A 141,115-nucleotide genomic window follows, 5' to 3' on the forward strand; every position below is an offset into this window, starting at 1 on the left:
AAGGAACCTTGGCAGACGAGCCAAGGAATTGGGAAGGAGGTGGTGAAGGAGCGCGTGAGGCACTCTGCAAAGGTCCCGGGCCCCGCCCCCTCCAGCTGGGGCTAGGCGCGCGCGGCCCCGCCCTCAACCCCCTCCCCTTCTGGCTCCGCTGAGCTTGCGCGGCCCTGCTTCGGCCCCGCCCTCTCCCAAGCCGGGCTGCGCGCGCACCGCCCCTCGCACCAGTGCGCACGCGCGGCCCCGCCCTGTTTCCCCCGGCGCTCTGAGCCCGAGTCCGCGGGAAGATGGCGGCCCCGCTCATCCCCCTCTCCCAGCAGGTACGGGCTGGCTAGGAGGGCGGGCGGCGGGGGGGCGGCGGGGGCAGCGCCGCCGCCCGTGCGGGGCGCTAGGCGGACGCTGCGGGGAGGCCTAAGCGCGAGGAGGCCTAGCTGGGCGGCGGCGGCTCGCGCTGAGGGGCCCCGGCGGAGGGCGGGCGTGTGGTCCTGAAGGTGACAGGCCGGTCCGGCCTTCGGCCTCCCGCACCAGAGCGACCCAATGCGAGCGGCGACCCCGCAGGCGGGGCCGCAGTGCGTGTCTGTTCCACCCGGGGCCCGGCGTTCTCCGCAGCTTCCAGGCCGGGTGATGCACGGTAGCATTGGGCTGCCTTCCGGGGAGGTGGGCCAGGGGAGCAAGCATTTCTGTGGGTGCGGCAGCCTCGCGGGTCTTTGTCTCCTGCCGGGTCCCAACGCCGGGGCGGCAGTGTCCCCGCCGCGGCGGAGGGCAGAGCCCCGCCGGAGCCAGGACCTGCCGGCAGTGCGATCCCGGACTCTTCTCTTCTTCCACTGGGAGCTGCTTCCGCCATCCCTACGCCGTGAAGGGGGTCGCAAGTCTCCGGGCGCCTTGCGGTGCCCTCAGATCAGCTAGATGCTCTTACTAAGGGGCAGTATCAGTGGCGCGACACAGACGTGCAAAAAGAGCCATGCGCAGGCAACCCTGCCTTCTGGGAGCGACGTTCATTCATTTATCCATCCGTCAAATGTGCGTCGGGCCAGGTGCTGGGAGCGCAGCAGTCACCCAGACCAACAAGGTTGCTGTTGTCCTGGAGGCGACACTCTCGTGGGAACTGGAAACTACCTGTGTCCTGCTAGTAACAGCTGCTTTTATTTGCTGAATATCTGTGTTGTACCAAGCACCGTATTATACGCACTTTGCCAGAATTATCTAGCACAGCATTGGGATTGAGAGTGAGGACACAGGGTCACATCATCTTGTGTTCAGATCTTGACTCCAAGGCTTACTTCTCTGACTGTCCTTGGACGAAGCTCTTAGCCTCTCTATGCCCCAGCCACCTCATTTGGAAAATGGGAATATAAAAAAAGTATTGGGGTTAGGTGAAGATTAAGCATGTAAAGCACTTAGAACAGTGCTTGGCACATCGGACTCACTCATTGATTCTGTAATTATAACCATTATTTAATTCTCTGGCAGATTTGGACATTTAGAAATAGAGATTACAGCTGTGAGAATGCCAAACCCCAGGAGAGCTGTTAGGCAGGTTGACATGACTGGTCAGCTGATCCAAGGAGAGAGACAGTGCGTACTTGCTAAATATTGCCAGAACTAGCCAATTTGTAACACTGTCACTAAATTAAAAGCATTAGAGACCAGTGGTTATGAATTAACAGATATGAAAGTGCTCTGTAAACTATTAAGTGCCCTACAGATGTTGGGTATTATTATTGATAGCCAGTTGCTACCTTTTAGGGTATGGTGGTGTGTGTGTGTGTGTGTGTGTGTGTGTGTGTGTGTGTGTGTGTGTGTGTGTGTGTGTGTGTGTGTGTGTGTGTGTGTGTGAGAAACAGGCTTAGGCTCATTTAATGAGGAAGCGCCCCTGGTTTTTAAAACTTCCTATCCACTTTTCGGCACCTGCCTTAATTTGAACTTTTTTTTTTAATTAATTAATTAATTTTTTTGGCTGCGTTTGGTCTTCATTGCTGCGCGTGGGCTTTCTCTAGTTGTCGCGAGTGGGGGCTACTCTTTGTTGCAGTGCACGGCCTTTTCATTGTGGTGGCTTCTCGTTGTGGAGCACGGGCTCTAGGCGCGTGGGCTTCAGTAGCTGTGACACACGAGCTCTCGAGCTCAGGCTCAGTAGTTGTGGCGCACGGGCTTAGTTGCTCCGCGGCATGTGGGATATTCCCGGACCAGGGCTCGAACCCGTGTCTCCTGCATTGGCAGGCGGATTCTTAACCCCTGCGCCACCAGAGAAGCCCTTAATTTGAACTTTGATGACAATAGCTAAGGTTAATTGAGTGCTTTAGAGTTTATTAAGTGCTTATCCACACAACGAAGAGAGGGTATTCTTACTTCTTACGTTACTGATGAAGGATTAGCTTTAGAGGAAGGCAGTGGTTTGCTGCTGTGAAGTAAGGTGTGAAAACCTGAATCAGGTCATGTGATTCATCTGCTTAGCACCTTTTAGAATAAAATCCCAATCCCTCCCCAGGAATCCCTGCTGGTCAGGTGCCTGCCAGCCTCCCCTGCTTCTTTCTCACCCTGGCACCCACACTGCAGCCATACTTGCGGCTTTTCTGTTCTGCTCGTAGTTTAAGCTCTGTCTGTCCTTATGATGTCCCATGGGCTGTTCCTCCTTCCTGAAGCGCTCATCCCTATTTCTTACCTTCGTGGTGCCAGTGCCTGGCTCCTTTCAGGTGGTAGCTCAAATGTCATTCTCCCCAGAGGCCTTTGCTGGTTACCTGTTGTAAGTCCCCCTCCCCTAGCACTGTGCCTCCGCCACACCACCCGTCAGCACCAGTCATGGTCCACAGATGTCTGTGGGTCTCTTTGCTGTCTGTGTCCCCATTAGACCAGACATAGATCTCTTGCTCAGTGCTCCTGACTCTGTGCTCAGCACCCAGGGGGTGTCAGGTAAACCCATGAAGCAGGGACCAGCGAGTTGCATCACCCAGCACCCTTCACAGGTGGCTTTTCTTCCCTCCATGTGGCCTGGGGTCTGGGCCCTTGGGGGTGGGAGCATATTTGAACGAGGAGCTCGACAGCCTGAATCCCCTGGTCTCTGACAAGTTCAGGTCATTGACTGGTGTGCTTTTTCCTTTTCCTTTGTTGAATGATGGCATGGCCAGTCTTCCTTCCTTGGGTAATTATGTCAACATTTACACCTGTTAAGTGAAGCACTGCGCCGCATGTTCCTGTCGACCCAGGTGTGAGGCACAGACCTATCAGGCGCTTCCAGTCTAGCTGAGGCTAACACGAGTTCAGTTCAGTCTAACACGAGTTCACAGTTATTACAGGGGAAGCATGCATATAATTCCAGGATAATTTCTGGTTGGGGTCACTAGGGGAGCCCCCTGGAGCAGGAGGCCGTGGTCTGGTTGGATTGAGGTGTAGGGCACACTTGGAATGTGGATGGCCAGCTGAGGGTGAGTGAAGCGGGTAGCCAGTGGGATTGTGGATGGTGGGGTGTTTTTCCTCTGCCTCCAGCCCTGTCTGCGTTTTTCCCATCAGCATCTTTCCTGGTCTGCTCCCTACTCTGCCATATCTGTGATGTCCCCTCCCCATGTAGTCTCCTCTGACCCTGAATATAAATCTTGTCAATTTGAAGAGTAGGTAGTTCTCCCTCTAGAGGTGATTTTTTCCTCCATCAATGTCTCATTGATTTATGTTTCTCCCAGCGCCCCCCTTCACCTCTCCTCTTTAATTGCGGCCCACCCTGGAAATGCACCTGTGTCCCTTACCCCCTTTGTACCCCCTTGTGCTCTTGTAGGCAAGGTCACCAGTAACCTACAAGAGCACACGGTGGTCCTTAACCCCAGTGGCCTGTCCTTGGGACTGGTCCTCCTTGAGCCCTGCAACACTTGTCCGTCACTGTAGCCTGCCCTCAGCCTTTACTGTCTCTCTTCTCCCAAATTTCAGCCTCTCCTGTTTGCATCCTTTCTTTCTGTTTGTTCCTGCCTCTGGTGCAGAGCACTCTTAACACTGCCTCCCAACCCTCCCCACCCCGCAATGGCTAGAACCTCATGCTGTGACCTCCTGCTGCATCCTGCCTGCCCCAGAGGCCTCTTTGGTGGTGTCTTCCTTCAGCCCCATCTGAACGGAAGTTCTCCCTCCTGTACCTTCTGTGGGTCCCTTGCATGGCCACCAGACCCAGGGAACAATGGTAATGGGAGGAGAGCATCAGGCTCAGTGACAATGAGAGTCTGCCCGGTGCCCAAGGAGTTCCTTCTTCCTTCCTCCCCACTTAGTCGTATGCTTCTTTTTAATGGGTACCACTGTTTTAAGAGTGTTTTATTCCCATTTTTCAAACGGGAAACTGAGACCCAGAGAAATTAAGTAACTTGCTGAAGTCCCATAGCTGGTGGGTGCAGAGCTGGGGTTGACCCACATCTGTCTGCCTGCAGAGCCCTGCTCTTTCCGCTCTTCTAGGCAGCCTGCTGGCCCACAGCAGCACCAGGCAAATGTGTCTGGAATGAAGACTCAGTGCTTGGGACACTTGTTTGTCCTTTTGTCCCTTGTTTTTTCCTCCAAAATAATTGCTAGTTTCTGTGTCTTACTAGAATGTTAATGCAGTATAAATTGGGGTGGTGGTGGTAGTCAGGTTTTATTTATTTATTTTTATTTTTAAATTAATTCTTATTGGAGTACAGTTGCTTTACAATGTTGTGAGAGCCAGGTTTTAGAGTAAATTTGGCTCACCCTGTAAGATCCAGAGTTCCCTGGCTGTCTCTGTCTTACTGACCTGCCTCAACCTGGTTTTTGTTGACTACGTGGCTCCCGGTAAAGCACGAACATGTAAGTTTTGCCTCTTCTGCCCCAACTTTGAGCTTTAAAACAACTTTCCCCTGCCTGGTTCTTAATCCTGATCGGTTGATCGGGGAAGCAAGTGACTGTCTTTGATCAGATGTATTGGATAGAGTGTCCACTCTCTGATGCCTCAGGCTGTGCCGACAGCCCCGGCCACCGGTGGTGAGAGGCACCTCATCAGCCCCACTCCAGGGCTGCTGTCCACTTTGACCTGAACTGAGCAGCCAGCACTCACTCGGAAAGCTACTCGATATTCTTCCTCGGGACGGTGCTCTTGGAGCCCCATTATCATTTGAGGCCCCTTCAGGGTGCCTGTTTTTCAATGTTAGGGTTCCCAGATATTCTTTCAGTGACCTCAGTTATGCAGTACTTTCTGCACCTCAGTTTCCCCATCTGCAAATTGGGAATAATACTCTATACCTGTTTTATCTGTCTCACAACAGTGGAGTGTCAGAATCCCTCAGGGTGATAGACGTGTGCGCAAAGTGCCTTCATTTGTGTAGCACACTGTTTGTTCAGGCATTTACTGGGCATCTTCTCTTGGCTGGTGCTTTCTGGGCAGCAGGATGTACCAGCAAACCTGAAGACCATCCTGCCCCAGGAAGCTGAGGTTCTAAGGAGAGGGCGCAGACGTACAGAAATGAACAAACACGTACACAGTATAGTGATGCCATCTGCGCTGTGAGAAGTGTAAAGCCGAGGAGGGCACAGTCAGACGCGGAGGTCTGGGAAGGCCTGGAGTCCACACAGGCTCCAAGGACTGAGTAGGAAAGGCATTTGGATGGCTCAGATTATCCTCCCAGTCACCCTGGTCAGTCATCCTTGCTTTATATAAAGGGGTAAACTGAGGCCCAGAGACCTTATGTCACTTGCCAAAGGTGGCACCCAGCAAGCTCACACTGGCACGGCTCTTCTGACCCCCGTCCTGGGCTCTGCGTTGCACTGCAGTTTCCTGTCTTGGAATTTTTTTTTTTTTAAGCTGCCAAACGTTATGGTAGTGTGAGGTCTCATTTGTTTTTAAACAGTGGTCCTGCTACTTCATCATTAGGTTCTATGGAGTCTGGTGGAGAGAAGATCACTTGTTTACATTTTTATTTTATTGTTTTTGAATGGGGAGGGGGAGATGGAAAGACCTGCTCGTCGTCTTTATGAGGGATCAGCAGGCTTCCCTGCTGCAGTGGGTACTCACTGCTTCCAGAGGCTGATGGAGGAGAGAGTGGGCCATGCCCAGCCCCCAGGGAGAGTGCACTCTGCTCAGGCTGGGGAGGCTCAGGTCCGAGCTGGAGGAGGGCTGGGTGACTTGCTTGCACTTGGGTGTGTTGGAGACGCTTGCCTGGAGGAGAAGGGGCATTTGGACTGGGCCGTGGAGATCCTGGGAAGGGAGGGAGGCATGGCATTTCTGACAGAGACAGAGCAGAATGAGCGAAAGCCAAGAAACTGGAACTCCAGCTCAAAGGGCCGAATGTGAGGCCGGGGATGGGACTTTGGGGTACATGTCCCTCTTTTAACTAGGGTGACTTAGGGTTGAAGGGAAGAAGGTGGCATGGTAAAATGGGACACAGGAGTCTGTGCCTGGCCTACAAATTGGCCTGAGACAAAAGGGCCTGACAGGGTGTCTGCTTGTCTAGAGAGTAGCTGACGCAGACGTGGGGGAGGAAAGGAGATCTGCCGGCTCTGTGGCCCAAAGGCTGCTCCTGCGTGGAGTGCTTTGCCCGCCACAGCAGTCTTACTGCTACAGGCTGATGGAGGGGGAAGTAGAGGTTACAGATGACCGCAAACAGCCGTCTCCTCAGATTGCCGCTCGGTTCTGCCTGCTGAGTGGGATTGTTGTGGTTCTTGATAGCAGAATCGATTTGCTGACTGTGTTCTGGACTGCCTGATAGAGAGTTGGTTCTCCTCCTTTTGTACATACTGGCTGAAAGCAGGGAAAGGTGGTGCCTAGCCGTCACTGTCTATGGACTGGATCAGGCCTCTGCCCCACCCAGCACACGGCACCCCTGTATCCTGCACCTCCCAGACCTGTTGCTCTGCCCTGCAGCCCCTAGGCCCTTCTTTCAGTTGCTTGCATATTCTCTCTTGCCTCAGGGCCTTTGCACATGGTATTCATGGCCTCTCTGGATTGTTCTTTCCCCCACTTCATCTCCGGTTAATCCCTACTCCTCTTCATATCTCAGCTGCCACATCACTTGCGTGACAGCCTGGCCCAGCTTTTCTGTTACTGCCTTTGGGGATACTCTGTACTTTTCCACATACCAGTTTGTAATTTTCTATTGGTGGGAGTATTTGATTGATGGTCTTTCTCCCGCACTGCCTAGACCATGTCAACAAAGGCAGGGGCTGTGCAGGTTTTAATTTGACCTCGTACCCTAGGTGCTAGGAGTCATCTGTTGAACTAAAGGCTGACGGGTAGGGCAGGTCCACTTTATGAGAGGCAGTTAGGAGCTCTGGCAGTTCTTGAGGAATGAAGTGACACGTTTAGATTGTCTGACTGCTTATACAGGGAATGCCCAGAGCTGGGTACTAGCTCAGAGACATTTGCTGTGCTACAGTCCTGAAGTGGTACAGAGCAACCTGGCCTGAGGTTTCTGGAAGAGCAGAACGGCTGATGATCAAAGGAATATGTGGATTGGCTACCAGTACAGGGATCCTCTGAGTGGGGGCAGGAAGCAGGAGGAAGAAGCAGGTGTGGTGTGGGCAGCCAGCAGGACAAGACAAGCCTTTGTGGGAGCCAGGTGGGTGGCACCAGGTGGTGGCTGTGTCAGTTGAGACCAGACCTTCATCACCTTTGCAACAGGCCCTCCAAGCTGGGCCAGACCCAACATTGAGGCACAGCCCATCTCCTGGGGACCCCCCCCACACAATGTTACATTTACTGAGCACCTACTTTGTGCTGGCTCAGACCCAAGATAAATAAAACTGAACACCTGCCCTTCAGATGGCTGAACTGGAGCCGGACTCCCAGGCACGGATAATCCGGACACCCTGTGGCGGACATCCTCGTGGAGGTCCAGTGGTAGCCCGCAGAAGTGGAATGAATTGCCTCCACTGGGCTGGACATAGGAGAGGAGGAAGAGGAGACCTGCATCTCCCTTCTTCTTTTCCCTCCTCTGTTCCAGTAGGACCGGAGGAAGCAGAGGTGTGCAGCCTTTCAGTCTGGCTGCTTGCCCCTCCACCCCCATCTTTACAGTTTGCCCCTCCTATCCGCTCTGCCCAGTCAAAGCCCCCGTTCCCAGACGCTGGTCACCCGGGGTGTCCCAGAGTGGTGTTGCGGAGAGATTTGGGGCACAGGTCTTGCATGCAAGTAAGGGAGTGTGGTTGGATACCCACTTTGTGCCCATTCACCACTGACTCCCTGTTAGGGAGGTGTCATTGTCATCATTCTTGTGCTTATTTCTGAACAAGGAAACTGAAAAGGGAGAGAGGTAAAATGCCTGGTGTCAGACCTCCTGGGGAGGTGAGGTGTCTGGGTTGGCCCACAGATCTAAAACTCCCGTGGATGCCACGCTGTGGGCTCCTGGGAGGGCAGGAGCAGCTCTATCCCTGCTGTGTCCCAGCATCTGAAGCAGGCAGGTGATGGTCACCTGTTGATTGATTGCTGCGTGCTCTGAATAGCAGCCAGGAGCGCAGTCTCTCTCTAGCTGCTCTTGTTGGTAGTTGATTGGTGGGAACATTTTGTATTTTATGTCTTGGGTGAAGAAACAGGCATGTACGTACTCTACTGGTGACGAAAGTCAGGGCACCCCCCTCACCCCTGGGCCAGCATCCTGATGGCCAGGCCCCCACCCCTCCCCAGGGTTCCCGATGCCTCTTCACTTCTGCTGTGAGAGGGTGTGAGAAGGGGTTCTCTGATTTACTCGTGACAGTAACAAGCATCCCTGTTGATCCATAGAAGATTGGCTTTTCTTAACCCACATAGGATGGGCTTTTCAACTTTACATTTCCAGTGGAGAAACAAAACTATCTTCTTTCAGGCTGTTTTTAAAGAGGAAAGATTAAACAAGAAAAAAACTTGACAGTGAGCCCCTCTTTAGGAGACTGTTTAACAAGGACTCTGAAGTTTTGGGGATGGATTAGCCCTCTAAATTCCCCCACACCCGAGAAACGGCACTATTGGAGGTCCCAGAACCCTATAGACTTTGGTATGTGTGATCACAGATGTTTCTTCCTTTGGGTGTCTTCTTTGATAAAGATTAGGGCGGCTTCTGTGCCCTCAGTGCACCTCTACATCCATTTTGAACATTTTGAACACTACCTCTGTGGAGAAGAGGGTTCCCAAAGGGATGAGCTGATACCCACGATGCCTAGTGGATCGGGCAATCCTGTGGGTCACTGTGGTGCTCACACATCAGGCCATGGAATCAGCATTTTATTTCAGGCCAAGTTTTTAGTTATTGGCATTTGACTTTTTGATTTTTTTGTTGCCTTTTTGCCACCGGAAAATATTCTTTAATTCACAACCCTGTAAGTGGGTTTTTATAGGTATGTACTTAGCCTACTATGTGTGAAATTGTATGTTTAAAAAAAACAACCACTGAGACTAAGAGAACTGATAAAGACTGTTCTGTCCTGGTGTTGGGAGCAGCTCAGCCAACTAGTTGAGTGAGAAAACGAGTACGATATGTACTATAGAGTGTTCAACATTTGGTGAAATATTTTATTGTTTGGTAAAAAGATCATTTGTCACGGCCAGCTGTAAGGATGACAATTCTTTGTAGATAAAACCTGTCCTTCTGTCTCAGTAACAATAATAACAACCACCATAAAAATAGTTATAACAACTGCTTCCCTTTGTAGCGTGTGCTTTACCTACATATTCTTCTTTTTTTTTGAGTGTATGATTTTTTTTTATACTGGAGTATAATTGCTTCACAGTGGAGTATAATTGCTTCACAATGTTGTATTAGTTTCTGCCAGTACAACAAAGTGAATAAGCCATATGCACACACGTATCCCCATATCCCCTCCTTCTTGAGCCTCCCTCCCACCCTCCCTTTCCCACCCCTCTAGGTGGTCACAAAGCACCGAGCTGATCTCCCCGTGCTATGCAGCAGCTTCCCACCGGCCATCCATTTTACATTTGGTAGTGTATGTATGTCAGCGCTACTCTCTCACTGCGTCCTAGCCTCCCCTTCCTCCCTGTGTCCTCAAGTCCGTTCTCAACGTCTGCATCTTTATTCCTGCCCTGCCACTAGGTTCATTGGTACCATTTTTCTAGATTCCATATATATGTGTTAGCATACAGTATTTGTTTTTCTCTTTCTGACTTACTTCACTCTGTATGACAGACTCTATGTCCATCCACCTCACTACAAATAACTCAAATTTCGTTCCTTTTTATGACTGAGTAATATTCCATTGTATATATGTGCCACATCTTCTTTATTCATTCATCTGTCAATGGGCATTTAGTTACCTACTTATTCTCATTTGATACTTTTATAGGAATGGTCAGGGCAGTCACTGTATTATCTCCATTTTACAGATGGGGAAACTGAGGCCCTGAAAGGCTTTGTAGCTTTTCACTCTGCCTCTGAGGGGTGGAGCTTTTTTTTTAAATAAATAAATAAATTTATTTATTTATAATTTTTGGCTGCGTTGGGTCTTTATTGCTGCGTGTGGGCTTTCTCTAGTTGCAGCGAGCGGGGGGCTACTCTTCATTGCAGTGTGCGGGCTTCTCATTGTGGTGGCTTCTCTTGTTGCAGAGCACGGGCTCTAGGAGCGCAGGCTTCAGTAGTTGTGGCTTGTGGGCTCTAGAGCACAGGCTCAGTAGCTGTGGCTAGTGGGCTCTAGAGCACAGGCTCAGTAGTTGTGGTGCACAGGCTTAGTTGCTCCGCGGCATGTGAGATCTTCCCGGACCAGTGCTGGGACTCGTGTCCCCTGCATTGGCAGGCGGATTCTTAACCACTGTGCCACCAGGGAAGTCCGAGGGGTGGAGCTTTGTCTGCCTGAGAACTGACCATTCTCCACCCATCTTACCCACTCCCTCTCGAGGTTTCATCTAAATCTCACCTGTGCCATGAACAAACTTTTCCTGAAGGTATGGGCCCAACGCTGTGGGTGGGGTTGAATAAATGTGAAACCTCCACCCCCCAAGTAGTGAAATGTAGGGAGGGGGCCCGGTCATAACAGTAGCCTTAACATAAATTAGGAGTGTGGGAGAGAGGGACTCATTTCAGCTCGGAATTTGGGCGACGTCTTACAGCAGGGGGTTTGGTGCTGGGGCTGGAAGGTAACTGGCTTTCATCAGGCAGATCCCCTCTCCCCCCAGGATAGTTTGTGCCCAGACAAGGGTGAAAGGTGCACAGTGTGTTCAGTAGAGCATCTGCCAGACCAGGAAGGAAGGCGGGGCTTGACGGCTGTTTGTGTGTCTGTGAGCAAGTGAGCGTGTGTGTGTGTGTGTGTGTGTGTGTGTGTGTGTGTGTGTGTGTGTGTGTGTGTGTGTGTAGGGGTGAGTTTGGGGGAAGTTAACCTGGAAGGGCCAGGAGGTGGCTTTGGGGTGCATCGAAAGCATGGCCGGGTGGAGCTTCACACTCCCTCAGCAACCACAGAGCATCTTTTCGTTTTGGCGTGACCTCGTGCCACATGGGATGGAGGGGGAAGCTGGTGAAGGTGAGGTTCCACCTGAGAGGCTGGGACCTGGTCACAGGTGTGTGCAGAGCGAGGAGGGGGTTGAAAGGCCATTCTCGCTGCTCTGTCTACCTAATCCCTCCCTGCCTGCCCGGCAGGACAAAGCTCCATTCCTGTGCTGCCCTTGCCAGTGCCTTTGTGTGTTTGTTCCCTGACCAGACCGTGATGTGATGCTCTGCTCTGCGGTGGCGGGGACGGCCCTTCTGCTCACAGTGGAATCCGGGAGCTTGGCTTGGTGCCTGCTGCCTAGAGGGCTCCTAGGCTCTGAGGAAGAGCAGTGGGCAGTGGGCGGCTGATCGTGCCACCTACAGAGGGGAGCAGGGAGGAGGCACAGAGAGCTGCTGACTCGATCTGCCCTGGGGATCCCTGGGTCCTCGTGTAATGTTGGGCCAGGGCTCAGAAGATGGCAGGGATGTTGGAACCCTGGGGTGGCCGATGTAGAAAAGGAATTTTGGGAAGGTTCGGGGCACACTTGGGGAAAGTTGGGAGCACCATGAGAAACGGGTGCTTTCAAGGAGGGCTGTAGGTGCCCTGCTGTGTAGGGGGCACTTAATGCTAAGATGTCGCCCCTATGAGTCTCCCCAGGGCCTCTTCAGGGCCTGGTCCATCGAATGGATGAAGGAAAGAGAGAATGGAAATGATGGGGTGGGGGGTGTTCTCTGTGATGCCTGGAAGAGTGGTGTCCAGGGAGGCCTGCAGGGAGGCCAGGGCTACGTTGATCTTTTTATTTATTTATTTTTTAATTAAAAAAATTTTTTTTGGTGCGGGGGCACTCCACGAGGCATGCAAGATCTTAGTTCCCCTACCAGGGATCGAACCCATGCCCCATGCAGTGGAAGCACAGAGTCTTAACCACTGGACCATCAGGGAAGTCCCCAGGGCCACGTTGATCTTAAGCTGCAGTGTTTGGCTGGAATCTGCTCCCTGCCCCACCCACGCTGCCTGGGCAAGGTCCCTTTCCAGTGCCATCCACCTGCTCCTCTGCATGGCCGTACTCAACCCTGTACCCCTCTCTCTGTGCCCATCCTCTGGTCCCCACAGGACCCCACTCCCTTGGTGTTTTCTTGCCAACGGCACCTCCTTTCTCCGTTGTGGGCCTGTCTTCCCCCAGCGCATCCGTGTGGGGGTGCTCCTCAGCCTGTTGGTTGTCTCGTGTCCCCTCGGGCAGGCTCAGCAGTGTAGCCGCCGTCTCCCTGCCCTCACAGGTGGGTGTCTGTGGGCTACAGAGTCGCCCTCCATCCTGTCTTTTCCTCATAGCACTTACAGCCCGCTGTGTGTGTTGTCATGTCTAATGACATTCTCCTCCAGACCAGGAGTTCCGAGAGGCTGGGGTGGGGGCGTGGTCCCCTTATTCACTGTTGCACCCCATGGAGGCCAGTGCCTGGGACCAGGCAGGCACTCCATAGATACTGCTGGAATGGAAAAGAGATTTCCACCTCGACGTCCCATAGGGACATCCCAGAGAAAAATGTTCAAGGGGGAACAGCCCCCTCTTATCTGCGTGTTTCCGCATCGTGGATGGCTTTGGGCCTCATTCTCCTGGAGGACGATGGCAGTCTCTCCCTAGCTTCCTCCCCTCCCTCCTGTCACCCGATCCGAGTAGCTGAGTGCATACTCAGTTCACCTTCACAAGCGCGTCTGCTCAGGTCGCCTTCAGAAGGACAGGATGATGTTCTGACCTCTCAGCAAGGGGTGTGCAGACCTGTCATGTCATTGCGTCTGCCATTCCTGCCTGGTCCTGCATCCTGTGCAGGGCAGTGTGTTGGAGCAGGAAGGCTGCCTCCAGTGACTTTTGTTCCTTCCTCACTTCTGTTTCCGGTAGATGGGATTGAGAGTGCTGGACTCCTGGAGCATGGAAGCTTTCACACCTTGATTCTGTGTTCTTCCAGATGGCGTCTCACCCTAAACTACCCCTGCCTGGCTTGTTCACATCGATGCCTCATTGTGTGTCTAGACTTTCAGTTGTGGTTCTCTTGCTCCTTGGTTCTCCTTTTAGGAGAACTCCCCCGTGTCACGTCCCCACTGCAGGCCCTGAGTTCTGCGTGGCTCGGAGGGAGGCCCTGCATTCTGTGCCAAATGGCAGGCACACGTCTTCAGCTGGCCTTCGTCATGGCGGTCATTTGGGTCCCTGGGGAGAATCGTGTATCATCCTTCAGATCCCTCTTCTCCTTTTGCGTCTTCTTTTCCTTTTTCTGTCCTATTTACAAAAAGCAGTGTGTGCTAACGTGGATCACTGGAGCACTCAGAAAGCCGGGAGAGGTAACCAGTTCACAGGTAGGAATCACTATACACATGTGGTGTCTGTCCTGCCAGGTTTAGATCCAAGTGGATGTGATCACTGTGTGCTTACCAGCCAGGTCATAACTGCGTGCTGATTTGGGCCCTCCCTTTTCACTTGAGCAAACATCGTAAACGTTCTGCCTGTGCCATTTTTACCGCTTTGTGGTATTCTGTCCCAAGGAGACAGCAGTTCATTATTGGCTTAACTAGTTCTTGACTATTTCCAGTCCTTTACTGTCACCTGCAGTCCCGCCCTGAAGAAGGGCAAACTGATCCAACCCTCTTGCCCTTCTGCCTTCCTGCATATCTGATCATTACAGAATCCCAGGAGGAGACCCTAGAGTATCGGGAAGGCCTAAAGAAATTCTGGTTTTTATTATTTGACAAAAGCAAATTCTGGTTTTGTCAAATAATAAAAAAAAAGAAATTATTTTTAAAGAAATTAACAAATAAAGGAATTCTGGTTTTTATCATTTGACAAAAGCACGATCCTGCCAGTGATAAAGCTACTTTTCATTTATCACACTTAAACCTGAAGCAGCTTGTACCATTAAAATCCTTGCCAGAGCAGAAACACATCAAATGTTTGTCTTTAATTATGTAAAATTTTAAGCACACTAAAAGTAGAGGGAAGAGTTTAATAACTCCTATGTACTCACCACCCGTTCACAACAGATGCCAACGTTTTGCAAATGTCTTTACCCAAGTGTTTTTCATCTTAGAAATCATATTTCAATATGCACTTCTAGTAGCTGAGACTGTTTTCTTTTACATTACCACAGTGCCATACCACAGCTTAATTAATAATAATCTGATACCCAGTCCATATTCAAATTTCCGTGATTATCTAAAAATATCACCTTGTGTTTGGTTGTGAGATCTCCTGAGTCTTTTTTTTTTTAATTTTTAAAATTTTGAGGTAATTGTAGATTCACATGCAATTGTTAAAAAACAATGATGCAGAGAGATCCTGTGTATTCTTTATCTGGTTTTCTCCAGTGGTAATATTTTGCAAATCTGTAGGACACCATCCTAACCAAAACATTGACATTGCTACAGTCAGATGCAGAACAGTTCCATCCCCACAGGGATCTCTCTAGTTGCCCTTTTACAGCCACACCCACTTCCCTCCCATCTCATTCCTTTCTGATCCTTGGCAACCACTAATCTGTTCATTTGTATAATTTCAGCATTTTAATAATGTACAGTGGAATCATACAGTATGTAACCTTTGGAGATTGGCCTTTTTCACTCAGTATAATCCTCTGGAGATTCTCCTGGGTTGTTGTGTATATCCGTAGTTGATTCCTTTTCATAGCCAAGTAGTATTCCATGGTGCTGTGGGACCACGGTTCATTGAAGCAGTTACCCATTGAAGGAGATCTGGCGTGCTTCAGTTTTGGGCGATTATGAATAAAGCTGCACTAAACATTTGAGTACAGGATGTTCTGTGAACTTAAGTCTTCATTTCTCTGGATGAATGCCCAGGACAGTTGCTGGGTCCTGTGATAGTTGCATGTTTAGTTTAGTTTTCTTTTCCTTTAATCTGCCAAGCTGTTTTCCAGAGTAGGTGTACCTTTTTACATTCCCACAAGCTCCGTATGAGTGATCCAGTTTCTCTGCATGCTTACCAGTGTCACCAATTCTTTTTTTTAAAATAAATTTATTTATTTATTTATTCTTATTTTTGGCCGCGTTGGGTCTTCATTGCTGTGCACAGGCTTTCTCCAGTTGCTGCGAGCGGGAGCTACTCTTCGTTGTGGTGCATGGGCTTCTCATTGCGGTGGCTTCTCTTGCTGTGGAGCATGGGCTCTAGGCATGCAGGCTTCAGTAGTTGTGGCACGTGGGCTCAGTAGTTGTGGCTCGCGGGCTCTAGAGCGCAGGCTCAGTAGTTGTGGCACACGGGCTTAGTTGCTCCATGGCATGTGGGATCTTCCTGGACCAGGGCTCGAACCTGTGTCCCCTGCCTTGGCAGGTGGATTCTTTTTTTTTTTTTTGGCTGCTTTGGGCGTTGGGTCTTTGTTGCTGCACGCGGGCTTTCTCTAGTTGCAGCGAGCAGGGGCTATTCTTTGTTGCAGTGCGTGGGCTTCTCGTTGCAATGGCTTCTCTTGTTGTGGAGCATGGGCTCTAGGTGCACGGGCTTCAGTAGTTGTGGCACGTGGGCTCAGTAGTTGTGGGTCACGGGCTCTAGAGTGCAGCCTCAGTAGTTGTGGTGCATGGGCTTAGTTGCTCCGTGGCATGTGGAATCTTCCTGGACCAGGGCTTGAACCCATGTCTCCTGCATTGGCAAGCGGACTCTTAACCACTGTGCCACCAGGGAAGTCCCGGTGTCATTATTTCTTGTTTTAGCCATTCCAGTAGGTGTGTGGTGGCCTCTTACTGTGGTTTTTCAAGACAATTTTTTTTTAATTGAAATATAGTTGATTTATAATATGTTAGTTTCAGGTGTACAGCAAAATGATTCAGTTATATGTGTAACTTTTCAGGTTCTTTTCCATTATCAGTTATTACAGTATATTGAATATAGTTCCCTGTCACAGTGGTTTTTAATTTACATTTCCTAGCTAACGATATGCTGGCCATCTTTTCATGTGGTTATTTGCCATCTGTATATCCTCTTTGGTGAATTGTTCATGTCTTATGCTCCTATTCTCATTGGATTGTTTCCTTTTTTGTTGTTAAATTTTGAGAGTTCTTTATGTATTGCAGATACTAGTCCTTTGTTGGATATGTGATTGGCAAATATAGTTGACATTTGAACAACACAGGTTTGAACTGTGCAGGTCCACTTATATGTGAATTTTTTCTTTTCTTTTTTCTTTATTTAAAAAAAATTTATTTTTTTATTTTTCAGTAAATGTGTACTACAGTACTACTTGATCTGAGGTTGGTTGACTCCATAGATGTGGAACTGCAGGTACAGAGGAACTGTATATGGAGGGCTGACTATAAGTTACACTCGGATTTTTGACTGTGTGGAGGGTGGGCACCCCTAACCCCCACATTGTTCAAGGGTCAGCTGTATTTCCTTCTAATCTGTAGCTTGTCTCTGCATCCTCTTATCAGGGTCTTTTGTAGATCAAACATTTTAAATTTTGATGAGGTCCAGTTTATCAATTTTTTTTCCTTATGAATCAGGTTTTTGGTGGCAAGTCTGAACTCTTTGCCCAGCCCCTGATCCTGAATATTTTCTCCTCTGTTTTTTTAATATTAATTAATTAATTTATTTTTGCTGTGTTGGGTCTTCGTTTCTGTGCGAGGGCTTTCTCTAGTTGTGGCAAGCAGGGGCCGCTCTTTTTTTTTTTTTTTTTTTTTGTGGTACGTGGGCCTCTCACTGTTGTGGCCTCTCCTGTTGTGGAGCACAGGCTCCAGACGCTCAGGCTCAGTGGCCATGGCTCACGGGCCCAGCCGCTCCGTGGCATGTGGGATCTTCCTGGACCGGGGCACAAACCCGCGTTCCCTGCATCGGCAGGCGGACTCAACCACTGCGCCACCAGGGAAGCCCTGGGGCCACTCTTCATCGCGGTTCTTGGGCCTCTCACTATCGCGGCCTCTCTTGTTGCGGAGCACAGGCTCTAGACGCGCGGGCTCAGTAGTTGTGGCTCACGGACCCAGTTGCTCCGTGGCATGTGGGATCCTCCCAGACCAGGGCTCGAACCCGTGTCCCCTGCATTAGCAGGCAGATTCTCAACCACTGCGCCACCAGGGAAGCCCCTTTCTCCTGTTTTTTCCTAAAAGTTTTATAGTTTTACATTTACGTCCATGATCCACTTGGAATTAATTTTGTAAAAGTGTGAGACTTAGGTCTCCAGGCTCGTTCTCTTCCAATGGATGGCTAGTTGCTCCAGCACCATTTGTGGAACAGGCCTCTTTCCTCCTGAGTGGCTTTTGCACCTTTGTCAGAAGTCAACTGGGAGCATCTGTGTGGGTTTGTTCCTGGGCTCACTGTTCTGTTCCATGGTTCTACGTGTCTTTCCTCCATCACTGCCACACTGTCGTAATTACTGTAGTTTTATAGCAAGCCTTGGAATTGAGTAGACTGATTCCTCCCACTTTATTCTTTTTCAACTTTGTTTTAACTCCTTTGCCTTTCTGTATAAATTTTAGAGTAATCTTATCTGTATCAACAAAGAATCATGTTAAGCCTGCGTATCAGGCTTAACATGTGATAAGCCTGCTTATCACATGTTGTTGCTTTGGCCTCCAGAAGGCCATTCCACTCAGTTTATTTTCCCACTGGCAGGGCCCAAGATGTGTTTCCACCTTTGCCAACCCTGCATGGCACCTCTCTTTGACTTTGCCAACCTGATAGCAAACAACTGGCATTTCATTCTATTTTGCTGTACCTAAATTGAACATCTCCCCTAACTTTGCTGCATCTCTTCTTTCAGAATCACCTTTTTCTTATCCTTTGCTCATTTTTAAATTGGGATGTCTTTTTCTTCAGGATTTATGAAAGCTCATTCTCATGTCTCAGTTCTCTCGGCAGTGTTCACCTTAGCTCTGGCTTAGAAACTTCTCATCTGGCAGTTGGAGTGAGCTGTCAGTTTCAGGGAGGTTCAGGATGCCCCAGTTTTTGCTGATGCTCTTTGAGTGCTACTGAGTTATGTCCCGGTTTCCTTACCTGCAGAATGTGGTCCGGCCTGCCTGGAGGGCCGTGCGCACCGCCAAGGTAATGGTTGTGCAAATAGTGAGGGGAACTATCTCTAAGTGGAAGGCGAAGTGCAAGGATTATCAAGTGAACACTTCTCTAGCCTTGTTTTTGAGTCAGCATCTTGCTTTCCAAGGAGGAACTCAGACAGGGATGTCTTTTGGTGTAAAGTGCCTAACTTCCTGCAAAACTTGGCAACAGCTTTGAAAAACACAGCAGTTATGGGGTCTCAGTTTTCCTGAGGAAATGGCAGGCTGCGCTGGTTTTCAAGTTAGTTCATATGCTTAAGTCAAGTCTTGCACTTTGACCATGTCTGTTGAATAAAATGTACCATGACATAATCACGTGTTTTGCCTTTTCTTAGGTGAGCATGCACGGGAGGCTGTGCAGTGGCCCTGTGTCTGGCTCTGTCATGCCTGGGCTGTTTTTGCAGGGTGCAGAGTAGGTTAGTGCCACATGGCCTGGGTCTCCTCTGGCTCCGTCACTCCTTGGCTGTGTGACCCTGAGCAAGGTAACCTCAGTCTCCTCACCCATAAATTGGGACGAACAGTAGTACCTGCCCATAGCATTGTTTGGGACAATTAAATGAGGTACAGGATAGAAAATAGTGAGGCTTAGTAAATGTGATCCACTATTTATCAGAACAAGGAATTATACTTTTCTAAAAGTTTTAAAATGAAAATTAATTTGCTTTACAAATGTCATTTTGAAACAAGCAAGGCCAGCGATCATTGCTTTGTTTTGCATAAGAGCTCCCGCCCATGGATGAAAGCAGGAATCAGAGAGCTGGATGGACTCAATCCTGAGAGGGTTAGGTGTGGCCAGAACCCCAGTCCTCAGGGTTTCCCCTCCAAAGTAGTACTGCTGTGTTCCTCATCTCAAGCTGGTTTTCTCCAGCATTAAAATTGCGCACACTTGCATGAACTGTGGAGTTTAAAGGCCTCCCAGCAGAAGGATGTGAACTTGTTCCCTGATGTGCTGCCCTCCCAGTCTCCCCGTTTGTAGGTTGCCTCTGGGGTGGAGGTTAGAGCGAAGAGGCCACAGGAACTTTTCTTAGTATTTTAGGAGATCAACTGAAAGATCAAATTGAAAGTTATATTGAACTTCAATGAATAATTCAGAGTCAAAGATGGCATCTTAGCACAGTGGGCTGGTGGAGGAGAACACCCTCCTGGGCCGGCTCCGTCCGTTCTTGAAGCCATCTCAGAGCTGTCTGCAGCCTCTTACACTGAAGGCCTTGTCCCCTGGCCTGTCCTCTGGGCTCGCTTTGGGGTTAGGCAGAGGTGGGCAGCTCTGGTGCCCCCTCTCAGCTCTCAGGGGGCTCTGTCCCAGCAGAGCGGCTGCCTGCACCAACAAGCTGTTTGTGTCCAAGGTCTCTGCCCATCACTTGGGGACTCGAGGCCTTAGCAGCATTCATCCTCAGCTCTGTTGCAACGGTGTATTGGGCAGCTTGCAGGTGTGACTCCGCTGTCGCCAGGAGGAAGTAGTGTGGTAAGAGGAAGTGCCATTAGATCTGTTGGTGTTCTCCCTTTACTCCCCCTTCTGCTTATGTAGTGCCTGAGGTATGGGTAATTAAATCAGAACCTTTCACTGCTGTCATTGTCCCAGGTTACCCAAATTGATTCCTGTACTTAGAGAGGAATGGGTGAGGCATATTCTGTGGTTTTCCGTTAGTTGTAGGCCATTTGGGATCAACACTTGGCCATAGACTGTCTGTAGGATGAGCCCTTAGCATCGATGGTCCAAGCTTTGGGCCTGGGGCTTCAGAGCCTTTTCTGGACTATTTGGGGTCTTGTTCCTCCTAATTATGGATCTAGTTTAGAAGCGTTTGGGAAGTTTGAGACAGTTATTAACCATCTATGCTCCAAATATCGTAACTTTTTTTCATTGAAATCGTAGTAGCTTGGAAACCTCTCTCTTGCTTACCATGAGATCTTAAAAAAATCCCACTGGAAATGCATTTCAGGCCTGTGCCTCTCTGATTGCTGGCAGGAAGGGGACCTTTGTCAAGGTGGGGGTCCCTAGGATCTCTGCATTCCATTTCCATGAGCCGGGGCACAGGATGTACTATCTAGACCCAGCACGGTTACCTTTACTGATAGATGACAAACAGCCTGCCTGACTTTGCTTCCTCTGTCAGCCTTACTTCTCCGGGGAGATGTGTTTTGAAAGCATGCAGAGCTTTTTAAATTTTAATTAGTTAATTATTTTAAATTGAGGTTATGGTTGACATATAACATTATATTAGTTTCAGGTGTACGATGTAATGATTTGCTATTTATACACGTTGTGAAATGATCACAGTACTTAACATGCATCACCATATAGTTATAAAATCTCTTTTCTTGTGATGAGAACTTTTAAGATCTACTCTTAGCAACTTTCAGTATACAGTACAGTATTATTGACTATATTAACCATGCTGTACATTATATCTCATGACATTTTATAACTGGAAGTTTGCACCTTTTGACCACCTTTACCCATTTCACCTACCCCCTGTTCCCACCTCTGGCAACTACCCATCTGTTCTCTGTATCTGTGAGTTTGGTTTCTTGTTTTTGTTTTTTAGATTCCACATATAAGTGAGATCATCCAGTATTTGTCTTGCCCTGTTTAACTTATTTCACTTAGCATAATGTCTTCAGGGTTCATTCACATTGTCACAAATGACAAGATTTCCTTCTTTTTAATGACTGACTAATATTCCTCTGTGTGCATGAGTGTGTGTGTGTGTACACACCACATTTTCTTTATCTGTTCATCCATTGATGAGTAAATATTTAGGTTGCTTTCATGCTTGGCTATTGTAAATAATGCTGCAGTGAACATGGAGTTGTTGTTTGTTTGTTTGTTTGTTTTTCTTAGTGTTTTCGTTTCCTTTGGATAAATACCCAAAAGTGAAATTGCTGGATCATATGGTAGTTCTGTTTTTAACTTTTTGAAGAACCTCCATACTGTTTTCATAGCAGCTGTACCCATTTGCATTTCCACCAACAGTGTGCAAGGGTTCCCTTTTCTCCACGCCCTCTCCAACACTTTGTTATTTCTTATCTTTTTGATGCTAGCCATTCTAACAGGTGTGAGGTGAGATAGTGTAGTTTTGATTTGCATTTCCCTGATGATTAGTGATGTTGAGCATCTTTTCACATACCTGTTGGCCATTTGTATGTCTTCTTTGGAAAAATGTCTATTCAGATGCTCTGCCTATTTTTTAATTGGGTTGTTTGTTTTTTTACTATTGAGTTGTATGGGTCCATGTGGGGTTTTAAACCCTGGAGATCAAACAGGGTGTGATGGTGGACATTGCCATCTAAGTCATAAGAAGCTAAAGGCGACAGCCTCCCCCAGGACGGTATACACAAGGGCCCAGGGCAGGAGGAACCCTCCCTCCAGGGAGCTGCTGTAACTGTACATTTAGCTCTTTTTTTTTTTTTTTTTTTTTGGCTGCGCCATGCGGCCTGCAGGATCTTAGTACGGCAGTGAAAGCGCAGAGTCCTAACTGGACCACCAGGGAATTCCCCACTTCGCTCTCATTTCTTCTTATTGGTGTTGTCGCCTTCTGTTTCTCAAGCCATTGGCCTTTACCCTCCTTTCTTGCTTTTTCACATTGTTCTGCCTAGCTTTTTAGCTTTTTCTGCCTTTTCAGGATTTCCCTCTTTCTTTTCCCATTTTTCTTTTTTTTTTGACTTTCCTCTGCTGCCTTTCAGATCTTTTTGCTCTTTTCCTTCTGTTTTCCTTCTCTCTTGCTGGTGTTCTTGTACTTTCGCTTCTTTCTGCATTTGCAGGTGTTGGCATCCTCCAGAGGAGCTGACTGTAATCTGGGCATTATTTTTAACCTGAAATGACTTTTTACAGCACAGCGGAATGCAAGTGTTGGGCTGGTTCAAATCAGTGATTGTAACTGAAGGGAACCCGCCTCCCCCCAGTTTTATTCATTATGAAAAGTTGCACAACAGCATTCAAAGACTTTTAAAATAAACACTGTCATCCCACCTCTCATCTGGTACTCATTTTTCCTGACATTCTTCTCTTTACCTGTTTACACACCAGTTCTTCCATAAGATTAAGCATAATGGTGTCTTCTTCACTTTTCTTGCTCACTAAATCAACGGCAAGTTAGCCATGTCCTGCTTTTTTCCCGTCATGAGGTAAAAGACCAACACGTGTAAGCCTTTACAGCTAACATCTTAGTGGCTGCTGAATTCCTACCCCTGCTGGCATACTCCTGCAGATCCCCTCCTCCCCACTGGCGGGTGGCTTGCTGAGGTTGGGAAGAGAGACCGTGACATGGTGGGATGTGTGAGGGTTTGGCCGCCAACCAGGCTGAATCCAGGCGTGGCCTCAATTTGCCGCTTGATCCTAGACTGGGTGGTTACCTTCTCTGAACAGTGACATCTTGGGGAATCTGGAATGTCTGGAACATGGAGTGTCTTCGGTGCCAAGCTGAGGATTTTGAACTTCCTGCCTGTCATTGTGGGAGCAGTCACTGGCCAGCTCGCTCCTGGCGGCCGGGGCTGGTCAGTGGTGTTTGCGCAGCCCTTGGGTGGGTGGCTGGTGGAGGACGAGATGGGTGGGGATGAGACCTGGAGCAGGGAAACCAATCTGAAGCTTCTGTGACTGGTGATTCATGATGATGTGCAGAAACTCCTGTTCTGGTTCTGGAGCCAGAGAACGATCTCAAAGGATAAGGGTGTCTTTTCCCTCTGAGCTCCTGGACACACCGAAATCCCATCGGTCAGTGAATAGAAAACGGCTCTGGTCTGCTGCTCCTTCCTGAATGACTGTGTTGTTTGTGTTGGAATCGGGATTATTTAAGAGCATTAACATTTCCTTTTTCTAAATCGAGTAAGTGTGTTATCTCTGAAAATAAACTACAGTCCACGTATAGAGGATGTTTAAAGTGCATAAATTTTGATTTTCATTATTGTGTATTTTGGTGATAACAGAATTGAGGGACACTTTTTTTTAGAAGGGTTTTGTGTCCACCTTTGACCAATATCTGTGGTTTTGTTTACAGATTCCCACTGGAAATCCCTTATATGAATCTTATTACAAGCAGGTAAGTTTTCACTAGTGTCTTTTTGGATTGAAATTAGAGTGAGTGACTCAGAAACCACAGCTGTGAATTGCAGCCCAGTAAGGCCTTTCGTCCCTTTCTGTTTCCAAATTATCAGCTAGCAGCCAGTGTCATGGGTAATGCTTTTACCTGCTGCTCTGTTGCTGAAGCCTTGTCTCAAGTGTTGCTCCCCAATTCCAGGTAGACCCAGCATACACAGGGCGAGTTGGGGCGAGTGAAGCTGCACTTTTTCTAAAGAAGTCTGGGCTCTCAGACATTATCCTTGGGAAGGTATGTGATGAATGATAGCGATTTCTGTGGCCGCCCTCAGGGCTCCCCCGGCAGGTGAAGGCCGGCCTGTGCAGACCCCTCTTCATGTGGTCTGTACTTCCCTTGGAAGTGAGCTGGCCATTGTGAGCGTCTCGGGTCTGTAATTGGTAGATCCAAGTGCTCTGATGGCTACTGCCACCCTTTGCTTGCATAGCAGACAAGAGGCCTGAGTGCTCTTGGGATCTTGATAGCTATGGATTTATGTTGGCCTTGGAGCCAGGTGTACCTGGGTGTTCTCTGGGCTCTGCCACGGACCGCTGTGTGCCCCTGGGGGGAGGGAGGGGTGAAAGCTATTCACCTGTTCTGAGTCTGTGGCTGCTGTGGCGTATACATAAGGCCCACATGTAGCGATGGTGGCTCCTGTTTTGTGATTAAACAGTCAATGATCAGCGGTCGCACTCACGAGCATTTTTGTGTTTCCACAGATATGGGACTTGGCCGACCCAGAAGGTAAAGGGTTCTTGGACAAACAGGTATATACCCGTATACACAGAGCAAGTGGAGGGGCTGGGCCAGAGCCCCCAGGCCGGGTCACCTCTCCACTTCCTTCCTCGTTGTCTCCACTGACAAGTATTACTGGTCATAAGTGCGGACATCAGACTGTTAAAACGGGAAGGTTTCATTTTGAAATAAAGGTCTTTTGAACTCTTGGAGCCATCTTTCATGGTTAGCGTATCTGGTAATATTTTGTGTGCTTACAAGCAGTTGAAATGTTTTCAAAACGTTTTATTTTGAAATAACTTCAGACTCTCATGGAAGTTGCAAAAAATAGTTCAGTGAGTTCCCGTGTATCATTTCCCAGCTCTCACCAAAGCACACTGCTCAGAAGCCTGACTCAGAGCTGACCAGTTTTATTGATACCTGCACTTTATTGTGGTTTTTGTTTCTGTCGTATATAGTTCTATGTAATTTCATCACTTGCATAGATTCACGTAACCATCACAACAGTCAGGATCAGAACATTCTCAGACCCCAGAGTCTCCCTCATGCAGCCCATTGGTAGTCACACCCTGACCCCTGGCAACCACTGGTTCCTTCTCTGACATAATTTTGTCATTTTGAGAATGTTCTATAAATGGAATATTATAGTACTTATGATTTTTAAGTGGTCATATTTTAATTTAGTTCAGTCTTTCCCCAAACTATATTCCAAGGGATGTTGTTCCTGGTGTCTCACTGTCCGTGATCTGACCCGTCGGGAAAGCACCGTTAGCTTTTCCTCCCTCGCTTGAGATTCACAGTACACATCTGGGTGTTAAGGGTTCTGAGGATCTTTGTGTAAGAGAGCCCTGTTAACTTTGCTTAATGCAGTTCTTCTAACCTTACTAATGTCCCCATTTCTCTACACTCTACACGGGCATTCTGTAGACATCAGCTTGAGAAAAGCTGCTCTAGTGCTCATCTCTTTGAAGAAGTTTTTAAAACCATAATTCTGTTTACAGTTTTAAAAAGAGTCCATGTTCTTAGGCCCGTTGATCAATTTAAAAAAAACTAGGTGATGCTACACGAGTCCACTAAGACTGTGGCATGGCCAGTTCTGGGTTAGGAGGAGGGCGAGGAGGAGTCAAGGCCCCTGCTGGCCTGGTTCAGGTCCTTTGTCCTTATGTGGGAAGTGAAGTCCACGTCAGGCCATTGGGGAGTAGGGAGGGTGAGTAGGAGATGCTCTGTTCAGTGAGGCCAGGGGCATCCCAGGGAATCGCGAGTGTCAATTCCCAAACAACTGTGTCTATTTCAAACCATTTTTAAAAAGTCAACGCATATTTGAACCATCCTTTAGACTCTTAAACTGCAGTCTGCTACTTTTACAATCTAGCATTTCCTAAATGTTGAGATTATTTTTGAAAATACATTTATTTGAAAATACATTTATTTGAAATTTTACGGTGTTCAGAAAGCAATGGGCTAAGTCCATTTTAGCATATTCATTTAAACAGTGCTCCCAGGGTGAGACCAGTTCTGCTCAACACTGTAAGTGACTTGCTCACATGTGGTCTTCCTTGTTGAAGTAAACTGAAATCCCTCTTTCCCCAAAGCCCACTGCTGCAGACAGCTCTGCCACTGCCGCTGCCAGCTGGGTGGGGTTTACGCCTCCCCCTTTTTTGGATTTGCAGGGTTTCTATGTTGCACTGAGACTAGTGGCCTGTGCACAGAGCGGCCACGAAGTTACCTTGAGCAATCTGAATTTGAACATGCCGCCGCCTAAGTTTGTAAGTGTCAAAATCCTTCAAGTTCACGTTCTTCTAATATCATCTATTTATCTATCTCTCCATGTTTTCTCTCTCCCTCTTTTTAATTTTTTTTTAATTGCAGGGAAATTTACATAATCTAAAATTAACTGTTTAAAAATGAACAATTGGGTGACATTTAGTGCATTCACAATATTATGGTAACCATCACTTCTAACTGGTCAGAATATTTTCGTCACCCCAAAAGAAAACTCTACACCCATTAAATAATCATTCCCTATTTCCCCCTCCCCCAACCCTTGGCAGCCACTAATCTGCTTTCTGTCTATGCATTTGCCTGTTCTGGACATTTTATAGAGTCATACAGCTGGCTTCTTTCACTCAGCATAATGTTTTCAAGGTTCATCCACATTGTAGCATGTGTCAGTACTTCATTCCCTTTCGTTGCTGAATAAGATTGCATTGTGCGGTCTACCCCATTTTGTTTATCCATTCGTCTGTTGGTGGACATAATAATTCATGCACAAGGAATTGTTTGCACACCTGTTTTCAGTTCTTTTGGGTCTATACCTAGGAGTAGAATTGCTGAGTTATATGGTAATCCTGTGTTTAACTTTTTGAGGTTTTTCTCCATTTTGAAAGCACTTTGAAATGTGTACCCTTACAGTGAACACATCCTCCAGTAGTAGAATTCTGTGCCAGCTACAGTGCAATGTACCTCTTTCTCCTCAGCACGACACCAGCAGCCCTTTGATGGTCACGCCGCCTTCTGCAGAGGCCCATTGGGCTGTGAGGGTAAGTGACCGGGGAAGGCGCCCCTCGGCTGTCTTTCACATGCAGTTGTTTAGCCATTTATGACGTTCAGAACATTTCATAGGACGATTGTATCATCCACTCTGTTTCAGAGTGAGTATGCCACAGAAGTTGGACAAAATACTTTTCCAAATTAGAGTCTTTGCAAAGGCTATCTATCCCCTTTTCCTATAATTGGGTGTTGCCTACTAAGGCAGTTAGGTAAGTTTCAGATGTTGGACTCTGAAATGTTTACAGTTGAAATCTCGTATTTCTAGGTCATGTTCTGTGGTTTTGCTGCTTGGGTTGGTTAATCAGGATAGAAGGAGAAATTGTGAGAACTCTCAAGCATGAAGACTTCCAGGATGTCTTCGTAGCTTTCTTCGTTATTTCCAGCCAGTTTATGCTTTATAATTCTTTCCTTTCTGTTTTGCTCCTATTGCTTTTTGAAAAGCTTCTCTCAACACTTAATGTGTTCTTTTTAGGACAGGATGTTGTGGCTGTAGAGCTGTGTTACTGCTTCTAGAAAGAAAAACGAGTGGTGTCTCCTAATAAGTGCGGAATTTACTCCAGAAGGCAACTTGTGTATGGCTTGGAGACAGTCTCCCAGTAATAAGACCTCCTCCCAACTCACTGTGAGCGGGTTGTCACATTTCCTCACTTTTATCTGGTTTAAATACTGACATTAATAGCAGTCCTGCTATGAAATAGACACCCCTCACCCACCCCCCCAGCCCCAAGTGCTTTTTTGTCCCTTTTTATGGGGTTGGTGTGTTCCCTCCTTGAAAGGGTTTATATGGGAGAGGTCGGGTGCAGGGACAGGGCAGGAAGAGGCCTCAGGTGACTGAGGGGTCAGGAAGTTGCCTTTGTGAGCAATCAAGCATGTTGCTGCAGTGCCGAAGGATTTCTTTCTCTGTAGTCCAATTGCACGGCACCTATTTTGAAAAGCAGCTGCTTTGTTGTGAAAATGGTGCCAAAGGGATCTTATTATTCCTTGAACCATTTCGGCCCCTTTCTGGCAGGAACTGTGTTGAGGCCTCAAGAGAAGAGCTGGCGGCTGAGGAGCCTGTGAGGCCTTGGAGAGGGGAGTTGGGGCAGGAATGGCACTGTGGTGGGGCAGAGAGCTTTGCAGTCCATTCAGAGAAACGGTGACAAGTGTTAATGTTCTTTTCTGTGGTGGAAGTTCCTGGGCTTCCTGAAGCCTGAGCCAGCGAGTCTGACAGATCCAGGGAGAGTTCCACACTCCAGGCGGATGCAGGGAGTTGGGATTCTCATTGCTTATGGTGACTCGAGTACACAGTGTCTGCTTGTGCTCTGATTTGTTTCTTCTCTTTTTTTTAAAAAATTGTGGTAAAATACACATAATATAAAGTTCACTATCTTTTTAAAAAAAATTTTTATTTTTGGCTGTGTTGGGTCTTTGTTGCTGCACATGGGCTTTCTCTAGGTGAGGCAAGCAGGGGCTACTCTTCGTTACGGTGTGCGGGCTTCTCATTGTCGTGGCTTCACTTGTTGCAGAGCATGGGCTCTAGAGTGCAGCCTCAGTAGTTGTGGCGCACGGGCTTAGTTGCTCCACGGCATGTGGGATCTTCCCGGGCAGGGATCGAACCTGTGTCTCCTGCATTGGCAGGCGGATTCTTAACCACTGTGCCACCAGGGAAGCCCTGTATGTCTTCCTTGGAAACATGTCTGTTCAGATCCTCTGCCCATTTTTTAATCAGCTTGTTTTTTGATATTGAGTTGAATGAGTTCTTTGTATATTTTTAGATATTAACCCCTTATCAGATAAATCATTTGTAAATCTTTTCTCCCATTCAGTAGGCTGTCTTTTCATTTTGTTGGTGGTTTTCTTTGCCGTGCAAAAGCTTTTAAGTTTAATTAGGTCCCATTTCTTTATTTTTGCTTTTGTTTCCTTTGCTTTAGGAGACAGATCCAAAAAAAATATTGCTATGATTTATGTCAAAGAGTGTTCTGCCTATGTTTTCTTCTAGGAGTTTTCTGGTTTCTGGTCTTACATTTAGGTCTTTAATCCATTTTGAGCTTATTTTTTTATGTGCTGTAAGAAAATGTTCTAATTTCATTCTTTCACATGTAGCTGTCCAGTTTTCCCAGTACCACTTATTGAAGACATTGTTGTTTCTCCATTGTCTATTTTTGTCTCCTTTGTCTTAGATTAACTGACCATAAGTGCATAGGTTTATTTCTGGGCTCTCTGTTCTGTTCCATTGATCTTTGTGTCTGTTTTTTGTGCCAGTACTGTACTGTTTTGATTACGGTAGTTCTGTAACATCAGTTAGGGAGCTTGATATCTCCAGCTCTGTTCTTTCTCAAGATTGTTTTGTCTATTTGGAGTCCTTTGTATTTAATACAAATTTTAAAATTATTTGTTCTCATTCTTTGAAAAATGTCATTGGTATTTTGATAGGGATTGCATTGAATCTGTAGATTGCCTTGGGTAGTATGGTCATTTTAACAATATTAATTCTTCCAATCCATGAGCACGATATATCTTTCCATCAGTTTGTGTTGTCTTCAGTTTCTTTCATCAGTGTCTTGCAGTTTTCTGAGTATAGATCTTTTACCTCCTTAGATTTATTCTTAGATATTTTATAGTTTTTGATGCAACTGTAAATGGGATTGTTTCTTTAATTTCTCTTTCTGATAGTTCGTTGTTAGTGTACAGAAATGCAACAGAATTCTGTATATGTTGCATCCTGCAACAAATTCATTGATGAGCTCTAGTATTTTTTTGGTGGTGTCTTGAGGATTTTCTATGTATAGTATCATGTCATCTGCAAACAGGGACAGTTTTACTTCTTCCTTTCCAATTTGGATTCCTTTTATTTCTTGTCTGATTGCTGCATCTAGGACTTCCAATACTATATTGAAGAAAAGTAGCAAGAGTGGGGGCATCCTTGTCTTGTTCCTGATCTTAGAGGAAATGCTTTCAGCCTTTCACCATTGAGTATAATGTTTGCTGTGGGCTTATCATATATGGCCATTATTATGTTGAATTATGTTCCTTCTCTACCCACTTTCTGGAGAGTTTTTATCTCAAATGGATGCTGAATTTTGTCAAAAGCTTTTACTGCATCTATTGAGATGATCATATGATCTTTATTCTTCAATTTGTTAATGTTATGCTATTGATATTGAACCCATCCTTGCATCCCTGGAATAAATTCCACTTGATCATGGTGTATGATCCTTTTAATGTATTGTTGAATTTGGTTTGCTAATATTTTATTGAGGATTTTTGCATCTATATTCATCAGTGATATTGGCCTGTCATTTTCTTTGTCTGGTTTTGGTATCAGGGTGATGCTGGCCTTGTAGAATGAGTTTGGAAGCTTTCCTGCCTCTTAAATTTTTTGCGGTAGTTTGAGAAGGATAGGTGTTAACTCTTCTTTAAATGTTTCGTAGAATTTGTCTGGTTCCTGGACTTTGTTGGGAGTTTTTAAAATTACTAATTCAGTTTCATTACTGGTTATCGGCCTGTTCACATTTTCTATTTCTTCCTAATTCAGTCTTGGGAGAGTATACATTTCTAGCAATTTATCCATGTCTGCTAAGTTTTCCAATTTGTTGGCATATAATTGTTCATAGTAATCCCCTATTATCCTTTGTACTTCTGTGATGTCAATTGTAATTTCTCCTGTTTTATTTCTGATTTTATTTATTTAGGCCCCTTTTTTTTTTTCCTTGATGAGTCTGGCTAAAGGCTTATCAATTTTGTTTATCTTTTCAAAGAACCAGCTCTTACTTTCATTGATCTTTTATATTGTCTTTTTGGTCTCTTTTTCATTTATTACTGCTTTGATCTTTATTATTTCCTTCCTTCTACTAACTTTGGGTTTTGTTTGTTTTTCTTTTTCTAGTATCTTTTGGTGTAAGGTTAGATTGTTTGAGATTTTTCTTGTTTCCTTAGGTAGGCTTGTAGCACTATAAACTCCCTCTTAGAACTGCTTTTGCTGTATACCATAGATTTTTTAAAAAATATTTAAATTTTACTGGAATATAGTTGATTTACAATAGTATACCACAGAATTTGGATCACTTTGTTTCCATTTTCATTTGTCTCCAGGTATTTTTTGATTTTCTCTTCGATGTCTTCAGTGACCCATTGGTTGTTTAGTAACATATTGTTTAGAATGCATGTGTTTGTGTTTTTTGCAGTTTTTTTCCTGTAGGTGATTTCTAGTCTCATACTGTTGTGGTCAGAAAGACTGATATGATTCCAGTCTTAAATTTATTGAGACTTGCTTTGTGCTGTAGTGTGTGATCTGTCCTGGAGAATGTCCGATGTGCACTTGAATGTGTATTTTGTTGTTTTGGGATGGAATGTTCTATATATATCTATTAATTTCATCTGATCTAATGTATCACTTAAGGCCATTCTTTCCTTACTGATTTTCTGTTTAGATGATCTATTGATGTAAGTGGGGTATTAAAATTCCCAATTATTATTGTATTACTGTCAATTTTTCCCTTTATGTTAATATTTGCTTTAGGTATTTTGGTGCTTCTATGTTGGGTGCATATCTGTGTTTACAATTGTTGTATCTTCTTGTTGGATTGACCCCTTTATCATTATGTAATGCCCTTCTTTGTCTTTTGTTACAGTCTTTGTTTTACAGTTCTTTTGTCTGATGTAAATATTGCTACCCCAGCTTTCTTTTCATTTCCATTTGTGTGGAATATCATTTTCCAACCCCTCATTTTCAGTCTGTGTGTGTCTTTAGAGCTGAAGTCTCTTAAAGGCAGCATATAGATGGGTCTTGTTTTTTATCCATCCAGCCACTCCATGTTTTTTGATTGGAGCATTTAGTCCATTTACATTTAAAGTAGTCATTGATAGGTATGTACTTATTGCCATTTTGTTCATTATTTTCAGTTTGTTTTGGTAGTTTTATTATTGTTGTTCCTTTTTTTCTTTTTTTTAAATGCATGCTTTTCTAATTCTTGGTGGTGTTATTCCCATTTTTTTAAAATTAAATTTATTTATTCATTTTTGGCTGCGTTGGGTCTTCCTTGCTGCACGTGGGCTTTCTCTAGTTGCGGCGAGCGGGGGCTACTCTTCGTTGTGGTGCGCGGGCTTCTCATTGTGGTGGCTTCTCTTGTTATGGAGCACAGGCTTTGGGCACGTGGGCTTCAGTGGTTGTGGCACACGGGCTCAGTAGTTGTGGCTCATGGGCTCTAGAGCGCAGACTCAGTAGTTGTGGCGCACGGGCTTAGTTGCTCCGTGGGGTGGGATCTTTCCCGGACCAGGGCTCAAACCCATGTCCCCTGCATTGGTAGTCGGATTCTTAACCACTGCGCCACCAGGGAAGTCTGAGTTCCTTTTTTCTTCTGCTCTTTTCCCTTGTGATATGGTGACTTTCTTTAGTGTTATGTTTGGATGCTTTTCTCTTTTGTGTCTATGTAGATCCATTATAGGTTTTTGGTTTGTGGTTACTGTGAGGTTCATGTATAACAACGTATGCATAGGTGAGTATTTTAAGTTGATGCTCTCTTAGATTTAGAACGCATTCTAACAATCGTACATTTTTACTTCCCCTCACCACATTTTGTTTTTGACATCGTATTTTGCGTCTTCTTATTTTGTGTTTTTCTTAACTACTTATTATAGAAATAGATGATTTTACTGCTGGTCTTTTAACCTTCCTACTAGCTTTATAAGTGGTTGATCCCTACCTTTACTGTATGTTTGCCTTTACCAATGAGATTTTTTTCCTTTCATAATTTTCTTGTTTCTAGTTGTGGCCTTTTCTTTTCCACTTAGAGAAATCTCTAGCATTTCTCATAAGGCTTGTTTAGTGGTGCTGAACTCTTACTTTTGCTTGTCTGTAAAACTCTTTATTTATCCTTCAAATCTGAATGATAATCTTGCTCGGTAGAGAGTATTCTCGGTTGTAAGTGTTTTCTTTCAGCACTTTGAATATATTGTGCTGGTTCCTTCTGGCCTGTAAAATTTCTGCTGAAAAGTCAGCAGAGTTTTATGGGACTTTGCTTGTATGTAACTACTTGCTTTTATGTTGTTGCTTTTAAGATTCTCTCTTTATCTTTAATTTTTGCCATTTTAATCATGCATGATGCCTTGGTGTGGACCTCTTTGGATTCATCTTATTTGGAACTTTCTGTGCTTCCTGGACCTGGATATCTGTTTTCTTCCCCAGGTTCTGGAAATTTTCAGCTATTTCTTGAAATAAGCTCACTGTCCCTTTCTCTCTCTCTTCTCCTTCTGGGACCCTTATGATGTGAATGTTAGTATGCTTGAAGTTGTCCTAGAGGTCCATCTTAACCATTTTTAAGTGTATAGTTCAGTAGTGTTAGACACATTCACGTTGTTGTGTAACCATCACCACTGTCCATCTCTAGAACGTTTTCATCTTGCAGAATAAAACTCTGTCCCCATTAAACACTAACTTTCCATTCCCCCTCCCCCAAGCCATGGCACCCACCATGCTACTTTCTGTCTATTAATCTGAGTACTTTAGGGACCTCATGTAAGTGGAGTCATAGAACATTTATCTTTTTGTAACTGACTTATTTCATTCTGCGTAATGTTTTTGTGGATCATCCATATTGTAGTGTGCATCAGTGTTTTATTCCTTTTAATGGCTGAATAATGTTCCATTGTATGGATGGACCATTTTGTTTATCCATTGTTCCATTGATGGACACTTGTCGAGAGTATTTTCCTAGGGCTCCCAGTGGCTCCAGCTTGTGGTCAGAGTGGTGAGAGGTTTGCCATATCCTCACTTCCCCTTGCCACAGGCTTTATTTCCACAGGAGGGCAGACTGGAGGCCCCTGCCCAGACCCTCCTCACTGACAGCTCCCTTTACATGCTGCCCGCATTTTGCATTTCAGAATGGTAGAGGCTGCTATTCTGCATTGCAAACCCTGCCCAGCCCTTCACTCTGTTCCTGAGGAGCTTTATTATTTATTTATTTTTTATTGTCAGACACAGAGGACTTCTTATGCTTAAAGTTGGTTTTGATAATTAGTTGCTTACATCTTTGGTTTATTTTTATATTTGGTTCTTTAGTTGTTTAAGTTCTATGGATTGATATCCAGATTTCGTTCTTCGTTCTTTCATCTTTCTCATCCTAGTGAGCTAGGAGGTAGGTAGGAATGACCTTGGTCTCCCAGGCATCCCCTGTGGCAGAGAGTGAAGCCCAGCTCCTCTCTCCCCTGTTGATCTTGGCCACCAGATCCATAGTCACCAGAGGGCTGTATCCTTCTGGCTAGAGTTCACTCTGGAAGTGCAGTAGGACAGTCCTGTACTCTTAGGTGAGCCCAGTGCTGTGTCCTTGCCCATTTTCAATCAGCTTCAGGCCAGGGCTCATTTTGGACTCTCACACTTTTTCACTCAGGCTGTTTCTTTCCAACTAGGTAGAAGAAAAGGCAAAATTTGATGGAATTTTTGAAAGCCTCTTACCCATCAGTGGTTTGCTTTCTGGAGACAAAGTCAAGCCAGTCCTCATGAACTCAAAGCTGCCTCTTGATGTCCTGGGTAGGGTAAGTGGTTCTCTCACACCGGGCACTGCTGCTGAATCCAGTCAGCCCCATGCTCACCCCCCACAGACACTTCGAGGCCTTGCTGCACAGCCATGCAGTGTTGGGTTTCATAAGAGCCAACATGGGTGGAGCAATTGCTGCAGTTGGGCTGGCTTGGGGCCTCACAGGGTGCAGCTCACAGAGGCTCCCCAGCACACATGGGGAGCAGCCTGAGAAGTGCACTCACTACCCAGGGCTCGGGGCAGGCAGAGCTGGGACTCAAACCCAGACTGTGATTTCCCCCTCTGCATTGTGCTTCTAGGGGAAGAGTATGGGCATATATGTCTGTATTTCTTTTCTATTTTTAATTTTTGTTTTTTCCTGCCTAGGAACCTAAGGTAAAGGTACTTTCAATTCTGCTGCAAGTTTAGATAAAATTTTATGCATTCCCCCCATTTTTATTAAAAAAAAAAGCCTCAGTTTTGTTCCTATTAAATACAAGTTTTTTAGATACAGGTTTCTAAACCAGACTGTTTTCCTTCTAATGTTTGCGTTATGGCCCCTCATGTTTGCTCTGTGCACAAAGCCCAGTTCTGCATGGCTATCTCTGTGCTGAGTTTCCCGCTCTGGGTCGAGAGGGGATGGATGTTGTCATCTCTCTGGATGGAATTGCTGGTGTGGCAGGTGCAGACGTAGAGCAGGAGGGTGGAGCATGGTCCCTGCTGCCCCAGGCCACGCCTGTGGGTCTGGCTCATGACATTTGGTAGAACCATGGGGAAGGGTGCAAATTCCTACCCACTTGGATTCACCTAATAATTTTCCTGTTTGAATATCACTTTTGCAGTTACTGGCCCATTTGATAGGATCCAGATAGGACTTTGTTTTGAAATGAGGCCACTAAGAAAGGGGATCTCACAGATCCCTTTGTCTTCTTTTTGGCTGTGGTGTGGTGTAGACGGAGGCCTATGATGGGGACCCACGCTGATCACCAGTGGTCTTTATGAGGCAGGATGGGGTGATCTGTTCCTGCACAGTGTGACAGTTCTTCAAAATACCTGAAAGTTGGGTGTAATAATGTTGTAGAGCCAAATCCTGAACAAGACAAAGAGATCAACAGAGGTGGAGTGTGCTTTATTAGAAAGGGAGCTACGGCTAGGAAGGGTGAGTTCTGCAGATCTTCCACCTTGGCTCCAGGTCTTGTCCACAGGGGTCACTTCTCATCTACTCCTCTCTCGGTCTCTCCCTCCCTCCAAGCATCAACCCACACGTGCACCCGTTCATGCATGCATGCTTCCGTATGCATGCATCCATGTCCATGCACCCATCCATCCATGCATGCATCCACATTCACGCACCCATCCATGCATGCGTGCATTCACACCCATGCATGCATCCGTGTCCATGCACCCATCCATCTGTGGTATGTATCAATGCACTCAGGCATCCATCCTTGCATCTGTGCACACACTCATTCACCTGTGCATCCCTGTACCCACGCATTATGCATCCATTTCGTCATTCAGAAGCATTTTTCGGAGTCTGCTCTGGTCCAGCTTTGTACTGAGCACTGGGAAAATGGGGATGAAATTAAATACAGTCCAGGAGATCAAATAAGTAAGTAATAGTTAAGATCTTGGTATTTATTGAGGGCTTAGTATGTGCTAGATCCTATTCTAGCGCTTTGCAGGAATGAAGTCACCAGGTACTTGCAACTACTTTGTTATGAATGGTGTCACTTCCATTTTCCATGTGAGGAAATGGGGGTCCTTCAGAGTGGCTGGTTAGTCGCTCAGGGTTGCATGGAGAAGGGAATGAGGTCCTGGTGGTCCCCAGAGCCTGCACTCTTCCCTGGTGCTTACCCCCGCCCGCCCAACCATTGCCTCCCTGATAATCACGGTTCTGCTTGCTGGGGACAGTGGTAGAGGGGGAGGTTCCTGACCCGCCAGAGCAGAGGGGTACAGGGCAGGCAGGGAAGGCTGCCTAGAGTAGGTGCCCCTGGGTTGTAGCCTTTAGAGGGAAGGAACAGGTTGCAGATGACGGGTTGAGAAGGCCAGGCACAAGACAGCATGAGCAGAGGCAGCCTGGCACGCTGAGTACGGCTGATATTCTCACCAGGCGGTTCTACCCCCGGGGGATGTAGAGCAGTACCTGGAGACATTTTTGGTTGTCCCACCTGGGTTGGGTGTTACTGATATCAGGAAGGTTGAGGTCATGGTTGCTTCTCAGTATCCTATAATGCACAGGATGTCCCACCACAGAGATGATCTGGCCCCGAATATCAGTGGTGCTGTGGCAGGGGAGGACTGTGGAGTCAGGAAGGCCTGTATGTGCCGTATTTTGGGGAACATTACTTTTCTGAGATTCTGCTTCTTAAATTGAGACCAAAGACGTAAAACACTCAGCCGAGTGCCAGACACCTTTAAAAGGGCATCCATATGCTTGAGGGGACTGCGAACAATTTGAAGTCCCTAGAGATCAAGGTGGAGTCCCAGGAGACTGGGCTGGGGTTGAGGGACCAGCTAAGGGCACAGTGGTCTCCATGTGCACAGGGACTGGATGCCGTCAGCAGGGTGAGGTGGGGTGAGAGTGCATTCTAGAGCAGGTCCTGTGGTTACCCTGGGTACAGGACTAGAGGCAGGGAGGCCAGCTGGAAGCTCTGGCCTCTGTGGAGTGTTGGAGAGGCCCAAGCCAAGGACACAGCAGCAGGGGGTGAAGAGGAGGGTCCACATGTGAGAAACATCCCTGGGCTGAAGATCCTAGTGATTGATTGGGGGCGCGGGTACCAGCATATGTAGCATCACAGATGGACCCTGGGCTTCTGCCTGGCTCTGGGCACTGGTGCCATGTGCAGCACTGTCCAAGTCAGACAGGCTTCTGGTCCTGGCGGGCTGACTTGGGTCAGGAAGCTAGTGCCTTGGTTGTACTTTAGAAAACCCAGCACACAGCCTTTGATCCATGCCTGCCTTGTCTTTCAGGATGCTAGGTCGGCCTGGCATATTTTGTGGGATCTTTCTCACCATCCACTGATAGGGGAGAGGAGACAAGATCCCACAGGCCTACTCAGATGCATTCCCGTGGCCCTGCCGTGAATGGGGGCAGGGGCTAGATGTGTGTGTGTCTGTGTGTGTGTGTGTCAGTCAGTGGGGGCGGGAAGGCGGGCTTGTGTTCAGAGCAACACCTGCACCAAAACCAAAGAATCTAAAAATCAGGGTGGACGTGATTACAATCATGATCATTTGTTAGAGAAAATGAATGTTAATATGGTGGAAAGGATCTTGGAATTGACAGTATTTCATTGGATGATGGTTTTTCAGAGAACCTACAGACTGGTTCTTAAATGCATTTTGATTGCCTTGTCTTAACCCTGGTGTGCAGTCAGAATCTGAGTTCTGGTGGGCATGCGTGCTGCCACACAGGCCCTTCCTCCCAGCAGTCCCTTGGTACCGCCCCCCGCTAAGCCTTGCTGCTCTCTTCCCTTGCAGGTCTGGGACCTCAGTGACATCGACAAGGACGGGCACCTGGACAGAGATGAGTTTGCTGTGGTAGGCCCCTGCTATGACTCTCTTTTCCCACTCTGCTGAGGAAGCAAATGTGCAGCTCATGTGGGGGTTTCTTGTTTAATTTTTTAAATGTTTATTTTGACATAATTTGGGTGTAATTTGACAGAGAATTCTTTCGAATCTTCACTCAGATTCCCCAGTGTTGCTGTTTTACTACACTGTTTTATCCTTCTCCCTCTCTCCCTCTCCTTCTCTCCCCTTCCCTCTCTCCTTCTCTCATTTGCATATGAATGTATACATGGATATGTATACACAATTAATTTTCCCTTTGAACCATTTTGAAGTAAGTTTCAGACATGGGCCTTTTCATCCTGAAATACTTCAGTGTCTGTATCCCCAAACCAGAGAATTCTCTTACATAACTGCTGTCCAGTTCAAAATCAGGAAATTGACATTGTCTAATTTATTACGGTATCTATTATGATAGGTTATATCATATATGTTATATATTAGTATATCTATTATTGTATTAATCTATTATCTAATCTAAGGATATTATTCATATTTTGCCAGTTGTTCCCAAAATGTCCTTTATAGTGAAAGAGACTACAGCCTCGTGTTCTATTTTTTTTTTTTTTTTTTTTTTTTGCGGTACATGGGCCTCTCACTGTTGTGGCCTCTCCCATTGCGGAGCACAGGCTCAGCGGCCATGGCTCACGGGCCCAGCCGCTCCGCGGCATGTGGGATCTTCCCAGACCGGGGCACGAACCTGTGTCCCCTGCATCGGCAGGCGGACTCTCAACCACTGCGCCACCAGGGAAGCCCCAGCCTCGTGTTCTTATAATCTAGATCAGCTCCTGCATCTGTCTTTGTGTCTCATGGCCATGTGGGCATTTTTAAGGCCAGTGGTGTGTAGTGTGTCCTTCGGTGTGGGGTTGTCTGCTGTTTCCGGATGATGATCCAGGCCATGCACTTTTGTGTGGCAGGTCCCCACCGAGGTGATGCTTGTTCTCCCCAGGGCACATGACATCGATAGGACATGTGATGTCTTATTCCATGTCTTACTACCTTGATGTCAACCTTGACCCGACCTTGATCAAGTTTGGGGTGGAGGCTTCAGGATTTTCTCTTTTCCTTTGTGCTCAATCTTTCATGAGAGACGCGTGGAGACTGAATACCCTGTTACCCCTACAACTCTCACCGGCTAGTTCTTGCATCCTCCCAGGAGTCTCACCTGAATCAGTCAGGTTTCTGGTAGTTGCCAGATGATGATTTTCTGATTCTGTCATTCCATCCCTCCCCCAAGGCCCTCATTATTTGTTTTTATACTTCTTGTGATGGCATTTGACTTCAGGTGTTAGTATCATTGAACTGCCTTTGGGGTGGTCTCCAGGAAGGGGTGATTGGCCTGGAGTGAACCCAGGAACACGGCTCTCTCCTCATAGCCTCATGAGCCCTGAATTTCTACTTTTGTTTTCATCATTTCTCATCATTTCAGCCAAGATTTATATTCTTTTATAAGTGGGTCTTAGAGTTGTGTCATTTTGTGTTTCTTTTCATCACTAGCTGAGTTTGGCATTTAGTACAGTTTTTAAGTGACTGTAAATTTTTACCTGTGTTAATGATCTGTTGGTAGCAACTTAAAGACTAGTTTGAAGTGTGTGAGGGGGGAGGTTGTCATTTTGGTTTTGTTTGTTAGTTTTTAAAATAGACTTTTCAATCCTTGTTTTAGACAAAGTTTATTTTCCCCTGCCTCCCTCGAGCAGGAGAGCCACCTGTCCATCCTCAGCACACACGCCCTTTTGGGTAGTTTTGTGTCTCCTGAATATCTTGAGGTACATGCAGCTCTCACGGTGTGCCTTTTTTTCCCCTTCCAGTTTTCTTGAGATGTAATTGACAGACAGCACTATATAGGTTTAAGGTGTACTATCATGGTGAGTCTGTAGACTTCCACGTTCCATTACTTTGAAAGTCGTCAGACCTGGAGACAGTGGCCTTGCTGTGTGGTGAAGGGACATGTGTGGAGTCTGGCATGTGTGGAGTCTGGTATTCCTTTTGTAGTCATTTCAGTCTCTCGTGATTAAACATATGTCTTAGAAAATTATGCATTGGCAGTGTAGCTCATCAGAAAGGTTTATTTTTACTGTGTTCCATTTGGAAGCAACCTCAAAAAGAGCAGTCTTCATCACATCACTGCAGCCCCTGAAAGAGCTGCCCTCTGCCCACCCTGGCCCTGGGCCTCGCCACCTGAACGCCGTTCTCTTTTGTGCTCACAGGCCATGCACTTGGTGTACCGAGCCCTCGAGAAGGAGCCTGTGCCCTCCGCCCTGCCCCCATCCCTCATCCCACCGTCCAAGAGGAAGAAGACGGTGTTCCCGGGAGCTGTGCCTGTCCTGCCTGCCAGCCCCCCGCCGAAAGACAGCCTCCGCTCCACGCCTTCCCACGGCAGCGTCAGCAGCCTGAACAGCACTGGAAGCCTGTCTCCCAAGCACAGTATCAAGCAAACACAGGTACGGTGCCCTCTGCATGCGTGGCCACGTCTCCGAGCAGCTGTTTGCACTGCTGTGTAGAGTGCCAGCAAGATGTTTCTCAGCAGCACATAGTTCGTGACCCAAGAAGGGTAAAGTCTGTGATTAAATTAAATCTTTACAATAGGTGTCGTAGTCCTCTCTGGCTGCTGTAACAATGCTGTCGACTGGGTGGCTTCTAAACAGCTGATATTTATTTCTCACAGTTCTGGAAGCTGGAAGTCCAAGATCGAGGTGCCGACAGATTCGGTGTTTGGTGGGGCAATTCCTGGTTCACAGGTGGCCGTCCTCTTGCTGGGTCGTCACATGGCGGAAGGGCCATGGAAGCTCTCTGGGGTCCCTTTTTTAAGGGCACTAATCCCATTCGTGAGGGCTCTGTCCTCACGACCTAATCACCTCCCAAAGGCCCCACTTCCTAATACCATCACAATGGGGCTTAGGACTTCCAGCGTATGAATTGAGGGGAGGGGGGGGACACAAACATTCAGAACATAGCAACAGGGATTCAGAATTAAGTTTCTCATTCACTTACACATAAATACCACCTTTCCCCAGCACTACTCACCCCTCTGCCCCTCCTGCCTCGGGCAGACCCTCTGCTGGGAGGGCGTGTCCCCAAATTGCATACTGAGGCACCTGGCGTCATGAGCATCTGCTCACGGGGCACCTCATCTGGGGAGCCTGGTGTGACCACACCCTGGACCAGCCACCCTCTACCTGCTCTCTTCTAGATTTCCCACAGCTGGCCTGTTATGCGGTTAGTTATGTATCATCTGTCCGGTTCCCCCCCAACCCCCCGCCATTAGCTTCATGAGAGCAGAGTTGGTTCTTGGTTATAATCTCAGCATCTAGAAGAATCTCTGGTACTCTGATGCTCATTAAAAATATGTTGAGGGCTTCCCTGGTGGCGCAGTGGTTGAGAGTCCGCCTGCCGATGCAGGGGACACGGGTTCACGCTCCAGTCCGGGAAGATCCCACATGCCGCGGAGCGGCTGGGCCCGTGACCCATGGCCGCTGAGCCTGCGCGTCCGGAGCCTGTGCTCCGCAATGGGAGAGGCCACAACAGTGAGAGGCCCGCGTACCGCAAAGAAAAAAAAAAATATGTTGAGTAATCAGGTAATTAAGGGAGGTATCCATCTCGTGTTAGGAAGACAGGAGGGGGCTCCAGCTCTCCATGTGGCAGTATCTTATATGTCAAAAAAGACGTTTCTTGTTCTGGCAAAGGCAGCATCATAATGGGCTCTTTATAAAAGGGCACCTTGGAGATTGTCTAAAACGTGCAAGGATGTGAGTTACATGTGGAATCATGCTTTACTTTCTACCTCATTTGTGGTTTCAAAGGCAAAGCAATGAGTTGTGACAAGAAGGCCAGCCAGCACCCCATGCAAGTTTGGAATATGATAAAAACCAAAACGAGAAAGGCATAATGAGACAGTGATTTCTCTTGATAGTGACATAATTTTAAAGTTAAATATTCGACTTGCAAGACTCATTTTCAAGGAGCTTATCACATCCTAGAGTAAAAAAAAGAGATCAGAGAGGGTCGATGAGGCTTGGTCATAGGGGCTAACACAACTCCCCTCACCACTCTGGCCAGTTGGAGAGGCGTGGCCTCTGGTTGGTGAGTTGTATGTGGCTCTCTGTGAAGGAGCCCAGCCTCAGATGGCCCAGCCTGGGCACCTTTGCCAGCTCACCAGCCGTGCCCGGCACTTCCTGGGGGTGCTGCAGTGACTGTGCGATGGGCCCCTGCCCTCTGTGGGGAGACAGACGATAAGCAAATTGGTAAACTAAGGAAGGTCCACCAGTCATGAGAAAGCAGAGCAGGGCCTGGCCTGGAAGTGTCGGGGTGAGGAGGGGGGCGTGCTCCCGCGGGTGGGGCCAGCTGGCAGGCTACCGCTGCTGCGGTGACATCTGAGCTAACACCTGAATGATAAGCCATCTGAGGACTAGTGCATGGCAAGGCTCTCAAGTGGAAACGCTCCGTGTGTCCTTGAAACCGGAAAAAGGCTGAGGCAGGGTTAGCCAGGGGATGGTGAGATGGAGTCGGAGAAGCGGGGCTGAGGCCAACTACTTAGACCTACATGAGCTGCTGTGTTTCAAGACCCAACACCTTGAGTCTGCAGAATTCTTGCCGAAAGCTCTTACGTACCGTAGGTTAGGCTAGATGGAGTATGTTTTACTGACAAGGAAGCAGGCAGGGCTGAAGTTGTTGTTGGGTGCAGGCCAGCCAGCCTCATAATACCACCCCCTGGTGATCTGGCAGCTCTCCCCAGATCCCAGGAGCATGCTGCTGACCCCCCTGACTAGACCAGTTGTACTAGTGGCCGCTCTTGGGGGTCCCAGGTGGGGGTGTCTTTGTCCCCTTGGAAGAGGGGCAGCTGGTGGAATTGCAGACATGAGAACGGGCATTTCTGTGGATCCACAAGTTCCATGCTTTCCCCTCCCCCACTTTCCTCATCCCCAGGGCAACAACACCCTACCTGGGGCCCCCAGAGGGCCGCCCAGTCCAGCTCTCGTGGCCATATGTGAGGGGAAACCCCTTCCAGCCACCAGGGTCTGTTCCCATTGACTGGAGGCCTACAGCTGCTAAGCTGACCTTAAACCCAGCCCTTGCCAGGAGACCCAGCTCCAAGGGGGAGGTTGTTCAGTGTTGGATTTTTAGCTAAGTAGGCATCGGATTCTTGCTGCTGACATATCCTGAGACCCCCAGAAATGAGGCAGCAAGTTCATTGTGTTTGCGCAACGAATGTCTGGACTCTCATCATCCCAGAGGCATGATCTGTTGGGGCCCATGGGACCCAGAAACCAATCCCGCCTCAGCTCAGCTCGTCTGACCATTGCTCCTTCTTCTGTGGGCATCTCAGTGTCAGCGTATGAGCTCGTTCCAGGCTCTTGACTTAAAGACAGCAAGCCTCTTCATTAAAGCTCCTTTATGTGCATCTTTACGTCTCCTCTGAACTGTTCAATGACAGACCTGAGGTGGCTTAGAAAATTCCTGTAATGCAGCAGGTAAAACGCTATCTCAGTTCTCGCTGCCTGAGCCTTTGCAATTTGAATCTAGTCCGTAAATTCTGATGATTTTTTTTTTTTTTTTGATAAATCCTTGCTGTCCTAAATCATTCTACTCCCTACCCCAAACCCTGGGTAATGTGTTGTCCCTTTCTTCCCAAAATTACTTTCTGGATTCCTGGTGCTCACATCAGGATCCCACTGATTTAGATGATAAGAGAGACCTGGTCAGAAAAGCAGATGAAAGGAAACATCTCTACAAAAAGGGGCAGAGACGCTGTGAAACGTGCTGTGATGGGAGCCCCAAAGGTCAGAGGTGACACACCCAGAATAAGCAATTGAAGAGGCCTGCCACCAAGTGCCCGAGGGACCTGGATGCCTCTGAGTTGGAGGTGCTCTGGCCCTGGCGGACCCTGGCATTTGCTTTTCTTAAGTAGAACTGGAGCAGGTGGTGTAAGAGGTCGCGGGTGCACGAGGTGGCCGAGCCCCAATGCACTGAAATCAAAGCAGCTCGCTGGGCTCTCAGCTTCGTCTGCCACAGCAGGGTCCTCGTGAATGTGGGGCGCTCACAGGTGGTGGGCGTGCTCCTCAGAGGCCCGGGCTCCCCCACCAGCACCACAGGGCCCTGAGTGCCCGCCTGTCATGCAGGTGCAGTTTTCACATCAGCCTCACTCAGTGCCTGTCAGTGCCTTTTGTGTACTGACACCTCACAGCGGGTCTGCTGTGTCGCAGGGAGTGGGGTCAGGGTCAAAGAAGGATGGAGTACAGAATCCTGGAACTGTGGGCGTTGAGAATGCCCCTGCCGCTGCAAAGAAGGTCTGCAGGTGGAGGACAGAAGGCCAGGAACGCTGGCATCGGTGCTGGGCCGGTTCTCGGGAGACAGTCCTTCCAAAATGAGTGGTCAGGAGGGTCCTCTCTGGTACACTTGAAGCCCCCTCCTGGAAGGGGATCACTTTCCATCGTGGAAGGCTTTCCTTCGTGTCCCAGGCAGCGGGGATGGAAGGGCTATTGGTAGAAGGACCTGCTGCGTCTTTACATCCCTCTCAGTACAAAGATTTCAGGGCACTGTGATGTGGTGGAAAGAGGTACAGACTGGCCACTGGGTAAGACTGACCGAGTCAGCATTAACCTCTCTGAGCCTCAGTTTCTGCTCTTAAGAACAGGGATCCTATCTGCCCTCTTCGCTCGTGGAGGGTTTTCCGCTAAAATGAGCATGAAAGCACTTCAATAGTGTGTATTTGCAGGTGATAAAAAGCTTGAGGATTAACTTCTGAAAAACCTTTTCAGCCAACAGTAAACTGGGTGGTGCCAGTGGCGGACAAGATGCGATTTGACGAGATATTTCTGAAGACTGACCTAGACCTGGACGGCTATGTGAGCGGCCAGGAGGTGAAGGAGATCTTCATGCACTCGGGCCTCACCCAGAACCTTCTAGCACACATATGGTAAGAGCAGATAGGTGGACGTCTCTTCCTAAGTACAGGGGGTCTCGCTGTGTGAAAGTAACGGCTGTGGGTGGCTCACACGTTGAGTGAGACTTGTGCTGTGTGAAGGGCCGGAGCGGGTGAGCAGGACAGGAGGGAGCGGTAGTCAGGGCTGAGTGTAAAGACCTGTACCCTGTATTCCGTGCATGTCAGTTTACCCTCCTCCAGCAGGAAGGTCTCCTGTTTTGTCCCTCCAGAGAGCTCTGGGGCAAGTTCTTGCTAGTGGTTTTGCAGCCTTCAGCCCAGCCAGTGAGGGTGCAGATGCTCGGCCCCACCCCCCTCTGGTGGGAGGGTGCAGTAAGGGCCCCAGAGGCTCCGGCAGGGCCACCCTGGGCATCAGGGCTGTGGCCATCTCTCCTAGAGGCCCTGCCCCGTGAAGGTCAGTGACACGGCTGGTGGGAGAGGGTGAGACTGGTCTGTACCTCAGGGCTGGTCGAGGAGCCGTCTTCACCCCCACTTCCCTCCAGGGCCAGCGGAGCGATCTTCATGGCACCGGGATGGCTCCTTTGGTAACTAGCCAGTGGTGAAAGTCGCTTCCTAGCTTTCTCAGGGGAGAAAGCCCTCCCACTTTAGAGGGCTTCACTTGGGAGTTGTAAGAAGAGAATTTCCATGTAATTCTGAAGGGGTGAACCCCTCCAAATAGAGCTGTGAAATTCACTGTGACTTGGGGAAATAACCATCCTTAACAGTAATTCAGAGATAGGCACGTTACAAGGTGAGGCCCTGCTGGAGAAAACGGGCTGTCCCTTCTGAAGAAGCACACGACACCTAGTCAGTTAGCAAAAGACTGTGGGAAGCCTGGCCCGTGTGACGAGTCAGGGGCAGTCTCTATCAGGCCCTTCAGATCCAGTGCCCCCTTTATCACGCTGAAATGCACGTGCATGGAATTCAAATTATACCCCGATCATAACATAGAGTAATTTATAACATGTATCTTAACCTGTAAGTGACATGACAATACGTAAATGACACAACGAAATCACAGATACGCTTGGATTAAAAAGAAAACACGCAGAAGGCGTTGCATACAGGGAAAAAAAGGCAAGGACGAAAGAGTGAGCTCTAGAGTAACCACTGGGACAGTGAAAGGACAGGCTGGGTTTGTTTGCAGGTGGCCGGGTGTGGGAGCACATCCAAAGTGGAGATAACAAACCAGGAAGGATTGAAGGGACGAAATGAGGACGTAGGCGTGTCCCCTGCAGTGCCCGGCACCGTGCCACTCAGCGTGGTGTCAGAATAAGCACAGTCATGCTGCCCTGGGTGGACGCGGACAGAGTACCCCTGCACGTGGGCCTGGGGGCCCCCGCTCCTTCAGAGACCGGGGAGCAGGGACGGGCCAGAGAGATGGGACCGCAGCCCGAGAGCTGCCGTGGGCTGGGTGTGAAGCAGGACTGGTCCTTGCCAGCAGAATCAGGAGAAATAGTTGCAGTTCGAAATTATCACACCCCGCCCTTGAACTGTGACAAGAACAAAGACATTTTAAAATCAGGCTTGAACAGAGACATTTACAGGGGTCTCCACCAGCCCTGTTCGCTCACAGCGTTTGGGCCTGAGTCTGTTACACGTTCCCGGCTCTTCTTTGCTCTGCATCAGGGCATGGTTTCACTACTCTCTCAGTAACTACGTGCAGTGGGAAGGAGACTGCGTGTTGAGTGGACAGAGTGAAGGGATGACATTTTTCACAGATGTGGAGGCCTTGTCCTGGCTGCGTGAGGCTTCCCTTCCCGTACGGCCAGCTCTCGGTGACCACGGGTGTGGCGGAGCTTCCACACTGCCTTGCCCATGTGCCAGGACACCAGAAGGCCACAAGGGCGGGGTCACCTTAGCAGCGAGGGACTGACCCCTGTGTAGCCATGCCTGGCTTTCCAGGCCCCGCCCCCTCATGATGACAACCCCAAATGCTGCTTGTCATCCCCATTGAAGACCAGCGGCTCAGGCCATTCTGATAACCCAAGGCTGCAGGAACCAGCTGAGGGTCTGAGTGTGTGCACTCGGCTCCAGCTTCCATTTGCACAGGAATGTGAATCGCATCCACTGCCTGCACACCATCAGAAGCCAGCTGCATGTCTCCTGGCTGCTAACAGGGCTTCCCAAGGGACCGGCTCCTTGGCCCGTGGTGGGGGTGGGCTTGGCGGTTCTCCAGTTGGGAGAAGAGCCCCCTCCTGCCCTGACGCTCTGGTGGGGGGGCTGGGACTGCTCCCCAGGAAGGGGATGTTCAGTAGAAAAGGAGCTGCAGCTGTGGCCCATTGTTTTTATCGTTTTTGTTGTCCATTTTTTAGAAGTGTGGGTTCCGTGTACTTGGAACCAATTCTGGTATTTGTGATGTGTAATTAGCATCCCCACATTTCTCCCAGGGCCCTGGCCGATACGAGGCAAACGGGGAAGTTAAGCAAAGACCAATTCGCGTTAGCTATGTATTTCATTCAGCAGAAGGTCAGTAAAGGCATCGACCCCCCTCAAGTCCTCTCGCCGGACATGGTCCCACCTTCAGAGAGAGGCACTCCCATCCCGGTGAGTAGCCGCTGGCCCATCCCTATCGTGTTTGCGCCACTTCCCTCAGCCCGCCACCAGGTGGCGCTGGCAGCCTGTCCAGCCTTCACTAGGGCCACTCGGGGTGTGTCTGGGCTGCCCAGATGGTTCCCAGGCTGGGGGCTGGAGACAGATGATTTTATCCCTTATTCTAAGACCTACTAGCCCATGCTGTGCGGTGAGGTCAGCTAGCCAATTTGTAATTCTTTGTCTGAATTTGGTTGCAGGACAGTTCAAGTTCTCTTGGATCGGGGGAGTTTACTGGTGTGAAGGAACTTGATGATATCAGTCAAGAGATCGCCCAGTTACAAAGGTATGTTAAAGCGTCTCCTTCCCTTCAGATTCCAACCAAATCTACGTCCCAGGTTGTTATCGGAAGTAGCAGAGGCTTGTGAACCATGTGGCGAGTTGACCATCATGAGTTTGTTCAGCAAAAATGAAGGGACACAGATTCTCCTGAGTTCCTGAATTGACTTAATGAGCTCAAGTACTGACATCCTCAGTGGGAGCCGGTGTGGGCTGTGGGGTCTCAGACACATTGTTGCTAGGCGGCCTGCAGGGCACCCACCCCCACCCCCCACCCACCCCCGCCTCAGGAAGGCCTTGTAATTTCTGAACACATAAAGTGACTGAGTCTCAGGTAGTGACACTGCTGCTTAGGAGCAACAGGTCAACTCTGAGTCTCAGGCCTTGTGTCCAGGTTTCTGTCTTCACTCCCAGCACCCACTGCCCTGGTTTCCCCACCTGTAAACAAGGGCTTTGGATGGGGTGTCTGTACTCTCAGAGTCTGGCATAAAAGAATACATCTACTTCCTGTATGCCCCTGTGATCTTCTGCAGAACACCATCCTCTTACCAATTAATTCTGGGGGAGGGCTGGGGGGGGTGCAACGAGCAGAAGGGCCAAAGGCACCCAGCCCTCCAAGGGAGACAGACTGTTTCTTGACCGAAAATGAAAACATTACTTTGCCAGAGCGAGCTGGATCCCACTCACAGCTGGATGCCCCTTGGGTGGTGTAGTTTGTGTCCTTAGTGGAGCAGAGCCCTGAGAAGCAAAGGCAGGTCAGATGTCATGTGAGACTGGTTAGGTGGCTGGCTGGCTGGCCACAAAGCCTCAGCCTTGGCCACCTGCTGAAGCCAGACCCTCTGCTTCATGCTCAGCCCAGAGGATGGCTCCCATCTGTCATCTGCTCCCTGGGGCTGTATTTCCAAACCAGAAATCAGCACGTGCAGCCTGGCAAGGCTGAGAGAGTCTGTGAGGATGGAGGGCAAGTGTCTTAGAGCCTGGGCGGGCCTGTTAATCAGGACTGCAGGTAGAGGAGGGAGGGGACCCTGTAATGCAAGGGTTGGGGTCTTGGAAGGGACAGTGGTGTCCCAGTCAGGCCAGGGCTGCCTCTTCACAGCTGTGCAGCCTCTGGCAGCCTGGAGCGTTTCCCTGTGAAGGCAAGAGGCAAGCGTGTGCAGAGCAAGAGTGTGCAGGAAGCCAGGCCTGGGTGGCTTTGAGAGTGACCATCAGGCCTGTTGCTTGGCGGTGTGGCGAAACACGCCCGTCCCCTTGACGTGACTCAGTCGTAATGGGTTGGATGTAAAGAGCACGTTGTATCGTTAGGTAGTTCTTAGACTTGTGGAAACGAACATGCAGATACTCGCGATTCCATGTCTGGCCCAGTGTCCCAGAGGGGGCCTTATTGTCGAGCAAGGGCTGGGTTCCCAGCAGGGGAGGCAGGGTATGTTGGCCACATGAGGTTTCTGATGCCGAGGCAGCCCCCTCAGACTGCTGTAACAAACTCTCACAGACTGGGGGGCTTGAACAACAGGCCCATACTTACCCCCATTGTGGAGGCTGGAAGTCGAGATAGAGGTGCAGACAGATGCAGTGTCTGATGGGGCCCATCTCCTGGTTCATAGACAGCGTCTTCTCGCCATGTTCTCAGAGGGTGGAGGGGCAAGGAGGTCTTTGGGGTCTCTCGTAAGGGCATTAATCCCATTCCTGCAGGCTCCACCCTCATGACCTAAGCATCTCCCAAAGGCCCCACCTCCAGAAACCATCACATTGGGGGGTTAGGGTTTCAACATATGAATTTGTGGGGGGCACAAACAGTCAGTCTCTAAGGAGGAGAGCAAGGCTGGTTGCTGCCCCGGGGGAGCTGTTTGCAGCTGAGGAGGCAGGCAGGGCCCCACCAAGCCCTGGTGCGCACAGCGGCCAGCCACAGCCTCCTGTGGGGGAGTAGCTGGGGGCAGCTGCCGGGCCCAGAGACCCTCACTGCTGCGTCTTGCTGCCAGCCCTCTGGACTCCTCACCCAACTTTGCATCACTCCAAACACCTCACCATGGCTCCCCCAGCCGAGCTATGCCTTCCTGTTCCCATCGCCTAGAATGTTTTTCCATCATATATTCTCTTCATAGGCCATGTCCTCAGAGTCCTTCCCTGGTCATCGTATGCAGGACATTGCACACCCCCTTTCCTTATCCCATTGGATTTCCCTTCGTGGTACTTAGGTTGTGTGCCTTTGTGTGTTGATTTGTTGCCTGTCTCTCTCACTGGCCTGTGAGCTCCGTGAAGGCAGGGCCTCACTCCGTGTGTCCTCGTGTCTTCAGTGCTCAGTCTTCTGAGCAGTTATTGCTCACCATTCATGAGCGAGTGTACGTAGGATTTAGAGAATGTATTCATTTTCTCTTGCTGTGTATGGAATGGCTTAAAACAGCACAAATTTATTAGTGCACAGCTCTGTAGACCAGGAGTCTAGATGGGCTTAACTGGGCTTCTTGCTCAGGGCCTCACAAGGTCGAATTCAAGGTGTTGTCCAAGTAGGTGGGGATCTGAATCGAGTTGCTCAAAGTTGGGAGTCTGGGGTCTGCTTTCCGTGCTGTGTGGCCAGGGGCTCATTCTGCTCTGAGAGGCTGCCCGGTGCCTGCTCTCTCGTGACCCCTCCATCTTCAAAGTCAGCAGGGGCACATCCAGCCCTTCTCACCCTGGACATTGCTTTGACATTCTCTGCTTTAAAAGGCTTGTGCGGCCATGTTGGGGGCAAAGCCTCATGGCATCCACAGGTTCGACCCACACTTGTAGGGGAGGAGGTCAGGTAGGGCAGATGGTCACTGGGGGCGTTCCTATACTTCTGCCCCCCACTGAGTGGGGCCAGCCCGGGTGGGTTTCTGTGGGATGGATGGGATTGGGTCTTGAGAAGTTGGGATACTGGGGCAACGGTCAACTCATTCACTCTATCTGTGCTTTCCTGAACTATTTTTAAACGCACAGAGAGAAATACTCACTGGAACAAGACATTAGAGAAAAGGAAGAGGCAATCAGACAGAAAACCAATGAAGTACAGGTAAGCACATGGCTGGTTTTGGAGGAATCAACCTTGTGTCACACGCAGTGCAGGGAGTTCCCAGCAGTGATGGTGGAGCAGGGCAAAGGGGGGGCACCGATGCACTCATTGGAAACTTGAGCTTTTGGGGGCTTCCAAGTGATTTTTTTTTAGTTTCTTATACCATAAGTAGTGGATTTTTTAAAAATTGAGATGTACAATTCATATAACGTAAAATCTACTGTTCTAAAGTATACAGTTCAGTGGTGTTTAGCATGTTCAGTGTGTTGCTTAACGACCACCTCTGTCTAGTTCCAGAACATCTCCATCACCCCAAAAGGGGACCCTGTCCTCATTAGCCGTCTCTCCCCATTCCCGCTCCCAGCCCCTGACAGCCACGAATCCACTTTCTGTCTCTATGGGTTTGTCCGTTCCGGACATTTCATATAAAGGGAATCATACAACATTCGGCTTTTTGTGTCTGGTTTCTTTCACTCAGCCTGAAGGACAGTCCTGCTTGGAGAGTCTCCTTGTGGGTGGTGGTGACAGCAACACTGTGGGGTCTGACTGCTGGGGCTCAAACCTGGCTCTCCTTAGCAGCTGTGTGACCTTGGGCAAGTTACTTAACATCTCTAGGCCTCGTGTGACGTTGGTAGTGAGTGGTCTGCTCTCCTGGGCGGTGGGCTGGAGCATGGGGTCTGGCATGTGCTCAGCACTCACTCGTCGTCTGGGCAGAGGGAGGCTGTGCCAGAAGCGAAATGGTCAGTGCGTGGGAGCTGCACCCTTGAAGAGACATCGGTTCCGAGATGTCTCAGGTCTGAATGAATAGAGACGGCTCTGCCGTCGTGAGGAGACTCGAGTTGTCTGTGGGGCTCTGAGAGCGTGGCTGAGCTGTGCCGCTGGGCCTGACAGTCTCTGCGTGGGGCTTCGAGTGCTCCAAGCTCAGAGCCAGGGGAGGAGGAGCGAGGCTGAGCAGTCAGCGCTGCAGCCCCCACGGCTCGGCCAGGGGACTGTGGGTGGGTGGCGCAGCCTCCCGGCCTCCGTCTTCCCACCTGGCAGTGAGGATCAGCGCCAAGAGCAGCATCTGGCCGCCGTGTGCACCGCCTGAGTGGCTGGTTCTTTCTGGGCCACCTCCTAGGGCAGCAACCTGAGCCAGGCCAGGGGAAGCAGCACCTGACTCAGTCAGGCTCATGGGGTGCTGGGCGGCCCTCTTTCCCCCTCCCCTGAGCCTGTCCGCAAAGGGGCTCTAGGATTCCATGAGATACCCAGTGGACAGATGGCATGCAGTGCCTGCCCGCCGGCTGCGGGAAATGTCCTCTGTCGTAGCTGCCGTCTGCAGGTGGGGTAGGGTGGATGCTTTGGGACTCTCATTGGTTCACGCTGTGCAGTGTCCAGGCTCTTCTTTCCTGGCTTCTCACTCTGTACACGTTGGCATCGGGGGTTGGGCCTTACATGGTCCCCTGGAATGTTTTGGATCAGAAGGCAGGGAACAGCCTGCCTCTATCATCGTGTTTTGGTTTTGTTTGGTTTTTTTTTTCTCAAATGAGTTGCATCATTTATATGACCACAGGTGAAGTGACTCTATTTTTCTGGGTGTTTGTATGTTCATCCTGTCATTTTATTCTCACCTCAGCCCTCTGATTTCCACCCTAGAACTGACCCCTCAGACACAGTTCCCTGTCACCCGTATCACCTCACCCCCATCCTTTCAGCTGTTTGGTGTGGTGGTGCTGGCCTCATCTTCCCTTTCACCTTGGCCCTGGCCCGGCTGGCCACGTGGGTCCCTGGGCAGTTCTCCCTCCCGTTGTGTCTGGGTCACTCTGCACGAGCTCTGGTTTGCATTCCCAAAGCTGGGGATCTGGGTGCCGTGATGTCCTTTGGCTCCAGGGAAACCAGTCACCGGGTCTCTGGCACCTGCTCCTGGGCGATTCTAAGAAAGCCGTTGGGTCGCTGTGATGCCTGGAGGTGCTTTCCCCTCTGGTCTGTGGCAGGCTCAGCAAGGCCACCCGAAACCCTCGCTACTGGGCTCTGACAGCGCACTCCTGCAGCCTTTGAGATGCTGGGGTCCATGTGGGCCCCGATGGCCCCTCAGAGCTGGAGGGGGCCCAGCTCCAGCCAGGCCAGCCCCTGTCCCACAGGAGCATCACGTGTACTCCAACGAGGACAGGCTCCTGCTGTTGTGTGATGGCAGCTCCTTGGTCAGGGACAGAACACTATATATATTTTAAAGTTCCTCTGTGAAAACCAGGTTTGATTTTGGTTCCTGCTGCCTTTTCCCAGATGGGTTTGGCCAGGACATCATGTGCCATGCCTGCCAGCACAGGCTGCAGGTCAGGGCCCAGCCTCGAGTAGCAGGCCTTGGTCCTCAGGTTAGTTTATGTTTGGTTTTAAGCAGTGGGAGCTTCAGTTTCAGCCCCCTCAGGCTTCCCCTTCCCCCTCCTGCCCTGGGGATCTCTCCATTTCCATGGCTACTGTCTTAGTGAGAACCTGCAGCATCTTTGCCTGGTTTACTGTTGCATTTTGTTTTTGTAACAACAGCTTCACTGAGATGTAATTCACATACTATACAATTCATCCATTTAAAGCGTATAATTCAGTGGTTTTTAGCATATGCACAGAGTTGTACAGCCATCGCCACAGTCAATTGCAGAACATTTTCATCACTCCAAAACGAAACCCCCTACCCATTAGCGATCCCCAGTCCTTCCCCAGCCCTTGGCAACCACTGATCTACATTCTTTTCTCTGGATTTTTCTGTTTGGGACATTTCATATCAATGGGATCACATACTATATGGCCTTTTGAGTCTGGCCTCTTTTCACTCAGTGTAGTTTTCAAGGTTCATTCATGTTGTTGCATGTGTCAGTGCTTCATTCCTTTTTATGACTGAATAATGCTTCAGTGTATGGTTGTTTTATTCATTGCTTCATTAGTTGATGGTTGTTTGTGTTTTTCTACTTTTTAGCTATAGCAAGTAATGCCACTGTGAATATTAATGTGCAAGTTTTTGTGTGGATATATGATTTCACTTCTCTTAGGTGTGTGTGTATATATATACATTTAAGAGTGAAGTTGCGGGTCACATGGTAACTGTATGTTTAACCCTTTGAGGAATTGCCAGACTGTTTTCCAAAGTGGCTGTACCATTTTTCATTCTCACTTTCTCCACATCCTCGCCAACACTTGGTATTTTCCATTTTTTATTATAGCCTTCCTAGTGGGTGTGGAGTGGTGTCTCATTGATGCTGTCCCTGATGTTGATGAGCATCTTTTCACGTACTTATTGGCCATTTGTGTATTTTCTCTGGAGAAAAGCTAATTCAGATCCTTTGCCCATTTTTAAATTGGGTTATTTACCTTTTTATAGTTGAGTTGTAAGAGTTCTTTATATTTTCTAGATAAATTCCCTTATCAGATAAATGATTTGCAAATATTATGTCCCCATCTTTGGGTTGTCTTTTCACTTTTTTGATGGTTGTACCCGGGCCCTCGGCAATGAAAGTGAGGAGTCCTAACCACTGGACTGCCAGGGAATTCCCTGAAGCACAAAGGTTTAAAATTTTCCAGTTATTTATTCCATTTTTTTGCTTTTGCTTTTGCTTTTGGTATCATATCCAAGAACCCATTGCCAAATCCAAGGTCACAAAGATTTACCACACATTTTCTTCTAAGAGTTTTATAGTTTTAGCTGTTACATTTAGGTCTTTGATCCATTTTGAGTGAATTTGTACGTAATGTATGAAGTAGGGGTCCAACTTCATTGTTTTGCATGTGGAGGGCCCGTTGTCCCAGAACCATTTCTTAAAGAGACTAATCTTGCCCCCACTGAATGGTCTTGGCACCGTTTTCAAAAATCCGTTGGTCGTAGACATGTGGATTTATTTCTGAACTCTCAGTCCTATCCCACTGATTTCTGCCTTTCCTTATGCCAGTATCACACTGTCTTGATTACTGTTGCTTTGCAGTAAGTTTTGAAATCGGCAAGTGTGAGTCCTCCAGCCTCGTATTTTTCAAGCTTGTTTTGGCTCTCCTGATGAGATCGGGCCCATTCCGCGTGGTGTGGCCGTAGACTGTTTTGGCTATTCTGGGTCCCTTTCGTTTCCTTATAAATTTTGGAATCTGCTTGTCAGAAGCTGGCTGGCGTTCCAGTGGGGATTGCTCTGAGTCTGTAGGTTGTCTGGGTTTTTTCTGTCTTCTCTTTGCTCAGACACCTCCCCCACTTTGACCCCAGTGCTCTTCCTAACCAGAAGCTGGCAGGTCATCTTCCCATGGGCTTTTCCATGGCTACGGTAGGCCTGACCCTCCTTCCTCCTTCGTCTCCCCCTTCCCCATCACTTGTCCTTCCCTCAGATGTGGCAAACCCACATTCCCTACTCTGCCATTAGCTTCCTATCAGACATTCATTGTTAGCTCTCCCAAACTTGTCGGACTTGAGGTCTGTTCTTAAAGGTCGGGGACAAGGAGACTGGGGAGCAGAGAACCTAGCCCCCCAAAATAGCTCAGAGGTGTGTTTTGGCTGTTGAGAGAGGAGAGAGAGAGCCGTGATTTTTTTGTCCTCAAAGCAGGGAGAGGGAGACCCTGCACCTCCTTCGAGTTTTCTTCTGAAATGACGTCAGCCACCAGCAGCCCCGGCCAGCCCTGGGGATTGGCCTCACCACTCCTGTCCTCCCTGACCGCCCAACAGTCCCCTCAAGTCCGCCCCTTCCTTTGATACCCACGGCCACAACCTCACCCAGGCTGCCATCACCTCTCCCTCGGCCCCAGCTTGAGTCCCCTCCCCACTGTCAGCCCCATAGGCCATGCTCTCCCCTCCCATCCCATCCCTGCTTTAGTTATCTATCTTACAGGTAGGTAAGACATCCCATAAGACATTCGCCTGGTTGAAAATGGACGCCTCCTGCCCTCCCCTGTACCTGCAGAGGTGTAGTCCATCAGCTCCCATGAGGCCTTCCAGGAAGGTCATGTGTGTGTGTGTCAGGAGAGACGTCTGTGCATATTCCCCCCTTCCTGATTGCACAAATGCCACTGTGCCTCACATGTGTGCTCTGCTGCATGCCTCGTTCATTTCACATTATAACTCGGTTACAAGGTGGAGTGTCCCTCAGGGTGGGCTGTGCTACAAGACCAGCCAACTCCGCCTGTGGAAGTTTGCATTGTTGACAGATCTTGCCATCACAAACATTGCACGTTTTCACTTGCGCCATCCCCCTCTAGGATCCTTTCCCTAGAAGTCTAACAGTCGAGTCTGAAGACACCCGCACTGGTCATCTCGTTAGATACAGCCCACGTGGAGGAGCTTTAGCAGCTGAGAATCATCATGTCCTGCTCCCATTTTAGATGTCTGCAGGGGCTTCCTGCTGCAGAAGCCAGTGCCGTCTTTGGCATGGCCTGTGGGGCCTCTGGTGCCCTCGGCCCGCTTTCCTTTGATCCAGCTGGAGCACGGCACCCCTTTCTCTTTGGGGTCCTCTGCGGCCCCGTCCACTCTTCACATTCCTGGCTCTTTTCCTGGCTACCACCTGCTCGTCCTTTGGGTTCGTCGAAGTGGTGCTTCCTTGAGCTCTTGTCCACCTGTGCAGCATCAGTATGGTCTCCCCATGCCCCCGTGACTCTGACTGACAGTCTGACCCATGCTATCCCATGTTCGTCTCAGTTCGTGTCTGGGTGATGCCCTTCCCGCCCCAATGATGACCACATGTCACTGGAGAGCTCTTCTTGCCAGGAGCCCAGCCCCACTCCTGGTGCCTGGCCTCTCTTAGGCCATCAGTAAGTATTTGCTGAGGGACTTAGTGAGAGATTCAGCTGGGGCCACCACACTGAGATGTGTGTGGTATTCCCTGTGGAGTGTGCGGTTTTGTAGGACATCTTGGGGGCTCCAGCCCAGGCTGAGACAGTGTTAGCTTGGACGTGCCCCATGTGAACAAGTCTCGAGTAAATTCATGCCACCCTCCCCTAGGAATTGCAAAATGATTTAGACCGGGAAACAAGCAGTTTGCAAGAGCTGGAAGCTCAGAAACAGGACGCCCAAGACCGCCTGGACGAAATGGATCAGCAAAAGGCCAAGCTCCGAGACATGCTGAGTGACGTCAGGCAGAAGTGCCAGGATGAGACCCAGATGGTAAGTCATCATCCCCCCCTCTCCCCGCTGAGCCCAGCAGGGGAAGGAGGCTTCTTACAGGCTTCCCTGAGCTCACCATGACCGTCTCAGCTCAAGGCTGAGATGTCTACTGGTTTAATAGAGTAGTTGAACGTATCATGTGGAAAAGTGTCCAAGCATTTGTGGCCTGACCTCAGTCTCATCCACCATGTTACATGTATAAGCATGAACCCGTGTGTGCACACCACCCTGACCCATGCCCCACAGCACGGTGTGGGCACGTGTCTCCCCTCCCCTGGTGTCTTAGCTGCTTGTTACAAACCAGGGAGGCTGCAGCTTCAGCAGACTGTAAAACCCTTACATCCTGGTCTGAGGCCTCTTGTGGGGACATTCAGCCCCAGGGGACAGACAGATTGCCTATGCTTGTCCCGGGTGTGGAGAGGGGTCCATGTAAAGGAAGCCAGGCGTCGGGCTTTCAGGCTGGTGTCCTCTTCCCTGGGTCAGCTTGTTTCAAGAACATGAGCCAGAATTCTTCCTCGAAGTCGTGTTTCATCTCTTTTCAGATTTCCTCACTGAAGACTCAGATCCAGTCCCAGGAATCCGACCTCAAGTCCCAGGAAGACGACCTGAACCGGGCCAAATCTGAGCTGAACCGACTGCAGCAGGAGGAGACGCAGCTGGAGCAGAGCATTCAGGCTGGGAAAGTTCAACTGGAAACCATCATCAAGTCCCTGAAATCCACGCAAGACGAAATCAACCAGGTATCTCCGAGGGAGTGGGGCGGGGCCTGCCACCACTGGCTGTGGCCGGGGGTTTCTGGGGTCTCCTGCCAAGCGGGGTGGCTGCCACGAGCAAAGCAGTCACAGAGGGGTGTGCGACCAGCGGTCCCAGGTGTCTGCGCCGCAGTAGTTGTTTTCTTTGCTCTCACCCACCTCCCTTTCTTCTTGGAAGCCTTCATTCAGCCTGAAGGTGAAGTGCTGAGAACCCCCCCAGCGTGCGTTCCACCATCGTGTTGACTTTGGCCTGGTGGTGTCTGCTTTGCCTCACCGGCCTTCCACTTCCCTGCCTGAGTGCACATCATTTTTGTGGAGCGGGTGGGGTCTGGGTGAGGACATTAAGTTAACTCATTTGGAGAGAGCCTTGGGTTCAGGACATGCTCTCCCCAACCTTGGTCCTTGTACAAGCAAGAGGGACAGAGTCCAAGACACCTTCCAGCACCCGTCTGTCCCCATGTATTGATAGTTCGAAGACCAGCACACCGAGGAGGCCCCATCCTCTCAGGAGCATCGCCCCACATGGGCCCCTGTCCAAGTACCCCTCCCTGTCCCGCTCTGGGGTGAAGGCCTTGAGGCCTGTGGCCGCTGCCCACCAGCAGAGGAAGAGCTCTTTTCCTGCTCCCCTGTATGTAACGGCTAAAGGCCTCCTTGCTCGCCCTCGAGTGTCCCACCTACAGAGTGAGGGTGATGTTTGTTAGACCTTGGCAGTATCTAAATGCGTGTTCGTGCTTCCTTTCTTTTGACTGACTTGATCTCTTTGCTCTTTTTGCCAGTTTACTGGCAAAAGTTGATCACAAACTCAAATCTCAGGGATTTAATGCCATATATTGTGCTTTTTTGTTAATTAATACCTGTAGGGTTATCTTATGTCTTTTCCCTCCCAGCCTTTGGAGTTTATAAAACATAGGTAGGAGCCAAGACATAAATGTATGTTAGTGATAATGATAACGATATTAAAAATGATAGCTGCTGCTTATTAAGGCCCACCCTGCCGGACACCGCAAGAGGGGTTTTACCCGTCATTTCCAGGGCTCCATCTTGGAGAAGAGGAAACAGAGAGGTTAGATCACCAGTGCATATGAGACAGTTAAGATAAAGCTGGGGTCTGTCTGACGTCACAGATTGCCTTCCTTCCCCTGGCCTCACGTGCCTCCTCCAGGAACAAGGAGGAGCAAATGGGGTAATAAAATCCCACGAAGGAAGGTGACCGCTGAACATCACTTTGAATAGATTGTGCATCTGGATTTTGTCCCATTCCACTTCCTTCCGAGTCGCCAAATGTCTGAACACTTGCCTTTCTCAGGGACCGCCTGGGGCAGCAGAAGGGTCTCGTCTTGGTTTACAAGTGGTCTCGCGTCTCATAAACATGGCAACAGGGATTGTCTAGTCCGTAGATGGGTAATTCAGTTACCATCGTGAATCGTCCGGGGTTGGATGTTAGGAGAAAAAAATGTGTTGCCTAATACTTTTTTCCTAAACCCTACTTGATGCCAACAATGTCTTTATTGTACAGGCAAGAAGCAAGCTTTCCCAGCTGCACGAAAGCCACCAGGAAGCCCAGAGGAGTCTGGAGCAGTATGATGAGGTGCTCGACGGGGCCCACGGCGCCAGTTTGACCAACTTAGCAGAGCTGAGCGAGGGCGTCTCCCTGACAGAGAGGGGCGGTTTTGGAGCCATGGTAAAGGTTGAATAAATGTAAATGTAAAGGTCCCGGCCCCACACTGGGATCAGAGAAGGCCCTGCCCGCTTGATCCAGCACTTGCCAGCCTCGATTCTGTTCAAGTGCAGGGTGTTTCTTGTTTTCGCTGCTGCTTTGCGTGTCCCCACCAGCCCTGCAGCCTGGCGTCCGGGGCCACACTCCATCCTGGTGTCTGGGACAAAGCCAAGGATAGGCCTGAATCCTTTCTAAGACCAGTTTGTAAAGACCTCCATCTCCGTGAGCTGATCACCCAAATTTGGAGGACTTCCCAAACTTAACCAAAATTGGATCAACTCTCATACATTGTGAAACCCCGCATCCTACTAATTGGGAGTTTGGAGGAATGTGTGTGTGTGTGTGTGTGTGTGTTTCTGTGTTTCTACAAGGAGCACCTTGAAAATCACACGTATAGGTAAAGATCAAGAACAATGACAGCCCTCCTGGGGTGTTGCTGTATCACCTATGAATTGGCCTCTCTCCTGAAATCTTGGTTACGTTTGAGACTTTGGCACTTGGGTTCAAACCTCATGACCCTGGGGGTGCTGGTGAAGGCCCGAGAGAGGCCGTTGGCCTCTTAGGTTTCTGCAGGCCTTCAGGCTGCTGACATCCAGCAGTGTTACTTTGTCCTTTGTTCCTGCCAGAGTTGGCCGTAGCAGCCCTGAGCCCTGGCGTGTGCCGTTTTGCAGTTTACTCTGGCTGACGAGAGTGTCTTTGTGCATCTCTGTGCTGTTGCGGGAGCCAGTGGGATGCTGTTGGTCTCCGTGGTTTCGTCGTGCTCTGCTCCCAAAGCCTTTCACCGCACGCCCCGCACTGCCATCTCTCTCTCCCAGGCTCTTGCTCCTGGCCCTGTTTGCCTCATGGATTCCTTCCCCTCCTTGTAATAATTCAGCCTCTCTGTCTCTCTTCATGTGAGACTCGGCTCTTTCTGTGCATTTCTTGACATGTTTCTTTTCTCAGTAGCCAAGTGCTCAGTCCCAAGGATTTATGGGGAAGCTTACGCCTCCTCCCCCCGGATTGCAGAAGACCTGTTGGTGTTCTCATCTGTCTCCTGTCTCTGGCCGTCACTGCCTCCCTCCGCCATTCACACATTCCTTTCCTCAGGGAATTGTAAACGAGTGAATTCCATATCTGCTCCTGGGCCCGCTGTCAGCTTCGTCAGCTTTACCGTCTACATAGAGACTGTGAACGTTCCTTCTTCCTGAACCGAGTGAGGCAGAATTTCCTGCTTGGCTGTCTGTCTCAGAGTGTGCGTTTCAGCTTCTTAGCCCTGCTCTGATTCTTCCCTCTGTCACTGGTGCCCTCACACGGCTCTTGGCTTGCCCTGTTCCGTCTTAGTTCATGGAACAGCTCACTTTTAAACCCTCTCGCAGGCTTTGATAAGTTTGGTTTCCTTGGATAAAAAGTTGACAGTGAAGTGGCAGTTTGAAAGCAGCATGGGACTTCCCTCCCCTCTCCTGCCCCCCACAGATTTTTTTACCTTTATTTTTATTCATCTCATTAGCGGGCACAGTTTACATGATAGTCAGTTCATCTTGAAATGTCGACGTCGCATATGTTACGTAGAAACTCAAAACCAGTGTTTGAGAGAAAAACTATTTTTATCTTGTTGTACAAATACAGTTTTTAAAGCACTTTTTGGTTTGTTTCCATTTCTTAATAAACACTTTGAAGAGGGCTTTTTGTTTACTCCTGGACATTTCAGGACTGCTCCGGAGGAGAGGGACCTCTCTTAGTTCTCTTTGAGGGGATGAAAGTGAGGAGTTTAGTTTCTTGAGAACAAGTGTAACCAAAGAGGTGCGTCTAGAACTTTCTAAGTCTGGACGGTTTTACTAAAGTTACTAAGTTTAGTGTTAGGCTCACATGATTTTACTTTGTCCAAGACAGCAGGATTCTTAAAGCCATATTTATTTCTTATCTGTCATCCACTGATGAGAATACTGGCCTCTTGTCCTTGGAGTCAGCACTCGGCCAACCGGTCTACTAGAGAGAAGGTAATAAATCATCCCAGCCTTCAGTCTCGCCGAGAACTCATCATGAAAGAAGGGCTTGTCTGTCACATCCAGCCCCTGGAGTGCTGGAGCCAGTTTTATTGACTCTCCAGAGCCGATTATTAAATAGGAATTTTGTAAGCTGTTATTCAACCTTTGGTAACTGGACGTCAACCATGGTGGGAGTAGCTACACCATGGGAACTGGCAGAGGCTAACAATCAGGGCTTTTTTTTTTTCCCCCAGAGCGCTGGTTCACCAGCACACCACTGCCTAGCCCCCATCTAAAGGGAAGGAACGTCACAGAATGTCACCTAGATGCCCTTTCAGAGTTGTCATGTCTGTTTCCCAAGAAGTGCAGTGATTAAGACCAGAACTCATTGTTCGAGGTGTTCTCCCTCTGCCACGGGTGGGATCGTTCACCCCGTGCTTGGCAGCTGCACTTGCGTCTCCCAAGCGGGCAGACGGCTCCGTGCTCATTGGCAGGAGGTCAGTGGATGGTGGAGTTTACGGCCTCTCTGCACCAGGGGAAATCTAGTTTTCTGCTCTGGATCTGTGAAATGGAATCCAAACCACCTGTGGTTACCCTAACCACATGAATCCTGCCGGGGTCTTCTTAGGCTTCTCCTTTGAAGGGGAGGGAGTGGTTGCTGCCTTAGGCAAACAGTTGCTCCTGAGAGAGAGATTGCAGACTTGACTTTCCGCTCAGGGGATTTCGGGCCAGACCCCCCAGGATCAGTCTCTTCTCTGCCATTGTCCACTGTTATTTGTCAGTCTTCCAAGTGGCAATTGAAAACATTATAAAAACAAAAACAAAACAACACAACCCATTTGTACTTCAGTGCTAATTAAAAACTAAACAGAAGCTTCCACACTGAGGCCAAGTTGTCATTCTTAACTCACTACTTTATCCACCTCATACATCATCTCTCTCTGTTCTTCTGGAACAGATACGTTCCTTCCCCCGGGCTGCAGTGCGAGAGGTTTATCTTCCACACCGGCCTCCTGGCTTCCTTAGATTATGACTTCTCCATCATGTTGATCTGTGTCTCAGAACCCCATTGGGTGCTTGCTGGCGCGGGCATGTCACAGTAGTTAGCAGTACGACGTCCTTACTGAGTCCTTGCCCTGCTATCAGACACAGTTCTTGCAGACATCGGTACTTACTTGCCTAAGAACTGGCTTATTTTCCCCACCTTGGGAAACCCTGTGGTTGGAGGCTCCAGATAATCTTTCTCAGGTAAGGAAAATCGTTCCGTATTCATCAGAGGGCAGGGGTGTTGGTCAGTCCTTCCGAAGCCTTGGGCTTCCTGTTAGCCTGGTGCCTCTGAGATCCGTCCTGCTCCCTGAAGTCAACTGGCCCAGGGTGGTAGGAGCCTCGTCAGGAATCTTCCTTTGGCCCCTTTGACGTCATTGCCCTGTATTTTCACGGAAGCCCAGCTCTTTAATCATTTGGTTTTGGTCAGTTGGAATAATGGCTGAGTTTGCCAGCCCCGAGGATGCTGACACATTTGCCAGATTCAGTGAGGATGTTGTGCTTTTTAACATCATAGTGAAACCTTCATGTTTTCACTGAGGGTGTGTCTTCATTAACCAAAATATCTCAGTATTTCTGAACCAAGTACACCGGCCCTATGTGTACTGTGAAGCCTCTCCCCAGCCCTTTCAGGTCATTTTCCACTATAAAGACGTGCTCTTCAAACGCCAGTTTTTTTCCCTTCTGATTTAAATATTCTTGTTTGTTTCTAGAAATAAGCACTTTAAAAAAAAAATGCAAAGTGTTGCACATGCTCTAGTAGTTCTAACTGCGTAAGCACTCATTTCCTCTCAGGATGCAAATAGCCAGCATGTTTCTTGGTGTGGAAACAGCATTTTTGAAAATGCCCACGTAGGTAACACACTCTGAGGAGGTGTTTGAGGGAGGCACACCTTTGGACAAGGCCTCCGGCTGCAGTCGTCGGTGGCTCGTTACATTTTCTTTCTGACATTTCCAAAAACATGACTTTTTTTCTGACTCGATTTTTTTGTTTTAATTGTGGCAAAAGGCACGTAATGTAGAATTTACCATCTTAACCATTTTTCATTGTACAGTTCAGTAGTGTTAAGTTTATTCACATGGTACCACTAAGCGCCAGAACTTTTTCATACCCATTAAACAGTAACTCCCCCTCCCCACTCCCCCAGTCCCTGGCACCCACTATTCTGCTTTCTGTCTCTATGAATTTGATGTCTCTAGGGACTTCATGTAAGTAGAATCACACAATATTTGTCTTCTTGTGACTGGCTTCTTTCACTTAGCATAATGTGTTCAGGGTTCATCTGTGTTGCATGTGTCAGAATTTCCTTTTTAAGGCTGAATAGTATTCCATTGTATGTACATACCACATTTTGCTTATTCATTCATCCATCAGTAGACGCTTGGGTTGCTTCCACTCAATGATTTTTAAATAAACTTTTTAATTTTAGAAGACTTATAGAAAAGTTGCAGAGATGGTACAGAGAGTTCCCATGTACCCCACACCCAGCTTCTCCTATTATTAACATCTTGTATGGTACATTTATCATAACTAATGAGCCATTGTCGACATGTTGTCATTAACTAAAGTCCATCTTCTATGGTTTTTTAAAAAAATTACTCTCTTTAGGATCACATCATTTACAGGGAAAATATACCAGTTAGGTATAGAATTCTGTACTTTGCTTCAAATCTGAAATAATTAAATTCCTGTCCTGTCTCTTCACAAAATTATAGGACGATCCTTTCAAAAATAAAGCCTTGTTATTTAGCAACAACACCCAAGAATTGCATCCGGATCCTTTTCAGGCAGAAGACCCCTTCAAATCTGACCCATTTAAAGGAGCCGATCCCTTCAAAGGTATCTCATTTGGCACCCACTTTATCATTGAAAGGCTGTTTTGTGCCCCCTAGGGTTGTCCAGTGACTAGAACAGTTAGGAGGAAAGAAATTCTTTGAGCCTAATGGGCCTCTTGAGTTTTTCACCCCACCTGGTTATCTAAAGAGCTGTGGTGTTGAGGGGAGGGGGTGGGAAGAGCTCCAGGCTCACCAAGAGACATCCACGTTCAAGGGTGGCCTGCTTGACCCTGAGACTCTGCATGCTTCAGTTCCCATCCACCTCTCGGGATTGATAAGATAATCAGACGTAGTGGTGATTATGGAACCACCTAGTAAACAGCAGATCCCCACGTAAACATCTAAGGTCTTAACGTGGTGAGTTCATCTGGATCCACACACGAGTCAAGAATAAGAAGAATTCTAGAAACAAGATTTCCTAAGTTTCTTCAGTTTTTGCAGAGCAAAACAGTATTTCCAAGAAGGCTATCTGTACTTTTCTGAGAAAAATACCAGGGCAGGGAGAGGGCAGAGGGAGTGCCTTTCCAGTTTCAGATTTGGAGTGGAAGCACCTTAGTTCTGAGAGATGAGTCAGGCAGTCCCGAAACTCAGATGTACCATGCGGCTGAGGATGGGGCAGCTCCGGGGTCCCAGGTTCTTGGAGCCCTGGGAAGTGACGGGGAGGCACGGGGGTGAGACAGGAGAGTAAAGCACTGTGTAGAAAGAGAGAGTGAATTCAGCCGTGCCCTACACTTTCCTTGATTTAGGCCCGTGTTGAGCAGCCAACAATACTTTTCATTTTATCTTAGCTGTCCTCGCCATGACAAACTGCCTTAGTCAGTGGCTGCCCCTGCTTCCCCACTTTGCTCTGCCAAGGTCATGTCTACCATAGACCTGAACGGTCCTCTCTCCTCTAAATCCAGGTGACCCGTTCCAGAGCGACCCCTTTGCCGAACAACAGACGGCTTCAACAGGTAAAAAAAAAAAAAAAAAAAAAGCCTAAGCCTTTGTTAAAAGAAACATTTTGTGGACTGGCTCTCAGAATATTCCCATTCCTAGTTCAGGTTGAGGGAAATGGGGAAACACCTTGCAGCCTCCTTTGCCAGGTCAGTTTCTGAAGGAACCTCCATTGTCCCTCCCTTTCACAGTCTGGTGCCCCTTCTTGCCAGTCGCACAGCATGATGAGAATTAGAACTAGGAAAGAAGCCCCTGATAGCTAGGCCACTGTTTGGACACTTGTGCCCACTTGTGTCACCTGTGGTGGCATCAGGGTGTCCCGTTGGTACCCACATGCGGTGGCACTTCTGCCCACACATACCAGGGAGTGGACTGGGAAGGACAGCATCGCACTGCATAAAAGCCTAGCATCTTGTTCCCTGCTGGTGATGGTGGCTTGCCCCTCCTATAGTCACCAGGCCCACACCTCACGTTCGAGGAGAATGAACGCACCCTGGGCATGGTGTTGGGATCATGCTGCCCATTTATCTAATTTTTCCCCTTGTATTCGTTTTTTCTATTGAGGTGAAATTCACATAACACAAAACTAACAAATTCACATAACACAGATTAACCACATTTCAGTGACGTTTAGTTCATTCACTGTGTTACACAGCCACCACCTCTGTGTAGCTCCAGAACATTTCCATCACCCCAAAAGGAGACCCTGTCCCCGTGAGCAGTCTCCCTAGTCCCACTCTCCAGCCCCTGCTTTCTGTCCTTATGGATTTACTCATTTTATTTTGAAATCAAGTGTTATTGAGAGGTATAATTAACACACAACAGAACTCACCCATTTTAAGTGCAGAACTGGATAAGTTTTGACAAATGTGTATAGTTGTGTGAGAAAGAGAACATTTCCATTATCCAGAAGGTTCCCTGGTCTCCCCCACCCCCTTCCCCCCCAGGTCTCTGGCAACCACTGACCTGCTTTCTGCCACTACGGTTTTTACCTTTTCTAGACTCTCATGTAAATAGTGCCAGTCAGTTGTGTGTTCTTTTATATTTGGGTTCTTTCACTTAGGCATAATGTTTATTCATGGGGCATTTTTTTCTTCTTTCCAAAACACCTAGATCCATTCGGAGGGGATCCTTTCAAAGAAAATGACCCATTCCATGGCTCTGCCCCCGACGACTTCTTTAAGAAACAGACAAAGAACGACCCATTTACCTCAGACCCATTCACGAAAAACCCTTCCTTACCTTCAAAGGTGAGTGACCCCGGAGAGGCTGCCTTCTGGTGCTGCCCGTCTGCATACTCTGCGTGTGTGAAGGCAGCCCTTTCCATTCCCCACCCTCCGTGGACCGAGTCAGGGCCTCCATCACTCAGACTGTGAGTGCTAAGCCTGACGAATGAGGGCTGTGCAAGGCCAGGGGATTCCCCAGGGGCTGGCTCGAAGGCCAAGCCTCGTTACTGCATAGCAAGGTGACCGTTTCTGCCGATCCCTACAGAGGCTTGTCCCACGAAGCAAGGTGTCACATCCAGCAGTCCAGTGAGCCCAAGTCAGGGCGGGCTGTGTCCTGAACAGCTGTCATTCCTCTGTCCCTTTCTGTGCCCCTTTACTTCAGCTCAGGCCCACCTGCTGGGTTCTCTGCTCTGTCGTCTGCCCCCAGTGCCACTCCACCTCCCAACAAAGACAAAATAGAGCACCACACACTCCCACAGGTTTCCATGTGACTGCTCCTGCCATCTTCCTAGTGCAAAGCACTAATGGTGACATTGGCATCAGCCAGCCTCAGTGGGTCCCCGCCATGGCAGGAGGAAGTCCAGACCCACAGCCTGGCTGCACTTAGTGTGCTCCCCCGCCCCCCAGCAAGTAGTAAACCATGCGTTTTGCACGTTAGACTCAACAGACTGGTTTAAATTGGTGTAAATGAGGATTTAAAAAGCAAACAGTAACTTTGTGATTGAATAGAGAATTTTTGTGTCTAAGTGAGGGCAATGTATAGCCTTCCTTCACGTTCTAGGCTGCATCTCTGTCCCCACCTTACCCATTCCCTAGTTTTTCACTTCTCCATGGACCTACTGGTATGTATCACGGGCCCCAGAGCTCCTTGAAGGCAGGGATTAACCTGTAACGTTTCTATCTGCGAGACCTGTCATGGGATCCCCCCCTTTCATCGCTGGTGTTGGTGGTCTGTGTTATCTACGTTTATCAATTTTGTTGATCTTTTCCACGAGCCAACTTTTGGCTGTGTTAATTTTCTCTCCTGTTTGTTTCCTGTTTCACTGATTTCTGCTCTTTATTTCCTTCCTCCCACTTTGCTCTTTTGTTTCTAACTTCTTAAGATACAACCTTAGGTCATTGGTCTTGGATCTTCTTTTCTAATATGAGTGTTTAAAGCTATGCATTTCTTTTGAGGTGCTGCTTTAGCTGCATTCCATCCATTTTGGTATGTTGTATCTTCATTGTCATTCATTTTGAGATATTTTCCAGTTTTCCTTGTGAATGCTCTGTTGAACCTGGATTATTTAAAGTATATTGTTTCATTTCGAGATACTTTTTTTTCCCCCTAGGTATTTTATAATACTGATTTCTAATTAAATCTACTGTTATTAGAGGACATATTTTGTATGTTTTGAGTCCTTTTAGATTTATTGAGACTCGTTTTATGGTCTGTGTTGGTGAACATACTTTGTACACTTGAGAAGAATGTCTATTTGCCGTTGTTGGGTGTAACGTTCTGTAAAGGCCAGTTAGGTCAAGGTGGTTGTTCTGATTGTCTATATTTTCTTCCCTTTCGCCACACCATGCGGCTTGCGGGATCTTAGTGCCCCGATCAGGGATTGAACCCAGGCTGCAGCAGTGAAAGTGCCCAGTCCTAACCACTAGACTGCCAGGGAGTTCCCCTTTTTTCCTTTTTTTAAAATGTAAGGTATAGTTGACTTACAATATTGTGTTAGTTTCTAATGTACAGCAGAGTGATTCAGTATACATATATACATATATACATATATACATATATATATATATATATATATATACACTTTTTCCATTATGGTTTGTTACAGGACTGGTCATCTATTTTTTTTTTTTAATTAACTCATTTATTTATTTATATTTTTGGCTGTGTTGGGTCTTCGTTTCTGTGCGAGGGCTTTCTCTAGTTGTGGCGAGTGGGGGCCACTCTTCATCGCCGTGCACGGGCCTCTCACTGTCGTGGCCTCTCTTGTTGCGGAGCACAGGCTCCAGACACACAGGCTCAGTAGTTGTGGCTCACGGGCCCAGTCACTCCGTGGCATGTGGGATCTTCCCAGACCAGGGCTCGAACCCGTGTCCCCTATATTGGCAGGCAGATTCTCAACCACTGTGCCACCAGGGAAGCCCTGGTCATCTATTTTTATGGTTTTTGTTTGTTTGTAAGCTCTACCAGTTGCTGAGAGAGGAGTGTTAAAATCTCCTATGATTGCAGAATTGTCCATATCCTCCTTAATTCTGTCAAGTTTAACTTCATGTGTTTTGAAGCTGTGTCAGGTGCCTACCCATTCATGATTGTTGTGTCATCCTGATGCAGTGACCTTTTTTTCTTTGTAAAGGGTTCCTTTTTTCCTCTGGTGCTTTGTCTTAATCTATTTTTATCACATATTAAAATAGCCACCTCATTCTCCTTATGCGTAGTCTTTGCATGATATATCTTTTTTCATCCATTTACTTTCAACCTGTCTGGGAGTTGAAGGATGTCTTTTGTGTCGAGCATGTAGTTGGGCCTTGCTTTTCTATCCAGTCTGGAAATCTCTGCCTTCTAAATGGAGTGTCTAGTCTGTTAACATTTAATGCAATTGTTGATATGGTTGGATTTAAGTCTACTATTTTATTATTTACTTTCTTTTATCCTCTGTATTTTATTCCTCTGTTCCCCTTCTCCTGTCTTCTTTTGGATTATTTGAAAGTTTTCTAGAATTCCATTTTCTGGTATCTGTTGGCCTTTTTTAACCATACCTTTTTTCATTATTTCTTAGAGGTTGCTTTAAGGATTACTATATACACTCTTAACTTATCATGGGCTACTTGGAATTAATATTATGTCACTTAATGTAAAATGTATAAAACTTGTAGTCATATAGGTCCATTTATCCACCCTCCCCCAAACAGCAGCGTCTCTGTTATAGTTGTCCTATGAACGTAATACATCTAAATATGTTAAACTCCATAAGACAGTGTTTTAATTTTTGCTTTAATCCACTGTATGAATTCTAAAGAGGAAAAAATAGTTATGTTCTTTTCTCTGGCTGCCTTAAAGAGCCTCTCTTTACGTTTGCTTTTCAGTAGTTTGTGTAGGCTCTGGATATGTTTTTCTTTGTATTTATGCTGCTGGGCATTTGCTGAAGTTCTTACATCTGTAAATTATGTCTTCACCAAATTTGGTAAGTTTTCTGCCATTATTCCTTTGAAAAAAGATTTTTTTCTATTCTATTTTCTCTCTTCTCTTTGTGGGATTCGAGTTACATAGATGTTAGACCTTTTGCTATTGTCTTTACAGGTCCCTGAGGCTCTGTTTCTTTTCATTCTTTTTTTCTCCTTTTTCTTCAGATTGGGTAATTTCTACTGATTTATCTTCAGCTTCACTTACATTTTTCTGTCATTTGCTGGTTAGCTAACCTAGTGAAATTTTTATTCTAGATATTGTACTTTACATTGTTTGAGAATGTCCATGTTTCTTCTGTATAGTTTCCATTTCTCTACTAAGATATCCTGTCTTTTTATTCATCTTAAGTGTTTTTTCCTTTATCTCATTAAGCACAGTTATTGCTGCTTTAAAGTCATCCTCATCTGAGAATTCCAAAATCTGGGTCATCTTGAGATTGACTCCATTGATTGTCTTTTCCCTTGAGAACCGCATTTTTCAGGTTCTCTCTGTATGTTGAATAACTTTAAAATATATTCTATGCATTGTGAGTGCTCTGTTGTGGAGACTGGATTCTGTTTCATTCCTCCAAAGAGTGTGGATGGTTTTATTTCAGCAGGCAACTAACTTGGTGAGACTCATATTGCAAACTCTCCCTCTCTCACCTGTGGCTTCATTCCTGTGGCCTTAGCTGTAGGCTGCTCTGAGTCTACCAACCCACACACAGTGTAGGGGTGAGCCTGAGACGTGGACAGAGCTTGTCATGGCATTTGGGGCTCCCATTCTCTGCCTCTCCTTTCTAGATCCCTCATCCCTTTCTCATGGCTGTGGTTGTCCTGGGGCTCCCTTCTCTGAGCTTCAGTCCAGAAAGACAGTGAGTTTTCTGTTGGAGTCATAGCCCTCCAGTACTCTCAGACTGTAGCTGTCAAAAGGGAAAAGCTTGGAAGTTTCCTGGTCTAGTGGTCTAGTGGTTAGGACTTGGTGCTTTCACTGCCGTGGCCCGGGTTCAATCCCCAGTCAGAGAACTGAGATCCCTCAAGCCGAGCAGCGCGGCCAAGATAAAAAGAACCACAGGAAAAAAACCAAAAAAACGGAAAACTCAATCTTGTACTGCTTTTTGTGCCAAGTTTCAATTCTTTTCCAAAGTCTTCCTGCTTTGGTTCACTTCCTGGGTCTTCAGGTGATGGCTTTTTTTTTTTTTCCAGTTCAGAGTGTTTATAGGTGTTATCTGCGGGAGGGGTTGGTCTGTTGGGATTTAACTCTGCCGGGATTTAGTTTAAATCATTTTATCCTCCCCAAGGCTGGGCAGCAGATATGGTGCATATAGATGTCAAGAAAGTTTGTGGTTGAATGAATGGATGATGAACAAAGGAACTGCTTTTCACTCTCTCCTCTCTCCTTTCACTCAGCTCGACCCCTTTGAATCCAGTGATCCTTTTTCATCCTCCAGTGTCTCCTCAAAAGGATCAGGTGAGACTGATGGCTTATTTTCCTTCTCACTCTTCCTCGGGCAGTGGAACGGCCCACCCATTTCCAAATCTGGTGTGTCCTCAGTGTTTATGTCATTAGTAAGTGGCACCCAGATCCTCGCCTGAGGCAGTGCAGCCAAAGCCATTCCCCTCTGGCTGCTCATCTTTCTGAGCAATAGCTGGCATCTTACTGGATGGAAAGGAAGCTTGGCGGTAGGGATTAATTTAGTAATAACTCCAATGTACTAGTTACTCTTTGCTCAATCCTCCTTATGAATCTTTGGTTCTAACCTCTGGATTTTTTTTCCTAAAGGAATCCAAAGTTCTACTGAGGCTTGTGCTATGGGCACTGGATTTGAGGGAACCTCCCCTCACAGCATAAAGCTCTTAGGTGTGCCTTTAAGGGAGGGGAGCGTTTGCGGACTCCCCCTTGCTTTTGGAAACAGGTTCCACTTGGTACTGCCGCCTTGCCTAACATCTTGTGCTTGTTAGTTGCAGAGTTTGATTTCGTAGGTGAACTCGTGGGTTATTCTGGACAAATCGCACCACCCACCAAAGGAGAAAGCTCAGCAAAAATCTCTACCTGCAGATGACCTCCCCACATAAATCATGTGGGTGGCTGGTCGCCTCCCTCTCCCTCTCCCCTCCTGATCCAGCAGGACAGGCAGCAGGCTCTCCTTCCACAGGGTGCTTGTCACTCCTTTGGTGACGGTGAACAATGCTGGCTTGCAGCACAGCCGCAGGGCAGAGTCCCTCTGGCTCTCCCTGCGCCGGCTCTCATGGCTGCCAACCGTCTGGCTGAGCTGCACCAACCATGAGCCAGAGTGGGCAGGGGCAGGGGGCCTTGTTGAGGACTTGCACCCGATTCACCACCCCATCAAACAAACGGACCTCCATGGATCTCCTGCTTTGGGGGCCATTGAGAACCAAGAGGTGACACTTCCCCCTGCTCCCAGGAGGCGTGTTCTGTGAATGCCCTGTAACTCTTCCTCTGCTGGTGCTGCTTGCAGGTCCCTTTGGAACCTTAGACCCCTTCGGAAGTGGGTCCTTCAATAGTGCTGAGGGCTTTGCCGACTTCAGCCAGATGTCCAAGGTAAAGCCCTTCCCACGGAGCCCCTGTGCCTCTGCCAGTGTCCTTGTGCCTCTTGTCGTGGTCTTGTCGTGGGCTGCCAGGTGTAACTGTTTAATGCCACGTATGTATTTCTTTGGCACCTGTCAAACTCTGAAATGTATTCTCATGTGAGGTCGTGAGTCAGCAGACGGGGTCTAGAAAGTGCCCATGGCTGTGGCTGGACCCACTTCCCTTCCTCCAAGCGAAACTGCCAGAGCCCTGAGTCCCTCCCTGAGGCGTAAGCGCCGCGGGCTCCCCGCTACTGCCACTGGTGTCAGATGGCAGTCAGACCTCAGGTGATAAAGTCGTCTCTGTGACTGAACAAAGTTGCGAAGGTCTTGGGCCCTGAGGGCCAGGCCTGGCGTGCAGCCCGCTGAGGCTGGAACCGTGGGCCTTGGGCCAGAAGGCGGGAGGTGTGTCTGGAGCTGCCCATGGACAGAACCCGAGAAGGATGTGGAAACCGAGGGCTAGGCTCGGTGAATAAATATGCAGGTGAAAAGTGAGCCTTTCAGGAAGGACGATAGGCACTCCTGGTTGGACTGGATGGTGCCTACACGGCCATAGTTACGTAAACTGACTGGATATAGTCCCACAGATAGTGTTAGAGCTCTTTCGAGAGGGGCTTGGAGGATGGTGCTTAACGTAGCAGGAAGTCGGTCAGTAGATATGTCCAAAATGGACAGATCAGGAAATAAGGGTAGAGGCCCACGACTGAGAGGTAGATTCCAGAAGAAACTGCTAAGAAGTCGAAAATGTTGGCCTAGGCGAGTAGGTCTGCTGTTCTTTGTTCTAACCTTTAGCGTCCCTTGGTTTTGACCGTGACCCGTGTTTCTTTGCCAAGAATTAAGGGAAGCAGCGTTAGGTGTGCGCATCTTGGCCTCGGTGGGTGAGGGTGGGATCCGTCACAGATAAAGCGCTGCGTGTGGCACGGCCTGTGGCCGCGGAGCCATAAAGCCCTGCATTCTTTGTTGAGTCCACCGGTCTGTCCCAGCCGCCTGCTCCAGCCCAGGTGCCGTGAGCACTGGGGGGCGGCCACATGCAGATACGGTTCCTGTCTCCTCGCTGGTGGGGGTGGGGTGGGGAGGGAGCCCCCCCGGAGTGTGTGGGATGGGTACCCACGGTGGGGAGTCCCGGGCCCCCGGCACCGCTCGCCCCGCGTGCCAGCTCCTCAGAGCATCCTGCGTGTTTCCTCCACGTTCACTCAGCCCGAGGGGCGCACGACTGTCTGGGCGCTGAGCACTCGTGGTTAGCAATGTGTGATTGTGGTGCGTGGCTTCCAAGAAACATTTGGGATTTTGTTTATGTTTTCAAAGAAATGCGTGAGTATAAACTGTTGAGGTAGCAAATGTAGCTTCTGGCCAGAGGCAGAGCATCTGTTTGCCCATTGGCCGCCGCAGAAGGGAGCCCAGAAGTGCTGGGGTTTCGGCCTCTCTCCTTCCAGTGCCTGGAGGGAATGAGCCTCCATCACTCGTATGGGAACTGTGACGCTGACGGTCGGGGCGCCATCTGGGATCAGCCAGAAGGGACCAGGGCCTGAGATTTGCCCTCATGTTTGCCCGTCACTGCGTGGCTGTTACATACACTCCTTGAGTGGAGCTATGTGTCCTTGTCTTCTGTCCGTGCTTAGTGGGTGGGAAACCATCGCCTGAAATGAGAAAACTTCTGCCACACGGGGGCGGCAGTCTCCAGGGAAGGGCTTCGCACTGTATTCTCAAGCTGGCACAAGTGGGACCTCTCCCTGCGCAAGGCCGAGGAGGGAGTGAGAGCTAGCAGTGCCCCCGAGCTGGGACAAGGACGAGGGCATGAACGGGGTCCTCTGTTTCAAGAAGCACCTGAGTTGAGGCTGTGTGTGGGGTGGCCAGCCTGGCGGGGCCCCGGATGGCAGAAACGGCCGCGTCTCCCTCCTCCAGGCAGTGCCTGTGTTTCCCGTAGCTGCAGAGACACCCCAGAGCCGGGCAGTTCAGAACCTGGCCCTTCCCTCCTTCTGCCCGTTCTAACCTAAGGTTGCATTTTCCCTTTTCTAATTCCGCTTTCCCTCTCCTTGTTCGCGTGTCCCAGATCAGGCTGCGCACACGTGCACTTGCGACTTCAGGGCCAGTGTCCCTTCCTGTTCGTGGCGCTGGGCGGGATGGAGCTGGATGGGGCCGTGGAAAGTTTGTCTCCAGTACTCCATTGTTTTGTTTCCACGATTCCATCAGCTCCTGATCTCATGCCACTTGCCCAATTGAATACAGGGCCCTAACCTCACAGGTCTCTGTTTTTCCCTTTTGGTTCCCTTTCTGTTTTTCAAGAACAACATTGTGTATATAAATAAAATGCTGAAGGAAATGAAAGTAAGTGGCAAGAAGGTGTTTTTTTTTTTTTTACTTCTTGGTTTGTGTGTGTGTGTGTGTGTGTGTGTGTGTGTGTGTGTGTGTTAACATCGCTATTTTTTCTCCACCTGAGTGGGGTGGGGAGGCAGTGCACGCTGGCGATGCGTGCTGGCTCCTTTTCTTTCTTTTTTTTTTTTTTTCCTTTTCTTAACTTCACCCTAAATTAGAGTGTCCTCCCTCTGCCTGGCAGTGCTAGAGGAGAGTGCCAGCCAGCAGTCTGACTCCAGTAGATTCCTTTGGGAGGTTCTCTGGGCTTGCACCCTTCATTGAGGTCCCTCAACACCCGAGAAGATTTTTCTAGACAGTATTACCTTGCTTTAAAAACACACTCCCCAAAATAGATTTCAGAGAGCATCTGAGAATAAAAACAAGACTCTAACTTAATTATTTTACTCCCGCCTTAAAAAAAAAACCACCTATGAAATACTTGACTGCCCATTGTCAGCCCATTTTCAGTTGTTTTTCAAGCGTGCGTTCCTATTTAGGGCTTTTTTTTTTTTTTTTTTAAGTTTAGAGTCGTTTGCTTTAAATCCATTCTTTAAATTGTGAATCTCTTAGAGCTGCTTCTCATATAGTAGCTTTTCTGTCTGTCCTTTTTTCTTTTTCTTTCTTTTTTTTTTTGGAGCACACTTCACTCTAGCCCAGCCAGAGAGCCCCTACCGGCTTTACTGAAACCCTTCTAAAAATAGCAACTTTCCCTGAAGCCACAGCCTGAGTAGGAACCAGTCAGGTCCCAAAGGAAGCTTCTTGGGAAACTTCAAGTCATGAAAATTAGGATTCGGAAATGACGCAGGCTTTTTGGTGTCAGAAGTGATATAATTCCCTGCTGTGGCCGAACCAGGCGCTTACAGTTGGAACCCTTTCGCCTTGGAGCGGGCCCACTGGCTCCGTGGGTTTAGACAGACGAGGGGGCGGAGAGTCGGCTTGGCCCGTGGAGTCCCCAGCCAGCCGGGAGGCTCACTGCAGCTCGCGCTCCAGGCTGGGGGTTGCACGGGCTGGGTGGACAAGGGCCCCGTGCACCCCACAACTCTGGGGGGGGGTCACGTCCAGAGAGCCCTGGGTGTCCCTCTATACCCCTTCCCCAGAGCTGGTGCCTTTGCAGCACCCAAGACAAGAACTGGGGCCCACGCAGGTGCCTCGGGGGCTGGTCACGCCTCCACTCTGTCAAGATTAGTTTTGATTCCCTCCTGCCCGTCTCAGGTTGTGGCGAGGGCAGCAAGAGTCCTAGACCCAGGCTGTGTCCTGGGAACGGCAGAAGCAGAGGCATCAGCATTCCCTCGCTCTCCATCTCCTTAGCCCCCACTGCGTCTTCTTTCCCAACCAGCAGACCCTGACCCACTCACTTTAGAGCTAAGCTGCTGGTCGACACGGCACCTTAGCTCTACTGCTCTCTTCGTCTGGGAAAGGCTCTGTGAATGATGGGAAGCAGCAGAAATGAAGCATCGGTGGCCGATGGAGCGTTTGCAGATTTTTGTGGGTATCCAAGAGAGTTCTAGTCACATCCACATCCTTGGCGTGATTATAATCGTGCTATCTTTGTGCTGATGCAGTCCAGGTGCCAGCTGGAGCAATTTATGCATTACCTTTCGTTTTCTTGCCACAGCCCTGCGAGCTGGGGCCTGTCATTATCGTTGTTTCATAGATGAGGAAACAGAGGCACGGAGCCGGTAGCAGGGCCTCCAGATCCCATCCCAACCACTGTGCTCTGCAGCAGACGTTCTGGAAACTCGAGCAGCAGGCTTTGCAGAGACTCCCAGACTTTTGTACCGAAAAGGACAAGCGTCACAGAGCCTGGGAAAGGGGGGCGGCAGCAGTGGAGGGAGGGACCTCCTTGCTCCATTGCAGCCCTTCTGGCTCAGAGCTTCCCGGCGGGCCCAGGTGGTCTTGGCAGGGAAATGAGTCTTTCCCATTAGACCCCATCCTCCCCAGGGCCTTCTGCCCTGCTCTGCCCCTTGCCTGCATCTGTGCATGTCTCCCTCATGGGCATGAGGAGAGTCCCCAGACCTCCCGTGGGGGGCGGGCGGCGGGCTGCCAGCAGCCAAGGGCAGGGCCCGAGAGCCCTGGCCCAGGAGGTGGACGGCGTGGGTTCCCGCCCTGACTCCCCCACTGAGGTGCTGTGTGACTAGCAGGCTGCATCTCCTCCCCGTGCCTCAGTTTCCCTGTGTATAAGGTAGAAGTGGTGACAGTAGGACTTGTCCCAAGGCCGTTGGGAAGATGTGGTGAGAAGATCAGCGAGCGTCTCCTACCCTGGCGAGTGAGCGTCTCCTACCCTGGCGGCCCCAGAGGCTTGTGGGGAGGAACCAGGGCGCCCAGTGGGCTTGGCTGAGTGTGCAGCAGCCACCCCGGGCCCCCTCCTCCTCCCTGGGGGCTGGCTGCCTCTCTCCCACCTGAGGCTAGTATCTAGGTACCAGGGGCAGAGGCGGCCGCATCCCCGTCCCCGTGACCGGATCCGGAAGAGGGGGAGCCGCGTCCCCGTGACTGGCATCAGCCCTTCTCCCCACTTCTCCAGTGATGTGTCGGAACCAGATTACCTAAGAAGGTCCCACAAGTGCACTCTTGTGTTCCTGCTTTGTCTTCTGTCCCTTGACCTGCCCCACTGGGGAGGGCATCGCAAGTGCCCCTCCTCACGCAACCCCCCCCCTCCACCCCTGCTGCGTGTGGCCCACCCTGTCCCACTGCGCGTCTCCTTTCCTTTGCTTTTTGAGGACCGTATCAGCATTTTCACTCCCGTGTCCACCAATTCCTTTAGTGTCTAGCAGCTATGAATCTCCTTGCTCTACTTTTTCGTAAACGTGGTCTCCCACCTCTGTAGAAAGCAGTCTCCTCCCTTTGGGGTGCAGCTCTGGCTGTCTGTACGCATCCGTCTGTCGGTGGAGGTTTGTTATGCCTAGTACTGTGCTGGTGCTCCAGGTGAGGGTGCACAGGTAGACAAGTCCCTGCCCGCCGCAGGCAGTTGGCAGGTGTGCGCCCTGTCACTGGCACTTGACCTTCAGGCAACTTGCCCCAGTTAGGTGGGAGGGACCTGAGTACCCGTCACTGCGGCGTGATGATGTGTGTCCCGTCAGCTCCCACCAGAATGTCCGAGCAGTCAGTTAGTGGGAAGGGGTGTCAGGGAGAGCTCTGGGGGTGGCAGTGAGGTCTAGCCAGTCTCTGAGGAAGAAGAGGGGCTTGAGGTGGACGGAGTGGGCTGAGCCCCCACTTGGGGACTCTGTATATATGGAGGCCTCGAGATGGGGCACAAGGGGGTTCCAGGTACCAGGGAACTGGCCAGGAGAGGGTTGGGGCAACTGCAGGGATGAAGCTAAAGCCCTGGGCAGTGGCAGGGGGGTAGGGTGGTGAGGGGCTGTGAGGGAGGCCCTGCGTGACTTGAGGAGTGCTTGGAGGTTACCTTCAAGCTTCAGGGCTGTTCAGTGCTACTACCCACCTCCCATCTACCTAGCTCCCTACCTGCCTGGCAGCTGTACCTACCCATCTACCCACCTGCCCACCCATCTATCCAGGCATCTCTCTGTTGCTGGTTGACATGGTCCCTCCTGGGTCTGAGGTGGTAGATGTGGAGGTGGGTGGAAGCAGGAGGAGGCTGGGGGAGGGTCCGGGCCAGAGCTGACAAGAGCCCACTGGAGGCAGCGATGGCTGTGCCCACGGGGCTGCGGTGGGCTCTGACCTGAGCCACTGGGTCAGGCAGCCCACGGGCACAGAGAGGGTCTGGTGCCGCTCTGACCCAGCGCCTGACACTGACTGAAGGGGGAGAGGCTGGGCGCATCTCTGAAGTATGAGCAGGAAGCCCAGGGGACCCTGGGGTCAGGAGAGACCTGATATCCCCCTGTGGGTGGCAGGAAGCACCCCACCCCATGTCAGAAGGCCGTCGAGGCACCGGGTTACTCTCACTTGCTCTGTGTGTTTGCTGGCTGCTCCTCACTGGCCAGAGGACCCCGTCTGTTGAGGGTGGAGGAAAGTCGGGGGGGCTTGTGAGAGACCCTGGGCCCGAGTGGTGGCCATGCTGTGCAAGCCCGGAGGGCTCGGTGGATGTCCGCTGCCTCCGTGTTAACGATTATCTCTGCCTCTCTTTCGTGTCCTCTCTTACAGCCCCCAACTTCTGGCCCTTTCACCTCCTCCTTTGGAGGGGCAGGATGCTCAGATGACCCCTTTAAAAGTAAACAGGACACTCCCGCTCTGCCTCCGAAGAAACCTGCTCCTCCGCGGCCTAAACCGCCCAGCGGTCAGTACGCTTTCTTCTCTCACAGCCACCCGCCCACCGTCGCCAGGCAGCGGGGGCACTGCGGGCCCCTCCTTTCACCAGCCCAGAGTAGAGCAGACGCTGCAGGGCCTGCACTCAGAGCAGGAGGGTCTCCCCTCCGCCCCGTCGCCTGGGTCCGCACACACTGTGTGCCTGGGACGTGCTTCCTGCCCCACCTGTCCTCGCCTCGTCCTCTGGGCCTCTTGGCTCCGGGCTGTGTGGGGCTCCAGGGCGGTCTCCGGAAGGCCAAGAGCTCAGAGCCCTCCTTGCGGTCGGGAGAGCTGCCGCATGGCCCCCGGTTCAGCATGCAGTCGTGGCCCCTCCGGCCTCCCCACCCGACCCAAGCTCTTTCCCAGGTTGGCTCAGGGAGGGCCCAGGGGTGGGGACGGCAGCAGCAGTGGCTGAGGCCTCCACTCAATCCAGTGCCTCCAGACTGGTTAAGGACTTGGGGAGGGGTGGGGGGGGTCTTCCTTGGCCATGTTTGATGTGAGAGGAGGCAGGATGGCTCGGGGCTCCCTTCTCCTCCGCTCCGGCCCCAGCATCTAGGTGGACGGCTCCGAGCAAGGGGTTTCCTGTAGACTCTACCTCTCCTGGCTGCGGTGGGGTGGCTGCTTTCTCTCAGGGGTGAGCCTGGCATGTTCCCCTGAGGATGCTGAGGACTGTTAGCTCATGCAGGGGACCTGTCTTACGTGATGGCGATAGGCCAACAGGCCAGGTTACCAGACTCAAAAGCAGAAAGCTGTTGCTCCAAGCGGCAGAGAGATTCACTGCAATTTCCCAGTCCATTTATCTGTCTCCTCTTCATCGTTCGCGCTCATCTCCCAGCAGAGTCACCTATGTTGTCCTTAGACTTCTGGGTGGCCACAGGAGAACCACACGCTCCCTCGGTCGCGCCTTCTGTTCCACAGCCTTCCTCTCCCCGGTCCTTTCTGTCGGGGGGGCGGTGCTCTCCTTCCCACCCGAGCTCGCCCTTCCCCGTCAGTCTGCCCCGGGGACTCGCCTTGGCACCTTGTGGTCATCGGTGCAGGCCCCCAAGCTCTCTAGTTTCAAGGGGTCATCAGTCCAAGGCTGGCCAGTCTTCCTACACCTGCCACTGGAGCCAAACAGAGGGGAAAAGCTATTTAAAAATGCTCCCTCTCCCTTTCTGTCACCTGGGCTGGCCAGAACTTTCTCTCAGGAGGACAGGAACTCCGCCCGCAGTGCCCAGTTTGGCCTCCTTGTGGATGGGTCATGAGAGAAAGCACGACCAACAGGCGGGATGAATTTATAACAGGTTTTCTGTGAACTGTGAGCAGAAACACACACATAAAGAGATCACTTCTGTAAGCCACGCATCAAAGGCATTTATCATAAAACGGGGGAGAAAAGCAAAAACAACAAAGGAATTCCCTTGTGTCTGTGAGAGGCCGCTTATATATACCTTAGAGGCAGTGGCCCTTAGGGAACCCCTGACGGTCTCCTGATGGAATGACATCGGGCCTTCTCTGCCTGAAAGATGGGAGCCACAGCACACCTACACACACGTGCACATGCAGTCACACGCTGCACTCGTGCACACGCTCGCACAGTGCTTGCATACACCTGCATGCACACTGCACACGTGAAAGTACACACACACGAGTGCACACATGCCCAGCAGCTCGGCATCTGTCGGGCCTCGTGGAGGAGCTGCTCCCCTCACTGGCTGTGGCAGGCGCAGAGCTTCATTCTCGGGGTTTCTTGGAAACACTCATCTCAGCCTCCTCCCCTTCCCTGAACCAATGCTGGGTGCTTTTGAACTTGCCCTCCGCTGTCACCTCCCCTTGTGTCTCCCTCTGCGAGCCTCTCCACCCCGCCTTGGCTTCTGCTTTCAGTGTGCCGTGGACTTAGAAAGCAGAGCCCGCCAGAGGCACGGCTCACCTCCTTGGAGCTGACTTCAGGGCTCGGGCTTTTTAGAGCGCTGTCCACGTTTGGGGAGGTTTGGCCCTGTATGCTGGGGGTCTCAGGCTGCCTTTGCTCGTGGCTTGGGGCTGCCGCAACCTTGCTGTGCCACAGCCTGCTAGGGTGCTGGGTGCCCCGAATATCGTCTTCACGTCACAGCCCTCAAGGTGCATGTGCATGACTGTTAGCTTGCCAGATTCTAGCAAGACCCGCAAAGACGGGGCAGGCACCGTGATGCCCTCTTACCGGAACTGGAAAGGGAAGTGAGAGGGGTCACGTGTGACCCAAGGTCACGCAGCAAGGTGGTAGCAGGACCAGCCCTGGACCCAGGGGCCACCACCGCCCCCCTGCCGGCCTCCCACCCTCAGAGACAGCTGTAATGACAATCAGGCTGTGAGGTGCGGGTGCTCTGGACAGTAGTCAGCTTGTGTGCAGTGCGTAATCTGTGAGCGGCCACGACGTGTCTGCGTAGAGGCCTAAATGTCTCTCATCTGATTCTCTTACCTAGAAGCAGTGGCTGAACAGGAAATCCCTGCGTTGTACACACTGCTGGGTGGTAGGTACACACTGTGTGGCGGGTGCCCCTGGAGCACTTCCAGTGGTGTTTCTGCTGTGATTTCATACTAACCTCTAACAACCTGGAAATTGCTGGCTGTGCCGATGCCGATGTACCCGCGAGGGACACCTGACCCAGCAGGTGGATGTAGGTGGGTGGGGGGCATTTGGCTCTTTGAGGGATGCGCAGGAAGGTGTCCACCCCACGCTGCTTCCCTGATTGAGGGAATTGGAGCCCAGCTGTGCACACTGCTCTCCCCTCCCCCATCCAGGCCGCAAGGAGCAAGGCCACTTAAACCGAAGCCTCCTGGCAGTTATCTGGTTCTTAGCAAGACAGGTCGGCAGAGGAGAGTTGGAGGAAGTCCCACTCAGAACGGTTGTTATGAAAGCATCAGGCCTGGCTCTTGTTTTCTTGGCTGCTAAAGATGAGAAGCAACCAAGATGTCCAGCTGTTGTTGTCGTTGTTTTTGTAAGAAAACAAAAGTCCAGCAGTTTGCAAGGGAGGGGATGGAATGTGCTCTTCTGCTCGTCTTGCTGACCCAGCCTTTTCCCGCTTCGAGGGGCCGCGTGGCCAGCATGTGGCAATGCCGGGCGGTCACGCTCAGGGGCCATCCTGACACGTGGGGGAGCGTTGGTCCCAGGCGGCTGAGCCGGGAGGAGATGAGGCAGGTACCCTGCTCCCGGGGACGTGTGGCCCTGGCGGTCGAGCTGTGATCCCGCGAAGGTAGGCGAGTGGACAATCCAGCCTGCTGCGTGATAATGATTTTTCTCACAACCCACACACACAGCTTCATACCTGCACTCCAAATACCAAGAGGAAGGAATGGGCTCTTCTGTAACCCTCGCCGCCCCACATGTGAAATGGGTCCGATTGGCCACATTCCCACTTGAGGCTGGTCTGCAGGGGACCCAGAGGTTTCTAGAACCCTGCCAGGTCTTTGCGCCTGGAGTCGACTCCGATGTGTGAGGCCAGGACAGGCGAATCTGATGCCATATCCCTCCAGCATCTGGGCCACCTGTCCCACTAGAATCCCGAGAGGCTGTGTGATCAGGATGGTTTCACGTTCCAGCCGCTTCCGTTTCCCTGAGGGGATCTGGGCAAGTGTCTTAACCTCGCCGAACCTCAGTTTCCCTGCCTGGACATGGGACCAACTCTGGCCTAGCATGTGGCCTCTCTGGTAAGTGCCTTGCACAGTGATTACCATGATGGGCATGGTGTGCATCCCCCAACCCATCCCCAGGGTACAGAGACCAGGACTCGGGGTCCTCCTTCCCTAGCTCCTTTCCCGGGAAAGACAGAGGCTGGGCCTGAGGTGGACATATGCGTACAGGGATTTATCAAGGGATCCTTTTCCCCCATGAGATTGCAGTTTAGCAGAAACCTTTGCAGTTGAAAAAAAGTCAGAGCGTGGGTAGTTGAACTTCAAAGAGGTCTCCAGGGTCCCCTCTGGCGAAGCTCAGCTGTCGTCACTCGTGGGACCAAATGCACGTTTGGGTCTGAGTTACTCTTGGTTTTTGGGGTGCCATCTCTTGTGCACCAGCGGTTTCAGTTTTTACATTCTGTGGGAGCTGGTTTTTTGTTTGTGTTTTTGAGCTTGATTAAAGATTAATTGACATGCAACAAACGTATATAAGCATCAGCCTGTGCAGTCACGGTGGGGATCCTACCAACTGGGACCCTCACCAGGGTTCTCTGGGAAAGAGTTCTGGTGCCATAGGTGTGTGACCGGCGCAGCCCGCGGCTGGCCGTCTGCTCTGACCCAAGCCAGAAAGTGGACCTTTGGGGGCTGTCAAGAATCGCCCTCTGTGGCATGTGCACGGAGCTTTGGCATCAGCGCTGAGTTCTCTGTGCCTGGAGGTCTTTTCTAGAAAAGTCTATCAAGGTATGAAATGACCAGCAGGTGTCTGTTTGGGGTAGAGAGAATTGGTTTCTTCTAGGCAGATGCAAAACAGACTGTTCTGGCAGCCGCCGAAACCTGTCAGTTAGAGTTAGCGCTGGCACACCTCCCCCAGGTAAACAGCGGTGTGCTTTCTGCAACGGACCGGAGATCGAGATCAGTCAGAACTCACCGCTAAAGAGTTTCTAGGTAAAAGTTGTTGATTTGCAAAGGGAGAAACAGATTTTTTTTTAAGTGCAGGAAATGGCTGTGTGGGTGTCAGTGATTGGGCCTCGCGCCTGCGGCGACAGATAGCGGGATCCTGTGCCCCGGGCCCCACCCTTGCCACTTCCTGCAAGTGCAGCCCCGCGTTGCGGTTCCTGCAGCGCCCGGGTGACACCAGCTAGCGCGCCTTCACCGCTAACCAGCCAGTCACCTTTAACCTTTCCCCAATTTAATTATTATTACTGCTAATAACCTTTGCACCTTCAGGATAAAACCACGCACACACTGGTGATGTCTTTCTGCCCCTCTTCCCCTTCCCATAATCCTTCCAACACACACAGGACAATGGGAGACCGTTTAACCGGGGTCCTGTTTGGTTCAAGTGATTCTCAAAAAGTAAATAGATAAATAATCATTTCCCCCCTAGAACATGCGTCCCCTCCCACAGCTGTGACTGACTCCACACAGGGTGACTGGCTGTGGGATCTTTCTCTTGGGCGGTTTTCTGGTTGCCGCCCACACTTGGGCCAAGCCCGCTGGCTCGGTGGTCCGCTTGACCGTCCCGGGAGCTGCCACACAGGACTCGGTCAGGGAGGACGCCCCCGGTTCATCCGTGGCGCCAGCCGAGGTGTGTGCTTGGCTCTGAGATGCCAGGCTGGGGGTGAAGCCAGGGTGGTCATCCCTGGCCCGTGTGGGCTCCGTCCCCCTGTTTGTTGCACAAGATCCACTCTTAAAATGGCTTCACCAGTTGAGCCGTGCGGTTAGCACCTCAACCTTGAGCTTAACTACTTTAATTCCGTTCCCACGATGATTTCAGAGAGATAATTTGGTGGGTACCTGTGAAGTTCTAGAACGGGACAAAAGCAGTTCCCTGCCAGCTCGAGGAGCCTGGAATTATGGCCGTTGCCAGCCAGCCAGGGTTGGGGTACTCTAGGGGAGCCTCAGGCGCCCAGCCTGGCGGAGTCCTCCTTTCCCGCGGGCCACCCCCTGCCCGCCGGGAGCTTCTGTGCCAGGGCTGGGCGGGACCCCTGCCAGCGTGTGCTCGAGAGCCGGCTCCCAGCAGAGGGAGAAAAGCCATTGTCCTCTCAGCCTCTTAACCTGTAAAATGCCTGGAGATGAATTGCTCTTTGGGGTGAATTTCTGTTCTCAAAGTTGGCAGAGTTCAAAAATAGAAGCATTTGCCTACCTTAGCACACGCCCACCCTCCTGCGCCCGGAATCGAGCGGTGGATTGAGTGGGAGTTGAGTGACGCTCTTGTTGCCTATCGTTCAGCGGGGTGCAAGTGCCCAGGCTTGGGGTTCTGGAGCAGAGGAGTCAGGGCTCAGCCAGCTGGGCTCTGGTGGCGGGGTGTAGCAGGGCCTCGTGTTAGGGTACAGGCCCAGAGAGTGTGGACTCCCCTCTCTGGTGTCTGCGCATCCGTGTGAACGGACAGCAGCTGCCACCTTGACCCCGGCCCCCTCCCCGGCCGCCAGGGGCTGCCTCATGTACCTGCCCCCAGGCCTCCTGCAGCCCCTTGGTTCCACCTACAGCAAGGTGAGGGGGCCCAGGATGATGTTCCTTGTGCAGCCCTTGCTGTTCTGATGGGGTGAATGTGGTCCCTCATCTCTCACATTCAGAGCACTGAGTCAACCCCCGGCCGCCACCATTGTCAGTTGAAAAACAGCACATGTGTGTAATCTGAGTGGGTGGTGGGAACTGGCTGTAAAGGGAGTGAGAGTGGGCGGGTCCCCCATCTACTGCAGGCTCTCTGGCTCCTTTCATGCGGCCCCGACAACGGGAGGGGGCTCCGGGTGGGCTCTGCACCCCCTCTGCAGTGCACAAGTGGCTTCAAACTGGCTTCCAGACCCACCATGTGGCACCCTGGGGATTTTGTTAAATGTGGGCACGGCGCCTCTCTGCCCGTGCAGTGGTGGCGTTCTGGCAGCATTGGCACTGCTCTATAGGGAGGAACAAAGCCTGGGCCACCACGGCCCCAGGGCTCTCCCCACCAGGCTGTAGCTAACATATCCCTTGTCCCCCCCCAAGGCACCCTAGGCCCCTCAGAGGGACGAGGCAGGCCAGCACACAGGGCTGATTCAGCAGAGTGTGTTGCAGGCGCAAATCAAAGAACAAATATGATTTTTCAAAAAGCAGAACTGTGAGACCTGCCAGTCTGCATTATTTTAGTTGCAAAGACTCATCTGTGATTTGTAAATTCGTTTATATGTCATGTACCCACTCCCCGTTTTTGCTGCAGAACTAAAGTAGCCCCTGTCAGGTTTCTTATGAATGTCTTAGGAGCTTTTCGTGGAAACCTTGAAAATTGTATTTTTCAGTCCAAAGGATATTTGTCTTTTGAGGACCCTGAAAGTGTGGCTACTTTTCCCCCTTCTCTGCTTTTCCTTCTGACAGTGCGAAGACCCCACATCCAGTGGGCTCCTCAGCCTTGACTACCCTGGGCACCTCACAGAGAATGAAAAACGCATCAGTTCAGGGGGCGCCTGGTGGATAATAGTAAATATTTGTTCAGCTTTTCTCAACAATTCAGAACCAAACCTCATCCTGTTCCCTTCAATGCATTAAGCAGATTTTTCTTAAAATTCGGTAAATATTTTTAGTGGAAAATCTCAAGATTGTGATGGTGGGGACCTCAGATTTTATCTGCCGGCACTGTGCTGCTTGGCACGGCTTTGATCTGCCGGGCTTGCCTTCTCCTCGCGTGTGCATCAGCCACAGCGAGCGGGGCTGGTGTCTGCAGGACTCCTCGCCGGCAAGCCGCTTGGGTGGCCCTGTGGGTCACGTCCTGAGAAATTAGCTCTCCTCGCTCTCCCGCCCCATCCCGCCACAGGGGGACGTGTGTTTTTCACGTGTGTTGGTGAAAAGCGATCTTCTTCAGTAAAAAGTTCCCAAGTGATTATGGATGTGAAAGGTTGTGCTCCGAACAGCCTGCTTTCTCTCTCCCCCCAGTTAAGCTTTGTTGGTGGGTTTAAGGGGGCAGGAAGGGAGGCACCAAGGTGACAAGGAGTGCCTCCTCCCAGCCACAGCTCTCCTGTGTAGTATGACTCTCGGAAGCCTGGCGGTTGTGTAGGCGTCCCCTATAGTGTAGGACGAGTGACAGTTGTGTAGGCGTCCCCTGTAGTGTAGGACGAGTGACTGTTGTGTAGGCGTCCCCCGTAGTGTAGGACGAGTGACAGTTGTGTGGACGTCCCGTGTTGCAACGAATGGCAGTTTGGGAACGTCCTGTGTTGTGTAGGATAGTAGCTCAGGTGGGGCAGCTGTCCTGACCACAAACCTTTGTTTTTTATTTTTGTGTTTTGTTGTTTTTGTATTTAAGTCTCATCTACAGAACTGCATTTCCCAACTGCAGCCCTCAATCTTATAAATAGAACGCAGCAAGTATCTGGTTGGGATGAAAACATACACTCAGACTCATGTCTATTTCTGATATTTTCATTCATCCGATTTATTGAGACCCCCCCCCCCAAATCACCCAACCCTCTTACTTTTCTTCTAAGTAAAGAATTTCAAGCAAGAGAACCTGGCTTCTTTCAGTGTTCACATTTGTATGTTGAGGGGGGTTTGTGTTCTATCATTCTCTCCACTCACCGCCGCTGCAGGGACCCTCCCGGCAGAGAGCTTCCCGAGAGGCGAGGAGGGAGGGTCGGCACGGGCTTCACCACTGCTGGGTTGCCGGGGGCCTGTGTGGCCTCAGAAAGTTCAGAAGTAGGGGAATAAAAGACATTGCTACCAGGGTGGGGCCGGCCACCGAAGTTTTTTTTAACAGCACACACCGTGGTAAACGATCGGGTTCATATTGTTTTTGCTCAAGGCTGTCCTGTGTGTGGTTTCGGTGCACCGCTGGGGTAGCTGCTGAAACTGCTGCGGTTTGAAATAAGTCCTATTCTGTCCTATCCTCAACCTTGCGTTCCTCCCTCTGGTCATGAAGACTCCTCTGAGTGATGGAGAATCTCTCTGGGGGGCGCGGCAGCAGCTTCCAGCCAGCCCCCAGGACTGGAAGTCACAGGCTCCAGCCTCTGCAGTCACAGCCTCCCCTACGCTCGGGGCTCCCTTCCCTGGGCAGGTGTCTAGGAATGACAGGCCAGGTATCATCCTGGTTAGCTTTATACCAAAATTAAAAAAAAAAAAGGGTGATCTGTGCTCTCTTCACTGAATCACGCCCCAGTCAAGCTTTTTCCTCACTCTCAGTACCCGGAGCCATGGAAAGGCATAAAGCCGGGCAGCGACTTTGCTCAGGGGGCACGGAGGCAGATCGAGTTACTTTGTCCTGTTTGAGATGAGCAACACCTCAGAAAATCGGAAAAAAAACCAAAACAATTAAGGAGTTAGCAGAAGTAGTTACATAAAAGCAGGAACTAGCCCCAGAATGTTTTAAAAGAGCAGCTGCTAAAAATAAACGGGGGCGCAGAGTGGGAAGTTTGGACCAAGGGCAATCAGGGCGAGGGTTTCTTTGTAAAAAGCCTATGCTCGTGAGCATCGTGTCAGGCCGATCCGGGGATGCCACCGATTTCGCACGTGCCAGGTCCGATAATTCAGCCTCTGTGCCTGAGCACAAAAACAGATAACCGAGAAAAAACCGTTTGTTTTTCTCCCCCTCACGCCCCCGAAAACAGGAGCAGTTGATGTGCCCTGGTTTCATATTAACACAGTCATGATTTCTAAATAACAACGGTTTCGGCAGCAGAGCAAAACCAGTCCCGGGCTGTGCTTGACATGATTGCCAGTTCTCATCTCCCCGATCATCTCTTTGCTTGTCAGAAACCTCAACTTGACATTCTAGCTGGCTGGATTCTTAACTGCCCCCCACCCCCCACCAAAAACTGATTAAAAAAAAAAAAAATCCCCCAAAGCAGGGGAGGAAGGTCTTCTTAATTGAAAAAGGAAAAAAAAGAAGAGCGCACAAGTGGGCAATGATGTATTTATTTGAACATTTGGACTGTTGTGGTCGCTCTCAGGGCCTGGCTGGGGTCGACTGACCCACTTATCCCGGCTCAGATGTCTGCCCTTTGTGAGCAACTCCTGCAAGAAGTGCTCCAGGAAGTCAAGCAGCCGTCCACCCTGGACTTGCTGCTGGAACCAGAGGCTGCTCTGGGCCCTGGGCTTTTCAGCCTGTCCCTGGCAACTCTTACTTTTTCTTGGATTTGGATTTTGCTATTTGGTCCATTCTTTTAGTTTCTGATTTTAAAAAAATTAGCCCAAGAGTGCACCGATGAATACTTGTTGCCCTTTCTTGCAAAGGAGGGAAGCCAGATGCCTGTATCCCTTCCTGGCTCATCAGTGAGCTTCCCCCAAAAGCCTCAGGCCCCTCAGGATGGCCCCGTGGAGCCTGGGTGGTGGCACCCCGCCCATGAGGACCCCCACCAAGAAGAGGGGGCTGGTATTACTGGCACCTGCAGTGTGCTGAGCCCCGCCTACGTGGAGCTGACCCTCAGGTGTGCTGGAGGCTAGACCAAGACAGGTTGGTGCACGGGAGGTAGACAGGGCAGTGGGGAAGCCTGCGGGGGTGGAGTGAGCCCTGGAGAAGGGTCTTCCAGGGGAAGGGAAAGGCTGTGTCAGGGCCGGGGAAGACTGGCCGGGCTGGACAGTGCAGGGCGGTCAGCATGGTGGAAGTCGCTAGTTGCTATGGGAAGGAGGCCACGGTGGCCAGGCTGCAGGGACTGTGCCCGCTGAGGTCAGTGTCCCTTCCCTCAGTGTCGCCACCCCTCAGGACCGCGTCTCCCAGGGTGTCCCTGCCAGAGGCACACATTGTACCAGCTCAGTTCGCAGATGAGGACCCGTCACCGTGGGCCCAGAGAAGGCTGCAGGTGTTTCAGGCCCGCCCCTCCCAGCATAGTTCACTCGGGAACATGTCTGTCCGTCCACGATCACGCCCCAGGGATGCCATGGCTTGGGGTTTGGAGAGCGAGGCGGGGTCTGCATCTTAGTGCGCCCTGCAGGGGGACTCTGTGGTGGGTGTGGAGCACACCTGGGGCGTGGTGCTACTCCACCCTGCAGAAGGAGGCTGCCTGGGGGGACCGAGGAAGCAGGATGGTGGTGGCCAGTGCACACAGCTCAGCAGTTCAAGGGGAGGACACTTGCCCAGGGGCTGCACGTGCCCACCACGCTGCGCACGGGACATACGAGTGGCTCTGTTAGAGCAGAGAGCTGCAGTCGGGGGGTCCTCGGTTTCCTAGTGGGGCCCATAGGGGCAAGCTGTCCTGACCTCTAGGAATTGGAGCTGCGCCAGCCTGGCCTGGCATCGGCAGACCAGTAACGCTTGATTTACGAAAGCAGGCAGCCCATCCCAGGCCGAGCCCGGCTCCGGCAGCCGTGCACAGCCGGTGCTCTATTACCCTGTGAGAGTGTGCTAGGGCCGCCGTAACAAATACCACAAACTGGGTGGCTTAGACAGCCGAAACTGATCGTCTCACAGATTTGGAGGCTGCAAGTCCGAGATCAAGGTGTAGGTCGGGTTGGTTTCTCCTGAGGCCTCTCTGCTTGGCTTGTAGACAGCGTCCTCCCCCCCCGTGTCTTCCCGGGGTCTCCGCTCTGTGCATGTCTGTGTCCGACTCTCCTCTGCTTCCAAGATCACCAGTCCTATTGGATTAGGGCCCACTCATAGGACCTCATTCTAATTTAATTACTTCTGCAAAGATCCCGTGTCCAAAGACAGTCACATTCCGAGGTACTGGGCGAGAGGACCTGAACGTAGTGAATTGGGGGGTGTTGCGAGGGGAACCAATTCAGCCCATCACAACCCCACTTCATGGATAAGGAAACTGAGGCTGAGAGAGCAAGGCTGAGTGGGGTGGTGGCCGTGCTTTGCACCGTCTTCCAGGGGCCCACACCCCACTCCCTGCCCAGGGCCGAGCTGGGAGGGCTGAACACAGGCATGGGGAGACAGCGGGTCACAGGCGTTTGAGGTGGAGGTGCCATCTGGGCAGAGGGACTGTCTGAAAAGAAGCCCTGGGTTGGGGGGTCCTGGGGGGGGGAGGGAGGTGCCGCTCAGACCCTGGAGGGCGGTTGGGGGGTGAAGTTGGGAAGGGTTCCGTGTGGGCTGTAGGGCCTTCTGGATTCGCCACAGCGGATGCGGGGCCCCAGGGCAGGGCCAGGCACGGTGGAGCTTGCATGTTAGAAAGCTCCGTTCAGCAGAGGGGTCTAAGCAGCGGGCCCTGCCCTAGGCAGCGGGGACACAGCTGAGGACAGCAGGGCCCTCACCCTCGTGGAGCTCACGTTCTGTTGGGAAAGAGAGAAAACACACAGCAAGTGACATAATAATGACGGAGCGTGACGAGGGCTGCAGAGGTGTCTGAGCCACAAGTGGGGAGGGCGGCCTCTGTGTGTGCGGCACCCACAAGAGGAAGAGCGTTCCAGCCTGGGCAGCAGCAAGCGCAGAGGGCTGCGCTGGGCAGGGGCAGGATGGCCGAGGCTGGGGTGTGTATTCCCAGAGCAGCGGGGAGAGCTCGGCAGTGTCGGGTCAGCTCTGCGTTAAAAGGCCACCTTGCTGGGTGCGGACGGCCCATGGGGTGAGAAGCTGAGAGGGTGAGCAGCCAGTGGCTGTCGCAGGGGTGATTCCCAGGGACCCGGGAGAGGTGAGGACCACTTGCCTGAGGTGGTGGTGCGGCCATGTGGACCAGAGCACCCTGCCTCACGCCCACCCTCCCTCCTGCCCAGGGTGCCCCTGGGCTCCGCCTGGCTGCCCACTGCTCCCAGCTGCACAGCCTGGAGTTGACACACTGCCGGGCAGGTCTTGCCCAACCCCTCCCGCCAGAGCTGCACGCTCGCCTCTGAAGAGAGGGGAAGGGGTCCGCGGCAACACGGTAGCGCTCTCCGGTCACTGTGGTGCTGGGCCTGGGAGGCCTTGGCTCACCCATCGGCTCGACCCTTGGACCAGGGAGTAGCCTGGTTGTGTAAGGTGGCCTTGGGGGAGGCATTTCTTCAAAGCCAGCACCCAGGTCGCCCTGCTCTCTGAAGCCTAGGGGCTGGGGTCCAGGAGGGAGAGGAGGAGGCAGGATAGCCGACAGCAGGGAGAACGTCTCAGGGAGGGGCATTTGGTGCTGGGTGGGGTGGGCAGCCTGAAGTCTGTGGCTCTGTCACAAATAGGAGAGAAGGGACCAGAGGTAGAGAACTCAGCCTGCACAGAAGATGGGTCGTGGGGATCAGCCCCAGGACTTCACCCTGAGAAGCAGTTACCCTGGGGGAGAGAGGCCCTAATTCCTGCTGTGCCGCGGGCCTTGGCACCGCCCTTCTGGGGAAGGGCCCCCCACCCAGGGGCTTTGTCGGGGGCTCACCTGGCTTATTGGGCCTCAGGGCTGACTGAACTGATTTGTGGCCACAGGGAGAGGTTGACCGATGTCCCAGCCTACAGCCTCCTCTCCACCCTCCCTTCTTGGTCGGGGTGCATCCTGTCGGAGCCTGGGACAGGCAGTGTGACAGGGAAGGTCAGGCTGCATGGGCACACCTTCTGACCCACAGCCCCACCTCCAGAAACGTCTCCTATAAATAAACACACGTGCGTGGGGGTGCTGCTCGTGACAGTGAGAGCCTGCAAAGGCCAGGGGTCAGCAAAGGGGCCCCATTAGGCCACAGGCAAGGGCATAGAGGTGCTCCGCTCTGACCGCAGGAAGCAACAGAGGGCTGGGTGCAGGGCTGCATGTGTCTCAGAGTCCTGGGCAAGCCTCGGGAAGTTAAGACTCTCGGTTTCCTTGAACAAGCAAAAAGAAACCAGCAGCAGCTCTGACGGGAGGGGGCGGCTTGGGACCTCTGTGTTCCAGCTGTCGGTGGGGGCATCCATGCACTGGCATCCCCCGCCCACCCAGAAGTCCCGATTCAGGTGGGATGGGGTGTGGGGATTTTAACCAGTGCTTCTGGTGGGCTCGGCGCCCATCTCTTCTCCGTGGGCTCTCCCAGGTGGGACCGCGTCACTGGTAACTCGAATTTCTCATGCATGGGTGAAGCTGACAGAGACAGGGTGGCATTTGTACCTTACGGCCACCCAGCTGCTGCGTCGAGTGACAAGTAAATAAACTTGCGTGTCCGGGGGGGCCTCAGGCCAGGCTCTCACAGGCCCCACACACACTGAGCCCTGCTTGCGCAGGCACTGCGGTGCCGGATGCTGAGTGGCCTGGAGTGGGGCGCAGCCCCGTGCAGCCCCGAGGAGCACGCCGTGCACCAGTCACCCAGTCTGACCCCTACCTCTTCGTTCCCACTTCCCAGACAGGAAACTGAGGCCAGCTGGGGCTGAGGGGTTTGTCCTCATCTGGGTCTCAGAACTAAGGGTGACAGAGGCAGGAGTCGTTAGGGACACCTTGAGGCTGTCAGAAATGTGGCCTGGGAAGCAGCGTCAGAGAGGGTGGTTTTGGAGCTGGGCACGGAGATGGACGTGCGGGCAGGTGGGGTGGCGGAGGCGAGCAGGGTGAAGAAGGCAGGTGTCCTGGGCTCAGGTGCTACAGGGGTCAGCTGTAGCTCAGGGCCAGGGGCATTCTCTGGACGTGCAGCTGGATGTCCAGGGTCTTCTGTGGAATGTGACCCTCGGCTTTTGGGTTCTTTTTGCGCATTACTTTGAAATTGCAAGAGTAAACATAGGCAGCTCAGTTAACAAATCAGAATCGTGTTAAGTATCCTCGAGCCTCTAGCCCGGGCTTGGACACAGAGCTGCCACATTGAACGTTTCACCCCCTGGGTTACCCCAGTACCCTGGGCAGCTGTTGGGCAAATGAGTGGCATCAGGTAGGAACCTGGCCTGCAAAACAGGCAGATCCCTGAGGCTCATCACGTGGGCCCCCCGCCCCCTCTTGCCAAGCAGGCCTGGAGAAGGTTCAGGTTCCTAGCGGATTGTTCTGACATATTGGCAGGATTTGTTGGGAGAAGCCACCTGTCCTCAGGCCATACCCCCGAAGCATGGCCTCACAACCTCATTTCCCTCCAATTCTAAACACCTCTCTCCCGCGTCCCCGTGGAGATCTGCCTTGCCGGGACCGGGGCATCCCAGAGCCACCCTCTTGGCAAGAGCCCAGAAAGGCCCAAAGCCTGCCCCTTGGAGCCAAAGGGACAGAAGCGGGAGCTGGAAACGAATTTAAACCCAGGACGGCAGAGTGGGTTTGTCTGGTGAGCTGCCTCCGGACCCTCACGACTAACACGGCTAACTCTACACACACCACATTATGAAACTAATCGCCCTGTTTAGTTGCAAGTAATCTCCACCCCCTTTTTTTTAATTGTTGGAAGCTTGCAGTGTATTTTTCTGCTCAGCCATGACTTTTTAAAAACTCAGTGTGATAGTAAATGTGTTGCCATGCTAAAATGAATCACTTTGAAACACGCCTGCATGTGAGCTTTTTAAAGATGATGTAAATTTTAGCTGCGGTGGGAGGGGAGGGGAGGGGGTCATCTGAAGTGGTTTTCTTGTAACGCCCACAAACCATTAAGCCTCCGGGATAAATGGAGAGGAAAGCCAAGATCCACGCAGATTCCCCGGGGTCCGTCCCATGAGCGGCATTCCAGCTCTTTCCAAAGAGGGATAGGGTTTCCCAGGGAGCTGGTGCCCGGCTCTTCAGTCAGGACTCTGTTCTGTCTGTGGTCAGTAACTTGTATTTCTTTTTTTTCTCCTTTTTTTTTTTTTTTTCTTCTCCTAAACTTTCCAGGTAAAAGTACACCCGTAAGCCAGCTTGGTTCTGCAGACTTTCCCGAGCCCCCCGATCCATTCCAGCCACTCGGGGCTGACAGCAGTGACCCGTTCCAAAATAAAAAGGGGTTTGGGGACCCGTTTAGTGGAAAAGATCCATTTGCTCCCTCCTCTTCAGCTAAACCTTCTAAAGCCTCCTCCTTGGGCTTTGCAGACTTCACCTCTGTAAGTTAAGTTCTCCGCCTCCGCGCCATTCCCTCCCCTCCCTACGCTTGCAGCTTCTTTGGGGGTATTTCTTTTTTGTCTCTTTCGAATGGCAAACCTCCTCCTGGCTCAAGTCTCCCGGTACCTCACACCATCACCCGTGTTATTTATTCTGTACTGCTGCTTTCTGTAAGAAAAACGGTTTCTCAATAAAAAAAAAAGAGCTCTGGTTTGGATACTCTGTGATAAGGGCACGTTTTCTTCCAGCAGGGTGGCCCAGTATGCCTGTTTTTCTGTCCTTCACGGTAGACTCTTTGTATTAGTTCTGTTGCCCAGAGCCTGTTGTGTTCATTGATTTTTTTGGAAGCCACGACATCAGACGCTTCTGAAGTACGAAAACAAGACTGCTAAAGTTACATTCGGGTCTTGCTGTCCTCAAAAAAGTCTTTGTGGGGGAGTTCTGATGGTCCCACCCAGTGCATTTTGGGCAGCAAGTGCGAATTGAAGGACCCAGCCGGATCACATGAAGGGAAAGCAAATTTGATTTTTTAGAACTTTTATTTCAGTTACCAGCTACAATGAAAACTGAAATGCAACCTAGAACAGCCACTCTGAATCCCCTTCCTTTTGCAGGGAAAACCCCCCAAAACTCAGAAAGCCATTAGCAGAGTTAAGTGCCTTTTTCGAAGCTAATCCAGGGATTTTGAAGGTCTGGTTTTGTGTCTTGGTGTGAAAAAAGATTCCAGATTGTAAAACGCTGTCACATTAGAGTGTTTTCAGTACCCTCATCAGTACCCAGAGATCTTGTTCTCAGAGAGCTTCAGACGTTGTCTTCCCAGAACCAGTTTCACTGTCTGTTGCGCACCTGTGTTTTTTAAAAGGTTTTCTTCCCTCGATTTTGCAGTTTCCTCGTTCGTTGTGAGATGTGTTGTTTATAGATGCTTCCACTCCTAGAATATCCGTCTTAAAGCACGCTCTGCCATATCAGTGCCCAGTGAACACCCAGTTCCTTTCAGATCCACCTCGCGCACAGCTGTCGTGGCTTATTGAAATCGCCCAAGACGCCGACACATTCCTGGCTCTTGGCGACCTGTAAATATTTTATGACTGCAGTTAGCGGGGTTGTGCTGACAGCCAGGGCACAGTGTGGATATATATACAAGTGGCAACATTGTTAATAAAAGCCAGAAACAAAACCCGCTTTATCTACAGTTTCTTAGATAGCACTGCCTTTATTTTTCAATGGAAAAACTGTGAAACACTGATGAAAAAAAATAGAGCTATTCACACATGACTCAGGTACTCTAGGGTAGGGCGGAAGGGTAAGTGGATTTGAATGGCAATTGGAAGAAATGACTGTTCGCTCTCTGAAATGCACAGTTCTATTTCCTGTGCCCACCCCCCCCCACCCCCAGCTGGTTTTTGGAAAATTTTTTTTTTAAAACCCCAAGATTTCAAGTTATCATTTGACACATCATTTCTGGTCATTCCAGCACAGTTGTTAACATCGATTTTAAAACACCCCTGGGATTTAATCACCCTCAACTGCAGGTGAGGAATTGGATTCTGCCCAGTTTGCAGCCCTGCTGTTTTACGTTTAAAATCACCTTTCCCGCTTCAGACGCCCCAGTCTTTCCAGGGGAAATCACCTGACTGGGAGATCCAGCCCACTCTAATGGGATGGGATGCATGGGAGGCAGGACACCTAATTGGTTTGGTTTGTCCCCTCAGTCATACCATGGTCCAAAACATGGTCAAAAGTGTCCCACCTCCAGGGACTCAGGATGTCCTTGCGTTTTCATGGCGTCCGGGGGCTCAGTCCATTGGCTGGTGGTTTCTGTGTTCACTGGACCTCAAAGATACATGCCAACTCGAGGCCAAAGTCGGTTCCTCTGGTTTGTGCACTTCAGCTTCCCTGAGTAAATGCAGAGAGGTCTCTAACTGCCCAGCAGCCTGGCAGCGTGACTCTTTCAGATTGGATGTTCTAAGCGTGCCATCAGGACATGTTGTTACCCGTGCAAAAGCAGCTTGGTCCGTGTTGGAGTTCAGTGTCACAGGTGTACTCAATCCCGCCCCCCTTGGCACCCCAGCTCTGCCACTCTGGAACCCTCTCATTCATAAGCCCCCAGTTTCCATCAGTGGGTTACTTGTGCTTGTAGCGGCTCACAGGAACTCTCTCTGGTGTTTGTTTTAAAACCAGCCTTTCTGTCTTAGGTGAACGTGTTTACTAGGAAGTAGTATTTAGAGGTGAGCAAAACAGCGCTTTCTTTTGGGAAGTCTGCATTAAGAGCAGAGCAAATATCAGACGGGATCAGTCACGCTTTGCGTCGTCAAACGAGTCAGATGCTTCCCTGGTGGCGCAGTGGTTGAGGGTCTGCCTGCCGATGCAGGGGACACGGGTTTGTGCCCCGGTCCGGGAAGATCCCACATGCCGCGGATCCCACATGCATTATCCTGCTATCCTTGCGATAGCAGGATAAGCGAGTTAATGGGAAGTGGCTAGAAGTGTCCCCACGCGTGGTGATGGCAGATGGGTGCACATGTCGATCCCTGGGGAGGAAGGGTGCCGGTGCTTCACGTGCCTCTTCAGAGGCCTCTGAACCTCGGATTTCTGTGGAGAGGCCGCCGAAAACAAACCGCTTAGAGTCCGTCAGGCCCCAGCGCGGGAGGTATCTCGGAAGAGCAGAATGCTCGTGCCCAGCCGGGTCTCGGTTCCTCGACGGCACAAGAGTGAAGCAGAAATCGGAGCTTGCCGTTTACCGAGCAGCTCCTGCACCCTCAGGTGGTCCAGATTCGCGCCGGCGTGTAACGCATCCAGGTCAGAGGACAAGAGCGCGGCCCGGTCAAGGTATCTCCACCGGGGCCGGGGGAAGGATTTTCTGCTGCTCCGAGACACAGAGGGAGCCACAGAGAAGCCCCTTCCTCCAGTATCCCTCAGACATCACAGCCCGTTGTGCTCCTCAAGTGCAAGCAGACCACGTGCCTGCTGCGAGTCTCCATCCTGGATCCTAAGCTGGCCTCAAACCAGTCCACTCTGAAGGCATCTAGAACGTTCCTGTCAGCACGTTTACTGTGAACACACAGACTCCTTGAGCAGGAGGCACCCGGGCTGAGCAGGCACCGTGGCGTGGGCCCAGCCTGCCCGTCCCTGGCCACGTGACCTCAGCCAATCCCTTGACCCCTCCGGGCCTTGGTTTTCAGCTTTGGTGTGGACCACCCCGGTCATTACTTGTTGGCCCCTACCCGCCCCCTCCTCTGAGCTGGCAAGGGCGAGGCCCCTGTCAGCCCAGCTGTCCCCTCCCGCTGCTGTCAGCAGCACCGCAGTCATTCCCATCAGCATTTGTTGTTTTTTCCTTGTTTTTCTCCTGAAGAGGTGTTGAAAAATTCCCCAAAGAATACGGTGGGGCGGTGGAGGGGGGAGGGCGATTATCTGTGACCAGTGGTGGAAACACGAGGGGCGGGGACTGGCTTTCAGGAGTCCAACTTGGAGACCCATCAGCCCTCTGAGCATTTTTCTGGGCAGTTTCTCTAGAAAACAAGGACCAGCCTTTGTTCCCGGGGACAGCTCCTCTTCGTGCTGACCCTCACCTGCCCCTGTCTGACTCCCCAGGCAGGTGGAGAGAGGCCTCCCGGGCTGTCCTGCTTCCTCCTTCTCCTCCTCGGGGCCACATCCAGCTCCAGCGCAGCCTCCCCCCACCCAGCCCTTCCCTGCCCCAGTCCCCGCTGTCGGGCCCTGCCTCACCGGCACACTGGCTGTCAGGTCATGAAACATTGAGAAGCTGCCAACCCCATCGCCCCGTTCGCTTGCCCAGGGAGCCTCCTCAGGAGACTCTTAGCTCCCTTCTGGGGCCTGTAAGCCCCTCGAGGTCCGGCCCCTTCCACCCTGTGCTCTTCTGGCAGCACCAAGTTTGAGCACTTGGCGCCCAAGAGCTGGCACCTCACTGGGGATGGTGCCCAGACCTCCAGGGCCTGTCCTGTGCCCTCAACTCTGCAGTTACAGCTGACCACTGCCATCCCCACTGCCCCCCGAACCAGGGAGGAGGTCCAGAGTCCCGAGGGCCCAGGCTCTGCAGCCACCTGCACCTCCACCCCCAGGCCTCAGTGTTCTCAGCTGTCAGCCCACCTCCTGGGTTGCCACTCAGACTGTGTGTGTGTGAAGAAGTAGCCATGAATTCCTGTCTCTGTTCCTTCCGCGGGGCTCCTGGTGGGTCTGCCGGGGCCTCCACAAGAGCCTCTCTCAGGTTGGGATTGTCTGTAGGTCTGTTTGTTCCCGAGTGGCGCCAGGCCCCTCTTTACCTTTGGTGTGTCATCCAGTGCTTAGCAGAGAGCCAGCCAGAGTCAGTGCACGGAAGAGAGACGCTGATCCAGGCAGGCCAGGGGTCCGAATGGGCTGCAGCTCTGCTCGGGGCCAGGGGTGCTGGAGGCCCCTCAACTGGAGGCAGAGTACAGCAACTGGGGGCCTCGGGGGGTTGGGGACCCCCACCAGGGGAAGAGCGTGTGAGGTCTGGCTTTGCTTTTCTTTCCATAGAGCTAAGGTACCCCGAATGGTTTGAATTCACCCATCTCAGGATCAAAACGATTTCTTCCCTTGTTTTAAAAAATGATTCTTTAAAAAGTTGAACCTTTCGGAAAAGGACCCCAAGAATAAAAAACTCCTGGACCAGATGGCGGTGTAAATGCCAGGGCTCCTGTAAACGTCCAAGTACAAGGCGGCTCTGAGCGTCTCCCAGAGCTCCTGGGACTGTGGCTGAGACGGAGATGCTGTGTTTCAGGACCTCATCATCTTGCTTGGCCTCAAGGCCCCTTTACGCGTTTGAGACTCAGAGATCTGTTTGAACCGGAACTCTCCAGCCCCAGCGCCTCTCACCTGGGCATCAAGGCCCGTCGAGGCCCAGGCTCCGTGGGGTTTGCTGTCCCAGCTCCTTGGGGTTCCGCTGACTCTGCTCCCCAGCTGCTTCCAGAGACGCCCCTGCCGTCCCCCGAGAAGAGGCCCCGCGGGCGTGCTGTGGGGGGGAGTCCCTGGAAGTCTCTCAGTGTCCCCGATATCATGCCTGGCTTCCGCCTGCTTCAGGTCCCTGCAGGGACGGGACGGCTGGTTTCTCTGGTGGCAGTTAAGGTCAGACTCAGCCCTGTGTCTCAGTGCATTGACCCCTTCCAGACTGGGGGGCAGGACTGGGGCGTGCGCGTCCCCTCCCCCTCGCCAACCAAGACATGGGCTGCCGGCGTTTCCTGGTCTTCACCTGCACACCGGGCACCTTCCCGCACACACCCCAGCACTGCGTTTCCCCGCACCCACCCGTCCACCCACGACAGGCCTCCGCCTCCTCGCCCAGCAGCACGCCCCCACCCCTCCCCGCCCCAGCAAGCAGGCAGCCAGCGCCGGGGCCGTGTAACCCACCCTCCGTTTTTCCTTCGCAGTTTGGCAATGAGGAGCAGCAGCTGGCGTGGGCCAAGCGGGAGAGCGAGAAGGCGGAGCAGGAGAGGCTGGCGCGGCTGCGGCGGCAGGAGCAGGAGGACCTCGAGCTGGCCATCGCGCTTAGCAAGGCTGACATGCCCACCGCCTAGGCGCGGGCCCCGTGCTCGCGCCCGCCGGCAGCACGGCCGCGGGCCAGGCTTGCCACAGGCGAGGCCTCGGAAGTCCCTATAGATAGACGCACACTCGGTCTCGGCAGTCCCCGCTTCACGTTGTGACATGTCGCAGCCACTGTTATGTCAAGGGCTCGCTGGTCGGAGGGCCTCGGGCTCTGGGTGGCTCACCCAGGGCACGGAAACACAGCTCATCCCAGTGCAGGAGGCCCGAGGAGACGCCCAAGGATCCATCTCTTCGCTGTGACATCCCCGTCTCCCTCCCGGAACCAGCAGGACGAGCAGAGGAAAGCGCCTGTCTCCTGCCTTTCATCCCCTGCTCACAGCTGGGCAAGTACCAGCGTGCGGGGCGCACCCCACCCCGTCGCCTCCCCGACCTCCTTCTGAGACAGACACCCCAGTGATGTATGCATTCATTGTATAAAATTTAAGTTTGAATGATTAATATAAAATATTTTAATACAAAACACTAGAATTCTTTTTTTCCCTCTCTCTTTTCCACTTAAACGTTGTTTTCCTTGCATTAACGTTCACACGTGATGTCACATGAGGCAGACCAGGCAGAGGTGGAAGACCAGGTCGAACGTTCCCGGTTAAATCCTAAGTGTTTGAGCAGAGAAAGCCAGTTTTGGAAGTTTTCAAGGGTCACCCTGTCCCTCGGGATGCAGCGTGCTTCTGAAATGGTGGGCTGTGACCTCACTGCGACTGGGGCAGGTGGCCCTTTGTCCCAGCAGTGCAGTTTGAAACGAGATTCCTGCATACAGTTCACTGGGGCCTCGTCTGGTCTGCACGAGGGGTGAGGCCGGCAGGGTGGTCTCCACAGAGTCAGCACGCGGGGAGAGCTTTCCACCGGGATGCAGCTGAATTCCCCTAGAACCTTCCAGAAGCTTGGACTTAACTGTTGGGACGACCTCAGGAGTTGATGAGGATATCGCAGATTTGCCCCCTGCTTTGCTTCTCACGTCCCCAGGGAGACGAGACAGCCCCGGCCAACTTCCCTTGGGTAAAGATGATCAAAACTTGTGAGTCTGAGTGGCCTGAACCTCTGACCTTAAAACCATGCAGGAAGGGGGTGAGACACCATTGCCGGGACTTAATTATTTATATTTTATTTATTTACTTTTGGTTGCGTTGGGTCTTCTTTGCTGCATGTGGGCTTTCTATAGTTGCGGCCAGCGGGGGCTACTCTGCATTGCGGTGCCCGGGCCTTTCATTGCAGGGGCTTCTCTTGTTGCAGAGCACGGGCTCTAGGCACACGGGCTTCAGTAGTTGTGGCGCATGGGCTCAGTAGTTGTGGCTCGGGGGCTCTAGAGCGCAGGCTCAGTAGTTGTGGTGCACGGGCTTAGTTGCTCCATGGCATGTGGGATCTTCCCGGACCAGGGCTTGAACCCATGTCCCCTGCGCTGGCAGGCATATTCTGAAGCACTGTGCCACCAGGGAAGTCCCCAGTTGCCAGGACTTAAAGAGGCCCATAATGTTGCACATCAGAAGGAGCCTTTACTGGAAATGGCAGGGCACGCACAGGCCCTGTTTCTAGGTATCTGTGGCTCTGGTACCTAGAAACCCTTCTCTTGAAAAATTCCTTTTCAGTGTGTGTTCTGGGTCTCTGGGTCCCAGTCTTACCTTCTCCCCTTCCTTCCCCGGCTAGGGCAGGGCTGTTGACAGCCCCCTACCTACCCCAAATGCTTTATCCCGGCCAGGGAATCATTCTGACAGAGGCACTTACTTGCTTGTTTTTGCATTTTAATAAACTTAATTTTTTTAGACCAGTTTTAGATGTGCAGAGAAATCACAAAGATAATACAAAGAGTTCCCATAAACCCCTCACGATTTCCTCTCTTTTTAACATCTTACCTCAGGCTGGTACATTTGTTATTGAAGGAACCCCATATTGAGATATGATTATTAACTAAAGTCCACACCTGATTCATATCTCCTCAGTTTTTTCCCTAATACCCTTTTTCTGTCCCAGGATCTCACATGGCATTTGGTTGTCGTGTCTCCTTAGGTGCCTCTGGATTGAGTTTCTCAGACTTTCCTTGGTTTCGATGACCTTGACAGTTTTGAGGAGTGGTCAGCTGTCTTGTATGTTGTCCCCCATTGAGATCTGTCCATGTTTTTCTCATGGTTAGCCTGGGGTGACGGGTTTGGGGAGGACCTCAGGGGTGAAACGCCCTTCTCATCACATCGTATGGAGTCCATGTCATCAATCGGATTCATCACCATTGATGTTGACCTGCATTACCTGAGGATAGATTGCTTTCGAAAGACAGTTTTTCAGACCCAGGTATGTAGTTTCACAGTCTTGCATCAGACCGATACTCTGTGAGATTGAAAGTAAACCATAAACTGGTGTTTACGACAGATTTAGGGGAATGTAGAGATCAACCAGGACAACCCAAGCCCTTGGTAGTCTTTCTGAGGTCCTGGAGTGGGTGGGCTTCCTCGGTGCCCGTGGAAGGGCCTTGCCTCTCTGCCGTGACGTGGGTCTGGGACCTGGTGCCTGGTGCCGAGGCCTGTGGGCTTCCTAGCCTCTGACGTGCCCCTAATCCTCTCTGGAAGAGCTAGCGGCTCCGGGAACGTGGCTGGAGGTGATCCCTAAGGCTTTTTCTTCCTGCAGTGGAACCATCAGAATAAATCCGAAAGCCCCATGCTGTGTACCCCTACAATTATATCCCTTTGGGGAAGGCACTGACCACGTCACCTCTCTCCGAGGTGGTCACAGGTCCCCATTTGAGCATGTGACCCACACTCTATATTTGGTGAAAACCTCCCGGTTTTCAGAGCATTCAACGTCTGTTATTTTGTTCTACCTCAGAACAACCTTGTAGGTGAGGAGGGTGTGGTGTTAGCCCATTTTCCTGATGGGAAAACTGAGGCTCACTGTCTGCAGTCATTTGCCCAGAGCCCCAAAGCCAGCCAGTGGCTGTAGCTCAGCGTTTTGCTGATCTTTAAAAGATGTATTTCTTGTTGCCTGCTACTTCCTTACATAGCCATTGTACCTAGAAAAGGTACAGAAATTGTCTCTTTGTGTCTTAGAAATGGAAGACCATGCATTGAATTAAGAGCTCTCATCCAAGGGGATGAGATGGGCTTTCGGGCATCTGTGAACCCCTGAATGCACATTTGTGAATCTTTTTTTGGGGGGGCAGAGGGTATCCATGACTTTTTTATCTGATTTTTAGAGCATCCCAGAACCCTCCCTCAAAAAAAGTTACCAGCCAGTTTTATCAATTTTGTTTATCTTCTCAAAGAACCAGCTTTTAGTTTCATTGATCTTTGCTATTGTTTTCTTCATCTGTGCATTTCTGCTCTGATCTTTATGATTTCCTTCTACTAACTTTAGGTTTTGTTTGTTCTTCCTTCTCTAGTTGCTTTAGGTGTAAGGTTAGGTTGTTTATTTGAGAGTTTTCTTGTTGCTGGAGGTGAGATTGTATTGCTATAAAATTCCCTCTTAGAACTGCTTTTGCTGTGTCCTGTAAGTTTTGTATCGCCGTGTTTTCGTTTTCATTTGTCTCTGGGTATTTTTTTATTTCCTCTTTGATTTCTTCAGCATTCCATTGGTTGTTTAGTAGCATATTGTTTAACCGCCATGTGCTTGTGTCTTTTACAGTTTTTTTTTTTCCTGTAATTGATTTCTAATCTCATAGTGTTGTGGTTGGAAAAGATGCTTGATATGATTTCAATTTTCTTAAATTTACCAAGGCTTGATTTGTGACCCAAGATGTAATCTATCCTGGCGAATGTTCCTTGTGCACTTGAGAAGAAAGTGTATTCAGCTGCTTTCGGATGGAATGTCCTATAGATATCAATTAAATCCATCCAGTCTAATGTGTCATTTAAGGCTGTGTTTCCTTATTAATTTTCTGTTTGTATGATCTGTCTATCGGTGTAAGTGGGGTGTTAAAGTCCCCCCCGCAGACAGTTTTAAATCCTGTTTCCTTTTCCCCAGACACACACACACACACACACACACACACACACACACACCTGCTGTGTAAATAACCAGCCTCAAATCCACCAATCCATTTACACTCCCATGGGTTCTCTCAGCCTCTTCCTTGGCAGAGAACATTCACACCCTTTCCTGAAAAACAGAGTATCGAGTTTGAAAAAATGTATCGTGAAAAATCTCCAAGCATAATAGCAGCAAGAAGAGTACAATAAACCCCCAAATACCCATCGCCCGGCGTCACTGTCCTCCGAATTTTGCCACCTTCGCTTCACCCATCCATCCCCTTCTTCCTTTCCTTCTCTCCGCGAACGTGCTTTAAAGCAATTCAGTGATGACGTCACTTCACCCTTCCACGGTCAAGTGCACATGGCCAAGACATGTGAGACCTTTTCACATACTGCCAGGCTATTATCACACCTAACAAAATTAAGAGTAACACCCTCCCTCCACCAATCTCATCTTTCAGATGAGTGGCAACCTGTGATTTTGCAGCGTCATTGATTTACTGCCCGGGTGCTTGAAAGTCTCTGTCCCCTTAGGACGGCTCCCACCTGTGGCAGCTGGTTCCCAACCCCCTTCACGGTCCAGCGACCCAGCTCTGGCTGCAGTTGGACCAGAACCCAAAGGTCCCGGATACCTGGTCTGAGCAGCATTTTGCAAAAGGATGATTGATTTTCTGCAAACTTGCTCCAAGTAAATGAAATCACATCTTCAAAGCCAATTTCATTTAAAAGGACATTCTAGTTCTGGAACAGTGGTGGAGAGCTATTTTTAAAACAGGAAGCGTCTGAGCAACAAAGAACCTGCCTCTTGAAATAATGGAGTAAATATTTCTGCCCCCTTATCAGATCTGGTGCCTTTGAAACATGGTCCTTTTTTTTTTTTTTCCCAAAATTTTCCCCAGTAAAGGTTACCAGGGGCTGTACAAATTGTATCATGAGCTTTTGTTGGAAAAACATAGAGGGAAATGGAAATGTGATCCTTATCACGAGCATATTCCAAAGAAATTACGTGATGTGGGCTTGCATGGTTGGAGTTGTGTTTATGTGTAGTGGGTCTTTAAATATCTCGCTTTGATTTGCTTTCTGGTGGCCGTGCTGTGTGGTCTCTGCTTCGTGACCTTGGGCCCCTTACCTCAGTTTCCTCATTTGGCTGAGGACGTTAGACTAGATGACTGATGAAGACCTTTCTAGCTCTAGAATACTTAATATGATTGTTCAAATCTCTAGAAACACATATTTTAGGATCTCAAGTAACATAAAAGAAGGAAATGGAATAGATGTCATCCTGTCAGTTTCATCTTTATTGAAAATATTTTGTCCACATGTAGACAACCATAGTGTATTATAATCATCAGACTTGCTAAGAGACTAGTAAGTTCTAATAAGGTATTCCCACCACTCAAAAGAAATAACTATCTAATGTGATAGAGGTGCTAATTGCTACTATGGCGATCATATTAAAATATAGAAATGTATCAAATCAACGTGTTATACACCTTAAATTTACCCAATGTTAAATGTCAAATATATTTCAAAATTTTTTCTAAATAAAAATAAATATTTTCCATGCATAAAATTTGTAAACATATCCCAACAAAGGTGTCATTAAAAATAAATAGGTAAGTAACTGACTGAAATAAAATATTTGCAATGCCTATATCTGACAAAGGATTTGTATTCAGAATATATAAATCACTCCTACAAACAACTCATATAAAAAAGGGCCAAAGACTTAAAAAGACATTTCACAAAGGAAGATGTGCGTAGGGCAAATAAGCTTAAGTGCTCACCGATAATAGTGACTTAGGAAATGCAGACTAAAGCCACATGATATACTATATAGGTGGTTACAATTTAAAAGATTGACAGCATTAAATATTGATGAGAATGTAAAACAACCAGGAATTTCATACACTGCTGGTGGGAGTGTAAAAAAAATTTTGTTTTAATGTTTTGCCCACTCTTGATAACCATTTGATAGGTAAGGGAGAAATATTAATTTAAGTAGTACTAGTTGAATATGATATAGTATAATCTCATGTAATGTAATATATAAATATAAATCAATAGTATAATTATATCAATATCAATTATATAATTGTATCTATCTTATAAACTTTAAAAAAACTAGTATAAGAAACACTAGTTTAATACGTGAACAATTCTGTGAACTTCCAGTGGCTTTTCTATGCTAACCTTCAACCAAGGGGAGAGAGAGCCCTTTCCAAGGACTAGAAGCCTAAGGACTTTTGAGATAGTGGTCTGCTACGAATATTGTTTCTTCGTACTAAAGACAAAGGGCAGAGTTTCCACTCCAAGAGCCAAAAAAAGACCCAAGACAAGATGCAGCCATTGTTTTACCGCAAACATACTTTTTAAAGGAAGTAGGGATCCCGGTTCTAAGAGAACAAAGTGGTTAGGCCAGAACTCCGATTCCTTTCCGGTTCTAGATCCTGGGATAAGAACCGTATGGCTTCTCTTCCCCTGAGGGAGACCACAGAAGGCACAAAGTTACGAAGAGGCCATGGATGTGTTGGAAGGGGCACAGACTTGGAGTCAGGCAGACTCGGTGTAAACCCAGCTCCTCTCTTAGTAGTGGGGTGAGCTTGGGGTGCTGATTTCACCTCTGGTGTCATTTTTCCTCATCTGTAAAGTGGAGATGATAATATCTATCTCTCAGGGCTTTTGTGAGAACCCACAGCAGAGTTCCCAGAACATTCTATAATCAGAACAGTAGTAGTTGTTGTTTTGTTTTTGATTTTTTTTTATTACTGTGGTTTTTAAAAAACCATATAACATACAATTTACCATCTCAGCCACTTTTAAGTGTACAGTTCAGTAGTGTTAAGTACACTCCCATTGTTGTGCAACAGCTCTCTAGAACTTTTTCATCTTGCAGAACTGAAACTCTGTACCTATGGAACGACACCTCCCCGATTCTCCCTCCCCCCAGCCAGTAGTAGCGGGTTTTGTTATTACTGAGTCAGATGGTTATTATTAAATCTATGGCTGCTGTGATAGTGATTGCTTTGCACTTTGAGAGCAGGGCATACATATCCTAGTTCTACTACCCAGGAGCATGCGGAGAGGTAACTCTGTCTGTACTAAATTAGCTACTACATTATTCCTTCTTATTATGGGAGTCTCGTTCTAAAGGAAATAGTGTTGGGTTGAGGAAGACATGAGGCCCAGCCCTGCCATTAACTTTCCGTATGATTCTGTGGTCTTACGAGAGAAGGGGGCTCGAGTGTACTGAGTGCCTTGTACAGACCAAGTCCATTATCAGCCACCATTCAGGAAAATGGCGGTCTTGTCTGAAACCAAGATGTTACTTTTAATCCAGAGGCTTAGCCAGGGGACTTTCCACGCAAGGGGGACCAGATGCCATGGCCCTTCTGTGGCACTACAGGACTGTATCATGAGCTTGTCGCCACTTCAACAGTGGTTATTTTTATAGCTGATGATGAGACTTACTGGAAATGGCTTGGCATTCTTGCGTAGAAAGCTCCCGCACTTACATCTGAGGAGTTGGAATGCATGAGTCCTGGTATGAGCCCTGGACCAAGACATTCCCACAGAGCAGATCACTTCCAGCCCAGGAGAAATTCCAGGGATGCTCAGCCTTCCTGAGGACCCGTTCTCTTAGGACACCTGTTTGACGCCACAGAGCCATCATCCTCTCTCCGGTATCATGGTCCTCTGACCCTCAAGGCTTACTCCAGGCTTACCTCACCTCTCGTACCTGGCCCTCCCGGGAAAGAAATGCATCTGCCCAACAGAGGAAGAGAATTCCACCGTTTTCCATTCCCCATTCCACTTTCTTGAGTTGTACGCTCTTCCCAGGTGCACCCCCCCTGCCCCCAAGCATTGACTGGGCCAAGGAAGATGGTTCATTTGATGGAGGAAGTGATGGGAACCTGATTTTCAGCTGGGGGTGTGGGACTCCTTTCAGACATAGGATGCGTCACCCATAGCAGTGCTCTCTCTGTCCCCCAGGCCTATGTGCCAGCTCTGGAGAAGACCCTGCGGGTGGCATTTTTGGATATCTTGTCTTTAGGGCCTTTGACACATTTCCAGAAATTCTTTTCCTCTATTTTTGACAGCATCTCTCACATCCACACCAACCCTTTCGAACCCTGTTTTCGCACACGCTGTCTTGCTGACACTGCACCCCAATCCCTAGGGCAGTGCCACATGTATTCCTTGAACTAAAATTCTTCTTTGGAAGCATGGCTGAGCAAACAAGCAGGCATTTTCCATCAGTCATGGACTGGGTCACCTCCCCACAAAACAGACTAAGAGTCTCCATGGGCTTGTGCACTTTCTTGTGGGCTTCAGGGACCCGGGACAGACGGGAGATTTTGCAAGGCACCTATAAGGGTTGAAGTCAGGCAGTGAGACTCAGGAAGCTACCCTCATCTGACTTTCACCGAGGGCCTGTGGTGGCTGTGAAACTGGATCTAGAAAATTCCTCCCACTTGCAGTTGGTTAAATGACAGCAGCGCCCATTCTCACCAAATCACCTCCCTCCAATTACCTGAGAGGCTCCAGTTACTCTGTTCAAGTCCCGAGGCCTGGGCACTCTTTCCTACTGTTTGTCGTTTGTAACTTTCTCCTAGGAGCCTTGGAGAACCATACAAAGTCGATTTGCTGTATTTCTTCAAGAACCTGATGCACGCAAATGCATTTGTGTTTCCAGAAACAGGAGATGCTGCCAGCAGCCAATTCTACTTTGCATCTGATTTAATTCAGCACACTTTTTACTGTCACTTATATTGTTCTAGACCAGGGGACAGCAAACTTTCTGTAAGGGGCCGGGTAGTAAATATTTTGGCTTTTAAGGCCATACAGTGTCTGTTGCAATGACTCAAGCCTGCCATTATAGTACAGAAGCAGCCATTGAGTAGTTGTCAATGAATGCGTGTGGCTGTGTACCAATAAAGCTTTATTACAAAAGCAGATTTACAAAAGCAGCTGGAAGGCCATATTCAGCCCTCAAGCCATAGTTTGCCACGGCCGGATATAGGGCCTGAGCTGGGTACTGGAAAGGCAGTGGTGAGCCAGACAGTTTCTCTGCCCCCACTGAGCTCCAGCTGAATTAATTTTTTCATTAGGGCTGAACAGTTTCTGATTCCTGTGTAATTTGATTTTTAGCTCTCTCTGGGGTGCAGGTGGCATTACTTGGAAGAATAAAAATTAAATGCTACATTGTTTGCAACATTGTTAAACCAGAAGTCCCCTCCCAGTTTTCCCATAGAACCAATATATTTAAAGGAAATTATGTGAAATTCACAGGAGGAATGGCTCCTTCTGTGAATCTAATGATAGTGTCAAGGTCATTCCATTTCTTCCATCCCTCATGCTCTATATTCGGGGCCCTCTTTCCTATCTTGGCTCAAGGCTGGCAAATGCTCAGGCTGTAATGAATTTTTTTTTTTTTAACCATAAAATGGGAAATCCATCGTTTTCCTGAAAATCACTCATGTATGCAGTTATACACAGTGCTAGCACTCTATATAGTATAACGTAATGAAAATGCAAAAGAAGGTTTGAACGTTCACCCTTCCTGTGTGTCCGTTGTTAGTATAATGAGTGAATGTTACCATCATCCAAGCAGATGTGAAATTACTGTTTGGGAGTCCAAGAGGCTGCAGGTTCATTTTTTGTTGTTACTCTGATTTTCCTACTTATTTGCTTATTTATTAAACTGTTGTAGAATACACATAACTTAAAATTCACCATCCCAGCCATTTTTAAGAATACAGTTCAGTGGCATTAAGTACATTCACGTTATTGTACAACCGTCACCACCATTCACCTCCAGAACGTTTTCATCTTCCCCAACTGAAACTGTCCCCATGAAACACTAACTTCCCATCGCCCTCCCCCAACCCCTGGCACCCCACCCTTCTACTTTCTGGAGGTGACTGCTCTGGACCTCACATAAATGGAATCATGCGGTATTTGTCCTTTTGTGACGGGCTTATTTCACTTAGCATAATGTCCTCAGGTTTCATCCATGTCGTAGTATATGTCAGAATGTCCTTCCTTTTTAAGGCTGAATAATATTCCATCGTATAGAGGTATGTACATTGTGCACGTCGTATGCACCTTGTGTGTATGTATATACGATGTTTTGTTATCTGTGCATCCCTTGATCAATTTTATTTTACTTTGACATTCACGAAAAGAATTTCGTTAAAAATAGCAAAGTTTTGCCATTGAAACCTCTATTCCCAATTGCTTCTTTAGAAATCGTTTTGCTTTTATTGAGGTGAAATTCACGTAACATAAAATTAACCATTTAAAGTATATAATTCAGTGGCATTTAATACATTCACGATGTTGTGTAACCACCACCTCTAGTTCCAGAACATTTCCATCACCCCAAAAAGAGACCCATCCCCAGGAGCAATCACTCCCCACTTCCCTCCCCCAGCCCCTGACAACCACTGATCTTGCTTTCTGTCTCTATGGATTTGCCTGTTCTAGACATTTCATGTAAATGAAATCATACACCACATGGCCTTTCATGTTTGGCTTCTCTCCCTCAGTCTGATGTTTTCAGGGTTCATCAACGTTTGGAGCGTGTGTTGTCAGCGCTTCCTTCCGTTTTACGGCTGAGTAATATTCCATTGTGTGGATGGGCCACATTTCGTTAGTTTATTCATTCTTTGATGGATACTCGGGTTCTTCCTACTTTTTGGCTGTCGTGAATAGTGCTGGCAATGAACATCCCAATTATTTCTTAAACCAACATGCCAACAACGGCAACAACGATAATAAAAATAATTGCCACAACGTTTCTTCCAGGCAAAAATCTTGCAGGGGCCCCTCCCACTCAAAGAGGCACCCCTGAGACGCCCGCTTACACTGCAGAAAGGTCCAGGACGAGGTCACCTGCACTGACGCTCTCCCTGTGCCTTCCCATAGGGTGTCTGAGTCTCCCTGTGCAGAAGTCGGCTCAGTTGCCAGTGACATCAGGACTGTCCCAAGACATGGCAGTCCCCCCACCTCCAGTCCCACCTCCCAGAGGCCAGCAGGAGTAAGCGGAATGAGTGGGCGTGTTCCTTTGGAGTTCTACTGTCTCTCTTTCTTTTTTTGGTCACACCACGAGGCATGCAGGATCTTAGTTCCCCGACCAGGGATCGAACTCAGGACCTCGGCAGTGAAAGCACGGAGTCCTAACCACTGGACCACCAGGGAACTCCCTGTCTCTCTCTTAATAACGGCCACCATTCCTTCATTGAGCACCTACTGTGTGCCAGGCATAGGGCAGGCCCCATCCATCAGACAGCAGCTACCAAGACAGCTGCTAAGGACCCCTTTTGACAGGGGAGGAAATGGGGGCCTGGGAGTCACAGGTTGACAGTGATGAACTCAGGAGCACAGCTCAGACCTGTCCAGTGTCCCCAGCCCCTGCCTTGTGACCGGGGCTGCCCCTCCAAGTCATCGGGAGCGCAGATCCTGGCAGGCAGGGCAAAGCCGGCCATGGGCTCCTGCAGTGAACCGCACTGAGGCAGGCAGGGAGTTGGTGGGAACCAGCCGTGCTTAATGGAACAGTCGCCAACTTCTGAGATGAGAAACCCTTCCTTCGACAAACCTCCGTGTGACTCAAAATGAACCGATGAGCCCCCGGCAAGCTGGCCTAAGTCACCCCAGGCCTTGTTGAGGAAATGAGACATCAGGATGTGTTTGAGGTTTGGGGTTCAACGGAAACACACCAGGAATGTGGAGAATTCTGCTTCTGAGAGCTGGGATTGGCACCTCTGGGCATATTTTGAAGCCAAGTGAAAAATGGGGCTGGCTGGACTCCTGATTCCTGGTTTTTCTCCTTGCTTTGAAATATCATAGAACCCAGAGGCCACAGACAGGGGGTTTGGCCAAGGAGTGTGTCTTTCGGTCTTGGGACAGTCCCCAAAAGGCCAACTCGGGGTCAAGGTTGAAATCAGGGGTGATGGAGGAGGAGGGCAATCAGGATGTCCTGGAGAAGGCAGGATGGCAGCCTCTCGAACAGCGAACAGCATCTGGCATTCGGCGGGTGCAGAACTATTTCCTGAATGACCCTGACAGTTTAGAGCCGCGTGTCTCAAAGTGTGGCTGAGCCAGCCCCCGGGGCGCTGCACACATGGCAACTTCTGGGCACTGCCCAAGACCCACCAGATAAGATTCAATCCCCCATGGAGGATGGAGGGGAGGAAACGGCAGAGGCTGAGCTCCCACAGTACGTGTGTCGGAGGGAACTTGACTCTGATTTACTTTTCTGAGCAGCCCAGGGGGAAGCTCTGGCTCCCAGAGATTGGGCAGAGGCAAACCCCAGAGCTGGGTGACCCGGGCTGTCAGACTCCAAGTCCTGTCTACACTGCATGCTGCACACTCCCCCGCATTAGCATCAGCACCGACTCCTGGAGTTGGTCAGAAATCCTGCTACCCCAGGAGAGCCTGAATTTGGGGTTTGGTTGCGTATGAGGACCCCGGGAACAGAGCCACTACATCTGCTCGTGGTGCTGACTCCTCCTCAGCCAGGACCCCCCGGTCATGCGGCACCCCTCACTCCTGGCTGCTCAGGCCCCATTGGATGGGGGTGCCAGATACCCATGCAGGTGCCCCCGCCCCAGAGGTCGGGCCCACATGGTGGGGAGAAGAGGTTTTGCTGGGGGAGTCAGGGCAGTCTTCCCAGAGGAGGTGACGCTTGAGCTAAGCCTTGAAGGATGGACTGTCCCTCCATGGATACGTAGGAAGGGCTTTTTGGCATAAGGAACAGCCTCTGCAAAGATGTGGGGTTGGGGAGGAGCAAGAGTGAGTCGGATCGGGGCGGGGGGGGGCTCGGAGATTAGGGTGAAAGGTGGAGAGTGACGTGGGAGAAGCAGAGGCTCAGAGGAGAGAGACTGCTGACCATTAAGGACCAGAATGCAGAGTGAAGGAGTCTCCAGCGTGTTCTAAACAAGCAAGGGAGGAGGCTGTCTGGACGGCTGGGGCAGGCTCTCAGAAGCAGCCCCCCAGCGCACCCCACTGGAGCCACGAGGTGAGCTGCCCTTGGGGGTTCGGGGGTCACCCGTGCGCATCAGGGCAGGCTCCCATTCTGGAGGCCACGACCCCATGGGAACCACAAGAAATCCCCAAGGGACACCCGGAGACCTCACGGACCCGCCCTCCCCCCCAAGATCTGCAGATGAATCCTGGGTGCACGCAGGCCCCCAAGCAAAGCCAGATCTGTGCCCCACCTCCCCCCAGCCTCAGAGCTCCCCCCAGCCTCGGCCCCAGAACGAATCTCCTGCCTCCGGGATTTGCTGGTTCGATCTTGGAGCAGGTAATTCTGTACTATCATTACTTAATGTCCACGTATTTCCGGGTTTGCCAGCTTTCTCTCTGTTTGGGGTTTCTAATTTCATTCTGTTGTTGTCGAAGAACATACTTGGTATTATCTCAAGCCGCTTCAATTTGTTGAGGTTGGTTGGTGGCCCATCCTGGGGAATGTTCATGTGTATTTTGCCGCTGTTGGGTGGAGTGTTCTAGATGTGTCTGTTCAGTCTAGTTGGTTTCCAGACTCCCTCTGTTAAAAAAAAAAAAAAAAAGTGGTGGAGGGGAGGGAAAAATAGAAAGGCTTGTCAAAAGAATGTTCTGTTCATGTTGTTCTAGGTTAAAATGGAGCAGGTCCTGGCAAGCAGGTGCCATTGGCAGGCACTCAGCCAGCGTGTCCACTCTTGTGGCTCAAGGTGGACAAGGGACCAGGAGGCCTGGCTGGCCTGTCCCCACTGTACGGCCTCTGCTGCTTTGGAGTGAGGGTGGATGACGTCAGCTCAGCTCAGGCCCTGGCCCAGTGGAGGGTCTCTTGATCTGGCCTCCAGGGGTCTGTGTTCCCTCCCGAGAAGGCTGTCCCGGGTAGTCCAGGCCTGGTGGGGCCGGGTGCTGGCTGCAAGCAGAGCAGCCTGTAGGCTGAGCGGGCGGACGGGCGTGCCGGGTGTGAGCGGCACCTCGACCGCAGGCCTGTCCAGCTCCTGGGGAGCCTCTGCCTCTCTGCACAGCCCATGCTGCTGCAAAACCCCGATTTCCGGGCGACCCCGAAGCTCTGCTGCTGGCAGCGCTCCCTCCCCTTTTCTGTTGCCCCCATTTCACAGAGGAGGAAACCAAGACCCAGAGAGTGGCTGGTTGGAGCTAGCAGTGGTGAGCTGGTAAAGAAGGGACATCCAAACACTGAGAGATTTGCAGATGCTCGGCCTGAGCCTGCAGCTCCTGGGTGAGCTGTTCAGGAAAGAAAAACACTTCCGACTTTCTGAGAGGCAGCGCATAAAGCTTTCAAAAGAAAACAAGGGATCCAGCAATTCTACTTCTGGGTCGATCCCCGAAAGCAGGGTCTCAGAAACATGTCTGCATACCCGTGTTCATGGCAGCTTTACCCACAACAGCCAAAAGGTGGAAGCAGCCCAAGTATCTATCAAGGGATGAATAAACAAACAAATGTGGGTTATCCACGCAATGGAATATTATTCAGCCTTAAAAAGGAAGGAAGTTCTGACATTTAACAGTGTAGATAAACCTTGAGGACATTATGCTGAGTGCAATAAACCAGTCACAAAAGGACAAATACTGTAGGTCTCCGCTTACATGAGGTCCCTAACGGAGTCAGATTCGTAGAGACAGAAGGTAGAGTGGTGGGTGCCAGGGCCTGGGGGAAGGGGCTGGGCAGTGAGTGTTCAATGGGGCCGGAGTTTCAGTTTGAGAAGATGAACAAGTTCTGGAGACGGATGGTGGTGATTGCTGCCCAACAGTGTGAGTGTACTTGAGGCCACGGAACTGTAGGTACACTTGATACTGGGTAAAATGGTTAAATTTTAGGTTATGTGTATTTTACGGCCATGACAAAAGAAAGAAAACAAGAGATGGAAGGGAAGAGAATAGGGAAATGGAGGAGACACAGCCTAGAGAAAGTACTCAGGCCTGGAGCAGGGTCTTGGCGGGGTACCTGTCCCCATCCTCCCAGGGCTGTGTCCCCCCCAGAACAGTGAGGTTGTCTCCCTTGGTTGGTCCCAGCCAGGGCCTGGCCTCCGCCCCCAGGGAACCCCAAGTCAGAACCAGCCTCCAGGTTCTGGGGTGAAAAATGCTTAAGGAACCCAGAGAAGGGTAGAGAAGGGTGTGGGACCTCAGAGGAGAAAGGGATGCCTTCACAGGCATGGGTCGTGGTGGAAGAACCGTGTTATAGGGCTTGAGAGAGCGCAAAGCTGATGGTCACCCCTGTGCCCTCCTGTGCTCTCCTGCAAGCCCCATATGTGGGGTCTCCCTCCACTCCACTCCCTCCCAGGTGGGCCAATCCATGAGCCCCAACATTGGAGGCAGGATAGATAGGGGTCCCATGAGGCTGAATCAGCTGTGCTCTCCCAGGAGACCCAGCCAAGGCCCTGGGATTTGTGGAGGAGAGGGGTGAGGCGGGTGTGGGGCACAGAGCCTTCTGAGACAGGACGGCCACAGGGTCTCAGCCGTGGGGAGTCTGGGTAAGGATTTGGGAGACAGAACTCCAGGGAGCTCTGGCTTTTCCTGCTGTGTGACCTCGGGCAGTTTCCTCCCCTTTTCTGAGCCTCCCCATGCACTGCTCACCTCCCTGGCACATTGAAGAGTTCATCTGCACCCCCGCACGCCCCGCCCACCGCCGAGTTCCACCTGCTTGGGTAACATTTGCCAACGTGCAGTCAGGCCTGGAGGAGCCCATTCATCTGAAAGAAGTGGCTGAGTGTGGTCCAGCGGGAGGAGGACATTGAGTCCTCCATCCCAGGGAGGGGGTAAGGTCAGCTGGGTGGATGGTCAGGGCCTTGAAGGACAAGGAGCAGCTGGCCAGCATTTCTGGCTGAGTGAACAGCAAGTGCAAAGGCCCTGAGGCAGGTCTGGAGGGCATGTCTTTTTATTCCCAGAGCCACAAATGGCCATAAATGTAACCCTGCTCCACCCTTACGCTCCTCCAAAAAAAAAAGAATTAAAACCGGTGGAGGATGGGGTGTTGAGATTTGCCTCCTCTCTCAGCCTCCCTCATGAACCAGAGTGAACCTGGCCTTCTGCGAGTGCACAGCTAAGGGAAAACCCCTACCTTCAGAGTGGGAGTCCTAGCATCGGTGTATGACTCTGGGAAACACCTCTGGGCCTCAGTTTCCTCTTCTACAAGAGGAGAGATGACGCCTCTGAGGGGTTTTCCCAGGCACGGCTTAAGAAGCAAAGGTGATGGGAATTGAGATTCCAGGGACAGCTTCTTTCATCCCCTGTGGGGTGAGGGCCAGCAGGGCCCCGGCCCCTTGTCTGGTGGCCTCCTGCCTTTCACCTGAGGATCTGGTTTCTGGCTTTGAGGCTGCAGAGATTCTCCCAGTGCAGCTTGGCGTGGCTGCTACTAGTAGCTATGGGAAGAATACAGGGAACAGCATCTGAGGTCTAGGGAACAGCAGGTCCAAAGGCCCTGAGGCAGCACTGAAGGGGAGCATGTCTGCTGGACAGTAAGGAGAACAGTGTGGCTGAGTGCACACAGAGGCATGAAGGAGAGGTGGGGCTCCCCAGACCACAATGAAATCTTTGGATTTATTCTAGAATGATAGTGACCTACTATAGGATACCGTCTGATTTTGTTGGGAAGACAAAATTGTCCCCACTATGTGGTCCATGTAGAGGAGCCATTGCCCTGGGTGTTTTCAGGTGGAGAGACAGAGGGTCAGAGAGACCCAGGGACTGTCTACTGCAGAGACATCCAGATGGAGAAAAACTTTCATTTTAGGAAGACTCAGGTTCAAAGCTCAGCTCCATTATGTGGACAGTGGCCTTGTCTCCCCAGGCCTCCATTTTCCTACCTGTAAAATGGGCACAAATGCCTGGAAAACACTCATCACAGGGTCTGACTCATAGAAATCTCTCTCCCTACCTCATGCCTACGGAGACTCCCAAGCCTTTAAAAAAAAAAAAATCATCATAAGATGTACATAACATAAAATTTACCATTTTAACCATTTTTAAGTATTCGATTCAGTGCTATTAATTTTATTCACACTGTTATGCAACCATGCTCACTAACTATGTCCAAAACTTTTTCAGCACCTCAAACAGAAACCCTGTCCCCATTAAACATTAACTCCCTGGTCCTCTCCCCCAACCCCTGGCACCCACCCTTCTACTTTCTGTCTCTGTGGATTTAGCTGCTCTAGGACCTCACATATTATTCAGGATAATGTTTTTGAGGTTCATCTACCTGGTAGCTGTGTTCGTGCTTCTTTCCCGTTTATGGTTTAGTTAATATTCTGTTCCATGGATGTGTCACCTTTTGTCTATCCATTCATCAGTTGATGGCCATGTGTGTTGTTTCCCCCTTTTGGTGGCTGGGAATCCCGCTGCTGTGAACACTGATGTACAAGCATCTGTCTGAGTCCTTGTTTTTAATTCTTTGGGGTCTACACCTAGGAGTGGGAGCTTTTGGGGGGAACTTCTTCCTTCCGGCCTCCTTTTGTTTCTTATTACAACATCTCAGGGAACTCCATTCACCTAGCCAGGCTGCCCCCTGACACCTGTGTTTCCTGACCCCATTTCTCCCTGCCCAAGATTTTCCCGGAAAGTGAGTTTTCCGGGATATTCAGACGGAAGCCTCGAAGGAACTCACTGGGGCTTCCAGGAACCCCCCGACTGTGTGCGTGGAAGAAAACAAGGCGAGCTTGATGCAGTTTAGCATGTAGATGTTTCCAGGCATGGGTAGGAGCTGTGACGTCAAGATTGGACCAACCTGAGTTGGAGCCCTCACTCCACCACCTACACCCACACCGGGCAAGGGGCTAGCCTTCCTCTCTCCGCACCAGATTTCTGCATTTGGAAAATGAGGGTGGCTATTCCACTCCCCCAAACCCCCCAGCTTGGTGGGAAGGTTGAAAGAGAGAATTTGTATTAAGTGCCCGGGATGAAAGCACCTGCCCCAGCCGGAAGCTCAGCTCAAGTTCACGCTGGGTTAGTCATTCAACAAACTTTTGTTGACAGTGGCTGTGGTTGAAGAGGCAAGGCTGAGTCACTTCTGAGTCACTCCTGCTTCCCCAGGACTCAGATCAGTGCTGAGGAATTGGGAGCATTTGCTGAATGAATGAGTGGAGGAGAGAGAGAGAGAGAGAGAGAGAGAGAGAGAGAGAGAGAATGAGACAGAGGTGGAGAGAAGGGAAGGGAGAGAGATTGAGAGAAAGATTATCTATCATCTATCCATCCTATCTATCCATCCATCCATCCACCTTTCTATCTATCTATCTATCTATCATCTATCTATCTATCCATCCGTCTGTCGGTCCGTCCGTCTATCTAGAGACACAGACAGATGGTGGGTAGCAAGACTTGAAATTCACACACACCAACCTCACAGGGGAGACTCACCCTGCAGTCCACACCCCAGTGCTGGGCACTCATCTCCCGTCTGTCATTCCATCCCCGCAGCACCACCCTCACCTCCCAGCCGAGGAAACAGGCCCGCAAGGCAGAGCTGAGGGCTTCCATGGGAAAGAATGGTTTTGCCTAAGCAGTGGTACTCACTGTGGGCGATTCTGCACCCTCCCCCTCCAGGGGACACTTGGAGACATTTTTGTTGTCACAACTGCAGGACTGCAGGGCTGGGGGTGCTACTGGCATCTCCTGGGTCGAGACCAGAAATGCTGCTGAACACCCTACAATGTGCAGGACAGTCCCCCAGAGTAAAGAAGGATGCAGCCTCAGATGTCAGCAGTGTCAAGATTGAGAAACCCTTTATGAATTATTTGGAAAAAAACTTATGTAGCTTCGTAGCTCACACTGCACACCAGAAAAAATTCCCGATGGGTTAGATGGTATAAACCAGGCTGATCCCTCAGTGTTTGTGTTACCTCTTCTCTCCCTCCCACTCAGTTTCTGTATTTAAATACGTGCAGCATCCTAGCACCTCAGGTCAGATAGTTAACAGATGCAAAGTGTCTCACGTGTCCACAGAACTCCCTAACCCAGTGGTTCTCAAACTGGAGTGAACCTGCTTTCAGGGGACACTGGCAGTGTCTGGAGATATTTTTGGTTGTCACAACTCGGGGGCGTAGGTGCTGCTGGTATCGAGTGGGTGGAGGCCAGGGATGCTGCTAACGTCCTACAGTGCACAGGGCAGCGTCTACCACCGGGGATGATCCAGCCCCGATGTTGATGATCATGGGGTTGAGAAACCCCTGTGCTTGTCACACACCAGCTCAGCGTGGGTCCAGGCTATCAGAGACACCTGGTGCTGGTGCCTTTGAGAGCCATTCATCTCTGGCTTGCTGCCTTGAAACTCCCCAGGGTGTGGCTAAGCCTGGGTGCTAGCTCAGCTTTGCTGAAGGGGTAGGTGCTGAGTCAGGCATGTGCTGGGACTCACCTGACCCTCTGAAGGCTCTCCCTCCCCCCACTTCACACCACATCATTCTAGGATGTCTGGGGCTCCCTGACATACAAGAAACTCCTAGTAGAAAAACAGCTCCTGTATCTTTCCCCCATCACTGGAGTCACTCTTGGGAGAGCATTTTGGCAATGCCCAAAGTCCTCCAAAACTGTCATCCTTTCCAACCCTGGGGGACAATCTGAAATGTGGCCCAGCGTGTACATACAGATGCCCAGCGCTTGTTTGCATAAGCAACTTCTGGCACGTCCAAATGTTATATTATGCAGCCATTTAAAATAATAAAAACATATTGTGGAGGAAAATATATGGAAAAATGGTTATAACTTTTCCTGGAAAAAAAAAGAGGATACAGTGAGAGTCACAGCCATGCAAAAACAATTCAACCACTGACCAGAAACCCCTTCCTCCAAAAAACTTTGACGAAAATTGGGTTGTAGAATGCAGGGCAAAAAAATTTTTTTTTCTTTGATATTTTATATTTTCTCAAGTGGACACCAGGAAGGAATAGTGTTCTGTGTCTTGTCACAGGGATGGGGACAGGGCCCAGCAGTGAGGTTTTATTCATACTTTTCTCTGGGTGGCATCTGTCATGGAAACTTGCTTCCTGGGATGGCGCCCCCTCCTTGCTAGTGAAAGGGATGAATGATGATGATCTTTTAGGAACTCGAGCAGGTGTTTCAGCCGCGGCACTAACGGCACTGGGACCGAATGGTTCTCTGTGGAGGGGGCTACCTTGTGCCTTCTACGATGTTTCTGCAGCATCCCTGGCTCCCGCCCACTAGATGCTAGCAGCATCCCCCAGTTGTGAAAACCCCAAATATCTCAAGACTGGATTGCAACTGGCCGAGAACCACCCATCCAGAAGCTGTTTGACGGAAGTCAACATTTGGGTTTCAGAAAGGGGCAGAGAAAACGATGAGGGAGTGTTTCTGCATTAATCAGTGCAAGCCAGCTCTTTGCCGGCCCCGTGTCTTGCTGAAACGTGTCTTGCTGAAACGCACTGCTGCGTAGGAGCCTGACACTTTCTATTGTATCAGTTGGAGGCACTCAGGAAACATAAACTCAGCAGCTTCAGTCCCCTTACAAGTGGCCTCTCATTGGATTCAGAGGCCTCTGGGAGGTGTTTTCGAGCAAGCCAGAAACATGGCTTTACCCGTGCGTTTAAAAACTCAACGAGAAAGACTGGAGGACCGTACCAAAAAGTTATTTAAAATCTCTTGCGAGTCTTCTACTCCTACTGCCTCTGAAACCAGCTCTGAGCAAAGAGGGGCGTTTCCACGGATTGAGGGGGCCAGTGCTCTGCTCTGGAATCGTTTTTTGCAAAAGCTGCAGAGAGAGGGTACAGAGGCTCACACACACGCACACTCACACACCCCATCGCCAGCGGAAGTGGGCCCAGGCTCTTTACTCGAGAAAGATGCATCAGATTGTCATCTCCCATTTCTGCTTTTTGTGGATTACCAAACGCTCTCAGCTGTTTCCAGGGCTGCCGTCAGGGGTAGGGGGTGGGGAGGAAGGATGAAGAGAGGGAGGAAGGGAGGAAATCCCAGCCTCTGTCGCAATAGGGCAAGAGTGTTTTAAAACAGGCGCTGCTTACAAGCTATTTTCACTTTCTGGAAAGAACTTATGCAATTGTTAGTGGCCATGGTTACCCACCCAGGGCCCCCAGAAGGGGGAAGAGGAGGGGGAACCTGCCAGGGAGAGGCACCTCCTCGCCTGATTGAGGTATTCAGGGTGCTGTACAGGGGTCCTCCCTTGCTCACGAGGTACATTTCTGGAGTGGCCGCCTCCAGCCAGCAAGGCTGGGGCTCTGATGTGACTCCACACAAGGGCAGCTGCAGGGGAGGGTCTTATAACCCTCCACCACCAGCAACAGGTGGGTTGTTGCAGAAATCCCTCTAGTGGGATTCAGGGACCCCTGGGAGGCAGCCAGACCAGGCTGGCACCCTGACACCACTGTTCCATAGCTACCTCTCTGGGCCTCTGCTCAACTGGAAAAGCGTACTCACCATCCATGACCCTCAAACGTGGATTTCATTTTTTTCTAACAGGATGGGGAACTCATCTTAAAAATAAAAATAAAAAATTCTGCTAAAAGGCAAGACTAGTGAAAGGCAAAACAGGTCAGAAACTCAGCATTTTGCCCCTTCTGAAGGAAAAAAAAAAAAAAGTCTGCACACTACAGAAGTTTGGCTATAACCTCAGAAGCTTCCAAAAGGAGGGAAGGCTTTTTTCAGCCCAGGGGAGGCCACGTCAGTGGGACCAGCAGTTTCTCCAGCTCTGGGGAAAAAGAGGCAATTTATGGCTCAGGGAACAACCTTAAAATAACTCTCCCTCAGTCCTAAAAGGCAGTGTTTAAATTTATAGAAAAACCCACAGGTTCCTGGCAGCTGGGGGCTGCAGCTGGCAACCCCAGATGCTGGCCAGGGCAGGACCCACTTCACCCTGCCTCTGCCAGGCTGCCCTCCATCGAAGCTGCCCGTTCCCCCCAGCCCCTCCCAAGTGTCCCAAGCCCCCAGCTTCCAAGCAGCCAGACCAGTGCTGTGATTTTTTTCAAAAGATGCAAAACTTTTTTTTTTAATTAAAAAACAGCAAAATCTTATAAAAATGAACCAGGCAGTCAAAATGCCCACCTGTCTTCCTATTTACAGTAATACAATATCTGTCACAGTCATTATGTACAATATTATAAAAAACGTTGCACAGTACAAATTAAGGCTGTATTTTTCACGAGGCATCAAGCCTCGATCCTCTAGTGTAGACCCGGCAGGGGGGAAGACGACACTTAATTATTGCACCATTTTGAAAACAAAACTCGTCAAGGAGGATTGTGGTCTTCTCCCACCGGGCCTTCAGTCTCTGATGGGGGCCGGGCGTCGCCGTCGTCGTCGTGGGGGGAGCCCCCTCGGTGGCCACGCTGTGCCCGGCCCGGTCCTCTGGGCCCAATAAATACCAGTCACAGTTTGGAAGGGGGCCGTGCCCGGCGCGTGGGACCCGCCACGGCCGCGCGCGGGTGGGCGGGGGGCGTCCAGGCTACATGTGCCGCTTCATGTGCAGAGCCAGGTGGTCCGAGCGTGAGAAGGCACGGTCGCACAGGTGGCACTGGAAGGGCCGGTGGCCCGTGTGCTTGCGGTAGTGGCGCGTGAGTTCGTCGGATCGCGCAAACTTCCAGCCGCAGCCGTCCCAGTTGCAGTGATAGGGCTTTTCGCCTGCAGGGAGGGGGCGAGAGCCGGCCTTAGTTTCCCTCCCGCCTGTGGCTCTGATACTCACAGACACTCACCCTGATTAGTGGCTACTCGGGCGCGCACAACCTACCCCTAACCAGCTCTCTGAAGGGCGCCCGCTATGTTTTGAACCTCTAGGGATCCTAGGCACGTTATCTCCCATTCCCGGGTCTCCTGATCCTCACTCCCCAGGGGTCCTAAGCGCGCACAGTCCGCTCTGCAGTGTCCTTCAGCCACGCCCCCGGGGGCCTCCTAAGCTTGCACCTGCCCCCCCCACGACAGTCTGAGACATAGCATCCCCCTAGGTTTCGTAAGTGTGCATGCCTGCCCAAAGTACCGAGCCACATTCCCAGGAGGGTCCTAAGCGCGCGCCCCGTCCCCAGGGTCCGGAGCCACGCCCCCAGCCAAGCCCCAGGGGGCTAAGACCTTGCCCCCTCCCCAACCTCTGGGCCACGCCTTCTGGGGGGGGCTCCTAAGCACGCCCTTCCTCCAGCTCCCCCCGCATTGGTCCCCAGCCCGTGCTCGCTGCCCACCTGTATGCGTGCGCAGGTGCGCCTTGAGGTGGGAGCTCTTGGTATAGGTCTTGCCGCAGCCCGCGTAACTGCAGGTGTGCGTGGCGGTGCGTTTGCGCGGCCAGGACCGCCGGCCGCGCTTGGGCTTGGCCTCCAGCAGCTCCAGCGGAGACGCGGGCGGCGTGAGGAGACCTCGGGCGGCTGGCGGCGCCAAGCCCAGAGCTGCGGCGGCGGCGGCCGCGTCGTCGAAGAGGCCGAAGGCCGCGGGCGCCGGCGGCGCGTAATGCAGGCCGGGCCCGGGCGCGCCGAAGCCGGGGCCACCGAAGGGAGGCGGGAAGGGGGCGCGCGCGCTGGGCGCGGGGAGGCGCGCGGGGCCGTCTGGGCTGAGCGGTGGCGTGTCGGGCGGTGGTGGGGGGCGGCCCCCGGGGCCTCGCATGCACGCAGCTGCCGGGCCCGGGGCACCCTCGCGCTTGAGGCCCCGAGGTCCGCGGGCCAGGCCCGGCGCGCAGCCGTAGCCGCCGCCGCCGTCTGCCTCGGGGGGTTCGGCTTTCACCAGGCGGCCCGGCGGCGCCAGCAGGAAGCGACCGTGCAGCGCTGGCCCCGGCGGCACGTCCAGCTCGGGCCGCAGTAGCTCGGACACCAAACCGCCCGCGGGGGCGCCGTAGGGAGGAGGGGCGCCGGGCTCAGTGTAGTAGAACGCAGGCGGCGGGGGCGGCGGCGGCGGCGGCTCCGGGGCGGACTCAGCGCCCAGGCCGTCCAGCCCCATGGACAGGATGAAGTCCAGCACGCTGTTGAGGTCGTCGTCCGTGCCGCCTGCCTCGGGCTCTGCGCGCGGCCAGCGCTGCGGGTGACAGAGCGATAGGCGCGGGCGTGAGCGCGCGGTGGGGCCGGGGATCGCTGCCCGCTGCCTGCGTTCTACTACCCTAAGCCCGCTGTCCCTGCCGCCTGCGTTCTACTACCCCGCAGCCCACGTTCTACTACCCTGAGCCAGCCGCCCCCGCCGCCCGCGGTCCCTGCCGCCCTCACCTCCTGCAGGCCGCGCTCCCGGCACGGGCTGGCGAAAGTGGAGAAGGACGGTAGGATGGGCTCGCTCAGCGCCATGGCTGGGACCCGGGGCTGACGCGGATTCGGGACACCGGTGAGTGGCTGCCCGGAGCCGGGCTGGTCGGGACGCGGGCGGGTGGGGACGACTCTGCGGGCAGCGGCCGGGCCCGCCCAAGCCTTATAGGCGCGGCGCGCGCGGGGGCCGGGCCAAGGCGGCGGCGGCGGAAACGCGTCCCGGATGGGGACGAGCTCCGGGCGCAGCCTAAATTTAGCCGCGGTATATAAGCCGGCGGGCGGCGGCGGCAGTGGCCACTGAGGCCGCCAGGGCCCTGAGCGGCCGGCTCGGCCCATCGTGCGCAGCTAGGCGGCGCCCCCGGCCCGGGCCCGCCCCCGCCTGTCTCCCCGGCGACGGCGTCAACACACGCTCCACAACAGCAGCGTGACGCTCAGGAATCCCCGGGGCACCCCGTGGGCTCCCGCCTGCGGGAGCACAGGGAGGACCTGGAGCGGGGGCGGCATCCGGGGCCTGCAGGGATCCCTGATGGATGGGGAGATGGGCCCCCGCAGCCACAGAGGGGTCCACAGAATCCTAGGTGGATGCGGTTAACTGGGTCCCGCGAGCTCAGAGTGGCTTTCCGCGGACTCAGCTCCTCATTTTCTGCGAACCCACCAAGCCTGATCCACTGTTATGCCCACCACTCTGTCAAAAACCTTGCATGATGACAGCAAGAAATGTTAAGTCTTTGAGACGCTCTCCCTCAAGGAAGCCCTTCAGGGCGGGGAAACTGAGGCTTAGGAGGTGCTGGGAGAGGCTTGAGGTCCTACAGCTGCCAGCAGGCCTGGTGCCTTTACTGACTCACATAAGCGAGGAGACTCATGACAACGAATCTAACAACACAGACCCAGCACCAGAGGGGCCACAGGGAACAAGCCATCCCTGTGAGCATGTAAACACCCGCCACCACCCCCCCCCACCAGATGCCCCACACCAGGCATGGGGCCTGCCAGGAACGGACTGTTACTCCTGCTGTTACTGTGTGCTGGCCTTGTGTGGGCACTGGGAACACGTTTGCCAACAGGCAGACAAATCCCCTTACCCTTGGGGCTTTCACTGTAGTGGGGGATGGGGGCGGAGAAGTGAAATAAACAACTATATTGGGGAAGGCAGGGGAGGGAGATGGGTAGTGAGTGTGTGTGGGAGGGGAGAAAGAGGATGGTGGAATTTTGAACCCATCTCCCAGGAGGAGATGTGTGAATCAAGACCTGGGGAAAAGGGGAGCCAAGTGGGTATCAGAGGGAGAGCATCTCATGGTGTAACCTGGAGCCAGTATCCAGCCCTGGTCTCTTGATCCCAGAACCCATGTTCAGGCCTGGAGGTGTCCATGGTCAGCCACAGTCCCACGGCCAGGTGGTAAGGGGTGCAGGCAGCTCCTGACCTGGAAGCCTTCCCTGGGGGCCAGGAGGGTTTTGTCACTGACAGCATCTGGACCCCCGCAGCCCAGGGACACTGCAGGGGGTCGCCTTGCCATCACAGAGGCACCAAGAGACCACTCTGGGGTCCACAGTCCTGGACCCTCCCAGCTGGAAGGAGCCTCAGAGGTGTGCCATCTCATCGTGATTCATCAGATTGTGGTTTAGGCAAACACTTGTTGATAAGCCCTATTTGCCAGGTGTGGGGCACCCAGAGGTGCTTCAGTCCCAAGCACAGTTGCTGGGGTGGTGGTAGTGCAGGGATCCCCTCTGCAGCTTTCCCGGGCTGCTGGAGATTTCAACTTGAGCTCCAAGATGCTTCCTGCGGCTGCCACTGTGATGGTTGAGAGTCAGCCTCGGCCACTGACCACTCTCTGTGTGACCGTGAGCAAGTGGCTCTGCCTCTCTGGGCTCACTTCCTAATCTTGAGAAATGCAGAATATAATAGTACCTTACCCCAAAGGGATATCATGAGGGTCACGCGGGTGCTTTCTCTTTGGTGGAAATGTTGACGATATCCTGTGAGCTCACTCAAGTGCTGGTTAGATGAGCTTTGCTCACTGTCATTCCGTTCTCTGGGCCTCAGTGTCCCTGAATGAGAACGAGGGGAAGTTGAAGGGAATCAAATTTGTTTCCCAGGATGTATAATTCTCAGTCAGTTGCGGACCTCTGCTTCAATGGCGCCTGGGGCCTCCCCTCAGCCTCAGCTAGCTCCTGCCGCTCTCTCCAGCCCATCCCCGTCCCTTCCTATTCTGTTTCCTTGCCAGTTCTGGAACACACCAAGCACATTCCTCCCTCCAGGCTTTGTACTTGCTGTGCCTTCCACCAAGCGTTCAGTCCTCTCACTTTCCACTAGCCTGGCTCAGGCTTATCTCCCGCCCCCTCCCCCCTAAACTAATGAACTTTATTTTTATAGAGCAGCAACAGGTTTACAGAAAAAAATGATCAGAAAGTACAAAGAGTTCCCATATATCCCCTCCCAAGGCACAGTTTCCCCTATTATTAACGTCTTGCTTTAGCGTGATAACCTTTGTTACATATTGATACATTATTATCCAGCCAATGTCGATACATTTTTATTAACTCAAGCCCACAGTTTACTTTAGGATTCACTCTTTGTGTTGGACATTCTGTGGGTTTCAACAAATGCATAGTGACATGTATCTGCTGTTACATCATATAGAACTATATAGAACTGTTTTCACTGCCCTAAAAATCCATCCCTCCCTCCCTTCTAAGTCCTGGTTAGGTTCCGTAGTTTTACCTTTTGCAGAATGTCACAGAGCTGGAACCACACCATATGTAGCTTTTTCAGAGTCTTCTTTCACTTTAGCAGTATGCATTTAAGATTCCTCCATGTCTTTTGGTGGCTTGATAGCTCATTTCTTTTTATCAATGAATAATATTCCATGGTATGGATGTCCCACAGTTTGTCCATTCAACTATTGAAGGACAGCTTGGTTGCTTCCGGTTTGAGGCCATCGAGTTGCTATTGAATAGGCATTGAATATGGCTGCTATAAACATTCATGTGCAGGTTTTTGCCTGGACATAAGTTTTCAAATTAATTGGATAAATACCTAGGAACACAATTGATGGAATGTAGGATAAGACTCTGTTTAGCTTAGTAAGAGACCACCAAACTGTCTTCCAAAGTAGCTGGACCACCAGCGATGAACGAATGAGAGTTCCTGTTGCTCCACATCCTCGTCAGCATTTAGTGGTGTTGGTTTTTTATATTTCAGCCATGCTAATAGGTGTTTGGTGGTATCTCGTTGTTTTAATTTGCAATCCCCTGATGATATCTGATGTGGAGCCCCTTTTCATATGCTTGTTTGCCGTCTGTATATTTTCTTTGGTGAGGGGTCTGTTCAGATCTTTGGCCCAGTTTTTAACTGGGTTTTTTATTTTCTTATTGGACTTTAAGAATCCTTTGTATATCTTGGACACGAGTCCTTTACCTGGTAGGTGTTTTGCAAAGATTTTCTCCCAGTCTGTGGCTTGTCTTTTGATTCTCTTAACGGTGCCTTTTGCAGAACAGAAGTTTTTCATTTTAATGAAGCCCAGCTTATCAGTTTTTCCTTTCACAGACTGTGCTCTTGGTCTCGTATCTAAAAAGTCAGTGCCAAACCCAAGGTCATCTCGATTTTCCCCTATGTTGTCATCTAGAAGATTTACAGTTTTGCATTTTACATTGAAGTGAATGATCCATTTTGAGTTAATTTTGTTGTTGTTGTTTGGCTGGTTTTTTGTTTTGTTTTGTTTTGTTTTGTTGCACGTGGATACCCAGTGGTTCCAGCACACTTTGTTGAAAAGGCTGTGTCCTCAGCTCATCTGACTGTTCGTTTCAGTGTGAATGTGGGCTCTCCAGGCTCCACCCCCACCCACCGGGCCCGCAAATAGTACCCTTCCCCAGGCCATATAGTTCCTTCCTCCACCCCCTCTTTTCTGTTGTTGTTGTTCTGCGGCACTTTTCACCATTGGTCATTATTTTTATCTACCCGTTTGCTTTTCTTCTGTCTCCACCACAAATAGTGTATGAATCACAGGGAGGATGGGAGCCAGGTCTATATTGGATCCATTATGTTCTTCAAGCCCAGTTCAGCACACAGTAGGCGCTCAATAAACGTTCACCAGAGGGATGAACAAGCAAATGAATAGCTACATCTCTTGCGGTTCTTCAGAGGAACTTCTGCAGGTGGCTCTCTGCTCCCGTGGGATTGTCTACACTCTCTCCTCCTCAACCAGCCTCCTGTGCACCTTCTTTGTCACCACGGGTGGTAGTAAGTTGAATGTGTCCCCAAAAGATATGTCCATGTCCTCACTCCTGGTACCTGTGAATGTGACTTTAATTGCAAAGAGGGTCTTTGCAGATGTAATTAGGGGTATCAAAATGAGATCATCCTGGGTTAGGATGGGTCCTATATCCAATGATAAGTGTCCTTATAAGAGAAAGGACACAGAGATACAAATGTAGAGAAGGCCATGTGAAGATGGGGACAGAGATTGGAGCTTTTGTTGCCATAAGCCAAGGAACACCAAAGATTGCCTGGGGTTGCCAGAGGCCAGGAAGGAGGCCTGGGACGGATTTTCCCTCGGAGCCTCATCAGAAGGAACCAACCCTATTGACACCTTAATTTCAGGCTTCTGGCCCCCAGAACTTAAAGAGGATACATTTCTGTTATCTTAAGCCACCGAGTTTGTGTCACTTTGTGGCGGCAGCCCCAGGAAGCTCATACCATCATGGTAACCAGCCGTTCTGCCTGCCTGCCTGCCTGCCTGCCTGGTTTCCTCTTCAGAAAGGGAGCCCCTCAAAGGCAGGGGCCTCCCTTGATTCATCTCTGTGTCCCCCAGGCCCAGCTGTGGACCTGGTATTGAAACAAACGTGATGTGAGGATGCTGGCCACCCACCAAGGACCTCCCGGGGCAGCGTGAGACACTCCAGCAGAGCACCCGGGGAATGTAACCAGTTACACAGAGCCACGAATGAGTGTAAAGAACGTGGGCTTCAGTTGCCACTTTAGCTGTGTGTCCTTGGGCACATCACACAACCTCTCTGAGCGTCAGTTTCATTGTGAGATATGAGTATTTACTGCCTGATTATAGGCATGGATAAATGAGCCAGATAGAGGGTCTCAGGCAGAGGGAGAGGCTTGGCACAGAGGGGTTCGGAGCATGGCACCTCTCAGGCTGTGGTCCTGTCTCCCTGCTGTCCAGGCTGCACCCACCTGTGTGGGTATGTGTCTTTGTGACGTCTCAGGTGATGATGCTATTGGAGAAAGAGCTCTGGACTCGAAGTCAAGTCCCAGCGCTACTTCTTTCAAGCTGGGCAACTTACTCTTGGCCAAGCTTCCAAGCAGCCTGTCCCACTACTAAGCGGGGGAGAATAAGGCACATGTCCAAGGATTACATGGTCAGTAAGCAAACTGGTGATGCTGAAGAACGCCGTGGGCACCCTTCTCCCTGTCATGGCTAAGTTCCTAAAGGGTAGGGACTGACTCTGTGTTCATGCCCTGCCAGCCCCCCTCTCCCAGTTGGGAACTTTATGCCTCTTGATGGTGATGCCCTCGTTCTCATCTCTTTCCCAAGGTCTCCCATCCTCTCCTAACAGCCCAACATGAATAATCTAACCTGAGGGGGCAGATAGTTTCCCTCCAATCCGTTGGTAATGTTTTGAGCGCTGTGTTCGCACAGATTCTGAGATTACATCCTGGCTCAATGCTGGAAAAGAGTGCTGTGATTGATTAGTGATGTCTCTCCATGACTGATTGGTGATGTCTGTCACTGGTGGAGCCTTGTTGGAGTAGTATGCATGCAGCTTTACATTTACCATCTCTTGTCAGGCTGTCTTTAAGGACCCAGGAAACTTGCAAATCAGAGGTCTTGAGCCTGAACAAAAAATAAATGTTGAGCTCCCTCTCCATGTTCTGCTGGACATGGAGAGGAAGGTAAAAAAGTACACAGCTCCGTTTCTGCCCACAGAGAGCTTACAATCTCCTTTAACCGGGTCCTGGCCATTTCTAGTATCCTTTACTTCTTTCCACTTTTCTTCTAGAGTCTAGACCATCTCTCCCTTTACTAGCTGTTCCGCCCCAAATAGCTATTGTGTGCACTTGGCCCAGCTCCCAAGAGCAAGCACTCAGGAATTCTACAGAAAACACGTCACTTAAAATACAGCTGAGCTTCCAAGACTAATTGTGAATGCTCTAGAGGAATTACAGTCGCATGACAGCAGCAACTGCACGATGACTCCCAGCTGGGGCAGTCGGGGTATTTCTGCTTAAGTTTGCATAAGTTCTTTGCAGCGTGTTGCCAAACTTAGCTCCCCATGTTGCAAAGATGTTTGGCAGCTCGGTGTTTCTCCAGGATGGGAAGTGATGCAGGCAGGGGTGCTCCTGCAAGTGGGCTTTTTTCTGAAGGTCACCACCTTGCCACTGCCGTGCTTGTGGCCAAGGTCCAATGAGAAAGGGCACTTCCCAATTTGCCTCCCTGTCTCTGAGATTTTCTTACTGTTTATGAACAATTAAGTAGTGAGCATGTAGGGAAGGTGCAGAATTGCATGTGGTTGATGACCGATGGATTCCTATGGGGACCCCTCATCATCTCCTCACCAGCCAGACCATGACTATCTCAGTCTCATTGATGCAGGGACATGAGAGGTGGAGGAACATTTATGAAGCACCTACTGTACGAAGAGTAGCCCCTGCTCGCCGCAACTAGAGAAAGCCCGCGCAGCAACGAAGACACAAGGCAGCCAAAAAATAAATAAATACATTTTTTAAAAGCACCTACTGTATGCCAGGTCCTGCATTGAAGAGTTGTATGTGTTTTCTCATTTAATCCTCACAGTGGGTCTGTTTAGTGTGGTGAGCAATGAACAGAATGGGGGTGCTCAGCCAGAACCCCAGGTCAGATCCTGGCCCTGGCACTTATATCTCAGTAACTTTGAATGAAGGGCCTTCTCTTTTTGAACCTTTGTTCCTGTCGCATCAAAGGAGCATGAGAATGCCTTGTCACCTGTTGATGAAGATAAGAGACACCCCGTGTAAAGAACTTTTCCTAGAAGAGGCCCTCCGATCCTGGAAACTGTTTTTATTTGCCTAAATCAAGGGCTGGCACATCCTGACTTGTGGCTTTTTACAAAATATATGTATGAAAATGTCAATAGTATTGCTCTTTTTTTTTTTTTTTTTTTTTTTTTGCTGTACGCGGGCCTCTCACTGCTGTGGTCTCTCCCGTTGCGGAGCACAGGTTCCGGACGCGCAGGCTCAGCGGCCATGGCTCACGGGCCCAGCCACTCTGCGGCATGTGGGATCCTCCCGGACCGGGGCACGAACCCGTGTCCCCTGCATCGGCAGGCGGACTCTGAACCACTGCACCACCAGGGAAGCCCGGTATTGCTCTTTTTTTAAAAAAAATTATTTTATTGAAGTATAGTTGACTTACAATGTTGTGTTAATTTCTGCTGTACAGCAAAGTGTTCTTAATATTTCACGTATACTCCAACGTTAATTATATATGTGTGCATAATTTTTATGGAGGTGAAATTCACATAGTAAAAAATTAACCATTTTAAAGTGAAAAATTCAGAGGCATTTAGGACATTCTCAGTATTGTGCAACCATCACCTCTATATAGTTCCAGAATATTTCCATCCCCCACAAAGGAAACTCCATCCCCGTCAGCACTCGCTCCCCATCCCCTCCTCCCTCAGCCCCTGGTAACTGCGAATCCACTCTCTGTCTCTATAGATTTGCTTATTCTAGATATTTCTTCTAAAGGGAACCGCACACTATGTGACCAAAACAGCTTTTGTTTGGCCAATAGCTAAGCATGTCTTTTTCCTTTATGAATGTTTGGGAAAAAAACCCAAAAGAATACTATTTCATACATGAACATTCTATGAAAATCAAATTTCGGTGTCCATAAATATGTTTTATTGGCATGCAGCCACGCCCATTCATGGATGTATTGAGACCATGCACAGAAAGAGACTGGATGGTCATACGCAGAAATACTGAATCTCTGGCCCAAAGCTTAGAGAAGTTGATTCCATATAGAGAAGCCAGCAGAGCTACTTTTGGACTCCAGAGTCTGAGCTGGGCTCCCAAACAATCACTGCCTCTCAGTATGCATTTAATAGACCTTTCTGGAATTCTTATTACTGAGCAGGTGCTGGAGAGTGAGCCGTCATCCAGAGTAAGCTGGTCTTTGCCCCTACTTAGCTTCCAGGTGTTAAATCAATAACTAGCCAAATAGATATGGGGGTGAATCTGAAGACATCCTTTAGGTCAGTGGTTTGGACATTCACCATCAAGGGATGTCTCAACACCTGGTTGTAAAGGTACAGTTTATTAGTGATGACTGACGAGAGCTTTTTTTTTTTCTTTTTTTGCTTAGGTTTTTTGTTACATGTTGGCCATAGCATCTGGGCTAGGGGCTGCTTTTTTGTTTTATTTTTACTTGAAAAATTTTAGTTTTATTTAGATTTAAAATTATTAAGTTTTGATTTATTTATTTTTATTTTATTAAAATTTTTGCTTTATTTAGATTTAAAATTTTTAAATCTTATTTATTTTTTATTTAAAAAATTTTTAGTTTTATGTAGTTTTAAAAATTTTAAAGTTTGGGAGCTCCCTGGTGGCCTAGTGGTTAGGATTCCTGGCTTTCACTACTGTGGCCTGGGTTCAATCCCTGGTTGGGAAACTGAGATCCCGCAAGCCATGTGGCACAGCCAAAAAAAGAAAAAAATTAAAGTTTTATTTAGATTTAATTTTTTATTTTAAAATTTTAATTTTATTTAGGTTTTTAAAATTTTAATTTTATTTCTCTTTATAGTGGGATCATTTGCATACTGTGAAATTTCCAAGTGGTGCAACCATCACTACAGTCCAGATTTAGAACTTTTCCATCAACCCAAGGAAATCCCTCCTGTCCCATTTTCAGTCCCTCCCCACTTCCACCCCCAGCCCCAGTCAACCACTGATGTGCTGAGTCTGTAGATTTGCCTTTTCTGGATATTTCATATAAATGCAGTCACACAGTGTGGTCCTTTGCATCTGGTTTCTTTCACTCTGCATAATTTGAGGCAGCGTGTACCAGTCACTGGTTCCTTTTCATTGCTGAATCGTATTCCATCTTACGTATGGACCACAACTTGGTCACCCCTTCACCTATTGATGGACTGAGTAATACTGTGTTGTCCATGTCACTTCTTGGAGCCCAGTAACAATCCCACACACATAACTTAGAAAAGGCAGTCATGTCCTTTCCCACCTTGAGTGCCCTGGCCTCCCCTCCCCTCATTGGCCTGGGACTCCAGCACTGTTGCCTGTAAGGTCACCCCTTTGGGAAGCTGGTCAGACCTGTAGGCCTCCCTGCCACACCCTGCCAGGAGGAGGAGGCTGGCGTTCTGCCCTCCAAGACACCTTTGTGTTCTGCACTCATGTGCCCGGCATAGCCATATGTGTGGCCCAGTAGGGGGAGAAGGAAAGGCCTGGGGGCTGGGGCAACAGTGACTAAGTTTGAGCCCCACATTGTTGGCACCTGGGGGACCCGCTTCCTCACACAGTCCCCCTGACCTGCCTGCCTTCTGACTTCAAGGAAGGTTTGATTCTCGCTTATATGGATGACAAGCCTGCACAGAGCCTCCCCTCCCCAGGGATCGTGGCCTGTTGTCACACAACTTGCTTTGGTTTCCTGTCATCAGCCAGAGGAGCTGGCTTTGGCATTGACCTCATTTGAATCTCTCTCTGCTCCTTCTGTGGTGAATGGCCTCAGGGACATTGCTTCACCCTGCTGACCTGCAATGCTGTAATCAGGGTGGAAAATAATAACAACATGATTAAGTTATTATATGTTATTATGTCATTATTATATATTGTTAATTATGATAGGCACTCGACAGGTTGGCCGGTGATCTACAAGGGATGAATTGCTTAAGGACCCCGTTTAACATTGTTAAAAGTTTATTTGTAAATCTCCACGTCTTCTGTTTGGGGACAAGGTATTTCTGGATGCCTGGAACCGTTTCTCTGGAAAACAAAGGAGCATATATATTGTTCGGATCCACTTATTTTTTCACTTTCAATTTTTTTTAATTGAGGTGAAATTCAGAAAACAAAAAAATAATCACTTAAAGTGTACCAACTCAGTGGCATTAAGTACATTCAAAATGTTGTACGAACATCCACTCTAGCTAGTTCCAGAACATTTCCGTCACCCCAAAAGGAGACCTTGTACCCCTTAGTGGTCACTCCCCATTGCTCCCTCCCTCCCCCAGTCCCTGACCGCCATCAGTCTTCTCTCTGTCTCTATAGATTTGCCTGTTCTGGACGTTTCATATAAATGGAATCATTCACTAAGTGGCCTTCGGTGTCTGGCTTCTCTCACTCAGCATCATGTTTTCAAAATTTGTCCACGTTGTAGCAGCCCTTTTTATGGCTGAATAATATTCCAAGATGTGGAGGGACCACGTTTTGTTTATCCACTCATCTGTCGATAGACACTTGGGCCGTTTCCACCTTTTGGCCGTTGTGACTAGTGCTGCTGTGAACATTTGTGTACAAGTATTTGTTTGAGTCCCTGTTTTCAGCTCCTTGGGGTCTATACCTGGGAGTGGAATGGCTCGGTCTTACGATAACTTTAGGTTTAACTTTTGGGGGAGCCACCTAATCAGATCCACTTTGAAAAGGCTCTCCTGGGCTGGAGACAGTGCTGGGTCTTCTAGCTTTGACCCCACCCCCTGCCTCCAGGATATTTATTCTTCTGATGACATTTATTCAAGCCTCTATAAGCACCATCTCATTTCCTCCTTCCAGACCCCGTGATTTGGCTTTCTCTGTTGCACACTTTCTCTCTCCTCCTGTTCCAGTAACACAAGGCTTCTCCCACTTCCCACTGGGAGCCAAGCCACAGGCTGGATGAGTGACGTTGCAGCTTTAACAGGGTGGACCTCACCTGGATGGTGTAATAAACCCCCTTTACAGATGAGCAAACTGAGGCTTACTGCCTCAGGGTTTGGGATCCCTATACCAGCACACCAGCCCCCTCTCATTCCCGGTTCTTCAACGTCTTTGCAGTTTTGCTCCTTGATCCTGGGCAAATGCTGACACGTGGTCCCTGTACTACAAAGGCTTTTCTGGTTGAATTTGGGGGGAGGACGTTAAGAAAAAAAAACTTAAAGAGAGACAGGTCCTGATGGGAAAATATCCACGGTATCACGGGGTCAGTGGTGTCCCCACTAAAAGATATGCCTACCTCCTAACCTCTCACATCTGTGACTGTGATTTCTTAGAAATAGGGTCTTTCCAGATGTGATCGAGTGAAAGCTCCCGAGATGAGGTCATCCTGGATTTAGGATGGGCTCTAAGTCCAGGGACAGTTGTCCTTACAGGGAAAGAGAAGGGGAAACAGACAGAGAATGGAAGGCTGTGTGAAGATGGAGGAAGATATGGGAGTGACGCAGCCACAAGCCAAGGAACGCTGAGGGTTGCTGGCAGCCTCCAGAAGCTGGGAGAGAGATGGGGCCGATTCCCTCCCTCAGAACCTCCGGAAGGAACCAACCCTGCCCACACCTTTATCTCAGACCTCTGGCCTCCAGGACTGTGAGACAAAACATTTTTTTTATGTAAAGCCACCCAGTTTGCGGTCATTTGTTAAAGCAGCCACAGGAAACTCATATGCATGGACAGGAGGAGTGAGCTGGGGTCTCTGCATGCTGGGTCCGGGCTGAACATGGCTGAGATCCTGGGCCCAGAAGGGAGTAAGGCATGCCCACAGACAGCCAGGGTGTAGCAAGATAAATGCCATGAAAGAGGTGCAGTTATTATTGTTCTCTTCACCATTATTAGTATTGAGTCATTATTCATCTCCGTGATATGGGGCGCTCATTACCCCCTCGACTCCAGCCCATCCCGCCATTCTGCGACCCAGTTAATGGAACGCCCTTCTTTTGCTGAGGCTAGAGCGGCCAGATCAAACACTGGATGCCCAGTGAAGTTTGAATTTCAGATAGATGAGGAAAGATGTTTTCGCGTTAAGTATGTTCCTGTTTAACTGCCTTCCTCTTCCATTCTTAGCTTAAAGCTGTTGTATTTACAAATAACCTTTTAATTGTGGAATTGACAAATCTGATGGCAGAAACGCTGCGAAGAGCATATTCAGAGCTCCCCGTGTCTCCTTGGCCCAGTTTCCCTGAAAGTTAACGTCTTACGAGAGGACCGGGCATTTGTCAAAGCTGAGAAATTAACACTGGGCGGTGCTGTTTGATGCTGCACTCCAGACTTTATTGGATGTCCCCACTTCACCCACAGATGTCCTCTTTCGGTTCCAGATCCCATACTACATTTAGTCATCACCTTGCCCCAGTCTCCTCTAGCCTGTGACAGTTTTGCAGACTTTGTTTTCCTCATGACCTTGATAGTCTGGTAGAGTGCTGGCTGGCTATCTCCTAGGACCACTGAATGTCCCCCACCCCAATCTGTTTTTTTTTTTTAATATTTATTTATTCATTTTTTTTGGCTGCACTGTGTCTTAGTTGCGGCACATGGGATCTTTTGTTGCAGCATGCGTACTTCTTAACTGTAGCAGGCGAACTCTTAGTTGCGGCATGTATGCGGGATCTAGTTCCCCGACCAGGACGCCCTGCATTGGGAGCGTGGAGTTTACCCACTGGACCACCAGGGATGTCTCCCCTCCATCTGGGTTTGTCTGATGTTTTCTTGTGATTAGATGGGGGATATCTGGGGAGAGGACCACAAAGGTGACGGGTCCTCCATATCATACCATCCCAGGGGTACCTGATGTCTGCATGACTTTTCACTGTGATGTGAACGCTGCGCTTCATGCTCAGGGGCACCACGAACATTCCCTAGACATCTTCAGGAACCAGACTGAGTTTTGGTTCCTTGAAAGCAGAAGACAGCGATAGCACGTACTGGGCACCAGGCCAGGCCCTGGGATGCATCCCCTTCACGCTGCTGGAAGATGGATTTTAATGGGAGAACATGGATGTAGAAGAACTTCTCCAACTGCAGAGCCTGGAATCCTGAAATGGTCCTCTTATCTTTTTCCCAAACAGTTTCCCGATATGCACACTTTACAGCCCCAGTAAGCGATAAGAGAGGCAGCCGCTTTTGAGAGGTTTGCCTGAAGCATGTTCCTCTAACTTACAGCCTAAAGAACATCAACTGAGCCATTTTAACTCTCAGAGTTGATTTAATCTGCACAGCAGCTCCGTGATGTTATCCAAGTTATCCGGGGAGAACGGAGGCTCAGAGAGGCTAAGGTACCTCCTGAAGATCACACAGCAGCTCGGGTCTGCTTACACCCACCAACTCTGCTCCCTATTGCAAGAAGCCTCAGTAGTTAAGTTGCATCTCCCCTAGAATATGTTCTTAAAAGGAGGGGGTGGGGCAGGCCAGCGTGAGAACTGGGTTAGTTACAGGGGCCTGTAAGCAGGATTTTCCAACACGAGCACTGCTGACATTTGGGACCGGATGATTCTCTGTGGTGGGGCTGTCCTGTGCATTTTAGGATGTTGAGTAGCATCCCTGGTCTCCACCCATCAGATGCCAGTGATAGCATCCCCCAGTTGTGACAACCAAAAATGTCTCCAAGTTTTCCCCAGGGGGTCAGAGGAGAGATGCTCTGTGTAAGCATAGGAGGCGAGGTTGCTCCTCAGAGCTGTGATTTGCATTTCTAGCAAACTCCAGAGCCCTGCTGGGTGGTCAGACCCCTTCTCAGCTCTGGGAAGGAAACCTCCCTCCATCATCCCCGTCACTGGCTGGCTTGGAAGACGTCGGACATTTGCGATTTAATAAGAAAAGTCTAAGCTCCCCTGACTCAGGGGAGCCTTGTGCTCAGCGATCTGTACTGTTTACACCAAACAATGACTTACGCACGGCAGAAAGCTGGTGATATGCCGGTATGTGCAGAGCAAGAAAAACCAGAGGGGCTGTCAGCTCTCCTGGCCTGACTCATGTGCTGCCATGCTGGGAGCGCGGCCAAGGCCTGACTCACGGCAATGTCATACCTGTGCCCTCAACCCAGGGACGGCACCCCTCTGAGAAAATATTGGCTAAACCCACGGCAGTTGGGCTTGGCTGTATCCTTGCTTGCAACACCTAGGGTGTGAAGGGGTGTGGGACCCATGGTGGCCTTGCACCCTTGGTAGCCCCGGGCTGTTTGTAGGAGGAAGGTTGAGTCAGCCATGGAGGTTGGTGCCAGGCCGAGACCCCTGGAGAAAGAGTGAAGGAGCGAGCGGAATTTCAGATATGCACCTTCTGGTTCTGTGTATTCATTTTTGTTTTTAACTTTTTTAACAAACTGAGGTGAAATTCCTACCACATAAAACTAACCTGTCTTAGTCCTGCTCTAACAAACTACCATAGACTGGGTGACTTAGAAACGATAGAAATTTATTTCTCAAAGTTCTGGAGGTTGCCAAGTTCGAGATCAAGATGCCGGCTGATTTGTTTCACTCGGCATGATGTTTTCAGAGTTCATCCACATTGGCACATGAATCAGGGTTTCATTCCTTTTCGAAGCAGGATAATATTCCATTGTGTGGATGGACCACATTTTGTTTTTCCATTCGTCAGTTGATGGCATTGTATTTTTGGGCTATTGTGAGTAGTACTTTTGGACAGCAGTAGTATAAATTTATTTTATTTATTTATTTGTGGCTGCGTTGGGTCTTCGTTGCTGCGCGTGGGCTTTCTCTAGTTGTGGCGAGTGGGGGCTACTCTTCCTCGTGGTGCGCAGGCTTCTCATTGCCGTGGCTTCTCTTGTTGCCGGGCACGGGCTCTAAGCGTGCGGGCTTCAATAGTTGTGGAACACAGGCTCAGTAGTTGTGGCGCACGGGCTTAGTTGCTCCACGGCATGTGGGATCTTCCCGGACCAGGGCTTGAACTCATGTCCCCTGCACCAGCAGGCGAATTCTTAACCACTGCACCAGCAGCGAAGTCCCAGTAGTGCTGTTTAAGTATTGTTTGAACACCTGTTTTCAATTCTTTGGGGTCTATACTTAGGAGTGGAATTGCTGGGTCATGTGGTAATTCTATGTTTAACCTTTTGAGGAACCGCCAAAGCGTTTTCCTCGGTGGCTACAGCATTTCACATTCCCACCAGCAGTGCACAAGGGTTTTGATTTCTCCACACTAACATTTGTTATTTTCCTTTTTTTTTGGCCAAGCCAGTGGGTTTGATTTGCATCCATTTATCTGCTCTGTGCAGACTCTGTCCCAAGCATTGCGGGGGGTGGGGGTGGGAGCAGTCCCCTGGCCTGGAAGAATTTGCAGGGACACATGAAAAAGTGGGAGCATATGTCACTTCACCAGGCAGAGGGGCATCCAGGAAGACTTCCTGGAGGGGGTGGTAGATAGCAATGGGTTAGGCCAAGCATCTCTAACTATGGCCCACGGGCTGGCTGCCTGTTTTTACAAATACACTTTTATTGGAACCCATCCACTCTCACTCATTTACACGTTGCCTGTGGCTGCTTTGCACTACAATGGCAGAATTGAGTCATTTCAAGAAAATGTATGACTAGGAAAGGTAAAAATGTTTACGTCAGGCTCTTTATAGAAAAAGTTTGCAGGCTTTTGGGTCAGGCCAAGGAGGAGCAGTGTGTGCATCGCCCAGACTCATGTGGAGATGGTGTGTTGGGGAACCGTGTTCTAGGTTTTCTGTCTGGCTGGGGTGTTCAGTGCCTGAGGGGAGCGTGAGAGATGAGGCCGGGGAGTGGGGGGACTCTAGGGGTAATTGTCTCCTATGCTGAGCTGAGGAGGTTGACGGTGGGGCCCGTGCTGGCTCTACTCTCTGTTTTCTCATCCTTCTCTGGGCCGGGAGGCTGGCCTCTGACGCATTGATGGCTCCTTGTTCGGTTTGGTCAGTAGGAGGTCCCTGAGGGGCACTGAGGGCAGGAGGGAAGTGGTTTGGGGAAATGATCCTCTGGGGTCCCTCCTGCCAGGAGGCTCTGCAGTGGCTTCATCTCCTGCTGAAGGCCACACTCCCCTCCCCAGCACACAGTGCCTGCCCTTCCCTCACCCCTGCTGCCTTGGGGTAGTAACAGCCCTCCAGTGTTGCCCATCCTGGGTGCTGGACCAGCCCTGCTGGCTTCCCAAACCCTGAGTTTTTGCCCATTCTCCCCAGTCACCCAGGTGAACATCCAGCTGAGCTGTGTCCTAGGGGATGCAGGGACCTACTTCCCCGTAGAAGGATTCTCTCCCTTTCTTTTTATAGTGGATGAAAACAACAAAACTTATTTTTTATGGGCTCTTTGTGCCCCTCACACCGCCAAATTCATCTGTTGAAATCCTAACCGACAATGTGATGGAATTAGGAGGTGGGGCCTTTGGGAGGTGATTAGGTCATAAGGGTGGAGCTGTCATGAATGGGATTAGTGCCCTTATAAAAGAGACCCCAGAGAGCTCCCTCACCCCTTCTGCTAAGTGAGGATACAGTATATACTGTATTGATATATATATCAATATTTATCATCTGCATCTAGGAATCAGGCTTGTGCCAGAACCCAACCATGCTGGCACCTTGATCTCAGACTTCCAGCCTCCAGATCTGTTGTTTACAAGCCACCCAGTCTATGGTGTTCTGTTACAGCAGCCTATGCTGATTAAGACAGTCTCTATTATCTCCCTGTTTCTACAAGTCAGGAGCCCAGCACAGAGTAGCTGGTCCTCTGCTCGGTGTCCCACAAAGCGGTAATCAAGATGTTGGCCAGGGTGGGAGTCTCACCTGAGGCTCCTCCTCCAAGCTCCCTGGTTGTTGGCAGAACCCAGTTCCTTGTGGTTGTAGGACTGAGGCCCTCAGCTCCTTGAGGCTGCCTATCCTCTCCATCAAGCTTCCTTAAGGCCCACAGCATTGCAGCTCTCTGCTGCTTCCAATTTCTGACTTCTAGATGCTTTTTTTTTTTTTTTTTTTTTTTTTTTGCGGTACACGGGCCTCTCACTGTTGTGGCCTCTCCCGTTGCGCCCAGCCGCTCCGCAGCATGTGGGATCTTCCCGGACCGGGGCACGAACCCGTGTCCCCTGCATCGGCAGGCGGACTCCCAACCACTGCGCCACCAGGGAAGCCCTAGATGCTCTTTTTTTAAAAAAAAAATGTTTCTTCAAGTCCAGCTACTTAGTTTAATTTTGGGTTATCCAACATTGTTTTTTAAAAAATTGTGATAAAATACACATAAGAGAAATTACCATTTTAATCCTGCCTTTTTTGCTTCCTTTGCTTATTTTAAATTGAAGTATAATTGATTTACAGTGTTGTGTTAGTTTCAGCTGTACAGCAATGTGGTTCAATTAATATGTGTGTGTGTATATATATATATATATATATATACATGCATATATGCATACACACACATACATGTACACACACACACACACATATATATATATTCTTTTTCAGATACTTTCCCCTTATAGGTTATTACAAAATATTGAGTATAGCCCTTTTTAAGTGTACACTTAAGTGGCATTAAGTACATTCACATTCTTGTGCAACCATCACCACCATTCA

General features: G+C 50.2%; 2 protein-coding genes across 32 annotated transcripts; one reads left to right on the plus strand and one right to left on the minus strand.

Moving 5' to 3' along the window:
- The first annotated feature begins 226 nt into the window (after positions 1-226).
- On the plus strand, positions 227-99,953 carry EPS15L1 (epidermal growth factor receptor pathway substrate 15 like 1). Of its 31 annotated transcripts, none has more exons than XM_033401534.2 (25): positions 227-314; positions 23,373-23,414; positions 23,613-23,702; positions 24,167-24,214; positions 25,853-25,948; positions 26,660-26,722; positions 34,116-34,241; positions 37,703-37,762; positions 39,997-40,230; positions 44,545-44,702; positions 47,096-47,252; positions 47,498-47,583; positions 50,529-50,601; positions 56,534-56,695; positions 57,238-57,435; positions 58,964-59,128; positions 63,889-64,012; positions 64,911-64,961; positions 66,058-66,194; positions 70,740-70,800; positions 71,810-71,892; positions 78,369-78,501; positions 80,948-80,995; positions 93,716-93,921; positions 99,319-99,953. In XM_033401534.2, the coding sequence occupies exons 1-25, from the start codon at positions 282-284 to the stop codon at positions 99,463-99,465; spliced, it is 2,781 nt and encodes a 926-aa protein (XP_033257425.1). In that variant the 5' UTR covers positions 227-281; the 3' UTR covers positions 99,466-99,953. The 31 variants fall into 31 exon arrangements, 28 of the variants coding, with proteins under 28 accessions (XP_033257425.1, XP_004277648.1, XP_033257455.1 ...); XM_033401538.2 differs by lacking the exon at positions 227-314 and adding an exon at positions 22,728-22,872 and having other exon boundaries at positions 58,964-59,035; XM_033401531.2 differs by lacking the exon at positions 227-314 and adding an exon at positions 22,730-22,872.
- A 21,422-nt stretch (positions 99,954-121,375) lies between these two features.
- Positions 121,376-123,774, minus strand: KLF2 (KLF transcription factor 2). Its single transcript, XM_004277605.4, has 3 exons — positions 123,594-123,774; positions 122,589-123,408; positions 121,376-122,040 (listed from the first exon to the last, which is right to left on the minus strand). The coding sequence occupies exons 1-3, from the start codon at positions 123,666-123,668 to the stop codon at positions 121,865-121,867; spliced, it is 1,071 nt and encodes a 356-aa protein (XP_004277653.1). The 5' UTR covers positions 123,669-123,774; the 3' UTR covers positions 121,376-121,864.
- Between the last annotated feature and the right edge of the window lie 17,341 nt (positions 123,775-141,115).

The sequence above is a fragment of the Orcinus orca genome, chromosome 3, assembly GCF_937001465.1.
Source record: "Orcinus orca chromosome 3, mOrcOrc1.1, whole genome shotgun sequence".
Classification (NCBI taxonomy): Eukaryota; Metazoa; Chordata; class Mammalia; order Artiodactyla; family Delphinidae; genus Orcinus; species Orcinus orca.

Excerpts from the sequence above, each read along its gene's own strand:
- EPS15L1 (XM_033401531.2), top strand. The coding sequence starts at position 22,777 with ATGGAGTGTCTTCGGTGCCAAGCTGAGGATTTTGAACTTCCTGCCTGT. Across the intron at positions 64,013-64,910 it reads AGGAGCCGATCCCTTCAAAG|GTGACCCGTTCCAGAGCGAC; the intron begins GTATCTCATTTG and ends CTCTAAATCCAG. Across the intron at positions 70,801-71,809 it reads TGTCTCCTCAAAAGGATCAG|GTCCCTTTGGAACCTTAGAC; the intron begins GTGAGACTGATG and ends TGCTGCTTGCAG.
- KLF2 (XM_004277605.4), bottom strand. The coding sequence starts at position 123,668 with ATGGCGCTGAGCGAGCCCATCCTACCGTCCTTCTCCACTTTCGCCAGC. Across the intron at positions 123,409-123,593 it reads GGGAGCGCGGCCTGCAGGAG|CGCTGGCCGCGCGCAGAGCC; the intron begins GTGAGGGCGGCA and ends TGTCACCCGCAG. Across the intron at positions 122,041-122,588 it reads GCACCTGCGCACGCATACAG|GCGAAAAGCCCTATCACTGC; the intron begins GTGGGCAGCGAG and ends CCCTCCCTGCAG.